Here is a 141,350-nt window from a genome sequence, read left to right as displayed (position 1 = left end):
TCATCACTGGGCTATCTTCGTTCCCATCATCAGTCTTTCCCAGTAAGCTACAGTTGTAGCAGAAATTTGCAACCACTCATACTTGTGTTTTGCAACCACTCACATTCTTTCATTCACTGAAGTGATTCTAGTACCGCTGGACTGATAAATATCGATCCATACCAACCTGTACTGTCAATATTTGAAACCTTGCCTACAACAGTATTGACTGTTTTCATATACAACAATTGCAGATATCTCAATAGGAATTTATTTAATCAAATGTTGACTTTAAATCCTTGATATAAATTTTATGGCCAACAAAGGAAAATTTAAAACTTGCACTCAATTCTTTCCATCCCCATTTAGCTTGAGTGAACTCCTTTTCATTCCTTTCCTTTCCCATTTCATGGAAGAGGTTTTCCCTAAGTCAATATTTAAATTTTTGTTGTGTTTGAGCATACAAATAGTAGATCAGGAAATTGAGCAATTATTCTAAAATAAGCACATGATAAGTTAGTGTCTTACCATTTCATTATATATTCGCAATCGCTCTTTCACGACCTCTTCAGTATCATCTACTCGAGTTACGAGTTTTGATGCGCAATCTGCTGGGGGTAGAAGTGGAGCCATAATAAAATCTGGCCTCCCGTTCTCACCCTTGATGTTGACGGATGCAACATTATAATTCCCTCCACAGTGGCTGCAAATTCTTCTTCCAAGGCACTTTGCAAGCAGTGCATCTTCTCTGAGTTTAAGATTGATGACCAGGTCAATTTCTGTGACTCCCTCTAGTATTTCCTGATATATTAGTACATGCGCAAAATAAGAGCACACTCGATTTCTCACAGCAGTAATGTTCAAGATTAAAAGCTATCATCACTATTTTCAGGTAAATATTTTAAGATCTGTTGTCTGAACATCAGATTGGCTGACACTGAGCATAAGAAAGACTTCTATACAAAAGGAATGGGACTTCCTTTTTCTTTTTGTTTGTTAGAAATTTGGAGCTAAGAACAGTGATAAAATGATTTTGAAATGTTAACACTAAATGGCAAATCTTGATGATAAGTTCCAGAGATACTTAAGACTGTTTCTGGACTTGTATAAGGATTAAATGGGGGAACAGCTGAAGCAAGAGTGTTTAGATTACCATAGTACTAGTGATTTATCTTTAATAAAGTGAGCTAATCAGTAAAGAATATAGACGAGGAGTTGAGAAAAATATTTCAGTAATAATGGGCCCTCTGATGTGACACGAACATTTCTCCAGCTAGAAAGTGACAATGGATAATCTTAACAGACTTGTAAATAGAACTTCCAACTTATACCAAGCTTATAACTGCATTCTGATATTGATTTGTGTGGTGAGATTGCATGTTTTGAGCACTAGACAACCTTAGAGACCAAATGCAGAACATCAACATCTTTGTGTTGCTAGTGAGTTGGTTACTCGGCTTTATACTGTGCATATTGTTTTACCATTTTAGCATTCATGGGTAGAATTCCTTCAAAGAAATTAGAAGACATTTGCACTCTTATCAGTACTAAGACCTTGGAATATATCACATGCTTCATGTAACTTGAGTCTCAAGATACAAGACTTTAGAAGTTCTTGTGCAACTAGTTTACATCTTTTGAGATTGCTTGTTAATCCCTTAAATATTGAAGGAAAAATTGTGCAAGTATATACCCTTGTAAATTAGCGATACTTACCACTCTAAGTTTAAATTTAGCGTATTGTCCTTACAAATCTTAAAAACTTATAAGTATATCACTTTAGTTAATATATGTTAGTTGATTGTTGGAATAATGTCATTGAAACTCAAATTAACATGAATAACACATCATCCATTAGATGACTGTTAATATAATGATCTTGAAACTCCAATTGACATATACCCATCAAATTGAGTAGCTTCTCAGTGGACTCCAACCCTCTTCCTGATGTAATATTATCGGCTCTAAGTCTTCAACTCCCTAAATCCTCAAAATATATATTACTCTTCCAAGATGGAAGTGTGTAATGAAAGGAAAAAGAAAAAGAAAGAGGAAGCCTAAGGCAATTAATTGTAGTGAAAGAGAAATGAAAATAATAAGTAAAATAATCAATGAGAATAAAAAGAATGTTTTAGGCATGTATTGATGTATCACTCGATATGGTACAAAACCGACAGTATGTATTGATTCTCTAGTTGACCGATAAATTGACCCAGCCCATTTTGGGTGGTACACTATTAGGGGGCGTACCAGGCATCAGTGTTTTTAATAAGTGCCCAATCGCTTGCCTAGGCACTCAAGTAAGGCAAGGCCCGAGCACAACCTCTAGGTGACGCTATTTAGTGAAGCGTCGCCTGAGCGCTCGCCTAAGCACAAGCACTAAGCGCCTCGAGCAAGCGCCCAAGTGAAGGTGTATTTTGTTCATGCCTGGTTTGATTGAATAGGCAAGTTGCTTCAATCGAACCAACTAAAGAGCTATGACACTACCCCCTCGGTGCGCCCAACCCAGCTTTGAAACCCTATGTCCGCCATAGCTGCCTTTGTGCATAGCTCCCTTTGCCGCTTTTGCCGTCGTGCATAGCTCCCTTTGCCGCCAACCCCTTCGTCCGAAGCTTCCTCCACCATCAACACCTTCACCCGAAGGTTTCCTCCGCCACCAATGCCTTCGTTTGAAGCTTCCTCCGTCGTCGTTGCCTTCTTCCATAGCTTCCTTCGCCATCAACGTCTTCATCTGAAGCTTCCTTTGCCATTGTAGCCTTCGTTCGAAGCTTCCTCCACCGCTAACGCTTTCATCTGTAGCTTCCTCTATCGCCTTCCCCCACCTTCCTCCAAAACTGTCGGTTACTCCTCTCAATTGTTTCATAGCAACTTTACTGTTTTGACATTTTTTTTATTAGAAGATGAATGATGTGATTTGGTACGTTATATGATTACAATTTAATATAACATTTTTATTTTTATGATCATATTTATCAATCGTAATATATTTTTATATTTTAATATCCTTAATCATCTTGCTTTGCTCGGGTAGGTGCCTAGGCGAGCGGCTAGTGCCTCAAGCATTTGGGACTTTATGCCTTTTAGCGTCTAGCACTTTCAAAAATACTCTTGAGCATTACACCTCTTGCATCACCTGATACAATTTTTACTAACCAATGCGGGTTAATAATAGTCAAATTTTGACCTTATCGAGCTCTTCTTGGGTCAAATCAAGTCCCAACAATCAAATTTATGATTGGGCCCTATTTTGGCTCTTTAGATCCTCCTCCCTCCTCCCTCCTCTCACTCACACTCATTCAATTTTGTACCCTTATAACCTAGAATTTCTAGTTTATGGCTTAAACACATTTTATTCTTATCAAAATATAATTTATATACCAAGAAATTACGAGAAAAAAGCCCTCAAATAGGGCATTTTGAATTTTAGCCCATTTTTTTATCCTTCTCATGGAACGTCAATACACTAGTAGCAACCGATATGTAATGTACGACCAACAACCAATATAGCCGATCAGCATGAGACAACATTCCTTAGTTTTCGATATAGAGAATTTGTATTTAAACTAAAGTTAGCTACTAGTAAGAATGGAAAGTAGTTACAAAGTTTATTAGATGGGTGCTAAGAGGAGTGACATATGCGAAGGATCTTCTATTTCCAAAATTTGAAAAGATAATCATGTAAAAACCCTATTAAAAGGGTGGTCCAAAGCAGAGCATTAAGAAAAACATAAACAACCTTGCTCTTGCAAGCATGAAGCTGATAGAGAATATCTAAATTTGTCTTGAGAGAGTTGAGAAACTGAACATGCCCCAACGCCAACCGTCAAAGGACAAAACCGTTTCTGGCCATATGTTGGCACCTCAAATATAAGTCAGCATGGTATGTGCTAATGTCTTTCACGCTTGAGAAGCTTCAACCGATACAACACATGTCAACCAACATAACAGTCTTTGTCATGGAAGTAGACATTGTTGAATGGAAAAGGACTATCAAAGATTTTTTAAAAAAAGGGTACCAGGCAAAAGAATACAATATAAAGTTAATGATGGAATAGTACAAATTTAAGCTATATAGTTAATTGCACTTTATAACCAAGATGATCATAAACCAATATTAAAAAAATTTATGATTTCATGGATTAATTTACAAGTACCATATTTAGGGCAAAAACTTAAGGAACCTTAAAGATAAAAAAAAAAAATTTATGTTCAAAGATTTCATTTCCATAATTGATTTTATGACAAATTATTTAAAAGCTACACTTGTTTGTCCACAACTTTGAACTAGCTGTCTTTCCTTTTTAGCCGAAGTTTTATGCTGATTCCATTCTGTATATTGATGTAGTAGAACCAATCTAATGATCATGATTCATTATCTTAGGAAGAAAAGTTTGGCAATTATATTGTGGAAAACCATGTGGGTGGTCAACAAAGACTAAGGCACATTTGTGCCAATATGGGGACGCCAATCACTTTTAAAGAGGATAGAAAAAGAATAGAGGGAAAAGGAAAAGAGAAATCAAATATAAAAGAATTGCTTCTACCTTGTTTTTAGCAGCCAAAGGCACTGTTCTCTAACATCTTCCGCTTGTTGTTTGCTTCTTTATATGGCAAGAGTGCCTAGCTATTGGAGCTGCAGCTGAACAAGGCATGGGGCTAATGTCTCCGTACACAGAGAACAGAACCAAAGAAACTGTACTATTCCTTTAAATGGCTGGTTCCCTCAAACAGATTATGTTAGTTCAATTGACTGGTTGGGTTGACTGGGGCCAACTGTTACACAGAAAATACAGCAAAGAACAACCAAACCGATCCTTCTTCAAATGAATGAGGTAACTAATTGCTTGGAATAAACAGTAAGAAAGAAATAACAGTTACTCTAGAGGAGATACCACGAACATAAAGTTACGAACCCTATTGCCACCTTTTACGGTAACCTGAAATCTACCTTTGCCATTTCTATCTAGTAGGAATTGCTAAAAAACAAGATCGGCCTTAAAAATGAATCATATATCCAAAAACTGACTGCATTGCTCCAGCAATTTTCATTACGAGCTTCACAAACTTTAAATGTTTATCATCCACATCAATTTACAAAATCAAATTTAAAGCTTAAATGTCTACAACAATAAAAAACTAGTCACATTGCTTTAGATTGCACAATCTCGGTTTAAACAAATTTTCTGCACAAAATAAAACAAAATGAGATGATGATCAGCCAGCACAGTAACCAAAAATAAGATGGAAGCTACTAAGAAGCCTAAATTCTCAATCAACTTTATCTTTAATTAACCAAGTAGAAATGGATATTACATTTTGTATGCTTCGTACAAAATTCATTAGCTTACCGCTTGTCTTATTGTTCGTGGGAAACCATCAAGAATGGATCCAGATTCAGCCTTAGTTGCTCCATGTTCAAGGCGTTTAATTAACAAGCTCATGATAATCTCATCTGATACCAATTGACCATGATTTACAATTCCAGCAAGCTGCAAAATAAAATTACAAATTATAAGTGTAAATAAAACTGACATCTGATAGAGCAAAAAAATCCTTTCACTCACTGTCACATGAAACAGAGCTTTCAAACGCTAAAGCATATTATAAGCAAACCATGAGGACTTCAATGATATTGAAAGATATTCTATTTCTTCATCGAGAAGTATGACTTATGGCAATCTGAGATAGAAAGGGGCAACAATACAACTCTGAAGGAACAGATTTCCACCCAACTATAAGATATGTAGCCTATTAATTTTATATCAGCAAGTAAACACTATCGAAACTAGATTTTTTCAGCTGCAGAAAATGTAGAATGAATTAACAGAGGAGAGGAATATAAAGTTGACAGTTCTAGAAACAAAGTTGCAACTCTCAGCTTCTATCAATTGACAACAAAATAATTTGCCTATGGCCTATCTAGAACACTATAGCAATAGATACTTCATAGTGGTCAAAACAAAAGATGATTTTTTTTTCCACTGAAATGATTTCATTTTTATTTAACCCAATAATGAATGATTAATGATGAAATCCATGTCAAGTTTCCCGCAAGATGCTCTCTCATCCTCAACATATGCTATTACCTCTATAAACAATAATCAATTGACTTAGGCTATTTTGTGAAAAAATCAATATAGTAACATGTTCTAGAAAGTATCCACCAAACAGTTACCAATGCTCCCAAGAGTCAAAGTCAAGAATCTTCAAAGTTTGAAACCTATGATGCCCGTACCTACCACATACGAAGAACAAGAATGGAACAGCCAAAACATGTCTAGAGCATGCAAAGACATATTAGTGTTCAACATAAATTTCACTTTCTAGTTAGTTTATTGTCACCCTCATAGGCGTATATTTGAAAATTCAAATAGTATATCTACCATTCTATTACATGTTACAACTTTCTTTAGAAAAAGTAAGGGTGATCCAGTTACAAGCCTGCGAACGTGAAAATCTAGGTAGGGGGCAATGTGTAGTCTTATCTTTGCAAGCATGTAGCTTCTTTTGCAACTCAAACATCTGACACTCTTATGTAACGAACGAGCAGCCTTATTTTAGCACAAGGTTCACCATGTTAACAGAATTATTTATGTCAAATTTATCCAGTTCTAAACAGAATACCTAACTAAAATTTCTCTATGTAGTAAATGTTCTTTTGATATTTCTAGAGCCTCATGCTAAAAGGAAAAAGACAACCAGTGTCATGACAAGAATAAGTAATTGATTTTTCAACTTCCACACCAGATTCATTTTTACAGCAGTAACATAATTGTGCCACAGAAGCTAATATTGAATGGTAAATTTCATGACCAAAGACAGATATTCATTAGAAAAAGCAGTAAAGTGCATCAACAGTTAGCAATTGACATCAATAATATTGGATCATAAATGGATGCTGATTAGCCAGTTTTACCTAGAAAGCTGGGACATTGCCTATGAGGAACTTATAAAGTTGTTGGATTTTAATTTTTCTTTTTGCAAATAACAGTTATTACTTTCTTCCGAGAATTAGGTTTTCGACAAAGACTACTGCAGCCTCGATGAACTAGCATGAACTGATGGAATTATGCACTTTTAAAACATGGTTTTACTTGGATGGTTTATTAATCAACCAGGGCTAGTAGTATGCCAATGATCTTTCAGTTATTGCTTCTGTATTGTATCATGAATTCATCAGAATTCTACAAATTAAAATAAATCGGTAACTGTAAACTTGCTACACTAGTGATATGAATAAAATACAATGAGAGACAAACCATTCATATCACTTGGGGCGCCAAAGATAGTACCACCCATCAATGATAACCACATTACTTTTGTGTTCCTCTTTTAGTTGTGTATCAATGGAAGATGTTCTTATTTCACTTAATTAGGCACAATACTTGCCCAATTAAGCAACAAATGTCTTTGTTCTTTTACCCTAGGACTTGTGAGAAACTGTTAACTTTTCTTTTTTGTTTTTTTTTTTCATTATATTACAGTGGCAACTTGAATGATCAAGTTGGTATGTGATGAAGTATTTCTCTTCATTTCCACCAGTGGATGATTATAATGACCATCAGAATGTCCTTAGCAGCAAAACTTGAATTAATATCCATGGTTCGTCTTGTCAGTCCATACCGATGTACGGACTAGCTGTTAGTACGGTAAGTACTAAGTTATACCGAGCCATTCCGAGCATATCGAAATATGATATATGTGAGCATACTGATGTACCGTCCATACCGAGCGGTATGCTGTGATACAACAAACCTTATTAATATCATAAAATGAAGAAGGGATGGAACCAAGTTCAAGTTGGTAATATTGTTTCATTCTCTCCTTTCCTTCTTAGTCCTTCGTTGTGGAGAAGCATATGAAAAGATGATTCATTTTAAAAAGGCCAAAAGTTGGTTATTTTTGGAGAAAATTGAATTTGTGATTTTGTTGTTCATCCAGTGTGGACCACTGTAACAAATTACTAAATACAAGTTATAAAGAATGGTTCTGCTGCTACAAGCCAAAGGATGTCTCAATCAGTAATCAAACATAATCATCACCTCTTATGCAAATTTGGAGCAATTGTTATACTCACTAATTGGCATCCCATCAACTATTTCATGGCCAGAAATAACCAAGCAACTAGACCTAAACCAACTTCCCCATCCCCTAATAATCCAAAACGTGAGCAACCCTCATTAGAATATAAAACCACTACATTTCCAGTTCATAGACGGCGTGCACAGAACAACAAAAAAAGAAACAATATAAATGAGCAATCTTTAGCTAAGACAAGCGCACCCCAACGAAATTACCTGCTGAGCAAGGGGCCCTGAGGAGGCGAGCTCCTCGCGGACGAGATCACCGGTGGAAATGTGAGGCACCCCGAGGAGCTGAGAGAGGCGGCTAGCGTAGGTTCCCTTCCCGACGCCTGGACACCCCAAGAACACCCAGTGCACGCCCCGGCCACCGGGATCCCTCGTCATCGGCGGCCCCAGGCGGGCCAGGCTGGTCGAAAACCTAGCGCCCATCTCCAACGACAGCCACATCCTCGCGGGAGACCAGACCGCGGCGCAGCCTCTCCACAGGCGACTGACGGCATCCATTTCGCCGTAGCCAGGTGATGGAAACGGTAGACACGATAGACCAACTTCGAGTCTCCTTCGACGAAAGGCGGTGGGTATATACTTTGGTCGGCGTAATATGCTAAAAGACCCCCAAAATAATCTAAATTGCATGTTCTCTCCAAAATTACTGATGTTTCGAATTTAGCCCTCTAAATGTAGTTATACAAAACATATCCCTAGGCAATAAAAAAAACTTGCATATATACCCCTACATATATATATATATATAGACTATAATTAATATTTATATGCTTTAAAAGCTATATAATAATAATAATAATAATAATAATTTTATTAGTTATTAAAGTTATATAATTAATATTTATATGCTTTAAAAGTAGTTATCAAAATTTTTATTAATTAATATTTTTTTGAAAAATATGATCATCCTTTCAAACATATAACATGTAAATGGAGTAATAATGGAATATCTTATTGAACACTTAGACATTGAGAGATCTTTCTCGGTTGTGTACTTACACTTGACATCTTGTTTATTCAAAGCAATAGTATACAGAATGGATCAAATGATATGGTAGGCATGCATCAGTTGATGGCGCTGCAAGTCCTTCTGACCTCCCCTGCTGAGCCAGTGAGGGGGGCGATGTCGCCCATCTTCACCATTGCGGCCGCGAAGTCGGCGAAGAAAGCCGCCTGGTTCTTGCTGTAGTACTTCACCATGTCGCCGGTGGGCCCGTGGCTGAGGAGCACCTGGTCGGAGTGCAGCAGGCCCTTCTTCTGAAGGAGGTTCTTGTAGTAGTTGTTGTCGAACGAGTTGGGCGTGACCAGGTCCAGCGGCGCCAGGGTGCTGTTGCCGAGAACCTGTGACGAGGGGCATCGTCGGCGTCGCAGGGCGGCGAAGCCATGGTCGATGTTGGGCTCGTTGTAGATCCTGTTCCGGAAGGTGGCGCACTGAGCTTGGCCGATGGTGTGGGAACCTGACAGAGCAACCATGTCTTTGATGCTAAGTCCTTGGCGAGCAAACGAGGAGATGAGCTCATCGAGGTTGTCGAACGCTACGGGCAGGTCTCTCTGGACCAAATCTTTGTTGGCCGCAGTGGTGGAGTCCCTTCTTCCAAGCTTCACCTTCCATGTCGGGCCACCAACCTGCTCAAGGATCGCTCACAGTTCAACGCGTCCGGAATTCGAATGGAGGCATCAAGTAGAGTACATGATAATGGCGCGCGCTTACGTATTCCGATGAGTCCCGCGCTGCGACGGCGAGGATGTCGGCGCAAGAAACCACTCCCGGGCACACCTTCTCGACCGCCCACTTGATGCTGTCGATGACTTCGAACCCTCTCGCTGATCTAAAGTTCTGGGGCGCGTTCTGTTCGCTCACGATGCCCTCGGCATCTTTGAGCAGGAGCGACGCGTCGCATCCCTGGCGAAGTTGGCCGAGCATATGAAACCGATGAGCGCGCACACGAGGGAATGGCGAGGGGAAGAAGAAGCTCGAAGCTTACCTGAACGAAGCAGTCATGGAAATGGAGGCGGATAAGCGACGCCGCCATGCGACGCTCGCGTTCGACGGCGCGCCTCACGGCAGCCCTGATGGTCGAGAGAGCTTGCGGGCAGGACTTGGCGTAGTACTTGGGTGTCAGATGCGCCTCACAAGACATTGCAGTCATGAACAGTAAGAGCGAAGCCAGCAACAATGCCTGTGTGAAGCTGGAAACTCTTGCAGAACTCATTTCCACTATGGATTGCTGAAGAAACGGATCAATTAAGTTGAAGGAGAAAGAGATGAGGGTCCGAAGGAGAAGAGGAAGAATAAGAAGTGAGGTAGCTTTGTGATGATGATTTGTAGAGGATGACAGGGCCAATTTATAGGGCCAAAAGCCACGCAGTGGGAGATCTCCACACTCAATCTCCACGTGCAGCAGATTCAAAGCTCTTCCTTCAAAGTTCATGCAGCTTCCCTCCATGACAATGTCTACTAGCAATCTTCTCAACAACTCTGGTGGAATGGTTCATAGTTTGACATGCTCTTTATTGGGTTATACTCAATCTAATAGCAATCTCTGTCTTTTTGTCCTTAAAGATGACAAAGATGAGGTGTAAAGTGGCTGCTTGTGGCTGACTGTTACTTTCTTCACATGTTATAATAGCAAACTTGACATGGTCATCCAATGATTTGTTCAATAAAATAGCAGTGTTTGAAGCAATCAAATCTTAGAAATGTAAACTAGTTCTAGTTATTGTTACTTTCTATCATTAATCTTTTAGGTTTTCCTAGGCAAATCCATTTGGACCAAACTTTGCCATCAAGTTGTGGCCTGCCTTTGCAGTTGATATGATGGGTCAAAGCTGGTGGCTTTGCTTAAGAATCAATCATTGTCGACTTGGTCCTTTTTGTTGCCATCAATGTCTGAAGCAAAAGAACATTTGGATCAGAAACATTTACTATGTTTCGTCTGCTACGAAATAGCACGTGAGATTCTATTGACAGGATAAATTCCAATGAACAGCTCAAGTGGATTCCTTTGAACAACATGTGTCATTGGCCCATAATATAGTTAATTACTTTCCCGACATGAGTCTAAATCACAACATGAATATATTTAGCATGAACTATACAGTGGTTTATTTGGACACAAGAAAGGATTCGTAAGAGATGGGTTATCTTGGCAAACTGTGGAGGCCCAAACCAACAAAGATCGAGTTGAATGGAAGATAGAAAACATGACCAAACATTCAACTTAGACCGTCGGTTTAGACTGATAGGTTTGGTGAATTAAATCTCCTCCTTGTAGCACATTTAACTCGCCGAAGACCTGCTCCAAATGCTCTCAAGATGGAACTGTGCACTTGATTCCAGCTGCAGCCTGCGGATCATTCACAGGTGGTGCCACAGATGGTATGTGATTCACTCCCCTTAATTCTGATGTTCTAATGTTCATCACATTGCAGTATATGATACTGGGAATAATTTATAGTGATATTTGCAGTGACAAAGACAATACGATTTGCACAACTATGCACCTAATTCTTAGGCCGAGAGCGTAAGGAGAATGAACACATTATTAGGCACATCAAGTTTTACTCGGGCATCCATAATTAACATATGAGACATGATGTCATGGATAATTTCACATTAACGCTGATGCATTTAAGCAATTCGAACCCAAGGGGACAGCAAAATGACAGACAAATAACTTTAGATCAATATAGCTGCAGGCTGCTTAAGGCATATAAGATCTTTCTTGTAAGTTGCAGCTCAGAAACAGATGGGTGTTGCAGATTTGAGACTCATAGGTAGACCTTACATAAAATGTTCTCAAAGATCAGCAGCCTCTCCCAGATGCTATTTGTAAGAAATTGAGCAGCCTTAATGTTTGCAGTTATTTCTGATCCCATGTAGCAGACTAAACTGATAGAGCATCGACTTCCCAAGCTATTATATATATTACTTCACGAGATTGAGAAAAGGATGAAGGTGGTAGGATCGATCCCTGAATCAGTGGATTGGGTGGTATTGGGTAATCCTGCGCTTAGGTGGCAGTTTCCTTAAAATGAAAAGAACCAGAGACGAAGGGAGAATTTCAACAAGCTGCAAAATTTCACAAAATTAAAATAGATTAGTGATACATGTTTAGCATGTCTGATTATGTCAGATAAGACAATAGAAAACGAGAGTAAAAATTAATAGATTGATGTGGAATCATATGCAGTTTTACAAGTCTACACATTTACCTTAGAAGTCTATACGACAAGTTACACTTGGATAAAACATGAATGACAAGTTCATATCTTGGCTTAGCAAAACCATCAACTGAACTTTTTGAGGAATAAAACAACTTCCATTTATAATCTGAGACCACATTCAAGAGCAGTAGAATGACCCCCTAAAAGTGGTGGTTACTATTCTTAACAATGACCGCAAAATTGTGTAGGTTAACCCCCCCAAAGGTAAGAGGCATAAAAGACTTCAGTAATAACTAATTTGAGACTGACTTATTGACTACTGTCAGCATGAAAGTTAAAACTCTCTCTCCTGACAAGTGAAACATAAAATAGTAACTTGTCCATGCAAATTCATGAAGAAATCCTTTGATGTGTCCTAGAATAAGAAAATGCGGAATCATTATCGCAGGGCAGTTCTTTTGACTGACTTGCATGAAGGCAGGATGTGATATGCCTATAGAGGCCTCGGTAATTTGCATAGATACTCCAGAAAGTCAGATTATGTGAAGAAAACTGCATTGGTAGGATATAAGAACCATGTTATCATATGTTTTGTTCCCTTCTTTACTCCACATTTTAATTGTCTAAAAAGATATTACATGACAATAAAGTATGGTCTGTATAAAGTTCACCATTGTTTATCGCTTGAACAGGTTCTAATATGCATATAGGACATTTCTAAATATGCCCAATTTCTAAATTATAAAGTGTTGCTGAATTATTTAATTATAAATGAAAAGTCCTATTTAAACCAAATGATGACTGCACATGTGGTGACCTAGAACCATAATATGCACCTAAATACCACGAATGTGCTTGTAATACATTAAGTCATTAGAAATTATCTTTTTTTATTATTTGGACATGGAACCAGTTAGGAAAAGGACTTTATGATTTTCACACGCGAGAGCTTGCTATAATACAACTTAAAAAATATGCCAACCTTATATATAGTTTATTGAAAATGTAAAATATGTGCAATGGTTAGATTGAACCAAGTGATTAAGAAGGAAAGCAAAATTCCCAAATAAAAAGAGAGAAAAATTGGATAACAAATAGTTAAATCAATAGCAGAAACACTGCTCAATCCTCTCTTATGAGTATCAAACTAGTTGTCAGGTATTAGATTGTTCGTTAGTTATTCACGGACATAATATTATTCGGCAAGCCGACTCCAGGACTTGTCAGAGCATTATGACTGAACCAAGAGTGGAACATCATTATGAAAACCCCTTCACCCAAGCATTTTCCATATCCACGCTTATATATTTGTTTGTCTTTCCCTAGATGATATGAAATATAACCATACAGAATAAGTGCCTGCTTCAAGGTAATTATCTAGCCTGTACACACCACATGAAAAATTGATGACATTAGAGTTAAAATTATTACTTGCTTTTTGCAAGAATCTAAAAGAGGGAGGAAAAAAAAGCTAAATAACTTTGTTGTACACAACGAGTGACACCTAGATTTGAGCTTTTATAAGTCCAATAAAACAAAAAATCCTTCTTGGTATATGCAACAACAAAATGAAGATATCTCTTAAGTTGATACTAACAGCCAATGTTGATAATTATCAGTCACCTGATCTCAAGCTCATGCCATAATATTTTGAGAATTGTCAGATGAAATCAGATAATATGTAACACTAAAATAAGAATTATTGCATCTTCGCTTCAGGCACTCAACCATTATCCCATAGCCAGATGATGGACAAGCTACAACACTAGATATTTCCCGACTACCATCTTAATCCCATTATGGGACTTGCCAACACAGAAAAAAATAACAGTTAAAGCAGTATACCTCTTCAGAAATAGATAGACACTTAAAAGCACGGAGTTATGCCACACCAGATGTGAGAAAACATGCTATACTTCAATACTAAATTGTTGCCTATAAAGGAACTGCCTCAACTATGTTAGAATGTAGCTAAGACTTGAATCATACCAGATAAAATAAGAAGTTCAGAATTGGATGGTTTAGAACATCAAGATCTGCAGCCTTATCAAAGGCATTGAAGCACATCTGTGAAGCATTGAATAAAATAAGAACTTACTAGATCAACATATCAATTTTAGTTCACATAAAAATGAGATATAATATTCACACTTACCATAATACACCTCAACAGGAAACATAAGAAACAGATGGTGGTTACATAGCCAACCTGAAAAAGACCCCATTCACTCAATCAACTGCAGCCAAACTCATTTAGAGCCAAAGTCTCACACAGAGCATTAAGAAAGTCAAAATATACCTCCTGTAACTTTTTCCGCCGTCCTTTTGATTCGACAGGGAAGCGTTTCAGCATTAGGAAGAGCCTACCAAATATAAAATATCACTCAACAAGTTCCATCTTATAAATAACTATACATCACAGAAGAAAACCTGATAATACACATTAGTTTGTTAAACCTGTCTGTAGTGATTATTTTAACTTAATATTTCAAATTTTATGAAAACAGTTTTTCTACCCAGGTAAGTTGCATAGATTAACTCTCTCCAAACCCTGCATTGGCGAAACCTTATACTCTAGATTATCCCTTTTTTATTTTAACAGTTATTTTACAGCATTTAAGAGTAAGAAAACTCTTACTGGTAACCTAGTTAATCATAAATTCCAATGAGCCTATCATATGGATTTTCAGCCTTATATATCGAACATTTTCTGTTAGTTCAAATTAATTATTTCAGCCTTTACTCGCATGACATGCATTGAGTTTCTAAAATGAATAATTTAAGGCATAAACAAGCAATTAAACAAAAGAGAGCAGAAAAAATAAAATTGAAAGAAAAATATAGCAATTGTTGTAAGAAAAAGAGTATTTTGTCTAATCTAATAAGAAATGCCAAAGTCTTGCTGGCTCACATGCTTCTTAAACAACATTGAACTCAGATAACCGAATTCGGCAATCATTTTAAAAGCATTTGCCATGAGTTTCCATCGATATTTGTTCAACAATATGTAATAGGCAGAAAATCATAAAATAAAATAAAAACTAAGAAGTGCACTTGTTTCATTTTAGTAAAGAAGTATCAAGAGAAATTTCAGAAAAAGCACAAGTAGAAAACATCCATATTTAGAATGATAACCTAACCAAATTCCAAAACAACAAGCATAAAGCCTTAATAACAGAATGTGCACTTATTAAACTTATTGAGGGAGGTTTTCAAGGATGTAATCAAACAAATGCAGAAAACATAAAATTCATATGATGATTCATGATAATAGATCTTATGTATATTGAACATTTCAACTGGGTAACGCTTCTTTAATACAGGACTGCCTATTTGAGCATTGATATGCATTAGTACTTTGAATACATCAAAGCAGAAATTCTACTAAAGATACATGACTCACAGCGGATAATAGGAGTGAGTCAAATAAACAGAAAAATGTTGGTACAAAAGAACAAGTTAAATAGCACACCTCCCTCCATATAAAAGAAACCCGAGGGCAGCAAACAATGAAACACCTACAAAATAGTAAAACAACCCATTTCATAAAATTCAGAATCAACTACATAAAATCCAAGTGTTTAGGACAAAAACCTGCAAAGAAGATCTTGGACAGGATAATCATAGCTTGGATAGGCTCCCACCATAAGAGAAACCAAAGAACAAACTGCAGAAATTTATAAAAAATATAATAAAAAAAACTCATTTTAGTCTCTTAGGCCCCAAAATGCTAACACTAAGCAAAAAAATTAACTTTGGGACTGAGAAAAGGGACCGAAGCTCAGTACATTTTCCATCACATTTGTCAAAGATGGATCTTGGAAAGAAAACTACATATGCATTAAAAATGCTAAAAGATAGGATTCACCAAAACTTGCCATGAACATGTAGCAAACCTTTACAGGTAATATACCGACTTCATATGATGATAAACAAATCAAGATTTGCAATACCATCAGGGACAAAATTTATTAGTCCCACATGTTACCAGTACATAGACCAATGTAAACCGGGCAATACGATCGGTGCAGGGTCAGTACCACAGGGTACAGGATGATATATGCTCTGTACCAGACAGTTTCTTCTTTTTTATTTTTTTCAGCATCTTTAGGATTTTTCTAAAACTTGGTATGTGCAGACAGACACTCTATACACCAATACAGCACTGGTCCCAGCCCTGACTTGTACATCAGTACTGGTACACGAAATTGGTGAACCTTGAAACAAATATTATGGTGCTTCATGGGACTATATTAGTGCATAACAAATGATGAGATTAATTGAAAGAACAAACTAACATGGAACTCATGCCAACCTTCTGAACAGAATAAAAAAGTGACATTCAATCTAATCATCATTTCTACTGATCTCTTGATCAACTCTCCTTTTAGTCATGGTAACTAAAGCCCATGGTTTCAACTTTCAAGTACACATTAACATAACATGGTAGTGATTTTTAGCAAAGACGGTGTGAGGAATATTATCCAATCCGCTACAATTATCCACAGAAGCCTGGAAAACCAACTTGAATAAGTACAATCATTTTCTGTAATATACCTAGGATTTTGTCACTCTGTCCCTCACTCACTTACATAAGTACATTTGTGTTTGTGTGCTTCAAATTTTTTTTCCAATAATCCTAGAATTTGGAAGTACTCAGTTCTCCCTCTCCCCTGCATTTGTATAGTTGTGCTCATTTGAAGTTCTGTATGAGTATGTGAGGGTTGATACGAGTGGACAAAGGAAATGTCTGATTGTCTGCTGAGCAAGAATGTAGAATGAGAGCATTTAATAAAACCCCCAACAGACTGTAGAACTATTTATGATCAAAGGACAAAACTTTATTGCTTCTCAGACAATGCCTTGGAAAAGACCAGATTCTTCAATATGCTTCAGAAATGAGACATGCATGCTAGACATGACCATTGCCTACAACTAGGGTCATTGGCCTAGATACTTGCAACTTCTGGGTAGTGATGCATGACAGAAGATGTGCATGCATATTCTAACGCCGTCAATTGTAGATTCAAGTTCTACAGGGGTTGACATCCTAGTATTACTAGGTTTTGCAGGTATACATGCAACGCCTCCTTTCAATTCTAATGAAAGACATCTAGCCTATATGACAATGACTTCTGTTCCAACACTAAAAGCTTAAGTCCCATGGCGCATTTAGCATGTTGTAACAGGATAGGACTAGGTGGATCAAATAACTGAGTGAACATCATGCCAGTACAGAAAAGAATACCATAAACTCTCATAGAGATACAAAGGAACAAATCTTTTCCAATAAGCTAGGACCAAAAATTATAGTGTTCTCTTGGACCTAATGTATAATATAACTGTAAATGAATATAAAAAAAGAACAGACAACAGGGGAAGATTATTAGATGAAAATGATTATTTTATATAATATCTCCACAACTTACTTTGTAATAGGATGTCCTAATTCACAATAGTCCATGATATCCAGTCCAATTATCCAGACATGCAAAAGAGTCAAGTAGGACCAAATTATAGTTTGGTAAAGAACACATTTCAATAACATGTTATGCCTCCATTGGTCATAGTTTTTCCATTGTCTTGTCAGTGTCAAGAAGAATTGTCCCTAAAGCAAACCTTAAGACTTTCCTTTCTTGTAATCTGTTCTCAGTTCTAAATTAGGAAAATTTCAGAAGTTTGCTAAAATAGATAACGCTGAATCCTATATCAACTAAGCTTTTAAGGTCTGTGCAGAACTCTCACTTGAGTAACTTTTCTTCATCTTTGAATATTGGATCAGCTTTAGAGGATTAACATTAGGCCACCTGACAGTTGAAGAATTTTGTTAAATTATCAATAGATTTATGCTCCACAACCAACAAAATACTCATCGATAATTCTCCGGTGATACTCCCATTTGCACTCACATATATGCCGCAATCAAATGTCTGAATAACTCCATCCATGCTACAGCCTTCAATTATAGCTTCACTACCATCACTTTTAAAAACCAACATTTTGCATTACATTCATAACTTCCACATGACTAGTTGTAACCTATCCTGATTATTTTTCTAATTCCTCAACTTATCATAGAATCTCTCAAACTATGATGGACTTCTATCTAAGTCTTATCCTTAACCCTACCCTTATCATATATTCTCTGTTCTTGGCATCAATTATTCAACTTAGATTCTCTTCGTAACCTAAAAATTTGTTTGAGATTTCCCTAGTTTACTCAGCTAGTGGCACTACTTTATTTAATAGAACTCTCTTTGTCTTTATTTTATAAACTGTTTTCTCACCATCTCATATTATAATAAAAAAAAGGCAGTTTTCAGTAGCTTCTACATGGCCATTATGAATTGAATCTAGTAGAAAACAAATGAGAAGTGTTCTAATTCCCATCAAACAGTAAAGAAGTGATGTTTGAGACCAAGGATCCTAATTAATAAAGGCATCAAATTCAGAACATCAACTCTTCATAAAGAAAAGCATATTTCTGAGAAATTATAAATAAGAAGTTACAGTAAGTCATGATGCTTTAAAAGTAAATTAAATTTTCTAGAGCCTTTTCTTTTAAGCAGGTAATACCATCCATGCCATCAGATGCCTTGGCTATAAATCTATCTCAACCTTTGATTACTAAGGAATGTTTGTTTCAGTAAGTATTTATACAATCAATAGATATCGATCTGCAATTACATAAATGAGGCCCGACCCTGATTTATGCTGTCTACCACATACACAATTAACTATGTCATTACCTGAATGGCATAAACCACTGCATTAATTGTATAGAAGCATGGTCTAAGGCCATCAATAGATATTGATCGTGCCTGCATGAGAATCCATTTCAGTTAAAGTTAGCTGACTAAACATTAATATAAAAAGAAAAATATTTCGTTGAATAAAGGAAAGAAAAAATTGATGACATACCTGGTAATATATTTCAGCCCAAAATAGTACCAAGAGTGCATAAGTAGTGAAGAATGCGAGACCAGGAAAATCCAAAAGAACATGTTGAATGATCTGTACGGCAAGATAATAACAGTTCAGTACGATCACAAGAGGTTCTATGGCATTCAAAATTATGTGTAACAAACCTCGGGCTTTATTTTTTGGATATGCCGTCGAAATACAAAGATAAGCGATCTAACTGCAAAGGCAAGAACCATAGCGAAATCAGATGCAATAAAATACCTCCTCGTCAAGTGTATTAGAGTGAAGCACATCAGTAAAGCTAGATTCTTACCACCATTGACCAGGAAATTCAGGAAGTGAAAGACCTTCTGCGTTGTCCAACCAAACTCTGGTACTCTGCACTCGATTCTAAACAGTTGTATCTGCAGACTAGATTATTTCAGTAACCAAGCAGAATAAGAATAATTAGAAAGCAAGAAGCATTTTGTCACCAATGTGCCATAAAAAAATTAAAGAGTGTATTTTTTTATAATTTGTTAAAATTTTCTAGTAAACCCTACACGAAAGAATCATAGCATGTCGTTTCATCATCATTGCAACCATCACGTATGGCATACAGTTCAAAGCAGTAAAAGCACCTAAACTTGCTTTATCTTTTCATATATTTCTATAATTTGCTCAAATTTGCGGTTCCACCAAAGCCTAACCCCACAAATCGTTAGCGAAAGGTACCAATTCCTTGACCGATAGACACCCTATCATACACAAACTGCTTCCTTAACACACGAAAATGATCGATCATCGGAGAGGAAAAGGCCAAATCGAGTCATAAGTTTGCATAATCAAAGGAGGATTACGAGAGCGACGGCGGAAACTAGTCCGAAGAGGGCGGCGAGGGCGTGGAAGATGCGGTCCTGCCACAGGGTCGAGTTGTTCACCTCCTCCCACCAATCCCAGCCGTCACGCAGCACGTGCGCCGGTACCGACGACGACGCCATGGGAGCTCCTCCGCTGGAGTCCAAATTTCCCGGCGGTCGGTCGCTCGCCGGGGATTCGCGATCCGAGGCCGGGGAGGGAGGGAGGGAGGAACGAGAAAGGGGACGAGGGGGAAAATATAGTTACCGAAAATATAGAAGATAAATAAATAAATAAATAAACAAATAAATCGGACGAGAAAAGTCACGGCCGAGGGATCCGATCACCTCCCGCCGCAGCCCCGGGTGCGATCACCTAGCGACACGTGGCGTTAGCGGAGGAGCAGCTCGAGGGATGCCATTCGCCTGAGATCAAAACGAAGCCATTATCTTTATTAATAAAAGCTAATAAAGAATTTAAATTAAGTAATAAAAATTATAATCAAGGAAAAAATATGATTCATAAATATATTTACATTTTTAATTTAAAATTAATATCTTTTCTTTTTGGGTTAATTTTCTAAAAAATCTCTATTTTTTTTTTTCAGATATCGTTCATTTTTATTTTTTTTAATTTCAAAAAATAACAAAAGTACGGCATCAACAACTTCTTTTTCAAACTCATTATATTGAATAAATCTAATATATCGATCAAACCTAAGATTGAATCGGTCCAAAATAAAGAATAATAAATAAATTAAATAATATATATTAGTAAAAGTGAAAATATAAAAGTTACAAATATATATATACTATAAAAATATGACAAAAGAATGGTATAATTACAACCTTTTAATTTTAGCTTAAATTAACCCAAAAAAAAAAATCCAAACTTTTGAGAGTTTAATTAATCTAAATTGCTTTTTGATGGTGTTGTAATGGATATTTTTAGAGTTTCATAATATTTTTGGTATTTTTGGATGACCTTACTTACACTATTTTAAAATTTATATTACATTTTTCTTGCCCTATTTAAAAACATTGCAACCCTATTAAAAAATAGTATAACTTATATCACATCTTTTTCATAATTTTTAAATGTTTAGAAAAACCTTATAAATGACTTACAAAATTTTTTAAGAGCATGGGATGTGAGTTACACTATTTTTGAACAAAACCTCAAATAACTTAGGTTTATTATAATAAAAAATATTATAGTTTTAACATTGAATGAAGCCCTGATTGATTAATTTTTCTTTTTTTAGTAATTAGAATATCTAATCCCGATTAATTCAACTCTTAAATATTATTTTTTTTATTTTTTATTAATTTAAGCTGAAAATATAAAGTTGCAATTGTGTCATTCTTTTGCCATAATGTTATTTATTTTTATAATATTTTTAAATATATACTTTTAATATTAATTTTATTTATATGTTAATATTATTTAATTTACTTGTTATTATTTATTTTGAACTTGCTTAATTTTTTGTTTGATTCAATAGTGTTCATTTAATATACCTTTGTTATTTTTTAAACATGGGAAAAAAATAAAAATAGAGTGAAAACAATATTTAAAATAAAAAATTAATCTTTTTTTTAAGTCTAATATGTTAAATTTGAAAGACGATAAAAGATTTATGTAACCAAAGATAGACATTAAGTCTAGTATTTGGATTTTATGTCAAACAAAGAAAGATATTGAAGGGTAAATAAGTATAGGACAAGTGGGGAGAGGAGTGATGTTAAACTTGTGATTGTTGGGTAGTTATCACTAATTAGTATTGAAGGTAAATGTACTAATTAGCGAGTTAATAACAATCACAAAAATGTAAATAAATAACAACTTCCTATAAGCACCACACATTATTACTATCCCAATAGCATTAACTACCTATTTCCTTGGTTTGGAGATATTGATATTTGATCAAATTAAATTATTATTTTGAAATAATTTAACTTCAATTAATAATAAAAATAGATTAATATATATTGAGTTTAATATAAAACATCATACTGCATATTCAAGATGGCAGCCATAGAAGAAAGCTATTATAGTATGGGCAACTAATAGCAACCACTGAAAAGAGATTATTTACAATCCTCTTTCTTTTTTTTTTGTTATTTACAACCTCATATTAAGATGTTTAAATATTTCTAATTTATTCCAAACATATCTATCTTCAGTCTATAACTTAATTATAATAAAATCTTTTCCCACTTTACCTATAACCTTTTTTTTTTCTTTTCTTCTTTTTCTCCTGCTTTTCCTTCTCTTAACTACTTTCATATCTTGCATTAACCCAAAAGATATGAAAAAAAAAAAAAAAATCTAGATGAGTTATGAATAGTAAAATATAATTTATTATTTAAAAAAATTATGAATTATAAGAATGAGGCTCAAATTTTGATTTTTATAAGAGGTTTATTTTTTAAAAAATCACAATTAATGCCCTTGAATTTTGGTTGTTTTAAGCTCGATCAATTTGCAGGGCGATTGAGTTAAGTTAAAATGTCTTAGTTTGAGTTAGGATAATTCAGGTCAGATCCCTTCGAATCAAGTCGATCCAGATTCTTTACATTCAAGTTATACTCAGGTTATAATCAAAATACCCTTGAGTTATATTAGAGATCTATTAAGAATATATTAATTTTTATATAAACTTATTCTAAATTCATCATAAAATAAAAAATAAAATAATTTGGTTAGAATTATTATTCTAGTATAATTCTTAAATTTTGATAATAATTATCTTAAACATATCTACGATAAAAATATTAGTTTTAAAATGAGTTAGGTAATCAACTTTAACTTATTTCAATATTGAGTGTAATTAAAACAATATATGAAATATAAAATAGGAATTAAGGTTTTGTGATTAGTTTTATAATGAATTTAAGATTAATTTTATAGAAATTAATATATTTATTAACATGTCTCTGAACGAGTGTAACTCAAGTATAACCCGAGTTTAGCTCACATGTAATAGCTTCTTTTGGATAATTTAGAATAATTTTGTATAGAAATTAATATTTTTTTGTGAACAATAACTTGAGTTTTTATATGTAGATTAATTTTGATTTTATGATAAATTTGCTTATATAAATATATATTTTTTAAACATGTGTAATTAAGTATAGAACATAACGATTTTTTTAGTAAAATATGAGGAGGAGGAGAAATAGAAGGAAAAGGAGAAGAGAGTGAGGGAGAATGAGAGGAGGCGATGAGTGAGAGAATACGATGGCGACGAAAGTTGAGTGAGAAGAGAAGGAAGCCAAAAGGGAGGGAGACGAGATAAGTGGAAAGCGAAGTATGAAAAGGGAGAAAACGATGAAGTGGAGGCGAAGGCGACAAGTGAAAGTGATGGATAATTTGAAAAAAATCAAATAATAATATATGGTTCAATTAAATCAAATTAAATAATTAAATCGAATCAAACCTAATGAAACTGTAATAATCATTTTTAAAATAATTTTATTGGAAATATTTGGGTCAAAACATTAAAAACAAAAAAACTCCTCTTGTAAAAATCATATATGCGGTGGGATCCACTAAAAACTATCAAAAGAATAGCTCAGCTGAGAATTAAGGAACGAAGAGCATTTACATCCTTCATGTTCAGGTCGTTGGACTCACCTAGCAACGTACCTGCCTTGTTATTGGAAGCCGTATGGACCTAATTGTAGGCCCACGTGGCCCACTTACTACGCTAAAAATCTAAAAATATTTTTGGGCAACGATAACTTTTAATATTTATCTGTACAGATCGTACACAAAAATAAAGATAAAAATAAATTATTTACATTATAATGATTTTGACGATATTGGGTTGCACTATTAACTGGCTTGGTAAGAATTGGGTAGTCCAATGTGTGTGTGTTTCAATCCACCGACTGCAGATGCTTTTAAAAAGGGCCCAAAACGGAGGGAGGCGTGTCCGCCTCGAGGCCTCGATGAACTCCTCCGCCCTAGCGGCCGAACTCCTCCGTCGTAATGCCGGCAACCCGGCCCTGGCGTGGCGCCTCCTCAGGCACCTCCTCTCCTCCCCCGCCGCGCCCGTCCCTCCCCTCCGTCTCATTATCTCTCTCTCCCGCCTCCTCGTCGTCGCCCGCATGCTCCCCGAGCTTCACCATCTTCGGCGCCTCATCCTCCTCCCTCGCCACCCTCCGGCCGCTGTTCGCACTGCCCTCTCCGCCCTTGTCTCCGTCTCAGCCTCCGCTGGCCTCCTCGATGACGCCCTCGCCCACTTCCGCTCACTCCGTTCTCAATTCCCCTCCCACCCTCCTTCCACCCGACTTTACAACTGCCTCCTCAACTGCTCCCTCCGAGCCCATCGCGCCGACCTCGTCGAGGTGCTCTACAGAGACATGCTTCTCGCTGGAGTTCCCCCCGAGACGTACACGTTCAATATTTTGATATTTTCCTTATGCGACTCTGACCGTATCGAGGAAGCCCGGCTGTTGTTCGATAATATGCCATTAAAGAATTGCCAGCCAGATGAGTTCAGCTTCGGGTTCTTGATCTGCAGGTACTGTAAAGCAGGGCTCAGTCACAGGGCGGTGGAGCTTCTGGATGAGATGGAGAGACTCGGGCGCTCACCAAACATAGTGATCTATAATACATTAATTTCTAGCTTTTGCAAGGAGGGGTCCATTGGTGAAGCTGAGAAGTTGGTTGAGCGGATGAGAAAAGATGGTATTTTTCCTAATGTTGTCACTTTTAATTCTAGGATTTCTGCTCTTTGTAAGGCAGGTAAGGTATTGGAGGCTTACCAGATTTTCAGAGACATGCAGGAGGATAATGTGTTGGGTTTGCCAAGGCCGAATCAGATTACATTTAATCTGATGTTGGATGGATTTTGTAAGGGAGGCATGCTGGAGGAAGCCAGGGCCTTGGTGGAGTTGATGAAAGTTGGTGGATCCCTTACAAGTTTACAGAGTTACAATATATGGCTGTCAGGGTTGGTGAAGTGTGGAAGGCTGCTGGAGGCCCAACAATTGTTGGAACAAATGGTTCAACAGGGTATAGAACCTAATTCATACTCTTATAACATTCTTATTGATGGTCTTTGTAAGGAAGGGATGATTTATAGTGCTAGATCAGTGATGAATTTGATGAAAAATAATGGAACGTCACCGGACCCAGTAACTTATAGCAGTCTACTCCACTGGTACTGCACGAGAAGGAATATATCAGGGGCCATCAAGATTCTTCATGAGATGACTAGTAGTGGATGTTTTCCCAACAGTTTTTCTTGCAACATCTTATTGCAAAGCTTGTGGAAAGAGGGGAGGATTTTGGAGGCAGAGAAACTATTACAAGAGATGAATAAAAAAGGATATGGTTTAGGCATCGTAACATGCAATATTGTCATAAATGGTTTGTGTGAAAATGGAAAATTGGACAAGGCAATTGAAATTGTTAATAGCATGTGGCAGCATGGAAGTGCAGCCCTTGGTGAACTTGGAAATGCATTCCTCGGTTTGGTGGACGACAGAAATGAAAAGAAAAAATGTTGTCCTGGTCTAATCACCTATTCAATTTTGATTAATCACTTGTGCAAGGCTGGAAGGTTAGATGAAGCTAGGAAATTATTACTTGAAATGATGGGGAGGAATGTTGCTCCGGATTCGATAATTTATGACATTTTTGTACATGGATTTTGTAAGCAGGGAAAGGTGTCATCAGCTTTTAAAGTTCTAAGAGACATGGAAAAAAAAGCATGCAGACCAAGCACAAGAACATACAACTTACTGATATGGGGTTTGGGTAAAAAACACCAAATAGAGGAAATACTTGACTTGATTAATGAAATGCAAGAAAAAGGAATCCCAAAAAATGTTAGAACTTATAATAACCTAATCCATGCTCTCTGTGATAGAGAAATGGTAGATAAAGCTGCTTCACTTCTAGAAGAGATGCTTCATAATTCCATTCTTCCTAACATAACTTCTTTCAGCATGTTGATCCGGGCTTTCTGCAAGATTTCTGATTTTGATGCAGCTCAAGCCATGTTTCATGGAGCTTTGACTGCATGTGGACAAAAGGAAGTGCTCTATAGCTTAATGTGCAACGAGTGTTTCCTGTATGGAAAGATATCAGAGGCTAAGGAACTTCTTCAAATCGCTCTAGAAAAGGAGTTTTCCCTGGAGCATTTTCCGTACAAAAGTCTTATTGAAGAACTTTGCAAGGAAGACAGGATAGATGATGGGCACAGTTTAATCAATACAATGATTGCTAAAGGTTATGTGTTTGATCCTGCAACATTTATGCCAGTGATTGATGCACTAGGGAAGAAGGGAAACAAACAAGAGGCTGATAAACTTTCAGAGAAAATGATGGATATGGCAGCTCATCATGAAGGATCCATGGTTTCTTTTTCTGATCGTCTACATGGTGACTCAGAGAATAAACATCAAAAGCAAAAGCAAGAGCAAGAGGTTTCTCTTGGAAGCGATTGGCACAATCTTCTACACAGGTATAAATATTCTATTTCGTCTTTTTGTTTGCAATTTCTAGGAACTTCAAATATTATTGGGCACATGTGAATATGAAAAGGTTTGACAATCTACATGTTTTGGTTTCTTCTCCTTTAAATGATAGTTCAATTATGAAACAAGGAAAGTGTATTTAGTAGGCCAATCTAGAAATCACTACATAGGTCTCCTGACAGTTATTCTTCAATTTAACTGATTACTGAATCTATCATAACAGTTTTGTAATCATGCCTGTATATGCAGAGATGATGGAAGTGGAATAGCTATGAAACTTCTAAAGAGGGTGCAAAAAGGTTGGGGTCAAGGAAGCATACCAGCCCCACGGCCACAGAATTTTGATCTTGTTGATGAGTGGGAGATCACCAATTGATTCAAATGTGGAATAAAATGGTTGGTTTTAGCCTGCGCAAATGTATCAAATTTTGCTCCAGATCCTGTATTTGATACTCTCGTGGGTAGTTGGTGCTCTTTATGCCTTGTTTATTAATTCAGGACATGGCATTAAACCTCAGCTCCAAACTGTTACCTCAGAGAAGCATGGTTTCCCAAAATGGATCAGTTGCAGACCTTGTTCTAACATGCCCTGAAAATCCTTTCAGGTTTGTTTACTGTGCTTAATTTTTTGTCTTTTTAGCTTGAAAATGGGATAATATGGGTTTGGCATGGTTGCTGACAGACTGTTTAGAATGTTTGTGGGGTAAAAGGGGGGCATATTTAGAATTTAATTAGAAATGAATGGTGGTAACCCATATTAAAAAGAAGAAACAGACATCCATAAATAACAAGTTCTACAGAGCTATAAAGTCAGTAAAGGCTTCCATTATCACAGATATGGTACATAGCCCATGTGTCTTTCTCATGATGAGATGCTTGCTGTCTTATGTCTGCAATTTGGTAAATATAGTGTGGATCAAAATAAAAATAACTTTGTAGCTTAGTCATATCTGGTTAGCATATTGAATCTTTGACTATTTTGTAGATCCTATAAATTTGTCCTGAAGTTCTAGCCTGCTGAAAGTTTTGTAACATGATGCAGGAGTTTAGTTTCATGTGTCATCAAAGGGGCAATCCTTAAAAGGGCTTACATTATCATTTTTAAGCTGCATTTTGTCTTCGACATCACTTCAAACTGGCACAGGTGGCTAATAGTAATACAACTTTGATGCTTATTCTTCTCTTTTTGTAATTGTTGCGGTTTATATACATCTTTTGACTAATTATTTATTGCCACATAGGTGTTTTTTCTGCCTTAGGCATCCTAAAACAATTTGTTTGGAAGGGACAAGAAAACTACTTCAGCAGCAGCATATCAAACTAAGCTGTTGGGCTCAGTAATTATCATTCAGCACTCTGGTATGTTAAAAATAGTTCTTAATGATCATGATGTTTCAAAATCTTCTTATTGTGATTTAATAAACTAGGAAAGTGGAAATAAGTTGCAAGTTACCATGTTACATATAGATTATGAGTAGAAGATGCCTAAATTGCTATGTGTAGGTTGCCAAGGATTGTCGGCACCCGTTCCGATGATCTGGTTAGACCTGGTCAGATGGGTACATATCAGTCAGTATTGGTGTCTCGTTGTCAGTATGTATCGTTGTTTCGAAGAGGAAGAAAAAGAGGGAGAAGAGAAAGGGGCGATGGAGGAACTAAGGAGGAGGAAGGTGTAAGATGAAGGAAGAAAGGGAGGCAATGGAGGAAGAAAGAAGAAGGGGAAGCAGTGGAGAAGGAAGATCAAGCGATGGAGGAGGAGAAGGATGAAGGAAGAAGCGGAGGAGACAAGGCAGGCATATGTATTAGAGAGATAAACAGAGGTAAATGGGCAGGCGATGTCCATTAACAACGGCGACAACAACGACAATGACGTCGTGAGAAATAAGAGGAACAATAGTACTGAATCACTTGAAACTAGAGCGATTTGTGTACCGATCCATGCCCGGACTAGTATGTACTTCCTGTATCTTCTTTATCTTCTAGGACAAGAAATTTGATACTTGCTGTTTTATCCTACTAAAAAATGTCATCTTCTCGATACATGTCTCTAATACCTTTATTTTGATAAGTTCTCTTGTGGCATGTCTATATTCTCATTCAATCCCTGTGAATGAATGGCAATGTGTGGCTTTACTTTGTTTCCTTGCACAGTCGGAAGGTAATTGATTCAAATTTATTTTCAGAAGTTTCATCTGAGTATTTGGAGTATCGAAAAGAAATAAATTTAGTGCAATTAAATTTGTAGTATTAACTTCAACAAAGTTGAACATTGGTTATGATCTAAAACACAATCCTTTCATGTTTTGCTCAGGCTTCGGACTACTTAAGCAAAATACATACACAATTGGAGTCAATAAGAGGATCCTTTAAGAAAAAAAAAAAAGGAATTCAGTCAACATTATTTTGACTTGTCATTTCCACTCAGTGGATTACAATGGTGAGAAAAGATCCATGTAACATACTGCACTCAGCTGGGGTTCATAGCATGCTGTTTGTTCATATTACATTTGTATAATTTCTGATAACCATTTGAAAACCTTTTCTATTCTAGTTAGCAAATGCAAGAACAGTCACCAGATACTCCTGCCTCTTGTTTGATCACAGTATCCCAATTTTGGTGGAGAGGGAGAAGGGAGGACAACCATAGGCAGAGGCAACTTGCTGAATATTGCTCATCTTCCATTGACAATTCTTGCTTGATGAATCCTGGAACTGGTGTGGATGAGCATAACATTGTATCATAAAGAAGACCGACTTCCCATCAGTTCTTCAACAAGAGTCATACATCTCATCATCACAAGATTACATGGTACGATTTTGTCAATTTTGGCAATAAAGTTTCATCTCCTCTGGAAGAAATAATTCAACGCTTGAAACGGCATCACGAGAGGATAATAAACTGCGGACATGGATGGTGTTAAAATGAGTTTTGTTAGATGTTCCACTTTGTTCATTTTAATCAGGGTGTATAAAGATCTGCTTGTTTCATTTGTAATACTAGCATTTGTTCATCTTGATAATAAATGCTCTTTATATTGATTTTAATTGCACCGTATTTACTTGACTCTATACTTCCGGATTACCTTGCTTGGCAGCGTTGCAACATGATGTGTATGCACACTTATCAAATAATTACTTTTATTTGATCCAATTATTTTTTATATTAATCGAGGCTGTTCAGTTTCAAAAGTTGATATAGCCCTTTATGTATGTCTACATAAATAAATATATGAATATACTTTATTTCATTCTCTTAGTCATAATAGATAATGTAATATTATTATACATAATATTACTAATATAATAAATTTAATCAACATGAGTTTATTATTATACATATTTTTTATTAAATTGATGGTTATCATAATAACACTATAGAAAGTAATATTTTCAAATATATTTTGATTCGAAACTAGTTTTCAAATATACAAGATAATTGACGCAACCAATAGTAACACAGTATCGATTGCATTATTTCTCGATTGAAGCAGATTTTGAACATTACATAGAACTATAAGTTGTGCAGCCAACCCAATCGCTTCCTTAAAACACTAATATATATATATATATATATATATATATATATTCGTGGATAATTCGAAAAAAGGCCTCCAAAGGTGACGTTTCTAGGGTTCGAGTCGTCCCTCTCGTTCGCTCCCTCGCCTCGCCTCCGAAACACCACCTCGATCTCCTGCTTTCTTCGTCATCATGGCCGCCGCCAGCACCGCAGTGCCTCGGAGCCGGCAGCCGCCAGGCCGCCCCATGGACGACGAGAACCTCGTCTTCGAGACCAGCCCCGGGGTGGAGGCCATCACCAGCTTCGACCAGATGGGCATCCGCGACGACCTCCTCCGCGGGATCTACGCTTACGGGTTCGAGAAGCCCTCCGCGATCCAGCAGCGGGCTGTGATTCCCATCATCAATGGCCGCGACGTCATCGCCCAGGCGCAGTCCGGTACCGGGAAGTCCTCTATGATCGCCCTGTCCGTCTGCCAGATGGTCGATACCTCCATGCGAGAGTATGATTTGTATCTTTTTTTCTTTTACCTCGATTTCCTTCCTTATTGTTGTCAATTTTTCTTTCTCATTCTAATTTGTGTTAGGTTTTTAGGCTAAGTTTATATTTGGTTTATGTAATGGGAACTGTACACTTGATTTCGACTTTTTCAAGCTTGGTTGATGGCTGGGATTATTGGTTGCAGAAACTTATATGACCTATTGTCCATCGGGATTGTTAGTTGCATCTTTTTCCTTTTTAATGGCATAAGAGGTTGCTTTGGAAAATTATCAAACATACTTTAGAGAAGGCTGGACAATCATGTCAAATTGTGAGTATTATTCTTTTGGGTTAAGCTAGATGTAAAAGCAGTTTGACAATTGGTTGAGTGTAGACATGACTGGAGCTCCCCAGTTACATATTTTTGCATTCGACCAGCACATGATTGATTTTTCATGCTGAGGGACGTTTGGATTTCTACCAAGAGACCAAGCGACTTTCTCTTTTCCCAAATGAAAATTGTTGCATGAACGCCACTTCTTGTGTAACTTAATTGTTTGGAGATGCATTAATAGAACAAGATTCAATCTGGATCGATGGAATGTGTATTCTTTAAAGCTGAAATTATATGTTATTTTTCTGTTGCATTTTTATTCCATGTGCAATAGTAAATAGGGGTTGAAAGGGGTATAGGAGCTAGGTTGGATGAAGGAATAGCAATAGTAAAGATTGTGTGCTGGATAAATATAATTTAGTCTCTTCAAATAAATTATGGCTTAGAACTTTGTCTTTCAGCAGATCGCCTCACTATATACAAATTGTATTGTGCCATAGTTTGTAGTATCAGCTCATTCTAATACAATAAACCCTAATCAATTCGGTATTGTAGATGAATTATTTGATCTAGGCCAATTTTTGAATCTTATAACAAAAGACAATGTTATGAACATCTAATTGGATCCTCATATTTAATAGCAAAATTGCTAGTTGTCTTAGTACAAGTACATCTTTTGCGGGAAAAAATTATAGGAGTGGCAGATCGAAACAGTTACATTTAACAACCTATATATCTAAATGATTAGAAAATACGTCCTCCTCAAGTATTTAAATGCAGCATTTAGACTATAGAAAATGGAGTTCCAAATGCAGGTTCTTTTGTCTGTCAAACAATGACCATCTTCCATATCGTTTGCCTTATGGCAAAAGGTAAGGCAGGATAAGCTTATAGGACAATCATGATTGTCTAGTAATTGACAAGAAGGAAAAGAACATGAACTATTCTGTTAGATGGTCGCTAACGGTTGCAATCAAAATTAAGCATCACAAGAAAGATAAGGAATATATTACCTTTTCTGGATCTTAAGATTTTTTTTATTTTGCTTGTGCTAGGAGAACAAAGATCATTCATTAAAAAAATCCAAACCACAGTCTTGTTTAATTGACTTGTCATCTCAGGATCAATCTTAACTATCCTGAATCCATAAGATTTGGCTACAATCTGGCTTAGTTCTTGGTTGTACTCTTGTTGGCAAATAGTTAAAATCAAGGTGAAGATTTATGCTTATGCAGAAAAAAGATCCTGAATGACAAATTGGTGCTTGAACTTTGAAGGATTATTAAGGAAACTGATGCAATTCGGCTCAACATGTTTTCTAAGAAAAAGACTAGACTTTTTTATTAAAGTTTTATACTTTTTAAGTCAATATTAGGTCTGGTGTTTAACCAGATCACTCTTTCAGAGTCTCTTCCTTTTCTCTTATCTTTATTAAGTTTTGGTAATGGTAATGACATCTACTTGCTATTATAGAGAGTCATTTTTATTGTCCTTGAATTCTTTTAGAATCTACGTAAAAGTTTGAATAATAGGAATTTTATTTTTGCAAGTCAAATGTCCTATCATAGAGAAAGGAGTCAGATGTATGTTTATCCAAGACTTCTAAATCTCTGTTCTGCATTTTCTTTCCTAGCATTAGGAGGATGTAAGGTGGAGAGGTCAAAAAAATCTCGTCAGCTTAGTTTTTAATGAGCACATCTTAAAAGATTTTTACAAGTTCCAAATTGTGATGTAGCTCCGAGAATCTTTAAATGATTCTTGGATCTACATCATAGTTTGGAAGTTCAAAACCAGGATTGGAATTGTATAGGGGCAATACAATTGACATGAAAAATTGGAATCGGCCATTATTTAAATCTATGAAATCATTTATATAATATGTTAGGAAAATATAAAATTTGTGGATCTAACTTTTCAAAACAATGTATATATGGATACAAATCAGTAAAGATAAAAGAATATATGAGATAACAATGAAATTAATGGAGAACAATTTATTAAATTAACTAATTACATACAAATGGATATAATAATCCAACAACAAAGATTAAACATCAGGAAGGTTTTGTGACTTGTCTCCGACATTCTAGTGAAAGCATTTCATGAACTTGATATATGTGGAATTATTTGTACTTTGTAGTTAACAATTAATCAATTCGGAAGTTTATTGAATAATTTAGTTTGGTTTTCTTTATTCATTTAGCAGCTTGTGGTATGTAGAGGTGGTAATAGTAAAGGGTATTTATGTTAAGTTCTAAGTTTTATTTTTCTATCTAAATTTCATATAATTGTGGTAGGCATGAAAATCCTGTTGCTTTTTCATGCATAACCAAAAACCCAAAAACCTTAATAGTGTAGTAAATCATACCATATAGTGTAAATTATGGACAGTATTAATCCTACAATTATGCTAAGGAATGACGGTAGAGGATGGTTTATGGAACTGTGACTTGAACTAAATATGAAGTTGTGTAGATATATTTATATTATTTTCCTTGTTGGAATTCACAACCAAATGTCTCTCTACATCCGACCACTTTTCAAGACCCCTATGTAGCAGAACACAGGCCAACTTGCACGGTAAGAACTTTTGCCATGATTCTAACTGAACGATGTTATGCATGAACAGGCTTTATAATATCTTGCAGAATAAATAAATGTCGTAATGCGATTCACTTTTGCCTATCCACTTATCTATGTTGTGAAAAAAACACATCATTTCTCTGCATTGATTATTAATTCTATCAACATGAAACAGAGGCTAAACTTCATTAGTAACAGATACTTTTTATTTAAGAAAGATGATATGTGGTAGGGATAAACATCAATTAATGAGCCAATGCAAAAAACATTTTAATGATCAAAATCATTAGCCTACTTGGATATCACATTTTCTGCAGATTGAATATTTGCAATTAATAGTTGCAACTTTGGAAAAGTGAACCTGGAAAATCTTTTCTTATATGATGTATGGGGATATTTATGACATTTATATGTTTTATAATATCTCAACTATTTGAGATCGATATATGTATCTTTTCCCGCCGTTGAGGTTTAATGCAATATTTCTGATTAAAATATTCATATCAGATAGTTCCTAAAATAAATACATGTCATACCTAAGGCTTTTACACACAAATTCTGCATTCACATGATTCACCATTATTAAAACTAATCTGTTTAAGTTCATGCATATCTTTTTCAGAGTGCAGGCACTTATTCTGTCACCTACTAGAGAACTTGCTGCCCAGACTGAGAAGGTGATATTGGCTATTGGTGAATACATAAATGTGCAAGCCCATGCATGCATTGGTGGGAAGAGTATAGGGGAAGATATTAGAAAGCTGGAGTATGGTGTTCATGTCGTTTCTGGGACGCCTGGCAGAGTCTGCGACATGATCAAAAGGAGGACCTTACGAACAAGAGCTATCAAAATTTTAATCCTTGTTCGTTTTCCCCTTGTTGTCATCAGTTTAATTATCTAAGCAATATCTATTTGATCTTTTGAGCTAATATTGTGTTATTGGTATAGGATGAAGCTGATGAAATGCTGAGTAGAGGCTTTAAGGATCAGATATATGATGTATACAGATATCTTCCTCCTGAACTTCAGGTTTGGTTCAAGAATCAGAATCTCCTTTGCCCTTGTTCACTATTATCAGCTTTTATTACATGGGTATAATTATTACTTCAATTGGTGCAAGCAAATAATTCCATGCCTCTATAAGATAGGAATCTCGAACTTGCTAGGTGAGCTTTCATCACAAATATTTGATTCTTGGGGTTATCTCGAGTTCTAATAACAATTTCCATGATTATCCTCATGGAGTTTTATATGGAGAGTGAAATTAAGGTGGTACAAGGAAGACCTGGGTGGAAGAGGAGGGTTAGTATATGAAATACACAATAAAAGAGGTAACCAGCATCTTAAAAACCTGTCAGACCAGGAACCAACACTCGAACCGGGAGATTTCGTCTAGTCTGGTTTAAAATTGTTTTTTTTTAATTTTAATATAATCTTCTGCCTTCTGTTGGCAACTGTTTTCATTGTCGACTGCAAGTCTTCCAATTCCTCAGCCTCCTCTTTCTTGTTCTCCTCGTTTTTTTCCTTCTCCTTCTCTCCTTCACCTTGTGCTTCTCTCATTCTTCCCTCTCCTCATTCTTATTCCATCTTCTTCTCTCCCTTCTTTTCTTTGACATGTGCTACTAATGGATAATATTTTATTGAAGAACAAGATTTTATAAAAGGAAAGCTTTCTTCCACTTAATTAGCATAAGGTATACATAATATATGTTATTGGAATGATTTGAATACTATCTGAGTTACGTTTGGGATTGTTGGTGGTGTCATCTTCTTCTGTTCTTCCTTTCTCTCTCTATTATCTTCCAAATCAAACACTTGTCATGAAAGTGACATCTGGGCAGGATTAGGGGTTGGAAGTTTTGAATCATGTATTATGTTCATGAGATGATAAGCACAAGGTAAGTTGTTTTTCGGCCTATTAGTCGGGTTATTATCTTGTCTTTGAATTTTCTTACTCTATTCTTTCCCAGTCATCCGCTCTTTACCAATCAATTTTTATCATTCTAGCTGATCCTATCGAACTCCAATCTACAACCCCCATATGTATTTTTTGATCCCATGGTAGACCAACACATTTTCTGGCACATGTGCGACATATTGGAAAGTTTGATAATGACGCAGGATATGAAAGAAATTCTTGGGTTCCTACAAGTGCTTCCTCAAAGCTCGAAATCAAGAACACATATAAGAAATTTTGCAAGATGAGTTTTCCATGGCAGAGAAACAACTACATTGAGCTAGAGATGTAAGATGAATCCCATATGATCTACATGAATACTCTAAAGGCGTTGGAGAAGACAGCCAATATGCATCAAAGCATCATTGCAGGGTTTTTAGGAAATCAAGTATTATTGATGATGGATCAAGCGGCCTCTGCGACTGATCTTCTGATCTTAGCAACTGTGCCTATCAAATGGTGAACTGGTGATCGGCCTATGTGGTCATGATGCATATGTCAGGGCCAAGTTGACACTCATATGATAGCATAAGATCTTGGTTAAATTGCATTCATATATAGATTTTGCTACTTATCCAACTAGATTATTGCATTCTTTAGGTAATTATTTAGATATTTCTGTAATAATCTCAATAAGAGTTTATGGTAAAATGAAGGTGAGGGTCAAGAACTGCGAGGGATTGAGGTCACTATAACCATCACATATTGGTCCACTGGATTATGACAGTTTATTTAGAAAGCTGTTTTAGGCATTCTTGGTTTAGGTAATTTGGGAATCTTAGAACTCTGGTGGTCAAGGAGACTTTTGATGTCTTGGATTTTTTTCCCCATCTTGTTCTTCCAACTTTTAAGCCCTAGTAACAAAGTCTTACTTTTGTTTGTGCAACAGAATAAATGATATTACATGTCATTGGTACATATGATTTATTTCTGTAGGTTGCTCTGATATCTGCAACACTTCCTCATGAAATTCTGGAGATCACCAACAAGTTTATGACAGATCCCATAAGAATTCTTGTCAAGCGTGATGAATTGACACTGGAGGTAAAGTATTTTCTGAATTTTATTATCAAATCTTATCTTATTCTTTTATGATTGCTAACCTTTTCATGCTATCACTCCAGGGTATCAAGCAATTTTTTGTTGCAGTGGAGAGAGAGGAGTGGAAATTTGATACGTTATGTGATCTCTATGACACCCTTACTATCACTCAAGCTGTTATTTTCTGCAACACAAAAAGAAAGGTGATATACAAACCATTAGATTTAGGCAGTCAGTATGGTCCTGATTTTGAAGCAAGCTGTTACAAATGTTTTAACCTTTTGTTTTTGCGCAAAAAAATGTTTGAATTTTTAAACTAACATACTAGTGCGTTCTCATTTTTCTCCATATACTTAAGGCATCTCTAAAAAGTGTATCTGCTGAGTGGAAGAAACTTATAATAACAGCCTTGTCAACTGAAAACACAAATCCAGTTTTTTTACTACCTTCAAATATTCTTTTATGAAAATTAGTTTACTTATAACTGTTTATTGTTCCTCTATTTCTAGCCTTTATTTTTTTGGGTTTTCTGAATCTGATAGCCATTAAAGGGGAGTGCTTCATTTAATGTAAGAAAAATCAACATTATAAACAAGTGAACAGTCCAAAGCTTTTTAAACAATCTGCAAATTAGTATGAAATGCTTTAAGTTGCTAAATAAATAGGTAGAATGTGACACATCTGGCTTTCAGGGTATGTTGCGTCTAAGTTCAAAACTAGATAATAAATCAGAAATATATAGTTATAGATAAAAGAACTTTACAAATTATTGGGGAAGCACTGCATCCTTATCAATGAATTTGTTCAAAGTGATGTTTTCTTCATTGATTCTGCAGTCATACAAAACTCATTATCAATCAATAATAGTGATATATCAATTTTAATAAAATCATGGTAGGTACTTAGGATAACTGCAATTGCTGTATATTAGAAGACAGATTGATATCTTCTTGGGCAGCCCATGACTTGGATTAGAAACCCATACATACATTAACACTGATTTCGGTTGTGTATATTCCCTGGGTTGAATATAGAGGGATATGAATCTAGGCTTTAGGAACCGAAGCTGTATTGGAAGGGTTTTATTAAAAATCTTTTTAACATGCCTAGTGTTAAGAATAGTTGTTGCAAAACATTGTATTCTTTGTACAGAATGCTGATTTTAGCTTTCCAAAGCCTTCAAGTTCGTCATAGTTGAAGTATTGCCTGTATGCATATCGTGAGCACATAATATGGTATCCACTGCTTTCAGCTATCAATGAAGGCATCTTTAATCAATCAATGCAACATACATTATTGGATGATAAAAAAAAGGAAAGGGAAACAATGAAGTTACCTGAAAAACATTGTTTGATCATGTTTCTTGGGTACCACCGTTGACAGTCATGTAAACTGTGCTTCTTTTCCCAACTACTAGCAACACAGACATCATCAATCATGTTTCTCGTGGAAACAAAATATTGATATATCATCATAAAACTTTCCTAATGTCTACTTAAGAATGAACAAACATTTTTCTTTGGAGATAAACTAGATTTAAATTTATTTTCTTGAAGTTAACCAAGGCTCCATTGTTTGTCTTCTTACAATAATTTATGGTGTACCTTTGTATTACTTGCAAATTAGATTGATTGTGGTGCTAATTGTTTCTGGCAGGTTGATTGGTTGACTGAGAAAATGCGCAGTAACAACTTCACAGTATCTTCTATGCATGGCGACATGCCCCAAAAAGAGCGAGATGCAATAATGGCAGAATTCAGGTCGGGGGCTACTCGTGTGTTGATTACTACTGATGTATGGGCAAGGGGGATTGATGTCCAGCAGGCAAGATCTTGTGCTGAAAACCTTTTTAGGAGTTTTTCATAGTATTGTAGTTAACTGTGTGATTGATTACATGTGAGTCCACCATAATACCCCTTTTCTGGAATTCAAAAAGTACAGTTTGATTTTTAATTTTTTTTTTATAGCAATCTCATAATCTCTTCCAAATAATATTTTTTATATTCTTTGCAATGGGCAGGTATCGTTGGTAATAAACTATGACCTTCCAAACAACCGAGAACTCTACATACATCGGATAGGTCGTTCAGGACGTTTTGGGCGCAAGGTAAGAAGTTTTTTTATCTTGTGAGATTACTTTTTATGAAAAGTTTGATCTCTGTGTCTTTGTCTTTACTTCTCTCTCCCTCCCGCCTCCTTTTGGTTGGTTATATAGAAAATAGAAACCTTCTCAAAGAACCATGAACCAACTGAATCACCAAACTAGGGCACCACCTCAACCAATGCCAATGATCTTCCCCGAGATACCTAGTTACCAAATACATTTTCCCGGCTAAATTTCTGAGAAGCTAGGTTTCGGACCATGATGACTTCATCAGAAAAGGCACTGCCTTCATTTTTCATGCTTCCAACCAGTATAATTCAGCTAGTTTCCTTGGTTGAGTGAAAAATGATTTGTTTTTACCCCCCAATAAATGGTTATGTATGGGGTTTTGTAGGGTGTGGCGATAAACTTTGTGCGCAAGGATGACATCCGTATACTAAGAGATATCGAGCAGTACTACAGTACTCAGATTGATGAAATGCCAATGAATGTTGCCGATCTCATATGAATACTCGATCCAAGGACAAGACGTTTACCTCTGTGGGAAACACTGCAACAATTTGCTTCTTGACTATTATCGTTAAACCAGTTGTGTGATGGTTCTGTATTGCTGTTGTCTGCTGGAGTTGATGATTGCTTACTTTCTGTAAACTAAGCCTGTAAATTTTCTGGGATTCTGCGGAGCTTGATGGTTATATAACTTCCTGCTAGGAGTAACTGGAGGATTGTAATCTTGGGTGTCTGTGAACCTAAATGTCTGAACTAATTTTTCCTGGTATCTTTGACTTGTTTATTCTTTTTCAACATAGAGATAAGGTGGTCACGTTGACCATTGACACCATGGTCAACGGCCCCACACGGAGAACCTTTGTATTTTCAAAGGTAAGACTTCGTGCGTCCACTTTCCTCGCATCCACGTCGGTGCAGTGGATTATTGCTCTCGAATGGATCACAGGTGATAATTACTCTCGAATGCAAAGAATATAGCAAAATGCTATAAAAATAATCTTATAACAAAAATAAACAACGAAAAAGATGGTTTTTGAGGTGGGATAATGATAGTTCCTATATCAGAACCTTCCTATCAAGAGTTAAAGATCATTATCACCTCAAGCTAAATGATGGTTACCACATCAGAACCTTTCTATCAAGGGTTACCACCTCAAGACAAGCAAACTGTGCACTAGCGGCCACCAACTACCCTTCACTTCAAGCCAAATTGACTAATTATCAATTTTGCATTTATTATTTGAAATTTAAGTTTTATATATATATATATATATATATATATATATATATTATAATAGGACATAAAATATTGCGCATAATATATTATTGCTTCGTTAGCTGTTGTCAGTTAAATATTGGTTTAAATAAACTAATTTGGATTTATAAAATGATTTGAGGATCACCAAAATTTATAATGATAAATATATTCACCAACTTCTCTATCTCTCATCCTTCATTACAGGCAGCTGCTACTGCTGATCTGCTGCTGCTGCTTGCTGGTCTCCTTCCTCCTCCTCGTTTGGTTTGTTGTGATCAGATCGGATTCAGATCGAATGGCGAGGGCGGGAGGGATGACGAACGCGGTGAACGTGGGGATCGCCGTCCAGGCCGACTGGGAGAACCGCGAGTTCATCGCCAACATCTCCCTAAACATTCGCCGCCTCTTTGACTTCCTCCTCCAATTCGGTCTCTCTCTCTCTCTCTCTCGTTTCGTTTTGATGCAAATTAGGTGGTTGTGCTTGGGATCTGATCAAGATTAACCCCTCGATCGTGAGATACCAAGTGAAGTCTATCCTCTGATATGGGAATCGTGACCCCGAGACGATGCGGATCCAGGTGTTGGAAGTTGGGGGGATTCGGAAATGGTACTGTCGGCGGATTTATTCTTCAATTTATTGGGTTCAGGGCGTGGTCAATTCATCGTCTTTTTGTTGGATTTGTTTTGAGATGCTGATATTATCGCTAATGCCGCATACTTTAGGATCTAGGTCTTGTAATCCTTCTGTCTTTGGCCAATTGTCAAGCAAGCAAAGAAAGAAAAAGAGGGAAAATGGTTGAAGTTAGGATGCTCGCAAAAGCTTGGGAATTGTCACCTTGTAGATGATCAAAATAAGATGAAAGGACAATATGGTTACCTCTAAATAGTAGAATAAATGGGAAGAAATTTAGTGAAGTTGAGGAAGCTTGGATTAACTCTCTTTCTTTTGATCTTTGTAATGCTCACTAGAACTAGAATAGAAATGCAGAAGGCTCTTGTAGGATGTAAACTCCTGAGGACAAGTCTGAATCCATTAGCCGGACCCCTGAAGTCCAACTTTGGCTGTGCACTGCCGATGATTTGATGTAGCTGTTTTCTAGATTATGTACAGGAATGAATAGTAGGAGAATCAACTTTTATTTTTTTTCTCTGTTTGCAGAAAATTTAACTTTCATAAAGCAACAATAAAGTTCAGAAGAGCAGCTGCTTAAATATCTAATTAGAAGTTGTATATATATATATATATATATAATTGGATAAAATTTAAACACCTATTCCATGGAAGCATGGAGCAAAGATCTAGCATGACACGCTCAAGCTTAAATGGTGATGTTGAGCGGCAGCAAGTCATGATATGGCAGAGTGTTTTTTTAGTGCTATAACATACTATCTAAAACTATAATAAAAATAAATTTGGTTAATTTTTGGCAACATTAGATTTCCATTTGTTCAATAATTTTGGTCAAGAATAGGTTATCTTAATAAACTATTCTAGTTTTCTAAAACAATGTAATTACAGTCACATAAATTTGTTTCTGCTTTTGTAGGTCTATAAGTTATGTTGTACATTATATGTTATTATGTTCTCAAGGCCAAGGCTAATGATGTATATCTATTAAATTACCTTAGATGTCCTTTTAGCTTAGTTTGTATTTCTTGCCCTAGACATTTTCCACATTTTTATATGTCGTGGGAGATTTTGGATAAGTAATAAGTTGCTAGGTGGCAGCATAGTGGCAATTTGAGATGACTACACAAAAATGGATAGGATTGCATTCCTACCAAGGATTTAAATTCATTTGGAATTAAGTGTATTGAGTTCTTAACAAATTATTGTCTGATTGGCATCAATGTAGATGAGGTAGATGGTTTGCCAATTCTGGATTCTTTGTAACAGAGGAATCCATCACCATAGAGATATTAGAAACTAAGACATGCTTGGAAGGAGGCAGATTAATTCTTTCTTGCATTTCAAGAATTTCATACTTTTCACCTTATGCTAAATCAATGTCTTTTGTCTCTGTTGAGACATTCGGATTGGTTAGTGTATTATTGCACAAGTGATGAGTTTCAAATTCGAGCTCATGTGTGAGCATCATATATGCCATTGAATGTAAATGAAAATATTTTTTAAAATTTTAAATTTAAAAAAAATCAATATGCCCTTTGAGTGGACATAAATCTCACTTACAAGCATTTTTTTGGACATAAAAGTACTCAATTGCTAGACATCTGCATCCTTTGATTGAGGAAAGCTATTACCTCATCTGAAGCTGTGATATGAGTACTCAATATTGCAGGAGGTTTCCCATGGATATAACTTGTTAAATTTACTCCCCTTTTCGATGATTATATCTTTGTTCTTCATCCATATGCATCAGTTGTAAGCATGACATCTTTTGCTGCTTCCAATACTTGGACTGGCTGGTGTCTTTGGTGCATGGCATTCTACAAATACTTTTTTGATATCATGAGAAACATCCGTAGATAGAAAACCGAAAACACACATGGCTATGATGAATGTGTTGGGCCTAATTAGAGAGTCTAGGCTATTGAAATCTAATGAGAATAACTCATTTTTTCATTAATGCACCCATGCATGTGTTTTGATTCTTCATGATTTCATTCTTATGCTTTTCCAGAGGCTACAACAAAGGGCAAGCTGGCTGCATTGAATGAGAAGCTTGATGTCTTAGAGCATAGGTTGCAGGTGCTTGAGGTCCAAGTCAGCAGTGTAACAACAAATCCCTCTGTGTTTAACTAAGTTGTACTTCTGATATGTTCTCTGATACTGTAACTAGATTGTTAGACCTCTGGAAATTACAACCTATCTTGTCAATTTCACACATCGTTTTTCAATATGGCCATGGGGATTATATATGCCTCTTATTCAATCTTGATAATGCAATTTGTTGAGAGTGTGACAGTATGTCAACCATTGAAATTTATTGAGATGATAAACTGGTGACTTCAGAGCCTTTTGACTCATCTTAAAAATGATGAACAGATTGGTTGATAGATACATTTCACAGTAAAAATAACTTAAAATCTCTACAGCTTTTCTGTGTTAGCTGGATCTTAAATCTGTCTTATTTGGATGGATCTAGGTTGATAACAATTGAAGGTATTATAGTCACAGATGCACGAGCTAGTTATTGCCGTTTAGCCTTCTGTTTCTTCACAAAATATGTTAACAAGCCTTTGACATTTACATGAATCTGATATTAATTTCTATGAATGATTGTGAATCAGGTAAACAGTCTTCCTACCCATAAGAAATCTTGGAAACTCCTGTGAGTATTGTGTTGCATCTGCATTCTTATGTGATTCTATGTTTTACAGAATCTGATCAAATTCGAGTACATAGCAACCTCTGTCCCATATTGTCAAGTCTAATTTGGATCCAACTTGAAATGCTTATAATTTGATCTGATGATATAATATATTAAAAAATGATTAGGGATGATGGTGGATTAATTTTTTTTAGTACTTGATTTTGTTCGACCCATTTAACGAAGATTTGGATATCCTTACGGTCTAATTGCTCCATTTTTATTAATCTGATTCAGGTTTCATAACTGTTAGATATACCATCTCAATGTTAAAATTGTTGAAGTGTTCAAAACTGAACCAGCTTATAAAATGTATAATAATTAGTAAGACTTATGTAAAATTGCTACAGAAAAGTTTGATCAAACAGGTATAAGACCTTATTACCTGAGCTGATATGACAAACTTCTTGCTAAAGAGTATTAATCTTTTAGGTAAATACTGCTATACTTGTAGCAGGAGAAGCTTCACCAGATCACAGGAAGGAACAGAGAGCTTCATTACCTTCACCAATGTATCAATGTCAGCTTCATTCTCAGCGACATCGTTCACTGTCAGATGCATTGTTTGCTTCATCCATGGAGTTTGAGACGCCGACAAGAAGAGATACAACACCTGCACTCGACTTCTGTGGTCTGTACACTGTAAGATAGGGAAAGTGAGCTCCCTCCGCAGATATACTTACCATTGTCTTCCCTCTTCCTGCATGCTTCAGTGCCCTATTAGTGGACTGTCTGTACTCAAAAGCTTGTCGATGGTCGGTCCGTGAACTGTCGCAGGAACAAGCTTTGCCAAGCAGAAACTAAGGGAGCGTTTGACTGCACCTATCCATATCTCGGTGAAGCTTCTGTTGGGTACTATTGGCATCATCACAAATGTAGAATAGTATTTGCAGACCAAGACCGCTTTGTTCGACTGTTTCTAAGACAGTTGGGTCGAACCAAGCAAAACGAAAGGAAGACGACATTCCAAGCAGGTAGAGTTGTACCAGAGGCCATTTAATTGCAAGAGGCCACGGTTTCAAAGCAAGAAAGGCAGAAAGAAAGATCCATTAACTAGCAAAGGTGGAGTTGTACAAAATACTGTACTCTTCTTGTACAAAAGAAAGGTGGCGGTTTTCTGAAGCTGTCTTCTGGATCGAGAAAGAGAGAGCGAGAGAGAGAGAGAGAGAGAGAGAGAGAAAGAAAGGTGGGTGGATTCTGAAGCTTAACAGCGACAAGTGGATGAACAAATGTCCCATAATTTAGTGATGAGATAAATACTAGTGGATCAACACTTGCTCTCTGACAAGAACTTCTCACAAAAAAATCAATGATTCATAGTCAGACTTGTGTTTTGGCAGAATCAGTACAGAGATTCTATATTGCTCACTGCTACAAAAAGGTACTGTGAGTAGCACTATCTGTTCGTAGTCTTCATAAAGCTCGACCTACAACGGAAGAAAAAGAGTGTGTTGTTCTTCCAAAATGTACAAGTAGAATATGGACAGTACAGATGTTGCTTTTGTGTGAATAGATTAGGACTAACTGTTAGTAAAACACTTTGCTAATGCACTATCATGTTGCAAACTTGTAGGAAATTAAAATGATTTCAACATCTATTTCACAATCTGAGAAATCTACTCACTGCTGGATTCTTTCCACAACTTACTTGTAGTTGAAGGATCCAACTCAATTCATTTACAGGCACTACACATATGGATCCTAAATGAACTTTTGGTCAAGAACTTCACACAAGAAACCAACAAACTAATACCCAATATTTTAGCTTTTTCCAATGCTGCATTATCATAATTTCTTGTTGATGTCTGACTAATGTGGTTATTTCTTTCAGATTAGTATCGAGCACTGTCCCAATGGTTGAATCAGATCAACCATTCATCACATCCATGCAGCAACTACATGAAGCAGCTGTAAAACCAAATGAAGAACATACAATATGATCTGTAACAGGTGATGTGGCTTACTGATCATATCTTGTGACATCTGATCATAGCTGAAACATGTGATATACCTCTCTCTCTCTCTCATGATGAATAGAGATGATCGAACCCCAAGGATAGTGGAGATGAGTTAACTGCACTCAAGAACACTTAAGCCAAGTCACTAAAGAAGAAATGGCACATTCTACCGAAGAACTCATCCACCCCCCATGCAGAAATATACATATCTTAATCGTGTATCCCATGAAGCTGCATGCACTTCTACTTCTTCTCAGACTCAACTCGACAACAACCCTAACAAGCTCACATTGTGTTCAACGACTGCTGTATAACATGTGACAGACTGAACAACAAGCCTAGAGAGAAGGCAGTGCGCAGGCCTCCGGCCAGAAAATGATCGGCTTTACTTACTGAAACCAGAGTCAAAAATCCAAGAGAAACCAACAATGAGTTGGTCAGAGACTGGTTGCTTGCAGCAGCACAGGTTAAACTTCACGTACACAATCCCTGTTCTCCCGCACAGTGATCCGCATGCAATGCGCGGCAAAGATCCAACACAAGGGCCACCACATATGCCATTCCTATCGATCATTCCTCTCGTTGCAGTGGTAACTGTGTGTTCACGTGAGGAAGAGCTCGAACTTGCGCTGCAGAGAACGACGACCCATTGATCATGTTCTCCGGTGATTGACCTCATTAGACGAGTTACAATATCCCATAGAATTAGCTCCTCATACACATATATTATGCATGAAGAGTACACATATTATGTGGTTTGGAAACAGATATATGGTTTTTCATGGGGAAAGAACCATTAACTTGTATGTATCTTCTCTTCTTCTGCAACTTTCTATATCACTTTATCTACTTCTTGAAGACGTGATAAATTAGAGATGGAAAACAATAACTGTTTTAATTTTTGTGTGGAAATTAGTGCATGGAAATGCGACTATTTTAGATGGAAGGAATCACGCAAGGAGGACAACAATTTAGAGGGGAATTGCTTTGCTTTTGCAGACAGTGCATGTTTGGATTGTCTGCATATAGTATTTCGAAGGACTGTTGTAAGATGCTCTTTCTGCCAATTCGAGATCTCCAAATCACATCTGAATTACTCTTCATAGATGAACTGTGCATCCGATGTTTCAATGGTTTCTTATGTCCAATTCACCTTTACAGCAGCAAGAATAATAGTTCCAAACTGAAGCAGCATAATTCAAACTATAATATTAGGTTATCTTATATAATGAATGGTTATGATCACATAAAATGGACTCTTCTGAAATCACTATTATTGCAAACATTATCAAACTATAGACTTTTGATATGGTAAAATGGAGAAGCAAATTCAGATGACATAATGTGATTACTCTCTCTCTCTCTCTCTCTCTCTCTCTCTCTCTCTCTGTGAGACTGTTGGATTAGGATTCAGTATTAGGTTTTCTGAGCTTCTTAATTTGTGGGAGGCTGGTCTTCTTGTCTTGCCAATTATTTGAAACGTAGCTGGCGAGATCCTTGCACTGTCACACACATGTTCATGGGTCCTACGACTCCGACGTCCATGGCCAACTTCCAAGGCCTCTGCAAAAGAGGAAGGACGTAACCAGTTGCATGCAAACCATAAACATCCATTTCTTGACCTGACTCAAGCATGCAGTCTCCCTGTTCCTTTTTCCCGGTCTCAGACTTCAAAACTTACGCTACACACACCTTCAAGACTCACATCTCACATGAACACACACACACACACACACACACACACACACACACACACACACACCAGGAAGAGGAGAGACAGAGGGTTGGCCACTGCTAAGCTACAGTAAGGTGATCACTGTTGCGTTATTCTCATGGCATGCATCGCAGTTTGGGGGAACATTTCAGGTCCTTCAATCTATTGGTGCAGCTGCAGCTGCATCTGCTGGCTTGCTATGTTGAGTACAACTGCTACTGAAGGAAGCGTCAAGATTCTGGAATTCTCTGCTGCTTATGGAGTGCTTTTCATGCATGGTAGGCAGGAAACCAATTAATAGCTCTCTAAGCTGGCTCATTGGTTTGATTAGCAAGTAAAAATCTAAGACTCCTTTCTTGTTTTTTATTAGAATCAATCTAAAACCCAATTAAAGTCCAACCTTATTTTTAGTAACTACTAATTTGTTTCCTCAGTGCTTGTCTGATATAAGATGTTACTTGAGTCACAATACATGATTTTTCTTTTTTTTCTTAAGTACATTTAGGAATAGGAGAGGAGAGTATACAAATCTATAAGTGAATATACTGTACATCCTAGAATTGTTAATGTCGAAATCGATAATCGTTATGGAGTTAATCGATCAATTTTTCGAGATCCGTAGATGATTGATTCTTTTAAGAAAATTTCTTAATGGTCCTAATTTTACTTGCATGATGGGTAAAATTATTTTGATGCTCAAATTAGTCTGAGCATCCAAGAAAAGGTCCTTATTTATAGTGAGCATAGAAAAGAGTATTCTTTAAATCAAGAACATTCTGATTTGGTTCTAAATGTCCCAAAATATTGACCATATAAGAAATATTAGAAGTTAAGCTATCAATAATTTCTTTCTTATATATTTTTTTTTCTATGAAACATTAATAACATGAACATTAGTTATACAAGATTTGAGGATCATTATAATTAAACAGATCCAAGACAACCTTCTTTCTTTTATTTTTTTTCTACGAAGCGTAGGTTATACAACAATTACAAAAATGATTTATGACTGACATCCAGTAATTTATTTCATTAAAATAAATTATCTTAATGTGGATTGTATATATAATTCACACCTTATATAATGAATTAATGTTTTTTTTTTGTCTAGCCTATGACTAGGTTTATGACTATGCATTAATGTATATGCATCTATGAAGTTTGTATAAAACATAGAATAGAAGACATCAATTGTTTTCTGACAATCACAGCTAAAGATAATTTTATATTTCATTATATATTCAATACATGAATTATTTTACTAACATTCTTACTTGTCATGAGTTATAATAATATATATAGATACATAAGTGTTCATAATGCTTAACAATTTTGTGTGCTCAGGTAAAAAAAAAAAAAAGTTAATTTGGCCAACATTTAACTCTTCTTCATGTAATTATTTAAGTGTTGATTGACAAGATCAAAAACCTCATTATAATTCAAACATAATACTAATTGGCTTTTAAAGCTGAATAAAATATGATACAATAATCAATCAAACCAAAATGTTAAATACTTGAAGTAATTTAAGGAACACAAACAATAAAATAAAACAGTCATTTTTATTTGTTTCTAATGAAAACAACAAAGTGCATGTTTTCTTTTCTGCAATTCATACAACATATTGTTTTATCATATCAATGCCAACAAGTTGTCCTCTTTCAATTGAAAACAATATGATTATATGTACAGTGGGGGACTCCTATCACCTATTCTTGTAGGATAGGCTCCACAGTAATGTAGCCATTCCATCATTAGTGATCAAATGACTATAATAATTGATGAATATTAGGCTTATAAAGCAATATGTTTATCATTTGTAACCAAAAGATAACATTTGTTTATTGTTAGGAACTGATTAGTGTTTATCAAATGACTATAGTGAAGAACTAATTAGTGAACACAACTCATAGCCACAAGTATTTGCTTATGGAATTCTTTCTAAGGCCTTTGGAGTTTTAAGATTTCTTGACTCCATATTATTCCCACTACATAAAAATCAGGTTTGACAAACTCTTAGCCATATAATTTGGACAAATAATATAATTTTATAGGAGATTTTGCCAGGCATTGGCATTAAAATCAAAAGCTTCCTTTGGACTCCAAACTTGTCTCAATGTCTCCTTCAAAAACTTGGGCTGTTGTTTCACATTGTTCACATCAAGAAGTCCTATGAAGTTCCTCAAATTAAAGGGTGGAATCTTCATCTTTTTATAGCCATCACAAGAAACATGTAGTAGTGGAGCTACTTCCATGTTCTATCTACTTCATTACAAGTAGCATAAATTTGGATTAGTGCAATAACAAATACTTACATGTTGATTATTATACACTACAAAGTCTGAAACTTCTCAGTATGAGTTATCCTACAAACCTGCAGCCTAAATCCTACTCCCTATTGGGGTTTTCTTAACAGTAAGCACTTGGATGTTCTTGGTGGTCACATTAGGAGAAAAGGTCTTGGTTGCATCACCAAATAATATACATATAGATAAGCAGTACCAAGGTCATACTGGTCACCTCTGGATTTCATCTTTTAATCTGCAGACACTTGTCTTTGAGTGATACCTAGGGTTCTTCCTTGCCTGTTCTGCCCTAATTAACCCAGGTTAATCATCTTGGCTGGAAAAGATGAGACTGTTGTCACCCTGAATTGCTTGGCCAGCCACGCATGAGGCTTGGAGAAACATGCATGGATGATGTTGGACCTCCCACTTTTTTAGTAGCTCTCACTCCATGCCAAGAGAGACGAGGGAATCCTTTGTCCTCCTCTCTCACACCCAAAAACCTCAGAAGCCAACCATTTCTCCATTTGTCCTCCTCCTCCATTCAAAAACCAAAGGCACAGCCCCTACTTGGTTCTTCCTCACTTGTGTGCATGAGGAGGTGTCCTGATGGTGCTGCCCTCCTTATGATGGTCCATTTCCTCCACCTGGTAATCATCCCCTGGATTCAATTCCATCATGCAGCCTCAAAGCCTTTCCCTCCAACACAAAGGCTGCCCTAAAACCCTAATGGTGACAAGCCTGTTCGATTACACTAGAGCAAAGACAGCTTCTTGGTTTCCTGAGTCTGTCACCAGCTGCAGACAAAACCCATGCAATTCCCCACTTACAAGAAGAAAACACTTGGAAAGACTCCCGTTTATGTGAGTGGGTTTGATGAGAACCTTATCATTTCTACTTCTCTTACATGCATACATGAAGAGACAAACACAGACAACCATCAAGAAACTGTAGAGTGAGAAGGAGTCACCCTATCCTTAAACCTCCTCTTTGCGAGCTTTCTATCTCCTCCTCCTCCTCCCCTAGTGTCTTTCATCCCATCTTTCTTGGCGTCCAGGAGCCATGCATGAGCTCTGTGATCTCAAGGTCCTTGTCGATGGGCAGCACACTTTCCTCCTTCACGAGGTGTTCGATCTTTAACCCCCTCCTCCCATGTGATGAATCGTTTCAAGAAATCTGAATCTTGTTGTGTCTTGGCTCTAATGCAGAAGACCATCTGCTCGTTCTCGGGGAGGATGAAGAAGATGGTGAAGCAGGAGCGCAAGAGAAGCCAAGGCAAAGGCTGGGCGGCGCTCAAGATGATGGAGTTCCCCGGCGGCCCGGATGGGTTCGAGTTGGTGTCAAGATTCTGCTACAACGGCGGGAGCATCGCGATGAGCCCAGCCAACGTTTGTGTCCTCCACTGCTCTGCTATTCTTCTTGAGATGACCGAGGAGGTCGCCGCCTGCAATCTGTTGAGGCAGACGGAGACGTTCTTGGAAGGCCTGTTCTACTGGACGTGGAGCGAGATCTTGACGGCCTTGAAGAGCTGCGAGACCTTGTTCCCCACCGCTGATTCCTCCGGCCTGGTCTACAAGCTCATCTCCTCTCTCCTCGAGAAGATCTCGGCCAATTCAGGGACGCCGCTTACGTCCGCGACACTCTGCCCTTCCTCATCCTCTTCCTCCTCGTCGCCCGAGACCTCCGGCCTAATGCACTCTTCATCCACCAAGACTTCCGAGGCCAGCAAGCCTTGTTTCGGTAGGGAGTGGTGGTTCGACGATCTCACCAATCTGTCCCCCACCATCATAGAGAAGATGATGAAGGCCCTCGGAGCCTATGGCACCGACAACAGGAACCTCATCTTGACCAGGTTTCTCTTGTATTACCTAAAAGCTGCAGGCCAAAAGGCAAGCTTTTGTGGTGGTGGTGGTGGTGGAAATCATGGGCAGGGCAAGGAAGAGTACGGTGGTCTCGCGGACACTGCAGTCTATGGAGTGGCACTGATGGGAAGAACAGCCTTTTCTTGCAGAGGACTCTTCTGGGTTCTGAGAGTGGTCTCTGGCTTGGGACTCAGCAGGGAGTGCAGGCAAAAACTGGAGATGTTGATGGGCCTCATGCTCGACCAAGCCACCTTGGATGATCTCTTGGTCTCCGGTCACAATAATGGTGCCTATGATGTGAATCTGGTGGTGAGATTGGTCAGGATCTTTGTGGGTGCTGAGGAGAGCAATGCTTCATCCCTGCAGAGGATGAAGAAGGTTGGAAGGCTAATTGACAAGTACTTGGGCGAGATCTCCCCTGACCAGAGCTTGAAGGTCTCTAAGTTTCTTGGACTGGCTGAGAGCCTCCCAGACTCTGCTAGAGACTGCTTCGATGGGGTCTACAGAGCCTTAGACATCTATCTTGAGGTAAACCATCGAACACCTTTACGGTTAATTCTTTTCTTGGATTACAGTTTGATTGCATGTAGAGATAGGCAGTCGTTTGGGTGAACATAAAGAGTACAAGAACTTCTGCAAATTCTCTAAATCTTTGTTACAGAGTACTACTAGAAGCAAGAAAGGAACTGCTTAATCATTGATGTTTCTGTGAGCTCTGCAATGTGTTCTCAAGAAATGTAGTTCTTCATTCATTTGGATAAATTGGTAGGAGGTTGGAAAAAAAATTCCCTTTTGATCTTTACATTTTTGTTTCATTTCTAGCTCAAATAAGTTCTGGCAGATTGATCTTTTCTGTACCACATCTTCAGAGGCACAATTCAATCCTGTTCTATCTGGTGCTTGATGACAACCCAATCCTATATTTCTGTTTGCAAGTGATCAGCTATATATGAAGTCAGCAGATTTCTGACATGAATTCATTTCTTATCATTACTAGCTGACCTGAATGCTTTCATGATCATGATCACATATCTGCCTTCGGTCATTGCTGATTTGGTTTGATCTTGCCTCAGTCACATCCAACACTCTCTATCGAGGAGCGAACGAGGCTGTGTCGATGCCTGAACTACGAGAAGCTCACGCTCGAGGCCTGCAAAGACCTTGCAAAGAACAGGAGGATCCCACCAGGGATTGCAGTGCAAGCACTGGCCTCGCAGCAATCCAAGCTCCAGATTAGGACTAATGTGGATGATAGGCATGGCACAGATCAGAAGCTAAGAAGAGTTAAATGTGCCGTGCCAGTGGAGCACAAGAGGGCTTCTCCAAAGCCACTGGACGAGAAGGAAGAGCTAAAGTTCAACCTGCAAAGAATGCAGAACAGGGTGATGGAGCTGGAGAAAGTTTGCCGGGAGATGAAAGGTCAGATGTCCAAGATGGTCAACAACAAGTCCTACCACAATGCTAGGGGACTGTCAAGGCTCTGTTAGCTGTGTGCTTCTCCACTGTCCTCCTCAACCTCTACACCTCGCAACACCGGGTTTTTCTTTCTGTATAGTTCAGTAGATCTGAGTGGTGTACATTGCTAGGTGAAGTTTACTTCTGATTCAGTTTCAAAATTTTGCCACCTACTGATTTGTTCTCATTCCTACCTTGTGTAGTAAGCTCTAGATATATCAGATCATCGAAACTGAAGGCTGTTTTCAGATATTGTAAAGCTTTTAAGTATCCTAATTGTCATTCTGAGTTTGATTGAGTTCTTCAGCTTTCCTTTGCTTTCCTCATTCATCAGCAAAGGTGTCCACATGTTTAGGGATGAGTCTGACTACAATTGGCACATGATACACTTGATATTTGTTTTGGTTATTCCAAATCCAGAGGCATTCATATCTCCACCACATCTTTGATATTAAACACTTTTTACTCAGAATCATAACAAGTATCAACATTTGGAAAGCCACTTGTGGATAGATTTTTGCAAGTGAACGGTCAAAATACAATTAGAAATCAATGCAAGTTACCGAAAAGTGAAGTAGATTATGTTCCATATTCAGATGCATTTGTAGGTTGTTGAAGAATCCAAGAAATAATCACAATTAGGATGCCTTCATATATAGACAAGGTGGTGGAAAATGTGTCTGTTTCCAATGGACCACATCTTCCATTTAGCTTGACATATAAAATTTATACTCTCCAAGTGGTTTCCTAAAATTTTATTGAGAAAAATTTCCTTCATAAACTCTAAGTATTCAACATGTCTTGTGCTCTGAACTCTCTTACCTTCAATTTATACTCTTGAGGATCATTGAATAAATAGATAAGTCAATGTTTAATCCACATAAGCCAAACTAACAGAAAATATCATATCATAGAAGACAAGCAAGTGATGTATCCATAGGGCCTCTGCACCTTACTTTTCTTTTGGGTCTCTTCCTTTGGACAATTGATGACTAATAATACATGAGCTGGTCATGAGGGTTGTACATCTGGTGAATTTACACTATGAAGTATGTGAGATGATTGAAACTGAAGGGGGATTGTTGAATCTTATAAATCCTTCAGCTGTCCTAATTATTGATTGTTTTGGGATATGTTCTTCACCTTTGATTTCATGGTTAAAGCATTGCTTGTTTCAATGCATTGGGATTTCAAGCATCTCTACAAAGCTGACATAATTGTTGCATTGGGTGCTATGATTCAAAATCTCATTTAAACTAAACTAAGAATCTTACAGTATGATAATGTTTGTAGCAGGGGTACAGTTCTTGAGATCAAATGACTCAGAGTTCGAAATTAATGATTGCATTTGGAAAGCCATACAATTTTCCTCTAAATTGTAAAAATAATGATTGCATTTGGAAAGCCACATCTGAATAGCTATTTACAAACAAATATTTTGAGATCAATGATCAAAATGTCCTATTACAAGTCACAAGCTACTGTACAAATGAATGAGATAATATTATTAGATTCCCTTTTTTAGATGGATGTGTAGGTTGTTAAAACATCACAATCACAATGTGCAACAAAGGGGCATCTCAATGCATGACAAGCTGTGTGTGATAAAAACCAAAAGCAGTGGGCTAAGTGCAGAAACTGTCAGTCTCTGTTGTGAATTATTTAAGGCTCTAAGGATGCATTATAATCAACAAGTGGTTAACATAGATTCTATGAGAGAGAGAGATATACCATATGTTCTTCCCTTTTTGAATAGGAAATCTACAACTTGTTCAAAAGCAAGAGAGATGTCAATAGATCAGTTGTGATGTCATGGGGCTTTGGAAAACTTTGATTTAGAAAATGATTCCACAAGAAGAAGTTTGTATCAATTTCATCAATTGTAGTCTATAAGGTAGAGGAAAAGATAATTAAGGGACATGAGGAACATAAAGAAAATATGTGAAGAAACTCAATAATGGTAGGAAAAGTAAGCTATTATTTAGGAGCAGACTGAAGAGGAAGTTTGAAGTAGAAAAAGAAGGATAAAGAATTCAAAAGGTCATAAAAACAATGAATATGTGATAGGCTTTAGAAAAACTTTGATAAAGGAAATAGTTGACAGAATGGTTGTGCAAACAAGCACATGAAATCCACCAAAAGAAGTTTAAATCCATCTCATCAAATATGTAGATCATATGGTAGAAAAACAGAAAACAAGGGACATGGGAAGCATAAAGAAAGAAAAATGATGATGTTAGGAGAAGTAATTTATTCTTTAGAGAGGAATTAAAAGTTTAATATGTGACAAAAGATAAAAATAAAAATAAGTTTCATCATCATTACTCATATCTTAGTAACTCTACTTGTTCATTTTGTCCCATGTTACAAAGTAATATGATCATATCCTAACATGTAAGACTAATTATGAGGAAATATTAGATAGAATTGACTTCAACAGTTCAACATTACTGGCTACATTGTCGGTGAGCGTTTGGAGCAAACAATAATTCTGATTCCATGCATGTTTGAATGCAAATTTGTGTGTTTCTTGGATGATGACAATTATTGGCTCGGAAGAAGAGGAAGAAGAAGAAGAAGAAGAAGTCGGCAACCTTTTTCTTCCAAATCTTTTTCTCGTGTGGATCCATCCAACTCATGTTGGGGTGTATTTCTGTACATCTTGTCTCCGTGTAACTATCATCATGTGGTCGCACTTCATCTTAGAATCTACAAAATAGTTATACAAATCAAAATTCAAAATAAGAATGTGAGAGGGAAAAAATATCGTTGACGACTTAGTCAGGCCGATATGATCTCGACTCATATATATATATATATATATATATATATATTTGAGATGTCTCCAACGTAGAAATAATATATTCCCAATGTGAAAATATCATGCTCTCATGATGTCACATGCACCAAAATAGAGATAAGAAGGGGTTTCTTGACCTGATCCCTTCGATATTCTAATTAGTAATATGAAATCACCAAATGTAAGTTTAAGTAGTTCAAAATGAGTCCCTTGCATTGGGTTTAAAATATCCTTTTATATATAAAGGATGAGAAGATACTCTATAATTACCTTACTGGTCAATAATGGATGAGAAGGAAGCTTATGATTGTTTTCCTGCTTTGAATTTTCAACTATGTATGTAGATGGGTGGAGGGTGACTTGAATCTCACATTTTATTCCCCCTTCCCATGAAGACGTGTTTTGGAGCTCTTGTAAGAGGGGTTTGAAGTGCATTGTTTAGTTCGTCTGACATGGGAACATTCAAGATCTTGTCTTGTGGGTCATGTTTTTTTTATTAAGGTGGTTTGGTCACATTGGACTTATGTTTCTATTGTAGCAGATTTTTTTTCGGATGGGTCAAATTTTCCTAACTCACGCATCTCAATGTATTTGGCCGTGTATCTTCATCATAGCATATTTATCTTAATGCAGCCAAGTTTTCTGACTCACACGTCTCGGGCATATTTGGTTTTGCATCTTCGTCATAACAGATTTATCTTATCATAGGTTAGGTTTTCCCGACTTATGCATCTCGGGCATATTTGACCTTACACTTTCGTCATAGCGGATTTCTCTTGACATAAGTCGAGTTTTTACAACTTACGTATCTCAAGCACCTCTGACCTTATACTTCCATCGTAACGAATTTAAAGTCATTTTTCCACTGTAACAGATCTTAAGTCTTCTTGTCATGACGGGTTTCAAATTTTCTTTTTGCTATTATAGATTTCATATCTTTCCTCTACTATTGTGGATCTCGGGTCATCCTGCATGGCAGACTTCAAATCTTCTCTTTGCCATGGTGAATTTCATGTCCCTTCTCTATCATAGTGGGCTTCAAATCTTCTTTCCACTATAGTGGATTTCATGTCACTTCTTCATCGTAGTGGATCTTGGGTCATCCCGCCATGATGAGCTTCAAATCTTGTTTCCACCATGATAGATTTCATATCCCTTCTCTATCATAGTGGATCTTGGGTCTTCTCATCGTATCGGGCTTCAAATTTTTTTTCCACCATGATATATTTCATATATCTTCTTTGTTGTAGCCGATCTTAGGTCTTCCGGTCATTGTGGCAAATTTCGGGTCCTCTCGCCATGGCAGGCTTCAAGTCCTCTCTCCCCTATGGATGATGTTGATTCCCATTGACAAATTTCAAGTCCTCTTCCCCCCCCCCTCCCGCCCCGCGGCAAAAGTACTACGGGTTTAAGGTAGGGCCTCCTCACTCGAGTGTTTATTAAGAGGATTAGTAGACAAATGTTTCTGCGACATTGGGTGCTCCTTCTAGCGCCAAAATGTTAGGAAAAAATATCGTTCACGTCTTGGTCAACCCGACGTGGTCCAGACCCGTATGCATAGGAATGTCCGAGATGTCTCCGAGGTAAAAATATCATGCTTCTAAGGTGAAAATACTATGCTCATAAGGTGGCACATGCACAAAAACAAAGGTCGAGAGGAATTTCCTAACTCGATCCCTTTGATATTTAAATTAGTAATCTGAAGTCCCGAATATGGGTTTGAATAGTTCAAAAGGAGTCTTCGGTTCTTTGGAGAATGAGAAGAGAGTTTGTGATTATCTTCATGATCATAATAAATGAGAAAATCATGTAATTGTCTTTCTTATCATAATAAAAAAGAAGGAAGCTTATAATCATTTTCCTTGTCATAATATATTAGGAAGATGATTGTATTTTTTGCTTTGAATAAGGGTGACTTAGTGGCAACCATATGTTTGATATGACATTTCCTATCAGAATGAAATGCCTTCATCTTTTTATTTATTATCAAAGTTTTTTTCAAAAATATTTATATAAGAAGGAATTCATTACTTTCTCATTCTCACATGTTATTCGTCGAAACATTATCTTTGTGTTATGAAAAATATTTTTATAATATGATCCAAGCATTTTATATTTATCATAGTATATAATAATCATCATCATCATCATTATTATTATTATTATCATTATTATTATTATTATTATTATTATTATTATTAAATCAATATTCGATCGAGTTGATTTCCGTTGCAATTTTAATTGACCTGATATGAGTGACAACAATAACGTAGGTTTAATTCCACATCGAAATTAAGAGTTAAAATTAAGAATGATTTATAAAGATATGATAATTGAAGTATTTTATACCAGTAGATGCCCTTTTTTAAGCTTAAATACCTTTTTTTTTTGCCGCAGACTAATCAACTGTTATGGACTGCTTTAATTCTGGAAAATTTTAGAGTGCTGTAGATGGATGTGGAGAGTAAGAACAGGGTTGGGGTAATTGCAATACAAGGAATTCTTTTTGAATTGTGCATAGAGCACCCATCTTGCATTGTATATTTGACATAGATACAAGTCATATACACGGATGACATAAAACAAAAAGGAGAATATTTACTGAAAAGTTTGTGTTCAAAATTCATGGAAAACCTCACTCTACAATCACCCAAATTAGAGTCGGGTTTCTTGATTTAAGCAAGATGTAGAATCTTGTACAACTTGTGGTGGAAATATAATGCATCTCACAGCGAGAAAATGAGCATATTGTATCCATCTTTACAAAAGCTAGAAGAATCTCCTCAAATGATCTGCTACATCAACTATCAACCGAGGTACCGAAGCAAGACGCCATCGTTTCCCAGAACGAAACCTTTCTCATCAGTGACAAATCTGCATAAAAAAGGGCTCATCAGGAACCATTTTAATTTCCAAGTCTAGGATGTGCATGGGTGCGAAGATTTTCTACATCTACTTGATCATCAGATTTGTTTCGATCATCTACCGATGGAATATTATGACGGGAAGCCATAAGTTGGCATATCATGCCGGTGACAGAGAGAATAGATGCAATAATAAGAACCGATACAGTGTAGAAATATTACTTTACTGAGTATAAGTTTGCCGCAATGTTATCTGCAGCCTTATCACGGGTCCATGTCTTTCCTCCATTTGTGGTTCGCAGAAGGATGCCACTTCCTCCAGCAGCCCAAGCTTCATCCTGGTGTTGCAGTTGACAAAAAGTGTTGTTATATCCACTTGTTGTAAATGGTATTTGGCACGACAGATTTGACTTGCTTGTCAAAAAATTATAGACTTATTTTTAGTGTCATAAAACTTTAGCATTTGACAATATTTTGGACTGCATTCAACCTTTTACCTTACCAGTCCGTCTAGTCATGCCTACAATTTTGACAGAGATGACCCAAATAACTTGGATTAAGTGAATATTAAGATCTTCAGGTCACTTCAAGAAAAATAGTTCGAGTTCACAGACCCAAAGAACTGAAGAAAAAAACATCTGTTTTGTTGAATCCCTTCCCGATCTGAAATGTGGACAAGGCTTCTTGGTGAGAAAGCACATGAAACAAAATCCAGTTGTCAGTCCATATAACTGAAGATTTTTTCCGTGTTCATGAATGCATATATTGACCCTTCCTATTGACAGGAACCTTATGCACTGGGTCACCCTTTTTTTATTCATGAAAGCACCACAAATCTTATCCACAGAATTACTCACAATTTTCCTCCACATTAAACAAAACAACTGGATGGTTTAGCAAAAGAAGAAACATGAAAATATTAACAAACATTTTGAACAATCAAGAACTGTACCTTGTTATGCATAACTCTAATTGCACATGTAATAGGCAGCTAGTTTGCCTAGTTTTGTTTAGACACAATAATGAAAGACAACATTCCCAGAGATTAATGTTTTCATGATATTTACCTTTGAGCGATAGCCAACATCAAGAATACCAAAACCCCTACTCTGGACAGGAACTTCCTCAAAGTCCTCCGTTATCTGCAACATGTAATGAATACTTCTGATTACAAACTCACAAGTCATGTGAATAAGTTTTTCTAGCAAGTCCGATACATGTTTATCAAGACAAGTAGTTAAATATAACATGATATAATAAAATTCTGCTCCTGATATAATTAAAAGGCAACAAGAGACTCAGGAATCAAAGAATAACAATGGATTTTGAACATTTTACTGGAAAAATGACCTGACTTGTACTAGGAGAAATGTTTAATGTTAAACGTGAAATAACATATCAACCTGCCACAAAGATAATGTCAAAGATATCAGGATATGTAGTTATCAACCACTTAACTCAAGTAAACAAGGTTTTTCCTCGAAGAAACATAGTTTAAATAGGACCAGAAAGCGTTTGGATGGAAAAGAGTTAATTAAGAAAGAAAGAGGCCAAAGAACACTTGCAGAAATTAATTTGTAGTATCTCGGCCCTGATACAGAAATTATGAATGCAGATCAGATTGGTTTTATGTTGAATACTAATGTACCTTTAGTATTTCACAGAAAGTGAAGGTACTTTGTTTTAACAATCCAAATTTTCAATTCACAGTTTAAATCGGATATTCTGAGATTCATAGAGGACACTCCCTGTTTGTACCCTTTTATCTCATATCATGACCATTTTGGTGATGATTATGATGGTTGTTGCAATTAGTTCTTCATTTAGATGATTATTGGATATAGTTCATCCATTTAGTATAATATATTTAATCTGAATTCTTTCATCATAATTTCAACAGTATCATTGTTAAAATCCATTTATTTTCATCACCTATGTTCTCACATCTGCAACAGAAAGTTGCATATCCCAATCCTCGAGCATAAAATGATAACAAATAAAATGACTCATAATAGGCTCATTTTCTCTTTTAATTCTATTTCAACTATACATAATTTTTATTACCCCTGTGCCTTTACTGAGATAAAGTCCACCGCCACGCACAAGAAGCCAAAGGCCACCATCAGATCTCCATCCCATATTTTGAATACGACGTGCAACTGCTCTATTATGGGGTTGCCAGAATGCCTGGAGAGAAGGTCAAGTTTTTCCAAGTGAAAAAGGATAAATATGGTTGTGGATTCTTAAGCAACATTAATAAAATCTAGAGATATAAGAAATAATGGAGAAAAGAAAATTTTAGTGTTTAAATGTTGTTGATATATGGCATCATCATACACTAAGAATTACAAAGCAAGTATAAAAAGTTGTTGATATCTTATGCTTAGTTGCAATATGTTGATAATCATAAACAAGTTATCGAAACAATTGTTATAAGTAATTTCAAATCTGCACAAATGTTGAAGAACTATTTTTATGTCTAACATAGCATTTACCAAGATATAAAATAATTGAAGCCTCATTATGCTTATTTAAATTTGAGAAGTATATAAATTGTTGATAAATGCTCCATCAATAATTTCTCTCATGGGTGAACATGAGTTTGGAGAACACATGCACTCCAAGGACCACAGGTGTAAAAGCAAGGAATTAATTATATATGTTTATGCAGCCACGTAGCCCTCAAATGCTAGTCAAAAGGAAGACACATGGCAAAAATATTGTTGTTCAAGTCTGTACATAACATACGCAAGTTTGTCATTCTCCAAGATAGACAAATATGTCATCCCAACTAGTATATAACAGTTCAAACCTCTTTGTTGCACCCAATTATGCAAAATTCTCCTTGCAGGATTTTCAGCAATAAGAGGAGTTTGAAAGGAAACAAAAAACAGAGCATGTCCCTTTGGCTCTGTTTCTGTCAGATTATGTCCTGTCATTTGAGCTGATAGATTTCACATCAAATGTAGAAAACACCCACAATATCCAGTAATAACCAAGGATTTGAATACCGTACCATACCACTCGGTACAAGTGGTACGTACTGGTCCACTAGCAGAACGGCACACAGACCGCCCGCGACCGGGTAGTATCAGGTATTTGGCCCCGTATTGGGCGATATGGGGCTGTACCGAGTGGTAACAATCGAAATTTCGACTGTTACTGACCTATACTGGTCAGTACCGATCGATTTCGACCGTTACCAATTTATATCAGTTTTCAAATGGTCAATTTGATCGTTGGAGGCATTCTAAAAGGTTTTTAAACCCTTTTCTCTCGCCTCCCCCCCCCTTTCAATCCATTTCACTCTCACACTTTCTTAAACTTTCTCAAACTTATTTTTACTCACAATCTTTCTCTTATTCTCACATTTTCACTCTCCTAAACTTAACAAAGCAACGATTTGTGGATTGGATTAAATTTAGGAGGCTAATTTGAGAGGATTAAGAGAAGGAACTTTTTAATCAAGATGTACAATATGGAGCAACAGATCAGTACCGAAAGTAGAAGTTCTGACATTCACCAATACATGCCTCAGGAGTCACCTCAGACACTGATTCACAACGATAAACCTACGACTATCACCATATTGATTCACCAATAGCATATAGTAGATCAATAACAAGGATTAAAATATCGTACCGTGCCGAAGTTTCGACATTCGCTCGATACGATATGGTACTGTATACCGAGCGGTATACCATTTAGTATATCGTTCGGTATATAAATATATATATATAATAAAATAAATAATATACATGTATACATATACATATACATATACATATACATATACATATACATGTATATATTTATATTTATATATATACATGTATATATATATATATACATGGATATATATATATATACATGGATATATATATATATACATGTATATATATATATATACATGTATATATATATATATACATGTATATATCGTCCGGTAACGGACTGTCACGACCTTAGCTGGAATTGCCTAAGGTGTGAGGCACCCTTGCGGCCAAAGACTCGAACTTAGCTTGCGTTGCCTAAGTCGCGAGTCACCCGTGTGGCAAAGACACGAACTTAGCTTGCGTTGCCTAAGTCGCGCTTCGCCCTTGCGATCTTGCTCCGCAAGGATCAGCCACTTTGTAACCTCTCGCAGGTCCCGAAGGACCTGTAAAAGAGAAAGAAAGTTAGATCGAAAGAACGAGCAACGGACAAGTCCCGAAGTCTCGCGAAAAGGGAAGCTTTACAAGCAAATCGTCGAACACCTTGTGTGCACAAGAGAAAAGAGGGAGAGGGAGAAAAACAAGGCTTTCAAGGATGAACGAACAGCTGCAAGCCCACAAACAGCCGCTCACCTGGTCCCGGGCGCAAAACCAAGTTCCCGTAAAGGTCACGTGCGAACTTGCGAAAGAGTGTTCAACGCCCGATATATAACCGAAGCCCCATCCAGCCATGTGCCACCCGGGGGGTTCCTGGGTGCTGAGATGGCTGACATTTTGGGGAGCGGAGGCAGCACTCCGCTCACCTCCCGCGGCACGCGAAAACGGAGCCGTTTTGGGCTGTTTTGGGGCTGTTTTGCTCGGTTCGGTGAGCGATCGCTTTGCAACGCTGCAGCTTGTTCGAACTTACATATTTACAAGCAAAATGACCCAAAACCATGAGAAAACATGCTGTCAAGCAGCTGTACATGCGGGGGTGAGCGACGAACGGTTCGTTGAACGGAGTTGTTGCGGGTGCGCGACGACCGTTCGTGACATTCTCCCCCACTTAAACTGTCGACGCCCTCGTCGACGCTTGTTGGTAGTTGTTGATGACTTCTTCTTCATGTCGCAGGGCGTCTTCAGGCTCCCAACTGGCTTCAATTCGGGGAAGCTTTCGCCACTTCACCAAGTACTCTGTCTGTTCCGCTCCGCTGGGTAGCTTTATCTTACGATCCGCCAGAATGGTTTCCACTCGCTTCTCGTAGGACGCTGTGATGGGAGGAAGCCGAGTTGGAACACTTCGAGAAGCATCTTGCGGATCCGAATGGTAGGCCTTCAGGTTGCTGGCGTGAAGAACGTTGTGAATTTTGAACCACGCCGGCAGCTGCAACTTGTAAGAAACATTGCCTACTCTGCTGATAATTGGGAAGGGCCCTTCATACTTACGCACCAATCCTTTGTGAACTCTGTTCCTGAAGAATTGGAGTGATGCTGGTTGGAGCTTTACCAACACCAAATCGCCAACTTTGAACTCTTGTGGTCGCCTTCCCAAGTCTGCCCACTTCTTCATCCGTTTTGCCGCCTTCTCCAAGTAAGCTCGCGCAATATCGGCATTTCGATGCCACTCCTTTGCGAAATGATAGGCTGATGGACTACTCCCAGTATACCCAATTGCCATAGTGTGCGGAGTCGACGGTTGTTGTCCTGTGATAATTTCGAAGGGGCTCTTGTTGGATGCAGAGCTCTGCTGCAAGTTGTAGGAGAATTGGGCGATGTCCAACAGCTTCACCCAATCTCGTTGATTGGCACTCACGTAGTGCCGGAGATACTGCTCCAAGAGCGAATTTATTCTTTCAGTCTGGCCATCCGTCTGGGGGTGGAGGCTTGTAGAGAAGTATAACTTTGACCCTAACAATTTGAATAGCTCGGTCCAGAATCGTCCCAGGAACCGAGCATCACGATCACTAATGATATTGTGTGGGACTCCCCAATACTTCACTACACCCTTCATCATCAGTCTGGCCGCCTCTTCAGCTGAACAATGTAGGGGAGCAGCAATGAAAGTTGCATACTTTGAAAACCGATCGACCACCACGAGTATCGATCCAAGTCCCCCTACAGGTGGCAAGCTTGATATGAAGTCTAAGGAAATGCTCTCCCATGGCCTTTCTGGTACGGGCAACGGCTCCAAAAGTCCCACCGGCTTCCGCTGCTCCGCCTTGTCTTGTTGGCAAGTAAGGCATGTTCGAACATACTCCTCCACATCAATCCCCATCTTTGGCCAGTAGAAGGCCCTCTCCACGAGAGCCAACGTTCTGTGAATGCCGGGGTGTCCAGCCCAAAGGGAATCGTGACACTCTTTTAAGAGTTCACGCCTTAAATTATCCACTCGGGGAACATAAACCCTATTCCCTTTTGTGTAAACAAGTCCCTCCTGGACCCAAAATCGTCGTGCCTTGCCTTCTTTGATGAGCTGCATCAGGATAACTGCCTGGGGATCACTATGCAGTCCATCTCTGATTCGGGAAAGGAAGTTGGAGTGTAACTGACTTGCTTGGCCTCTGCCCTCCAGTTGTGCAGCATTCACGCATTCCACTTTCCGACTCAGCGCATCGGCCACGACATTCGCCTTCCCGGGCTTGTATTCCATTGCCATATCAAATTCAGCCAGGAAGTCCTGCCACCGTGCTTGCTTTGGGGAGAGCTTCTTCTGAGTTTGGAAATAACTCAGGGCGATGTTGTCTGTCCTCAGCACAAATCGCGACCCGAGAAGGTAGTGTCGCCAAACTCGTAGACAGTGAATCACTGCTGTCATCTCCTTCTCATGCACTGGATACCGCCTCTCGGTCTCGTTGAGTTTGCGGCTCTCGTAGGCCACCGGATGACCTTCCTGCATGAGTACTCCTCCAATAGCGAAGTCCGAAGCATCTGTGTGGACTTCAAAGGGCTCTCCATAGTTTGGCAATTTGAGCACTGGTTCTTCTAGGACAGCAGCTTTCAGGTCTTGGAATGCTATCTCACATTTGTCCGACCACTTCCAAGGCTGCTCCTTCTTCAGCAACTCCGTCAGTGGGGTTGCCCGCTTCGAATACCCGGCAATGAAGCGTCGATAGTAATTGACGAAACCAAGGAAGGATCTCAACTCTGGCACCTTCTTTGGAGTTCGCCATTCCGCAACTGCTTGCACCTTCAACTTGTCCATCCGAATGGAGCCATCACCGATTCGAAGCCCCAAGAATAGGATCTCAGTTTGAGCAAAGTAGCATTTCTCCCTTTTTACGAACAACGTGTTCTCCCTGAGAACCTTGAAAATCGTCCGAAGGTGCTTGACATGCTCCTCGAGCGTTTGGATGTAGACGACGATATCGTCCAAGTAGACGACCACGAACTTATCCAAATACTCCTTGAATAGCTGGTTCATGAGAGTATAGAATGTGGCCGGAGCGTTGGTTAAGCCAAAAGGCATCACCAAGAACTCAAACGCTCCATATCTGGTCACACAAGTAGTCTTTGCTTCGTCACCTTCAGCAATGCGCACCTGCCAATATCCCGACCGAAGGTCGAGTTTTGAGAAATACTTCGCCTTGCCCAATTGATCGAACAAGTCCGCAATGAGCGGGATGGGATACTTGTTCTTCACTGTTACTTTGTTGAGGGCTCGGTAGTCGACGCATAATCGGAGGCTCCCATCTTGTTTCTTCTGGAAGAGAACTGGAGCTCCGAAAGGTGCTTTTGAGCTGCGGATGAGACCACCGCTTAGCAGTTCACCTAACTGCTTTCTGAGTTCTGCCAACTCTGGCGGGGGCATGCGGTAGGGTGGTCTCGCTGGAGGCTTCACTCCTGGCTCCAGCTCGATACTGTGATCCACGCCTCTGCGTGGTGGAAGAGTCTTCGGCAACTCGGGTGGCATAACGTCTTTGAACTCCTTCAGGACGTTCGCCACCACAGCAGGTTCTTGAATGGCCTCTTCGTTGAGTGGCTCTAGTTTCATAGCAGCCACGAATGTCAGTTCGCCCTTTCGCACCCCTTTCTTCAATTGTAATGCCGAAATATGTTGGGGCTCCTTGGTTCCTCTCCGAGAGACGGGAACCACGCAGGGGTCATCGCCTCCCATCATACATAGGGAGTTCAAGAACGGCATCGGCACCAACTTCGCCGCGTGCATAAACTCCATTCCAAGAATCACTTGGAAGTCGTCCAGTGGCACGGCCATCATGTTGGTGTTTCCGCTCCAAGTCCCGATTTTGATAGGAACACCCTTCGCCAACCCGGAGATTCGCCTGGCCTCCGAGTTCACCGCTTTCATTCGGCTTGGGCTCTTCTCCAAGGTCAACCCAAGTCGCTGTGCTTCGCGATCGGCTATGAAGTTGTGGGTAGCGCCCGTATCCACCATTGCACGGGTCATTTGGCCATTTAGCTTAATGTCCACATACATCAGCTCGCTACTTCCTGCTTTTTGTGCCTTCGTCTTCATGTTCTCCCCCACTTGACCCCGCATAGCGTTCAGCAAACGCATTGCTCCCATTCGGGGTCCTTGCGACTCCTCATCGTCGCTGCTGGATTCAGAACTGCTTGAGCTAAGGGCGACAGCTTTGCCCTTGTCCGATCGGGGAGGGTGGATGGAAGCCGTCAATGCATTGAGTGCTTGTTTTTGTGGGCACTCCCTTACCATGTGCGGTCCTCCGCACAAGAAGCATCCTCCAGGTTTTGAGGCCTTGCCTTTCGGGTTCGGCCCTTTGTGGGAGCTCTTCTTCTTGTGTTCGCCCCCGAGCTCCTTCCCTCGAGAATGTTTTGGAGGGCGATTGCCTGAAGATTGTTTCCTTCTCGCTGGGTCTTCAGAGGAAACAAAGTCGGTAAGCCTTTCTGCAGCTGCAATTGCCCCGACTACATCGGTAACATTCCTTCGATTCAACTCCTGTTGAGCCCATGGTTTCAAACCATCAAGGAAGCTGAACAACTTGTCCTTCTCGGACATGTCCTGTATGTCCAGCATTAGTGCAGAAAACTGCTTCACATACTCTCGGATGGTGGTACTTTGGCGGAGTTGTCTCAACTTCCTTCTTGCGACGAACTCTGTGTTCTCCGGTAGGAACTGAGTTCTCAACTCCCGTTTCAAGTCTTCCCATGTGTCGACTCGACACCGACCTTGTTGGATTTCCTCCCAACGAGTTCGCCACCAAAGTTTCGCATCTCCATTCAGATACATTGTTGCTATAGAAACTTTGGTATCTTCAGAATCGGGCCTCGTAGCTCGGAAGTATTGCTCCATGTCGAACAGAAAGTTCTCGAGCTCCTTGGCATCTCTGGCCCCTCCATATCCATGGGGCTCAGGTGCCCTCAAATTTTGTGACGGTGCAGCGCGGGTGTTGCCTCCTCCCGCATTTAGCGTTCTTGTAAGCATGGCCACCTTTGCGGTGAGTTCCGCCACAACATCTTGTAAGTGCTGCACGGAGTCCTTGGTGTCATCAGACAGTCGGTCTACTAGGGCCTCGACCTTGTCGATCCTGGACTCCGCTTCCTCTTGCGAGCTCTCTACCCCAACAAGTCTTTGTTGGCCATGGTAGAGTTCCTCCATGCTCGCTTCCAGAACATCCAGGCGGGTTTCCGCCGTCGTGAGTCTCTCCTTATGACTCTTTTTCCCAGTTAGCGCACCAGATTGCGCTTCCTCCGCTCGCGGAGAGTTGCCAACTTCTCGCTCATCCTGTTCGCTGCCGCGATCCTCGTGAGCGGCTCCAACAGCATGAGAGCGAGTGTGCACATGCAGCCCACCTGCGGCTGCTTGGGGCAAGGTTCTGGCTTGCCCCGTCTTGCTCGATTCACCACGATGCTTTGCCATGGCGAAGTTGCGAAGTTCGTTCGCTGTTCGATCGAAGAGCTTGCCCGCTCTGATACCACAATGTCACGACCTTAGCTGGAATTGCCTAAGGCGTGAGGCACCCTTGCGGCCAAAGACTCGAACTTAGCTTGCGTTGCCTAAGTCGCGAGTCACCCGTGTGGCAAAGACGCGAACTTAGCTTGCGTTGCCTAAGTCGCGCTTCGCCCTTGCGATCTTGCTCCGCAAGGATCAGCCACTTTGTAACTTCTCGCAGGTCCCGAAGGACCTGTAAAAGAGAAAGAAAGTTAGATCGAAAGAACGAGCAACGGACAAGTCCCGAAGTCTCGCGAAAAGGGAAGCTTTACAAGCAAATCGTCGAACACCTTGTGTGCACAAGAGAAAAGAGGGAGAGGGAGAAAAACAAGGCTTTCAAGGATGAACGAACAGCTGCAAGCCCACAAACAGCCGCTCACCTGGTCCCGGGCGCAAAACCAAGTTCCCGTAAAGGTCACGTGCGAACTTGCGAAAGAGTGTTCAACGCCCGGTATATAACCGAAGCCCCATCCAGCCATGTGCCACCCGGGGGGTTCCTGGGTGCTGAGATGGCTGACATTTTGGTGAGCGGAGGCAGCACTCCGCTCACCTCCCGCGGCACGCGAAAACGGAGCCGTTTTGGGCTGTTTTGGGGCTGTTTTGCTCGGTTCGGTGAGCGATCGCTTTGCAACGCTGCAGCTTGTTCGAACTTACATATTTACAAGCAAAATGACCCAAAACCATGAGAAAACATGCTGTCAAGCAGCTGTACATGCGGGGGTGAGCGACGAACGGTTCGTTGAACGGAGTTGTTGCGGGTGCGCGACGACCGTTCGTGACAGGACGGTCCGTGTACCGATCTGCTGATAGACCAGTATGTACCGCCCGTATTCGAAATTGAAGATCTTGATCAATACACTATATCGTGGGATCAATTTCAGGATTAGGTCCGACAAACATATCTTACTGATATACATATACATAGGATCGAGGACCCCGATCCACCACCCGTGGAGGCTCGTCATTCGTTTTGGTGGTAGAATCAGGTGTATCTACACATGTGATTACTTAATTCATTTGAATATTAAAATTTAAATTATATACAAAATAATCTAACAATTCAAATAATTTTTCTATAAATAATTTGCTATTAATGGAAGGATGATCCGAAACGGACCGAAATTGCAAACCTTACACAAGGCTACTCCTTAAAGCCCGAAAAAAATATGAAGTATTATTCTTACCTAATTGACATTAGTTTTGCTAAAACTATACTAAATGTACATTTATTTCTAACTTAAAAATCCTATCCTAACTTTTTTTTTTCTATATTTCAGGTATTTTCGGAGGGTTTTATGCTTATTTTAGGCATATCGCTCGGTACGCCATACCATACCGTACGAAACAAAGCTCGATACACCGGTACGATACGAGATTAAAATCCTTGGTAATAACATATGCTCAGCTGATAGAAAAAATGTCAATGTCATGCTGAGAGTTAAAGAACAGCAACTTCCTTAGAAGTCATGATAAAACATCTTTGATTCAGAACTAGTCAATGAGCATAGTAAGGTACTTCTATCTGATTATGTTGGTGTGTAGAATTTTAAGTGGGAATATCATAAGAATCAAAGTTCAAAAGCAAACCTGTCCAGGTTCCCACGTTAAGTAGAAGTTTCCTCGACTCGAGACAGCAACATATTTGCCGTCTAGAGAGCGATTCACTGTGTTAAATGTTCCTGTATAATAGCTCGCACCACTTATGCCACTAGAAACTGTTCTGCACAATAAATAACCATGACAAGAAAAACAAACAGAAAAAAATTAGTCACTGTGTGCCATTGGCAGTAGAAACTTGATGGTGATGCTGAACAAAAGATAGCAACATTGGAGATTGCATCTTATGTAAATTACAACAGTTGTATCACTTAAGATCATGAATTCAAAATTTTGCCTGACAATATTTGAACAATACAATAGAAGAAGAGAGTTTCTTATTTCTCTCCTTTGTTTGTATACAGGATGAAGTACATATAGTCAAACAAGAGAAAAGAAAGAAAGGAAAGAGCTATCTAAATAAATCTAGGTGCTAATCTATGAAATATACAACTAGCAAATGTATACAAATAAGGTAATACAACTACAAATGAATCAGCAATCATATCCTAGTCTATCACTTCAAATAAGGTAGCATGTCAAGAATCAAATCATAGCAGATCTTGACATATCAAATCAAATCACAGCAGATTTGACATATCTCAACAATATTCACATGGAACATTTAAGAAATGGTATTTCGATAAAAGGGTAAATATTTCATGAGGTAGGTTTCAGCCAATGTAGGGTTTGGGAGTGTTAACATACAGTGTTACATCTACAAGTAAAGAGACTTTTTGTGACTCGAATACTGATTATGTAGGTTGCAAAGCAATTTTACCATGGATCCAAGACTTACTCTCTAAAGAAAATTATCTAAAGAAAATTTATTTTGATCAACACAGAAAATCACAGTATATCAATATCTAGCCTACCAAAATAGAATCCAGTATTAGATATTGAAAAAAAAAAAACCATAGTTATTAACAACTTTCAATAAACAGGAAGCAACAGTACCAAGTTCTTGCATCTCACTAAATGGTTTAGCACAACCATCATACAAGAATTCTAAACCTGCAAGTTGCACCAAAGAAATCTTTTCTATTTTTCAAATTTTAAGGTCTCAAATCATAACTAGCCAACAATGATTACACTAAATATTTCCCAAGGTGTTTGGATTAAATTGAGGATGGATTAGCTAAAAAACCATAATTATACCTGTTAAGAGTAGCTGATACAGTCTCTTGAACAGCAGCCTTCCAGTTGTATCCTCGATTTGATGTAACATAGATTGCACCTTGATCAGTGACCATCTCTGCACTTTTTTCCCCTGTTGCTTTAATGTAAACCTGCACCAGCAGTAAAGTATCTTTTTAAATGTGACATAAAACTAGAATACGAAAAAGCTGAAATGATTGCCAGTTGAATATAGTTGGTCGGGTTTGATGTTTGATGATCGCAACTCTTTGAACATCACAATCATTTAAATTGATGTAATACAAAGTTTCCTGCTTTCTCTATGTTGTAGATGGATTGTGTGCATTTGCAGCAACTTTTTTATTTAGGAAGACTAACAGTTAGTTTTTCAAGAATATATTGCAGTGCTAGCATTTGGATCCAACTAAATGTAAAGGGTTTCGTCCTCCAAAAAAATCGTTTGATAATTTTATATCAAATTTCTAATTTCAAATAATATTTTTGGGGAATTCTTGACACCTGCTTTTTTTTTTTTATCAGTTGATCGCTGTGCTTAAGCAAGTCAGAACTGTCTAGACTCCAAAAATCATTTGCTGGTGTCCAAAGAGGTTCATGAAACTAAGCCCAGGTAAATAGAGAAGTACTAGGATAATTGAGTAGACTATGGACCAGGTCAGTCAAATTTTGAATGAGAAAAAAAAAGAGAATTAGGCCAGTCCACTCAATTTACAATTTAATTGCCTACATGTGGGAACACTTGGAATTTTCCAGCAAGATCATTCCTTTATTGGTTTTGACCAGAAAGTTGAGATTAATTAATAATTTGCAATCAAGAAGATTGATTTAGAATAGCCAGTGTTTTAAAGAATTTGTTATTAATTGAATCTTGAGATACAAAATGGATCTAACAAAATGCATTTCAAATAAAGAAAGCAGCAAGAAATACAGAAGTAATGAAAACTTATAATAGCTTCTTAGCTATAAACACGAAGTAGATGGAATTGTGCTTATACAACCCAGAGAGTAGCATGATTCGAGTAGAATTTTATTACCATATCCCCAGGAAGCTCAGCACTAAGAGGTATTCTTTCCCAGCTTTCACCTGCATCTGAAGTGTACAACAAAATAGCAGGTTTTCCAACAATCCACCCTTCCTTTCCTTTGAAGCTAATGGAGTTGAATCTGTAATTAAAATCTTCATCTTCTGCAGAAGATATAGATCGTGGGACCCAAGTATTTCCCCCATCTTTTGTCTCCAGTATTGTTTGCCTTGTTCCCAGAAGAAAACCTGGAGAATATTGACTATCTTTTTATCACATATGTAAAACATATACCCTTCACATTTCACAGAACCTAGAATCATTCTATATACAGCTGAACAAGAAACTAAAAGGCAAAGAAAATAATGGTGAGAAAGGCCATACGTCGCTTAACAAACAAACTAACAAATACACAAAGAGCTTTTCTTTAGAGAAAGCTAATGCTAGAAATTGCATGCCATACAGAAACAAACAATGAGTTCTTAAATATTGGAAAAAATACTTTCTTTTGTTATTAATGTGAAACATAATACTACAAGCTGTGGTAGCCATAGTAACACACTGCTCAAAGATTCAAGCGTCCATCAAACATAGATTCAAGCACAGAACTAGAGTTGAAATTGCCAAAGAACCAATTACAGACAACAAAGGAAAAGGTGATATCTCAAGAAAAAGTCAATATCTCCTGCAATTAGGAAGGCTATCCAAGATGGAAGCGTGCTACAAGAGTACCTAACACCAAGAAACTCATGGATTGAAGAACAAAATTAGAGTTGAAATTGTCAAAGAACCTTAACAGACAACAGAGAAAAAGGTGGTATCTCAGGAAAAAGTCGATGTCTCTTGCTATTAGCGACGGCTTTCCAAGATGGAAATGTGCTACCAATAGTACCTAACGCCAAGACACTCGATGAAGACAGTAATAAAAGCAACTCCAGTTAACGTAATTTGAAATCTATTTGAGCCAATTAAGGTTAATGGTGTAGATAAGTATCATCCCAACTAAGAACAGAACTAAATCAGTCCAACAGATGCGTGGCAAATTGGAGAACAAAGAGATCATAGTTTAAGGGAAAACATCAGCTAATATAAAAGAAAGAACACAAGCAATCATCTTTTTTGTTCTGCTATGAACGCTTTTTGGGGGAAACTACTTGCCAATCATGAAAGCACACTTAATATGCATTCCAGATGTTGCGTTCCAAGTTCTCAAGCAGTTCAAGGCAGCTTAAATCGCGAAACGAAGACGAAGAGGGAGAGAAGGACCGTGGTTCATGTCGTCGGAGACGAAGGCAATGTCGAGGAGGACGACGCCAGGGTCGATTGGGAGGTAGACACGTTCCCACTCAGAGAGGGCGGGCTCCTCGGACCTGGCGGGGGCGGGGGCTCCGGCGAGGGCGGCGAGCGCGAGGGGTGCGGCGGCGGTCTCGAAGATGAACTCGCGGCGAGTCGTGGGGGCGGGGCCGGAGGGGAGTGAGGCGATGGGGAGGAGACGCCGGCTGCTGTGGCGACCGGGGGTCTTTCTCGTGTAGGCGGCGAAAGGGGAGGCAGAGGAGGATGGGAGGAGAGATTGGTTGAGATGCGCGAGTTGGAGGGTCGCCATTGTTGGGTGGAGGAGGAAAGCGAGGGAGTTGCTATCTCCTTCTCTCGCTCTCTCTCTTTCAGGTATTCGTCTTAAGCTTGTAAGAGATGGAAGCAGCGGGAGCGCATCCCCGCCTTCAGTTTCTGCTCGTGTGGTGGTGGGAGGAGCTACGCTGGTGTCGTCGAGGCTTCTCAATGCTTTGTGTGGATAAGACTCGCACGCTGTGGAAGACGTAACACAGCATGGCATCCAAATAAATAAATAAATTTGATTTAAAAAAGCAAAATGGTTTATATATATATATATATATATATATATATATATATATATATATATATATATCAAAATTAATTTGATTTCAACTTAAAATATCTCAAAATTAATCTCGGAATTTTTTAGTCACACAATCTCAGAATGGGGAAAACAAATGCAAAAGTAGAATGAAAAAAAAAATAAAGAAAAAAAAGTGAAATGCATCAGAAAATAAAAAACATTAGAGAGCTCAGACAGGCACTATTCATCTAAATTTAGATCAGTAAGTCGTGCAGGTATCCCAAGCACGAATGCTTCTCCTCATCGCTCGACAGGTGAGTTCTGCCTCCTCTTTCTTGAGGTATAGTGTCGTTTCGTACCGTAGCAGTATGGGACTAAATTTAATTTAAAAAAATCAAAATGGTTTATATATATATATATATATATCAAAATTAATTTGATTTCAACTTAAAATAGCTCAAAATTAATCTCGGAATTTTTTTAGTCACACAATCTCAGAATGGGGAAAACAAATGCAAAAGTAGAATGAAAAAAAAAATAAAGAAAAAAAAGTGAAATGCATCAGAAAAACAAAAACCTTGGAGCTCAGACAGGCACCATTCATCTAAATTTAGATCAGTAAGTCGTGCAGGTATCCCAAGCACGAATGCTTCTCCTCATCGCTCGACAGGTGAGTTCTGCCTCCTCTTTCTTGAGGTATAGTGTCGTTTCGTACCGTAGCAGTATGGGACTAAATTTGATATAAAAAAATCAAAATGGTTTATATATATATATATATATATATATATATATATATATATATATATATATATATATATATATATATATATATATATATATATATATATATCAAAATTAATTTGATTTCAACTTAAAATATCTCAAAATTAATCTCGGAATTTTTTAGTCACACAATCTCAGAATGGGGAAAACAAATGCAAAAGTAGAATGAAAAAAAAAATAAAGAAAAAAAAGTGAAATGCATCAGAAAATAAAAAACATTAGAGAGCTCAGACAGGCACTATTCATCTAAATTTAGATCAGTAAGTCGTGCAGGTATCCCAAGCACGAATGCTTCTCCTCATCGCTCGACAGGTGAGTTCTGCCTCCTCTTTCTTGAGGTATAGTGTCGTTTCGTACCGTAGCAGTATGGGACTAAATTTAATTTAAAAAAATCAAAATGGTTTATATATATATATATATATCAAAATTAATTTGATTTCAACTTAAAATAGCTCAAAATTAATCTCGGAATTTTTTTAGTCACACAATCTCAGAATGGGGAAAACAAATGCAAAAGTAGAATGAAAAAAAAAATAAAGAAAAAAAAGTGAAATGCATCAGAAAAACAAAAACCTTGGAGCTCAGACAGGCACCATTCATCTAAATTTAGATCAGTAAGTCGTGCAGGTATCCCAAGCACGAATGCTTCTCCTCATCGCTCGACAGGTGAGTTCTGCCTCCTCTTTCTTGAGGTATAGTGTCGTTTCGTACCGTAGCAGTATGGGACTAAATTTGATATAAAAAAATCAAAATGGTTTATATATATATATATATATATATATATATATATATATATATATATATATATATATATATATATCAAAATTAATTTGATTTCAACTTAAAATATCTCAAAATTAATCTCGGAATTTTTTAGTCACACAATCTCAGAATGGGGAAAACAAATGCAAAAGTAGAATGAAAAAAAAAATAAAGAAAAAAAAGTGAAATGCATCAGAAAATAAAAAACATTAGAGAGCTCAGACAGGCACTATTCATCTAAATTTAGATCAGTAAGTCGTGCAGGTATCCCAAGCACGAATGCTTCTCCTCATCGCTCGACAGGTGAGTTCTGCCTCCTCTTTCTTGAGGTATAGTGTCGTTTCGTACCGTAGCAGTATGGGACTAAATTTAATTTAAAAAAATCAAAATGGTTTATATATATATATATATATCAAAATTAATTTGATTTCAACTTAAAATAGCTCAAAATTAATCTCGGAATTTTTTTAGTCACACAATCTCAGAATGGGGAAAACAAATGAAAAAGTAGAATGAAAAAAAAAATAAAGAAAAAAAAGTGAAATGCATCAGAAAATAAAAAACCTTGGAGAGCTCAGACAGGCACTATTCATCTAAATTTAGATCAGTAAGCCGTGCAGGTACCCCAAGCACGAATGCCTCTCCTCATCGCTCGACGGGTTAGTTCTGCCTCCTCTTTCTTGAGGTATAGTGTCGTTTCGTACCGTAGCAGTATGGGACTAAATAGGGACATGAAAACACACCCTACACAACTCCAACATGGATCACTTCAATTCGTTCGGAAGAAAAGTTCGAAGCGATAGCAGAGCCGAGCGAGATTTGCATGCACGACTGTGTTGCATCAATCAATATGTTTTCAGCGTCAAGAATAGGCAATGCAGGTTTGGGTGCAAAATTAGCTGCTCTTGCATGATTTTGCTGCCTCCGATTGGTGTCTTCGACAGTGACCGACCAAAATCCAATGGATTTCCCATTCTCTTTTCCTTTGCTTTTGGGCAAATGAATGACAATTATATTTATCCCTCTAGTGATTAATTAAACTTTAATCACTACCACCCTTCGAAAAGGTACTATGATTATAAAAAAAAAAAATTGAGTTTGATAGATCTATCTTTATTAACAGATTAATTAACCTAACAATATCTAACACACATGTTGCCTTGTCAAAGATCCTAAGCCATGAGCAAGTAAACAAGGTGTGGTTAATAAATACATTAGCATGAGCGTTCGTGCTCAGATATGGAGATTAGAAACTATAAATAAATGTTTCTGGCTACTGTCTAAAGAACCTAACAATATCTAACACACATGTTGCCTTGTCAAAGATCCTAAGCCATGAGCAAGTAAACAAGGTGTGGTTAATAAATACATTAGTGTTTCTGATGCCCACAAAACTTCCATGGAGATTCTTCATTCTTCACATCGATATAGACAGCTGCAGAATTCCTATGGTTTTGGCTACTACTTCTAGATGGCGACATAAGACATTGCACAAGCTCAACACCTGCTGGCTGACACATGTGAGAAAAACAATGACATGGTAAAATTAGTGATACAAATATCAATTGAAATCAGCTTCTAAATGAATACAGTTTCGTATAATAATTTTTTATATATGGAGCTTTTGAGCCCCCTGAATCTGTACAGAGGACCACAGACTTTATAAACCAGTATTTTTAGATCAGAGTCTGTGTAGTTGGAAAAGGATCCACTCAAATTGAGGAGGAAAGTAAAAGATTGTCATTTTGAGAGAGAAACACATTAATGCATAATGTTCAAGTCATAGAACAAAAACTACAAGAGAGACACAAAAACAGAAGAAGATCAAAATCGAAAGCAATCTTAGGGAGAACAGTCAAATCACCATCAAAAAGAGGGCACAAGATGCATGGTCCAAAAGAAATGCAATAGGAGGAAACAACTATTCTCTATGCTATTGCTGTGGAGGATGCTTGCTTAATCACAAATCTTAATTCAAACGAAGTAATATCAATTCGGACATCATCAAAGACCATCAGAATTCAGAAAAGGTCTTGTTGCTTACAGAAATCTATTGGGTAGCTGGTTGAATTCTGCATAAAATAAATTCATAAGTCAATGATGCTCTTAATTAGTAAGAATAGACGGTGCTGAACACAAGCTAGTCTTGTAAAGTTATTGATCTATAACATAAACTGGAGACCAATAAAAAAACATGGAAATCACAGATTTGGTAGTCTCAGTACATTCCAGATATAAATTCCTTTTTTCCACTGCTCAGATATATTCCAGATATAATTAGTAAGAATAGATGTGTAGACACAGTCAGCTTTCTTTCTTGTCAACTTGGTTTTAATAGTTCACATCATGGTTTTAAATCTCGTCACCCGTCCCATACAGGTACCTGCCTGTGATTTGTTAAGCAAAACATAGGTAATTAAAATAAATTAGTTGTGTTTCCTTTTTTCTCCTGCCTTGTTTTCCCACTGCTCCCTTTTTTTTTTCTTGTCACTCCTCATCTTATAAAAATATAGATGAGACATGAACATGCAACAAAGATATACAAAAAATCCCAACAACTATCAAAATTATACTGTTACCACACCTTACGACTAAAAAATATGGAGTTTGGTTACATACCATGAGCATTTAAGAAATATTTAACCCCCAGAGCGCATACAAAACAACTTCACAGTCTCAACTCCAAATAAAAGAAGTAAGCAATGCACAGGTATAAAGATGAATAAAACTGAACAATCATCAGTTTGATAGTTTCAACAAACAATAAGCTTCAACTTTTTCTTCCAAATGTCATAACAAAAAGTTAGTTAGATACACAAACACTTGAGAAAAAATAATGCTTAATGTTCATTCATTTTGACCATTACAAATGGAATGCAAGGCACAAGTTATGTTTATCAAAATGCCAGTGCTGGAGCTATCAAAAGCCCAGTGAGAAGTTACCGAACTGTACAAATTTCTCATATAACTTATACCTCAGCATTTGAAGTGGCTTATCTGGCACAAAATCTCTATGAACTTTTTCAGCGTCCCCAAAAGGAATCCAAGATATAATTACGTATTCATATAAACCACCATTTATCTAGTGAATCACCTGCGACAGTTATAGATTAGTTCAAATTGGTAGAACTTAGAAGAAAAAAAATTTCTGGAAACAAAAAAGTTCTAACTAAATGTGAGCCTACCAAGAGTCTGTAGATGTAATGCAAGATAATATCCAACAATAAACAGTCAACAGAAAAAAAAAATCATGGCGAAGCTAGAATCATAGTTAATTAATACATAATGATGCTTACTAAATTTCCAAAAACACCAGTATCACCTCAAAGCTAGGAATTCCAGTAATTATTTGAATCCCTTGACTATCATAAAAAACCACAAAGTAGGGACCTATCTTGCTCACAGTAATGTCTTATTTCAAAATTGTTAACTACCTAGCTAATTCTGAAGCAATTCAGGCTGACATGGTGGGTCAAAGGAGTCATTTAGTTTTTCCTCCATATTTGTGCATGTTGGGAAGAAGCATAAAGAAAGTATCACACCTAAAGAACTATAGGACAGAGTGGTTGATAAGAATCAAAGGTTAAAAAACAACAAAATTACAAAGAAGGAAGAGAGAAAAAAAGGCAACCGCGATCCTGTTACACGCTGACAACAACCAGGCTTCTATATACCCCAAAATGATAACTAAGACTAATTAAATCTAATTTGATGTAACACATGCCTCATAAACCTCCCATATTCTGAATCATAATCATACCTATTTGATTTGTTCAACTGACTCCTAATGCTACAATTATCTGAACCACAACTATTAACTTACACATAAATATATTTCCCCAGACTATTCAAAATCAAAGGAGATCGGATTGATTATCTTATCCAAACAAAAATAGCCATTGATAGCCATTAGTAAGTAATCACATAATGAACTCTCTAAAATTTAAAAAAAAATCTAAAAGTCCATAAAACTAGAAAAGAATATTTCACACGTTTAGACACATTGACTTAACCCTACCACCTATTGCTGGCTCGATTTGGACTTGATCCCAAATAATCTCGGAAAAAACGGTCTTGATTAATTGCATCAACTTTTTTATACGGCCATTTCACGCTAACGGCTCAATATTACAAGATAAAATTGAATAAGAAACATTTTTATTTGTAAGCTGAGCTCTTATGGTCACTCTCAAACTTTAAGCTCTCACGAACCTAATGATTTCTCCCTTGGATACTGTTGTAAAGCAGAATCATATTAGTTATGGAATAGACTCAAGGGGGTGAAAATTTTCCTCCCTGATTTGTAATGTGATCTTCACTTAAGAATGCCATGTCACAAATTTTCTTGCCATCACACATAATCATATTTACTAAGTTCATCAATCTTCAGACATCCAATAAGCAAATAACATACACTAAAATTCTTTAAAATGAATTTAAACAATTAGTCATCGGGCTAGTTTGTCATTCATCAACATGAGAACTTCACTCAGACTAATTAAAGTTAGTTTATCCATACCCAATTACTTTAACCCAAGGTCTCTAAGTACCGGTTAGATTATTAATGCATGGTCCAGTATTTACTAGTCTCACCAAAAAGTATACTTCAAACCGGTACATATACGATTTATTTTTAGTTTTTATTATCTTATCCAGTATATACAATTGGGTGGCACAGAACAGTATACAGCCTGGTGTAGCAGTTCGTAACCAATTCAATAGGTTATCAGAAACTGGTATGAACCGAAGTTTGAAACCTCTGTTCAATCATAAGTGATCGCGCTACAAGCTTGAAGACTTAGATCTATGATACCAGGGCTTTCTCAAAAAGCAGAATTTCCAAGTTTGTTACTTGTCTTTTAATTTTAACATTCCATATTCAGAGAATGATATCAAATATAATGGAATCAACCTCATTTCAACCATTTTTCACAAATTATGGAATTGGACATTACATATGATCAGAAAGATGTACGATGATTTTACAAAAAAATGTTACCAGTTGCCTATACAACATGGACTTACATTAACGAAGTCAGTATGTTCGATGCAGTTGCTAAGACAATTAGAATGTACATATTCCTGTCAAAAGACTAAACCAATTATCACAACTCTGATTCTTTGATAGCATCTCACATTGACTGCAGCTCGGGTCTCAAATTCTCAGACGTCTTAGGATAAAACTGAAATAAATTCAAGAAAAAACAAGCAAAAGCTATAATATGAGGATATTAGGTGAAAGATAAAGAAAAAAAATCTGAAAATTACTCTGACAAAGTTAAGGATAGAAGCAAGATCAAATATTACCATATCTAAACATGTGCATACAGCTGACTTTAGCCTGGTCTCCAACAATTAAGACCAGGAACATCTGATCTGCCTGGCAGCACTTGGCGAAAACCATGGCCTGCAGGAATGAAAAGACCCCATTTAGTCTAGGTATGATGAATATCAAATTATCAATCTTGGGACTGTTGGAGCATCTTTCCTCCAAGTCAGCACAACCTGAGACTGAACTTCCAGAAGGCCTTGGATTATGCACAGGAAGCTGAAATCCCATAGGGTTCGACAAAGGTCTTTCCCTGGTAGACCTCATAAATCCTGCCCAACAAAAATTGATTGTTAAGAATCTCACCATCCTAGGTTCAGTTTCCTTTACAGGGTTCACAATACAGATAACCACATTCATTTATCTGCAACATATAACCACATACCATCCTGAACAATAGGGGCGCCTGAGCATGATGGTCTTGCTCCAGACACCCAAGCAGCATGCTGATTATCAGGGCTAAAATCACTAGAATGCACTTTCCTTTGTTCATCAGACAAAACTTGTCTTTGACCATTTGGAACAGATGTCAATGTGTACGGATTGTGAGACTGAAGCACTGGTTGTTGACTCATGGGAGTAACATGTGGAAAATGGCCAGTGGGCATTTGTGCGGTTGGAAGAGGATAAGTGGAGGGAGTTTGTGAAGGGGGATGAGAATTGTAAGGCCTCTGGTGGAAGGATGAATTGCCTTGTTGAAACTGGTGAATGTGATGAGAATTCTGAGGGGCTAAATACAACTCGTTATGTCCATATTCAAATTGCCTAGATGAAGTAAAGTTACTTAGACATTGTGTATTGCTCATTCTATTTGCCACAGAGCTTGGATGCTGCTGTAGAACCACTTCACTATTTAAAACAGTTTCCTGGCCCTGAATTGCAGCATTACCAGCCATATCAACTAGTTTGTTGCCCTGCACACAGATGCCAAGAGTTAAACATAAAACACATTTAAGCCACTAGACAAGCTACTATAAGAAACCCATACATTTTGTGTCCTGAGCTCTTCCTGCACAGGGGCATAAAATAAAGACGGTGGAGAAGGTGACACTGTTGGTAGAATTGGAACAGAAGGAAGAGATGTTTGTCCAGATATTGGCAAGGGTGGTGGGGGTGGGGGTGGAGGTGGTGATGGTGATGATGGTGGAGGTGGGGGAGGCGGCGATGGGGGTGAGGGAGACAAAGGTGGAGGAGGTGGCGGTAGTGGTGGAGAATCCAAAGGAGGTGGAGGAGCAGTAGGTAAAGGGGGCAGTTCATCTGGATTAATCGATGTTGCTTCCAAAGTTATGCTAGATTCCTGATACTTTAATTCAACTTTTTGATAATCATTTCTCATTATGCCCTTCTCATCTTTGGACAAAGGATCATCTTCCATTTCAAGTTCACCATCTACATCTTTTAGTACATGATGATGTCTGTCACTCGGCGTCAAAGAACAAGTGTCTAATTCTTCTAAAGTACTGCCAACTCCAACTGGCATTTCATTGCCAGAATCTCTGCAAAGGGTGGTAGGGTGATCTTCCTCATCTTCAAATACATTAGTAGACAACAATCCGGGCAACTGAAATGTTGTATTACTGAAAGAAAATAGAAACAAATGAAACACAAAGAGTAAGAGAATATCATGTCAAAGTAAAGAAAAAAAAGATATTATATAAGTGGTTGCAATGCTATGCAGTTCCCAGTCCATTAAATGCAACACCCAATCTTGATTTTGATCTACCCAAACATGACTGAGAAGTTCAAACTATAATATAGATCATTAAGAATTGCGTAGATACATAGTCCCTTAGTTTGGACTTCAAAAAAGATGACAAGCATTTTTTTATTGTTTAGTAGAAGACTAATTAAGGGAAAAGGTAGTTTGGAGTTTGGACCTTAAAGAAGACGACAAGTCTGTTCATGTAGCGAGAGTAAGAAATCAGCACTAGGACAAGCAGTTTGGACTTTGAAGGAACAGCTAAACCTAAATTCAAAAAAAATCAGAAATATGTGATCCTTAACATCATCACTCTACTGAGTCGACATGTCTATACATATAGTGAGATTAAGAAATGAGCTAAATTGTGCATAGTTTACAGCCCAAAACCCTTCTTTGCCAAATAGAAGACCTCGGAATTCAATTTTATTTTTTCACCAAAACCCTTTTGTCAGGTAATTCTTTCCTCTTCTTCTCTTTCCTTCCTGATGACTCCACACCAATATAAAAAATTAAACCAAAATAAGAAATTCAGTTTGGTTCAGTTCTGTCTTTTCTTCTACTTCACACAATTATAAGTTAATAAAAAAATGAAAAATCCAAACAGTTAGTTTCAAACTTCAAAGTTCAAACATCTGGCAATAACCAAGCCAAACAGAACAGATATACCCTTTTCCTAGTAAAAGAACCTTCCAAACCAATCTAAGATCACTAAAATCTAAGACGCAAGTTCCTTTTTTTTCATGGCACTGGCAAGATACCAATGAAGTGCAAGCTATGCCTTCATGAAGTTTGCTGACACATATTTGATTGCACGAAGTTTTATCTTTCAATGTGTTTGGTCTCCAAATTTATACCAGCAAAACAAAATTGATTGGTTTTACCAAAATAATTTAAGTAGAATTTTGAAGTGATTAACAAAGATAATTCAGCATCATGGAACCATATATGAGATACAAGGGTCAAAGTGATGCAAAAAATGATTTTGGTACTGAGATGTGATAGGATAGTGTATTTGCAGGACATAGGTACACCTCTTAGTTGTATCGGAAATTAGTTGCTCAAAGACGAACTCTTCTAATTCACAGTTTAAGAAACTTGAGATTTCTAGATGTATCATTATATTCAAAAGTCAGTTACCCAAAATATGTAATTTTATTTATTTATGATCATAACAGAATGCAATTATTAACATAAAAATTAATAAATGTTAAGAAAACAATAAAAATGAAAGACCGCTAAAAAATTGGCAGGCAGAGCCTACAAAACCAAATATTAAACAACAAATTTGAGATGTCACACTATACCTTCCATACTCATCAACATGCATGCCGTCCATTTCTCTGATTGGATCATCCACAGACCTCTCAGCTCGAGATGGACGTCTAGGAAAAAATCCAGCATTCACATCAACATTAGGAACTTCTATGTCATCAATGTATCGACGAAGAAGAGATTCCGGCATAATTTTCCTTTCAAGCCATAGCCTCAGAACCTGAGAATAAAAGTTTACTTCTTCTAACAATGCTACAATACAATCAAATCATGAGAAAGTAGCAAAATTACCTTGAGACACTGACGACGATTCTCACGAGCACCAGACCCAGGTGGCGCAGCAGCAGCCAATAAGCGTGGTAATGCTTCCTGTATAGTAGGAATGTATGACGACCCAGCAATCCCTGCAGGTTATCAAGATATCAGGAATAAAAAGAAGTTTGTGAAGATAACATTTATAGTTGCAGCAATTCTAGACCATGAAATAGACCAGAAAGATAAGAGTATATGACACAGAAAAACACCCCCATAACTAAATTCATTGACACAATTTATTGTTCAGCACCAAAGAACTGAATCCACATTCTATTTTATTGCACCTAAAAACTCAAACAAGGGAATAGTGGAACAGTGCTTACTGTATTAATTGAATTCTACCATAAACTCAAAAAAAAAAAGGAGAGTAGAGTTCTACCAAATATGGACTTACTACCTTTCTGGGTATGTGAACACTGAGTAATAGAGTCAACGAGGAAAAAGAGGTCAACTCTACGATGAAAGCTGGGTTCAGTCTCCAACTTCTGAATAAGTAGCTCCACAATCTGCAGACAGTCATATCTATAACCCATTATAATCTGTCACTGGCTGCAATAAACTATTCTATCAAACAAACAAATGATAAAAAATACATGGTAAATACAGATCAGGGCATATAAAAACTGCTAAAACATGAAAAATGCACAAGCCATATACCATACGGCATGATTATGCAAGTATTCTCACCTCACCAACAATGCCATATTTGGCACACTCAATTGCTAGCCGAGTTGCACGTCCAATACTGTCCTTTGTCCTTGAAAGTGTTTCTATCATGCCCTCAAAAGCATCACGTGCAACAGCTGCTTCAGTACCACCACTTAGTGAAACCCCCAGTGGCCTTTGATCAGGACTAGTCCTGTGCTCACATTCTTTGATTTCCACTTTGTTTGTTGAAGGAAGTTCCCAAGGAGCTGCAGATGGAGAATCAAATGGCATTGAAGCATAAGTTTCTTTAATATCCCTTTGAGCAGAATTTGTTGATGAAAAGGGAATTGGTGTAGCAGGACTTGGGCTCCTTCCAAAGAGTGCATTTGGAGACGATATTATAGGAATAGCATTTACAGGAGGCAGGCATCGTGATTGTGCGTCTCTCCTTTTTGCTTGAGCAGCTGCGATAAGGTGCTTCATTGACTTAGTGGTATCAGTAAACACAGATTCGCTATAGCTCGCTACTTTCTCTTCTTTAGAAGCTTCTGATCTGTAAAATAATGAAACAACCAGCAAATAATCAAAGCAAAACTCACACAAAAACAAAACATCTTTTCTCTCCAAAACCACAAAATTAACATGGCACATCTATCTAAAAAATGAATTTATACCTTTTATGTCCTAAAACATCCTTTTGAGAATTCTGCCCCCCAGGGTGTTTGTTATTGAGCTTATTTCCAGTAAGCACAGTAGTGTGCATATTGCATTTCGAGGTCGCCTTTACGCTAACTGATTTACTTGATGCCTTCTTTTTTTCTGGTGTAGCTTGACTTCGGGATGAGCTCAACCTCTCAGTTTGGTGGTTTGAAAGTTTGGATGGATGATTTTGAAATTTCTTTCCTGAATAAGAACCCAAGGGTTTTATATCAGGCTTTATAAATGTTTGATCTATTGACTTCATTGCATCATCGACAGCAACAGGAGTCTTGGGTGAAACAATGGGTGGTCTAGAATCACCAAATGATGATTTCTGATATTCTTGCTTCTTAGGACTTTGAGAAGCTTGCAGGCTTTCTGATTTTTCTACCCTCCTCTCCTTGTACTTTTCAGCCATCTTGACAAGCAATGTCACATCATCTGAAGGCTTCTCATCCCTGATAAGATCAGGCTTTTCAGCCACAGCATAACCAGATGGAGAATCTTTGTTACCCTCCATCACAGAATGAAACTTCTTTTCAGAAACAGAGATGCCTGAATGTGCTAAAACCAAGTTGCTAGCAGAATCTTTATGAAATGGGGTCTTCTGCCCTTCCTCCACTTTAACATCATTAAGCCTACGTGATCTACGTCTATAGCGGATGTGTGTACTCAAGGACCTATCAATCGTTCCATCTTTCACAAACCAAGAACCAGTTTGAATTGTACTTGCAGTGGCTTTAGTGGCAGTAGTAGCCACTGCATCCATGCCCTCAGAACCTTGGGTCATCGAAAGGACAACCTCGTTACAAGTTATAGGCATCCCACCATGATGCATTTTCATTTCTGATGTTAACTGATTTTCAGTTTTCATGGAGATTCCAGATTTTTCTGTCTTTACAACTTTTCCACCTTTACTTCTAGAATCAATATTAGATAAGTCATTATGTCTTGAGTTCTTCCACTTGTCACTATTCTCCTCTACCATTTTTGATCTTTTAACTGGACATGAATCTTTGCTTCCATCCAAAGTACGCTTTTTATTTCTAACCTGGAAAATCTTCACTGTTGATTCACCAGAAGACATTGACCTTTTATAGCCATGTTCTTCAGAAACATCTGTGGCTTCCTTGCGCGGATCACTATGCTTTTTTTCCTTTTCAAAGGAATGTTCTTCAGATATTTTCAGACTCTTTGATATTTTTGAATTTCTCAAGTCAGTGTCTCTTGAAGTCACCCTTCTGCTATCCTCTCCAGTCACCTTTGTTGTTTGATGATCACTTTCTAGAACCTTCAGCACATTACCTGCATTTTTCTCCTGAGATTCATTTTCATCTTTAGAATCACTGGAATCCTCAAGTCCATCATGAGAATAGATTTTTGGAAGTGGCTCTATAGTATCAGTTTTGGGTAACGTCTCTGGTTCATTTCTCTTACTAACATCAGAATTAGCACACATTAATTTTTCCTCCGTACCAGAACAAGTATGAGAAGCTGACTCGGAAACTGCAAGTTTTTCTTTCTTTGGAACTTGAACACCTTCGCTTGAAGTTTTGTTCCTTTTCAAGAGGGATCCAGGTCCACCTAAAGTCAGATCAGAAGATACATCTTCCTCCTGGCTCCTTGAACCCAGCTCCATCCCATGTAGCTCATTATTCGAGCAGTCATTCGCACCTCTTCCATTATAATGTGATGGCTCATGATGTTCCCTTAGATGCTTGCTATCTTCGAAACCACTAACCGAGGGAGATGCAAGGGCAGAACTATTCCTGACAATATCCTGCCCTGATTCTCCTGAGTGTTTCTTGTTCAATTCTTCAAAAGCCTCACAAATCTCCTCCACAGCACTAGTGAAATATTTCACTGTTTTACCCTGGCAACGAGCTATTAACTTACCCTTTGACTCATCAGTAAACACCTGAATATCAGCTGGTAAAACAAAGGCACTGCAAAAAGAAAGTCAAAGAAGGTGATGGCCATAGGTCCACAGAGTAAGCAATCATTTAATTCATGGAAGTACAGAACATAACCACATAAGATAAGTCTAGCATAGAAAGTATTGTATCCACGATTAGAAGATAAATCTCCATCACGTTTATTTTCCAAGCTTAAGTAAGATATTCAAAAATAAAATGGAGTGCTTGATTTGAAACAAAATACATGTTTCTCAAATGATTTATAATAAATCTCCATCATATGATTAGAAGGTAAATCTCCATCATGTTTATTTTTCAAGCTTAAGAAAGATATTCAAAAACAAAATGGAGTGCTTGATTTGAAACAAAATACATGTTTCTCAAATGATTTATAATAAATGCACAAGGCATTTGGCACATTGCACATAACCAAAACAGGAAAAGGAACAGCTACAGACTTGCTATTCACTAGCCACACCCCTTTCCCACTGCATAGAGGTAAGTCTGTTTTCCTTTTTTTTATTTGTTTTTCTTGCGGGCATCACATTAAGGGACATCCAGAATTTATATTTGGCAGATAATTTTGGAATTTACCAAGAGTTGATTTTGGTTTAACTTATGAGAACTTAAAGTGAACTGATGACAGAGGACATCTAGCTTTTCAGGAAAATACTAAGCCTCAAGTTCGATTGGAACTATTACTTCACTCCAAAGTGAGAAGTAAATGGAACAAAAAACATATTCTTGACCAGTCATGATCAATCCTGAAGTGTATACTTGTCGATGAGTCAAGGGAGCATCACAAATACAAACAAACTTCTGTTCTGTCAGGTATACATCTTGAGAGAGATCAGATAGTCTTTTGATAAAGATTAGTTCAAAATAAATTGTGAAGATGCCTCTTTTATGTCGAACATGAAACAAAAACACAAATATTGTTTTATAGATCAATTATATTAATGTAAATAGATGCAGCTGTAGGTTGTATCTACATAACTCCATTTTGCTTGAACTCGTATACACAGAGTCACTACATACTGGTCCAAACATGAACCGATATGTGGACCACCACCTTTTCAGGCAGTCTGGTCCTGTCTAATTAAAAGGCTGATTAGGGCTCGTGATCACAAGCCCTCTACTCCGTGGGCACTCAATGTCATCCATCGTCATAAACCTCCCCCCTTCTTGTCATCATCCGGCGCTGCCTATCTCTGCTCTTCTCGTTGCTGTCCACTGCCACCCACCTCCACTCTTCTGGCTATCATCCACTGACCTCACTGCCCTCTCTTCTTCCTCTTCTCTTCCTTCTCTTCTTTCTCCACCGTCTCCTCTTCTTTCTTCCTCTTCCTCCTTCCTTCTCTTCCCTGATTACTTGCTCCTCTTCCATTCTCTTCCTCTTCCTCCTCTTCCTCCACAGCCTCTTCATCCGAGTCTACTCAAGTTTCGCAATCATGTCAAGGACATGCTTCCATGTCCTCTCGTTCTTCCTCTTCCTCCTCCTTTCCTTCACCTCCTCTTCCTTCACCACCTCCTCTTCTTCCTTCCTACTTCCTTCTCCTTTCTCTTTCTTCTTCCTCCTCTTCCTCCACTGTCATCGGTTCCTTCTTCTTCTTCCTCTTTGAATCTTCAGTACATACTAGTATACCATGTGTCGATACACTGTTTTATCGATCAGGAAGTACCCATTCCAGTCCAGCTTGGTATAGGATCCCAGTACGAGATTGCAAAAGCAGTCCTTGGTTGTATCTATCTCTAGAATTAATAGTTAAACCAAGAATTGTAACATATAGACTAAGTTCAAAGGTGGCTTGAGTTTTTTTCTTCCATTTACAACAATTTAGTTGAATCTTGAACATAAAATCTTTACATAACTGTATTCTGGCTTTCTTATGTAGATATATTCATCAATTTAGTTTCAAGAAACTAATTTCTTGGTCAATGAGGCCTATGCAAATCTAGCATAGATCTACTTGTATTTAAGTTGATTCCACTCAAATATAGCCTAGATGCATTCAAATCTGAACAAGATTCATGCACACATGACCTATTTGGATCCAACCAAGACATTCAAATCTGAACAAGATTCAAGCCAATCCAGCCTAGATCCATTTGGATTCAGCCAAATGACTGAATATGACCAAGATTCACATAGATCTAGGTTAGAACCACATAAATCTAGTTTAACCTAGATCCACATACTTACTTACAAGTACTTCATGAACTTATTATTTCAAGTACATATTTGTAATACATGTATCGGATGCCCACTATAGCACTTTTAAGAGGTATTTATGCATACCCTATTGACATATGCTTTACAATCAGCCTTGGAGACAAAAAAAAATAGAAATTTTTAATTAAATTAGATATCATGGTGGGTCCAACGGTCCAACCAGTATAGATCAGTACATGATCATACTGACAAGGATCGATTTGTGTACCATACTGGTTCAGCTGACAACTGATATCAGTATCCACCAAGATTTGAACTTTAAAACTTAAAACGGAAGTGGTGCAAATTTTTTAAGAATAAAAAAGCACAACATCCTTCAACTTCAAGCTGAATATATTTAATAAAAAATTTAAAAAACAACATAAGCAAGCACTACCTAACTAACAAATTTTAAAACAACACCAAATTTGGCTATCCAAATTTCAAAGCTACCTGAGGATATGAAGTAATGAAAAAAGTACCAAAATTCAAGGAACACCCACTAAGTGCCCCTTTACATGATCTCTAACTATGACTTTAAAATTTCACAAAAAATACACTAATTAAATTACTCATCTTGACTACCTCAAGGCAATAACACGAAGTTTCATGGTTTAACATGAAGATCCTGTTTTATAGTTCAAAATGGTTTAGTGATCCTCCTTGAGTTTCTGATAATTTCTGCATCTTTTCCTATATAAGAATAGTGTTACAAGTCAGCCAGCATGCTGCTCTAAGTGGGTCAGCTAAGCTTTAAGCATCCTTCAGCAAATGTGCTCACTTATCAATGAAGAATCAAAAAGAAAAAAAAAAGATAGCTTACAAATTCAGTTTTTTGCATTAACCATAAAAGCGACTTTGTGGTCACTCTGTCACCATAAAGTAGACAATGGTCTCAAATCATGAGTTTAGTCATCAAAGATCATCAGGCAGAATATAGCAAATTAATATCAAGAACAGGTGACAGCAAAACGACAATAACTAATGAGACTTACATCTCAGAAGTCCCAAAGAACTGAACAAAGTATTTCCTAGGATCTGGTGATCGATCAAATTCTTCTGGCCTGCTTATCTGACGAGAAGGTAGCCAACGTTTTAATCGAGGTTAAACATATTAAGAAAAGGCACGAAATGCAGAGGATTTCAGCACAACAAAAGGGGTGGATGGAGGAAAAGAAAAGCACAGTTACAATTGCTAAATCATCTTGAAGAGCCAAATGAAAGATTAACAAATATTGAGATAAACGATGAATCGCTAAAGGGAAAGCATGGAAGATGTCTCCACCACACAAATCAACGCAAGGGAAAGGATAAATCGCACTTAACAAGAAATAAAACACAACGTTCGTAGAAAAACCCCAATAAGAACAGCACCACTGAACCAAGAAACACACAACAGAATAACCAATATCCAAAACCCTGGGTTCCCGGTTCCGAACAATCCAAGTAAATGCAACACAGATATCGGCAGACGCCGAATCACAGAAGCATCAAAAGCCCAATTTACATACAATACCAGAGGAAATAACAACACAGAAATCGAACTGACCTTCGCGGGCCAAGCAGGATACCCCTTCACCTTGGCGAGAACGAGATCCCCCGGCTTGAGCTGTTCCAAGTTCTTAACCCGATTCCCACCTCTCCTCCGCCCGGGAGGCATGGTGTCGAGCCCACAAACCCTAACGCGCTTCCCTCTTCCAGGAACACCACCGCCTGCGGACAAAAGCGACTGCGGGAAGGCAAAGGAAACCCTAGGGCTCCGGTCGAAGGGCGGTTCTCCCGCTGTATCCCGCGGCGGCACGGAGGGCTACGGCGGAAGGATCGGGCGGCGGCGGAGGACGGGCGGGGGAGTCGGGCGGCGGAGCGCGAGCATTTCGAACGGCGCAGACGAGTGGGCGAAGGGGATTAGGAGTGGCGAGTCACGATGAGATCAAAGCATCTAACAAAGGAAGGTACATGTGAAACGCGTTCCATATAGAACCACCGCTCACACGGATTGGATCGAGTTGGCTGAACCCAACCAGCTTATCAGGACCCAATCTGAGAACAACATCTATTTAAGAGTTGTGAATAGAGACGGAACCCTTTAATCGAGATTGGAACGGATTCAATTTAATTTAATTTAAATACTTAAATTATTAGCTGAATGTGGACGGAATAAAATTTGTTATTGATTTTTTTTAATTGATTCAAATAAAGAAAATTTATTGTTTAATTTATTTTTAAGGAACTCAGACTTTACTAATTCTTGAAAATCTAAACAAAACTCGTGAATTAATATATATATATATATATTTGGTATTGAGATTTCCACTTCGGATAATGATGATGATGGTCTGAGAAAAAATAAATAATCCTATAACACGATTAAGGATGATAATGGTTTGGAATCTATTTAAGACATGGTGCTGCGTATTAATAGATTTAAGATAAGGTGGGATGAGAAAACAATTATCTAAACTAAATTTGGATGTGTTGGTAAGTGCTTTATGCATTACATATATAGTTTTAAATAAAATTAGAATATGAATAAATCTTCTAGAAAAATCTAAAGCACTTCTTATTTGCTTTATTATTGTAAAATATTTATTATTTTTTATAAAAAATTATCCATGGTCTTAGCTCGATTGCTAAATTGTTGGCTACCTCTGTTATCGTTGTCCTTGTTACTTTCATCCCGTTGCGAGATTCGTTGTCTCTTAATACCTTCTAACATTAACTCTCTGTCTGTACTCTCGAGAAGAAAATAGAAAAGTATAAGACAAGGACACGTAGAGACGATAAAAACGTATAGACAATATGAAGTAAAAATAATCGGATAGAAGCAAAAGTTAAGGATAAATTGATCTTTTATGAAATAAGAGATGCGCTATGAAAATATAGCAAAATGAGTGCTATGTGAAAAATAAAAAAAATAAAAAGTTGATATTTTTTAGAAAAAAATATCTTTAAAATATTTGTGTCACTAAACTATTTTTAAATTCAGATGACATAAGTTTTCAGGAATAATCCCTACCCTTTTGGGTTCAGTAGAAAACCCAATAAGAACAATCAGGCCCGGTTCGGTCCATCGAGGAGGGAGTTGGTCGAGTTCTGCTGCTTTAGGCATTTCATCGAACACTTAGACGGCACGCGTAGGTCACCGTGGAACGGAAACGATGGTGTGGAACTTCCCACCGACGCCGAAGCAGCTGGCGGCCACGGCGGGCGTGTTTGGGATGGGCGTCGTGCTGATCGCCGTCGGATCAAACCTCTCCTACGCCAACATTGCTCCCCAGCAAGCCCGCGCCGAGGCGCGCCGCCAGTTCTTTAAAGAGTACCTCCGCAAAAAGTTCGACCACTAGCCGACCTCCTCCTGCAGCACCCGCATCCCCCTTTGGGTATCCTTATTTCCGAATTAGTATTTTGAGTCAATTACAACAACAATAATAAAGCTGTAAGTTTCATCTATTTGGAGTTGTAACAAATCATATATTTAGTTAAGTTCAGAGTATTTTGAGTCAATTGGATTGCTTTATTTAGGAGTCTTGAAACCAGAGGTTTGGATGTTATGCACGTTGCTATCCCTATTTGATGCCAATTCATGACTGAATGTACAAAATTCGGCGCACGATCATAAGTTTCAGACCGATAATTCCATAAAGTGATGGCTTTTAGGGGTAATTTGTTTAGGGGTAAGGAGACGATGACATTGGTTCTTCCTCTTGGAATGACTTGAGCTTCTCTCAGTTCTCCAATTTAACTGCATGCTAGCATTTGGTGGGCTTATTATCTCTTCGCAGTTAATATAAGTTCCAAGAAGGTGTCGATTTGAAGAGTCCTGAGCTTGATTAGCTGACTGCTTAAGATGAAATAGTGCTTCAGAACCTTTTCCAATATACATAACTTTTTCGTGGTCATGATCACACTGCCATATTTTGAGGGTTCAGAGCAAGCAACAAGTCGTCCGCAAAATATTTAACAAATCCTTCCCATGTAGCTACACTATAATATATTATGCAAACCAATCATGTGTTCAATCTCATTTATTTTTTGTCTTTTTAGTCCTCCTTCAATCAAGGATGTGAATCCTGTGTTCTATTGCTGATAGCTCAAGTGCCTTGTTTAAATGTTGGTAATATGGAGTTGGTTCATAATTGCTTATCATTGATTGTTGATGATTCTGAACCTGCAACTTGTTTGAACCTAATCATCTCTCTGTTATCAAGATGATAGAGCATGGATCTTATCTCTGCCATGTCAAAGCAAAAAATGAGAAGTAGAAGAAAAATTTATGAGGGCGTGCATATTTGATGGCTGTTGGTTTAATTTTATAACTTTGCTTGAATTATATAACTATGTGATTATAGACATCAATTGCTCGTACTCCTAGGATAATTAGAAAGTCCTTAAATAGATTAAACAATCTATTCTTACATCCTAAACTCTTTATAGTCCAAATATTGAGGATTGGACTCATTTACTCACCTCCATGACCTATTTCAGTATCCTTGTGTTGGATCTGTATTCACGAGTAAGACATGTATTAAAATTAGAAGATGATCCCTTTTTGTCTCCTAAGGCGTCTTATGAAGCTGTAAGAGCAACGTTAAGTTTATCTTTCTCATACGTGCTTACCTTTTGTCGCAAATGTGCAACTGAGTCCATTTCAATGAAACACTGCCTATTAGACTGAAATATAGACTAATCTTTAAGTACAGGTACTAGGTACAAACTTCTATTATGAATGTAAGGATTGTGTTTCCTTCATTACCTGCAATGTCAGATATTTCAATGCTTGCTTGTTTCTTTATTTGGGTTCCAGTATCTAAAAACTATGAAATTTCAAATATCGCAAGCATATATTTTAAGAGTTCTGTACATTTTCTATCAATTCTGTATCATGAGCCAACCAACTGCTTTGCAGAAATTGATTTACCAGTGTTCTTGATTCAATTAATGCACACCAGTATTTGGATAATCTTGTGTCAGATTATCCTTTGATAAAAAATTGGTGTAATCTGACTGGATTGTGAATTACTTCAGGTATGCAATGCAAAAAATTAAAGATTGTCAAGGTTTCTCATGTTGCAGATCCCCTGTTGATTGAAGAGTACAACGTTCATGGTCTGTCAGCTATAATACTCTCCAACGATGGTAGGAAAATCCAGCAAATCAAGTGGAAAGTTCTATGACAAATATTAAGCTAAAGAGAATATTTTGAAGTTCACTAGATTCTACTACTGTGATCTAATCTTCTTAAAGTTTGATGAATTCCTTCAAATGTTGATTAAACATTTTTTTATTCTAAATCCTCAACAAGAGAAAGTGGATGGATCTTGAGGAATGATTTCTTCCAGTGAACAGGATGTTCCCTTCTACCGAAGCTATTTATGTCTTTTCCTACATTGTAGTTAACTATATTTTTTCAAGACAATATGTGAAATATCTGTATATAACATGAGCTTCTGTATGATCATTGTTCATCTGGATTTTGTTAGCATGAGTTAGCAAGTGTTGTATCAGGCTGAACATATCTGGATTCTCAACAATGGAATTATATGTAGATGAAACAGGTAATGCTGTCAACTTTGTTATGGTGAACTAGAAGGAAATTATCAATCTCTTTGTTGCGCATGATCACACATGATCTGATGTTTATTCAAGAACAATCAAAGGTTATCTGATCTGAGAAACTGGAATGGGGATCCAAAAATGTTGTTTCTGGTGAATTGTGAACCAACTGTTTATTATTTGTGCAATGGATACCAGGTTATGGAGTTGGAGGAGACAGACAGACCATTCATCAGTTGCAGCCAATTCCAACTTAGAGATCAGTTTGGACTGAGAATGATGAGAACTAGAAAGAAGTGAAAGACATGGAGATGCTATTTATATATATATATATGTATATATATATATATGTATGTATATATATATATGTATGTATATATATATATGTATGTATATATATATATGTATGTATATATATATGTATATATGTATATATATATATGTATGTATATATATATATATGTATGTATATATATATATGTATGTATATATATATATATATATATATATATATGTATGTATGTATATATATATATATGTATGTATATATATATGTATGTATATGTATGTATATACATGTATATACATACATATACATGTATATACATGTATATACATGTATATACATATATATGTATGTATGTATATACACATATATCTATACACATATATATCTACGTACAAGTAAAAGATTTAAAGAGATTATTTGTATAATATTTTTAAAGAGATTATTTTGAGCAGTGATCCCAAGTTACAAATCAGATCCATTCTCTATGAGAATACAACAGAAGCCTCTTATAATAAATTGCTTATGCTTCCAAATGAGCAGCAATTACATCAAGATTATTCCAACTATCAAGAATCATGTCTGAGACAATCTTCTTAGAAGGAGCTCATGAAATCATAAAAGGAAGCATCTAATTATTTCCCTAGAAGAACCCTAGTAATAATTACAGGAAAAACCAGTACCAATTCCATCCATATTTTGGGACTAAAACAGTAGATTTGTTGAAGAAAATGGTTTGAGAACACCAGATAACAATCTTCACAAGTGTCTTACCGGTAGATATTCTATCTTCTCCATACTGAATCAGTCACCCTAAAGCAACAAACATACACACATCATTTTCATATATTACTTTTCCTCTGTGGTTGATTACTTTGAACAGATGCAGCATATAACCATAGCAGTTTCAGCTCTAATTATGTTACATAAACAACATATCTATGTACTTCTACCTATATCCAATAAACATCACTTGTGCTTTGTACATGAACAGATACTCAGATGGTGTCGTCGGCTTACTGGGGCACTGGGAACTGTAGCTCTGGACGATTAACTGTAGCACTGCCGCCAGCCAAACCAGTGACTGGCCCTTGAGGGGCTGATGCATCTCCATCTCTGACGCTGGTGATATCGTGGATGCTCGTCCTTCTCCGTTCCTTGTTCATTGAATTCAAACGGATAAAGTATTTCTGTGCATGACTTGCAACTTGTGTGGGCGTCCTTGATATTACAAAGTTGCGAGATATGCTCCTCCAGTCTCCTTTCCCATATTTATCAAGTCCAAGAAGAAATAATCTATCAAAAACCAGTCAATAGATATAGAATTTAGGATGCTGCATTTTCAAGAACTCTTAGATAAAGAATGAAAACCTCGATTTAAAGGAATGATGAATGCTTGATTTTGGATGCACAAACTTCAGGTGTTGTCCAGTACTTTACATTATAATTGATGTGCATCAATTTTATGCATTTTCACAGTTTGTCCAAATCTTATACCAACCATTGAAGAAATTCAAAGCGACGGCACCATCTGGAAAGATCATCAACCATTGCTTTGTGTTGCTCATGATTTACCACAGTTTGTGTAACATCTATTTGTGTCATGTTTTCATACCAATAACAGGTCTAAGTGCAAAAGCAGGAGACAAAATTATGGAAAAAAAAGAAGAAGCAATGATTCAAAAGCTGCTGAGGTCCTATGGCTTTCAGAACTTGCAATTATGATAGTCATAATAGCTGAGATTATGTGATCACATATTATGATAAACAAAGATGGGGTTCTGAAGTATTTACTATTTACTAAAACTATGGCAATGATTTACAGAAGAATTCATTCATTGGCCAAAAAACCCATTATAATTAGTCTAGCAATTTGCTGTTGAAATGGTTGACATCATGCTAGCAGAAATTGAAAAGAAAAACAAAAAAGAACATCTCTGTTGCAATATGAAGCAAGATTCAAAGGTAAAAGTTGTTATTGAGGAAGGTGTGTTTAAGTTGAAAGGGACTTCCATCATCTAAAACACTTGGTCTGACTCTGACTGAGATAATACAGGAAGCTATCAGATGGAAATGTCTATATGTTGCAAAGAAGCATCATCATTTCTTACTTGAATCATGTAAAGCACCAGCAATGTCTTTGCATATGTGGATGATACTGTGTTCAAACAACATAGTTTCTTGGAAGTCTAAAGTTGCATCTTTGCAACATCTTTGCATTTATATCTGTCTCTCAATATTCTCTTAGAGACCAGAACTGCTAAATCAAGAAAAAGGTATTAGGTTGAATAATTTCTTTAATCAAGGAAAAGGAAATTTATTTGCCATAACTTCCAAGTTTTTCCAATCAAGAGCAAGAAGCTTAGTTTTATGTGTCTGCTCTTATTTCTGTTTCCATATACCAACTACTCTAAACTGTGACAAAGCTCAACCTTCTCTGACCATTGAGTCAGTACCTTCAAAGTGTGCAATACTCAACCTTCTCTAACCATTCAGTATGAAATTTCCCATGCTTAACCAAACAACAAAAAGAGCAATCATTCCAACTCCATCTACAAATGCTTAATCAACCTTACATGCTTTATCTAACTATTAAGAATTAAAGTTGTGTGTTTGCCTCAAATTTGGTGTGTGTGAACTTGACATCAACCATATACGAAGCTAACCTGTCTCTTTGATATGATTTTTCACTTGTCCTTAACAAGGACATGAAGAAGTTCAAAAATAGGATGAAAATATCAGTTAATGAACAAAATATTTTCAGAAACTAGACCTGTCATAAGACCTTGAAGAGATTTGTTTGAGAAGGAACATCCAGCATCCCACAACCAATGAAGTTTCTAAGTCATTCTAGATTTGAACTTGGACTAGAATTTGTATCAATTATGTAGTTAAATTAGCATTTTGGCATATATTATCTGTGTCAACTGTATATTGCCGCAAAGCACCTTAAATTTTATATTGCTTCATTAAATTCACAGATGTAACATATGAATTATTATGACCTTTTCTAATTTTCTGATTTTGTAATGGTTTATTTTTCATGCTTCACAAATATCAGTTAAAAGTACCTGAAATAAAAATGTCTTAGATTAACCAGGAAAAATATGGGTCTATGACACTTAGTCGAGAAGCAGAAATAAGTTGGATATAATCCTGTGGAAAAGAGATAGGAGAGTTATATGTTGAACTTATATACTTAAAAGTTAGAAAGGATGGGAAGATGAACTGGGGAACACTGATAATGTAGCAAATTACCTGAAGTCCTCGACGCATCAAACTGTGGTGTATGGCAAGGAAGAGGAGAAGAGATTAGATTGCACATGCAGCCATTGGCTCTGGTTAGGGATGCCAACAACTATGAAATTAGAGAACAAGTCAATTGCAGGTTGCAGCTGGTCTATTTGTTCTAAATAAGAGTGCAGAATGGGTAGGAAGATGATGGTGACAGTATCTGACATTTTTGCAAATGGAGGTCAATTTAGAAGTAATGAACACTTGATATTCTGGAAAAGTCAAAATAAAATATGCATTCTATTGTAGAAAATTCATGTTCTAATTTTACCCTAATCAATTGTTAACAATGCTCTGAACTCTGAAATTGCAAAGAAAAAAATATGATCGAAAAAACATTTACTCTAGTGTTTAGTCACCTCAATTTGAGATCATCATCATCAACAACAACAATCTTATATTAGCTCAGCCTGTGATGATGCATTTACAGCAAAATGCTCTTCTGAATCAAAATTTTCCAGAATTATTCTCCTAAACATCTTGAAGACCTCACTGAATAGGCTACGGAAACTATGCCAGTTTAAGTAATACTTCTAAGATGCCGTGATAAACCCAGTTAATGTCCATATAGATCAAACAAGACTTGGGAGTATGGCCAACTCTATTCCTATTGGAGTAACCACACAGCTCTTCACTCAGATGACTACATGGGGACGTAAGTCTAGAACTCAACATATTTTGATTTTTTTTTTGTTTTACCTTGACACAGAATACCAGAAAAAAGGTATTTTTCATTTAGGCATGTTTAACCTGTCACAAGAAACACAAAGTACGCTAGAAGACATTTAAGGTCCAAAAGCAAAGAGTTGAACAAAGAATTAAGAGTACTCATAAAAGTTAAGTTTTAACATAATTTTCTTTTATAAAGGTAATCTTTGTATTATAAGCATGTTCATGTATGAATGAAGTAGCTAACATTACTTTAAAATGGCTTTTTAGTGAACCCCAGAGAAATAAGACAGTAATCAGTATTCAACAATATCACATCAGCGTAAATTCAAGATAAGCAGAATCATAACAAGCTCACCTGTGCTCATCCTCAGTCCATGCTATTCCCTTTCGTCGTTCTTGATCTGACCTTGATGTTCTTCCACCATGACTGGGATCACCATGTGAGTTCCCTCCCTTTTTAGCCCCACCACCTTCGACAGGAAGATAGGATGGTACTGGAACTCGGCCAGATTCGATGTCATCGATGTCCTCCACCAAAAGTTCATAGTGGTGCCTGATATCCTCGATGGACTTCCCGGGCACACCAGCTGCAATTTTCTCCCACCGGTCACCGCAATCCTCTGGGTGAGTTGCCAAAGCGTTCTCAAAGGCCTTCTCTTGCTCTCTGGTCCACACAGAACAGCAGCTTTCTTCTTCCTTTACCATCTTGCCAATTCTGTCCACTGAGCATGCAACTCACAAAAGGAAGGTGCTTTCCTGTGTCCTAAATTTCCTCTGCCTCAAACAGATGACCAGAAACGCTTTCTCTTCAGCTGTAACAAACTGAGTCTGGACTACCACTCCAAATATGTCTGCTTGATGATTGATAACTGAGAAATCATGCAAAGATGGACTCTGAAGTCACACTTCGAGGTGCTTGAATAGCATCTATGCCTGCTTGGTAATTTAAAGGTGAGAAATACTGCAAAAAGGGGTTCTGAAGTGCTGTATGACCAAGTGAGGAAAGAAGAGGATGAACAAGAAGAAGAGAATGAAGACCAAGGCAACAAGAAGATGGAGCTTTCTGAAACCACAGGGAAGGCCTAAATCAATCCCACAAGAACCAACCTGATGAAACAAGATCAAAAATTTAAGGAAGATAAGCACTCATACCTGGTAACAGAGGCAGCAAGAGGGGAGTTAGGGTTTGGTCTGGGAAACCGAGAGAGACAAGAACAACCAGAGACAAAGCCTGATGGATTTGCTTTGGACAAAAGAAACAGTTTTTATAGGTCCTGTTCAAAGCTTCAGCTCCTGAGATTACCAAGGCTGATAACCTCTCAAAATATCCCAATTGGTTTTACCTTTGACCTTGTTGTAAAAACCAAAACCTCCACCAATCCAATATCATCAAGAGAAATACAGCAAGGTTTTACCTTTGGCCTTGCAGTAAAACCCAAAACTTCAACCAATCCATATCAACAAGACAAAGACAGCAGGAATCATGTGAAGCACAAGCATAAAGACCACTACAGCCAAGATTCCAATTGTAGATCCACTTGTGCTACTTCTGTCTGTTGCCACCAAACTGATGGATTGAGCACAATAACTTGAAACTGTTTGCAACAAGCAGAGCAAAGAAGATTATTTAATTAGATCACAGTCAAAATACAACAAAGACAAACATCCTACCATATCAAAGAGTAAAGAAGATTTCATTTTCCTACCATATCACATCAACCCTTAATTTAATTAGATTGTCTAATCCTTTTTAAAGTGGATGGAGTGTATCAGCATCAGTATGACACATCTTACATGTGTTGGTGGTTGACTTCAGACTTACTCCAAACATCCAACTAGCTTTTATATCTTCAGCCATGTAAACTAACATCTGACCTCAGTGAAAAAAAGAGAGGAAGTATACCAGAAGACAGAACTTTTCCAAGTAAAAGATCTGTTTAATCTTCTATGTCCAAAGAGGAGATATGATGGATGAATCCAACATCCTGCAGTCACCTGCTGTGGAGTTAAAACTTGAATAAGACCCTATCTAATCCCATTTGAAGGAAGATCGATTGAGCTTAAGCTGCCAAAGAGAATGATCAATGCAATCTTGACTTTGGATTATGATAGCTTTTACAGAAACCTAAAACATCCTGTGCTTCTTGCAACACATCAGACAAGAAATGGCCAACCATGTATAACAAGTATGCCCATTTAAAATCAAGAAATACAATTCTTTTCCATTGCAATCTGACCTCTTCTTGAAACACAAATTTTGGACCAGAACTTTCAAGAACCTTCTACTCAGATCTGATTTGTCTGGTGCATGAAAACTTCCTTTTTCATCTACAATGGAAACCATCAGAAATTATACTTTGCTAAAAAATAGAGAAATTATTAAAAATACCTAACCAAAATTTCCCTGTGCCACAGTATCCCAATCTGTGGGCTAAAAGTCTCATGTCAGAATCCACCCACGCCCATTGAATCTTTGACCAAGCGGCAAGCGCAGTAGGACCTCAAAATTACATCTGCAACACCTACAAAATTTCTTATTCCCTTATTTACCCTCTTCATTTGATTTTTGTTTCATACATACCCCTGAAAAGTTAAGCAGCTTAAAACCATATGCCAATTTTTGAAGCTTAAATTAACTAGTATTATTTTCATAAAATAAAAATATTGAGGATTCAACTAATTCAATGAAGTAATAAAGGACACTTGAGTGTTAAAAAAAAGTGATATATGTTAAATATGTATAAAAAATATATGTTAGATCTGTGGCTGTAATGTTCTGAGGGGTAAAAGTGTCATTTAAAGAATATCCGAGGATAGAAATGTAAAACCGTCAGGTAATGCATGCTACCGCTTTGGTCGGCGCACCTGTCCGGTTATAGCCCGACAACGAACGAACTCGTCGTCCGGCGCGACGCGATTCTTGAGACAAAACCAGCAGCCTGCTTTGGTCACATTCTAAACCCACGCGCTGCGCCCCACGCGTCGGCCGACACCGTGGGCGACCATGGTTCCTTCAGGGCTCATTTCCTCCTATTTGTGGGATCCATCCTTTCTCATGAATCACAAGACAGGTACGGTACCGTGTAATTTCATGAGTAGGTAAATGAATTATCCCTCCCAAACTGGTGTGCTCTGCCACTCGCGACGGAGTGCATCTGACCGTACGTCTTGCACATCGGACGGCCCAGACGTTTCCTCGCTTTTAAAATACCATGGGTGCGAAGATGCGCGTTTCTCAGCCCCGCGGAGATGTAATCGAATCCCTTCTCGTGCCTCTCGTGACGGTGTCCATCGGACCGCACATCACACGTATCGGACGGCTGAGGCCCCTGGGCCCGTCACCGGATCACATTCGAAAGCCAAAAAGCAACCGCCGTCGGATTTAGACATTCGCGTTTCTCGTACGATTCCCGCGGAGAGGGCGAACTTAAATGGCGCCCCAGTCTCTCGTGTTCCGCACGAAGCCACGGTGAAGTGGAAGAGAACGCCGGAGGAGGAGGGAGCGCATAACTAGGTTTCCATTTCTGCCTTCGTTTTCTGCTAATGGATTGATGATATGGTGAAGAAGTTGATCTCTTGTTTTTGCTTCTGATCTTTGATCCGTTTACGATCTGCTCTCTGATCAGTTTGATCTCCAACTCGGCACTTTTTACCTTAAAGTTGGCACCTTTGATCGGCTTTCGGCTGCCTTGGAGTCGGACATCATCGGTTTCATTTGTGTGGGATTTCGTCTGGGGATTTTGCGGGAGGATGGCGAACATCGACATCGAGGGGATCCTGAAGGAGCTGCCAAGCGACGGGCGCGTGCCGAAGACGAAGATCGTGTGCACGCTCGGGCCGGCGTCGAGGTCGGTGCCGATGCTGGAGAAGCTGCTCAGGGCGGGCATGAACGTCGCCAGGTTCAACTTCTCGCACGGGACACACGAGTACCACCAGGAGACCCTTGACAACCTCAGGGTCGCCATGCACAACACCCAGATCTTGTGCGCCGTCATGCTCGATACCAAGGTCGTCTTCCGTTCTCTTATGATCCTTCATCTGTTGCTAATTTATCGCATAGAAATGGTCTATAGAGTATCAATTGGTCTAACTGATGCAGAATGCAGGTTTGCCATGTTGCCGCATGCGACCATGATGGCACTGTGTTGGCATGATAGCATCTTGTGGTTGTTTTGTTTATCTTGCATATGTATTGCCACCTTCTAGTGATAAGTCATCTCCTGCTACTTATGTGCTGATCAAGTTTGTTTAACTCATCCCCTGTCACTTTGAATTAGCCTTGTATAATCTTCAGGCAAGCGTTTTGTAAGCCTTGAATATTCTCACTATTCTGATTTTAGTTGCTTATTTTTTCTTTTACTTCCCTGGAATCATATTGGGTATCTCAGCTAACGCAGACTTTTTGCTGTTGAATTGCAAATTGGTGATGACGAATGTAGATTTTCACTTGCTCTGTTTGTATTAGCATTTTACATACTTGATACTTAATTTGTATGTTTTAAGTTCACAGATACCTTTACTTATCCTCTCACTTTGACATTATATATATATTCATGCAAATTGATCAGAGATCTGGAATCCTTTGAGCTTTCTTGCCAAGATGAGCGAGCTAACTTTGACTGTTATGTCATTTAGTTGGTGGATTTAGCCTACTGGTTCATGATTCCAATAGCTATTACTAATTTTCATGAAAATGCTCCATGATCTTATTATGGTTCTCCACTGGAGACTTGAGACAAATTGCCAGATCTTGGAGTCTTTTCGTTATCCATCCATGAACAGGAGGAAAATATGATTCCATAAGTGAGAACCAAAGATCCATTCGATAATTGTCACCTATGAATTTCAAACCATCACACCAAATAGGTTCATTTGAATCCTTTTACTTCATATTAGAAATCTGCTTAGTCATGTATGCGCAGTATAGTAATATACTTGTGGTCTAATGCTGTTGCTGGATATCCTGCCGTCTGAAGTGAATCCTTTATAAAGACTTTAGAGCTCATTAATTACCCAACTAGATTGACCAAGTAAAATACAACTAGTCCTGTCAGAGCTAGGCACAGAACTACAACTTCATTAGAAGAAATGAAGTTATTCCTCCATCTATGAGTAGACTATAAATTTTGTCATTGCATGAGAGGTATGGCATACAATTTAGTATGGCTAATCTATTTAGCCCCTTCTCTTTGATGTGTTACCTTTTGAACACATATCATTTTCTGCTCTCTTTTCTAAATGGTCCATGGATATTGAACGTGGTTGATCATATTTAATGAAGTCCTGTCAGAGCTAGGCACAGAACTACAACTTCATTAGAAGAAATGAAGTTATTCCTCCATCTATGAGTAGACTATAAATTTTGTCATTGCATGAGAGGTATGGCATACAATTTAGTATGGCTAATCTATTTAGCCCCTTCTCTTTGATGTGTTACCTTTTGAACACATATCATTTTCTGCTCTCTTTTCTAAATGGTCCATGGATATTGAACGTGGTTGATCATATTTAATGAACCAATCGGGAAGTATTCTGGCTCTACATGTAAATGCTGGTTATAGTTTTTTTGTTTCCCTTGATGGTCAACCTGCTATGCATGTAAATGTTAGTTAAACATTTTGTCTCCCTTGAGGCTTAACCTGCTAAAAAGTTCCATTGTTCTGGAACTTAGAGGATCATGCTCATGGTTGGGGGTAATCGCACAATGCTACGTTGAATATTTTGAAATTGCTTGAGACTGCCATATGTTTATCTAGTTGACATCTTTTGGTTTCTGATTCCATTATCAGGATATTGTTATCATCATCATTTGCAATCTCTGATTGATTGTTGTTATTCTGTGTTGATATTTACCAGTCCTTGATGGCCCAACCAATTACGCAGTCACGATTCAGACAGATCAACCTGGCTGACCCAAAAGGGCCTTTTTCTGGTTTCAAAGCATTCCTATGAACTAGTATGTGGATCAAAATGCTTATTTAATGGTATATATGATGCAGCCCGAGGTTGATTGAATCATTGATGGGCAGAATCCAAATTGAGATGTTTGCAAATTAGGATTTATCTAGATTGTAGTTTTCTTTTTCAGATTTGATCAGATCAATTTCCGTAAAGAATTTGAATATATTCAAGCTCTCTCTTAACTAGATAATGGTTGATCTTTCAGCTTTATTTCTTATCTCGTAGGTAGTGGGGTTCCTATGTAGTTGGAGAAGTGTTTCGTTTAATTTGTGCTGATTCCAATTCTTTAATCTTCTTTTGCAAGATTTTTTCTTTTTGATTTTTCAGTCTGTTGATTAATATGCCATGCATATTGCTAACCTGTTTGTGTTGCCACAGGGGCCTGAGATTCGCACTGGCTTCCTGAAGGACGGCAAACCTATCCAACTTACAGAGGGTCAAGAAATCACAATTAGCACGGATTACAGCATCAAGGGCGATGAGAACATGATTTCTATGAGTTATAAGAAGCTTCCTTTAGACTTGAAACCTGGGAACAGCATCTTGTGTGCGGATGGTACAATAACCATGACTGTGCTGTCATGTGACCCAGGTGCTGGAACCGTGAGATGCCGCTGTGAGAATACTGCAAAGTTAGGTGAGAGGAAGAATGTCAATTTGCCTGGTGTTGTGGTGGATCTCCCCACACTGACAGAGAAAGATAAGGAAGACATCCTAGGATGGGGTGTTCCTAACAACATTGATATGATTGCACTGTCGTTTGTCCGTAAAGGTTCAGATCTTGTTACCGTTCGGAAGGTTCTAGGACCAAATGCAAAAAGCATAAAATTAATGTCAAAGGTCTGTATTCCAAACCTAGACTGTCATGCAGCTTCTTATCGCACTGGTATACCTAATTTTTCGGCCAATTATTTCGGAAAGCATCAATTGTCTCTTATAGATGTAGACATGTCTTGCTTATTCAAATATCTGGAAGCATTAGGTGTTGTACACACTTGCTTTCGGTGCTAGTATTAATCGGCTTTCAGATTAACCGGCAGTATCGCATCTGTTTTTCATGCATGGACATAATTTCTTGGTGTACAAGGTTCCTTAAGTTATTCCTTCTTAGACAGATAATATTGTGAGCTCAGCTTTGATAATTCTTTGTTTTACAATCTTCTATCATGAATAGATCGTAGTGAAATATTAGTGATTCATATATTTGATTTTGCTATTGGTTTGTGTAGGTTGAGAACCAGGAGGGTGTGATTAATTTCGATGATATACTAAGGGAGACAGATGCCTTCATGGTTGCTCGAGGTGATCTTGGGATGGAGATACCCGTCGAGAAAATTTTCCTTGCTCAGAAGATGATGATTTACAAATGCAATCTTGCTGGAAAACCTGTTGTCACAGCCACTCAAATGCTCGAATCCATGATCAAGTCCCCTCGCCCAACTCGTGCTGAGGCCACCGATGTTGCCAATGCTGTTCTAGATGGCACGGACTGTGTCATGCTCAGTGGTGAGAGTGCAGCCGGTGCATACCCAGAGCTTGCAGTAAAAATCATGGCGCGGATATGCATCGAGGCTGAGTCCTCCCTTGACTATGAAGCCATCTTTAAGGAGATGGTTAGATCTACTCCTCTTCCTATGAGCCCATTGGAGAGCCTTGCTTCATCTGCAGTTCGCACAGCTAACAAAGCGAGAGCCACATTGATCGTCGTCCTGACTCGCGGTGGCACCACAGCCAAGTTGGTTGCCAAGTATCGGCCTAGAGTTCCAATCCTATCAGTGGTGGTTCCAGTGCTGACGACCGATTCATTCGACTGGAGCGTCAGTGATGAGGGCCCTGCAAGGCACAGCCTTATCTATAGGGGTCTTGTTCCCCTGCTGGCTGAGGGTTCTGCCAAGGCTACTGACTCGGAGTCGACAGAGATGATCTTGGAGGCAGCACTCAGGTCAGCAGTGGAGAAACGACTTTGCAAGCCAGGAGATGCAGTTGTTGCACTGCACCGCATTGGCGTTGCATCTGTCATAAAGATCTGCATCGTGAAATGATTCGCAAATGTTAGAAAACTACTGCAACTTATCCTGCTGATGATTTTGCTATCAATTTGCTGCCTTTATGTGTTGTAGCAACAGCTTACAGGCAAGTTCTTACTTGTCATAATGAGTTGGGAATTAGAGGGATCCATTTTACTTGAAGAGTTACATCTTGTTTTATGTATTTTCATGGATTCCATGCTTTTTAAGCAATTAAAGAGGCAATTAATGAAGATTGAAGTTTGTGATTGCATGTTACTCACAAATTATTTTGATGAGTGTCTGTGCAAAAATATATTGTCATCAATATCAATCTATTTGCTTCTGATCACAGTGATAAAAAGGTTGGCTGCCTCTGCAGAACCTTTACAGATTAATTGACACAGAACTGAGTTTGTCATCAGAATCACCGTGCAAGGATCAATAACATGCACTGAAAGAGGCAGACAAGCAGATCAGTCCACGATGGAACACAATCATCATCACAGAAAACATAATTCGATGATCATTTTTCACATAAACACTAGTCATCAAGCATTGGTGACAGCTAAAGGTAGAGATCAATACCTGGATTTGCAAGTGTAGCATGAGCCACAAATGTTTCAAGATTTTAACATGCCAGCCCTGAGTTCTTACTTCATTCAGGGTTAAAACTTCAAGCATTGTGATTTCAATGGTTACTTCGACTACAAGTCAGGAAACAGCAGAAGCATCAGCTAAACAGAATTTGCATTTTACCTAGCACAGGACTTGCAACCAACAAATCTTGCAGACCCGAAAGATGCAACAAGAAGAGCAATTTCTGATTCAAATTTGTTGATAAGCTTTCACTCTTTCTTTTTTTCTTCGGTTGTTCAAATCGTGATACAAGAAACAAAGAAAAAGTCGCCTCTTAGCCTTCTCAACCTAACAATTGAAGGCCTCGGCAACTTAATCCAATTCCAAGCAAATAAAAACTTTACTAGGAGCGAATTTGTCAGAATGAAAAAATACAAACACCTCATATGCAGCCAACCTTTGTAGAGGACAGCAAAGCCCACTCTTATGATGACAAGTTGTGTTCCAGTTGATTCTCTTGTATTGTGGAACTTCTTTCTGTACTGCTTTCGTAGGTATATTCTCTTCACATGCTACAGAATGGTCTCAACTTCGCTAATTGCATAGATGTTAGATCACAGTTAGAATGCTTAAGGTCAGCTTCGGCACCCAAATCTGTAAGGCCCATTGTCTGCGCCCAATGATTAGCTTGTAATGGGGAGGCAAGTGATCTAAAGAATGGCAAATCCACTATACAAGTGTAAATATATGTTAGTCACAACATGTTCTGGAGGGCAAGATTCAGCTCCTTCGCAGACTTTGCAATGGACCCTCCTCGTCTGTCAAAGTCCAAGTAAAATGCATTTAGATTTTTCATATATGGGAGATTAAATTTTACCGAAAAAATAATGACAAGAAAGAATCCATCATGATTTCATCTCTAATCGATCTAAGCTACAGTTTTTGGTCATTGGGTGTACAGTTTTGAGTATTTTCCAATTCAAAACCAGTATTTTTTACATTTCAAAGTTAGCCGTCTCTTGTTACTTTGGCAGTAATCATAGAAAAGTAAGATTACATATCACCTTATCAGTAAAGAAATCCTATGTTTGACCTTCTCCAGCTCAATGAAGCACAAGTTGCACCGTTCCAGCCTATAGTGAATAGAGAAAATGGTTACGGAAGCACATTACTAATGGTTCGTCGTAGAAGCAGAGCTCTAGAAGTTGGTAAACTCAACGAAACAAAAAGACCACATGAAAGCAAACCTCTGCTCTGCTTGAAGATCAACACCAACAGACGGACCTGCTGACAAGGTTGAACTGATCACAGGACCAAAGATCCTCACAAGCTTCAGCAACATTTCCAACGAAATACCAAGATGCCTGCAACGGAGAGAGACAGCAAGTGATGTTATCACAATTAGTTTGCGCTGGAAACAAATGTACTAAACCAACAAAATTGCTAATCCTCAACCTCAATGCATACAGTAGATGGATCTAGACACAAGTGCAAGTACCATCCTCAAGCTCAATGCTTGGTCTCGAGGCATGAAATACCTAAAACTATCTGCTTTACCAAAGGTTGACAATGGACTAGGATGCCCTAAAAGCAAGCCAAATTTAAGGCAGAATAATATAAATAAAAAAATATAGTAGAGAAGTCTAGGTAATTAAACAATGAATGGCTCCCAGATAAAACAAAGCTGAGACTATTGACTATTGGATATTCAAGCAAGATAGCCACACAAGGAACTGATGGAAGCATACCTATCCATCTTACTTTCAAGAAGGCTAGTGAGGAGAGGCAATAGAGCTGTGCATATATCCAGAGTGATGATATCACTTTTATCCATTAGAGAACTTAATACATCAGCAGAGACCTGCATTATATTATCAAAACAGTTAGAGGTAGAACTTTGATATCTGAAAACACAGCAGAGTAGAGGTCATACAGCATGATCAGACATCTTCTCGATTGCACTAATAACACCCTTGATGTCATTTCTTTCCCAAAGTCGGTAAACTATCTGCAAGTTGTACATAAAGCTTGGACATCATGCACATGGTTAACTCATTTTCAATCACTTCTTAAAATTCAGAATAGCTTATTAAAAGCAATGAAATTTTTTTGTGCCAACATGATGCTGCCAACTTGGAACAACTTTCAGCAAATGCCAAGAAAGTTTCTATATTTTTTTTGCCTTCATTGTTTCAAACTGAACAAACAGGGAAACAATAAGGGTTCCTAACATAAGAGAAAAAAGAGCTGAGGTGTTCCATCAATAATATAGGAAATCAATTTAACTTCTGTTGTTAGGAAGCACAAATGTTCCATTGCATTTAATATCTAGAATTGTATATTACTTTTCGGAAGTCAGGCATGACTGAATAAGCATAAATGTAAGAGGCTTCATGACAGGTTACTATGGCCAACAAATATCCTAGTTTAAGAACCAACAAAATAAAATGCAAAAAAATATTTATAAATTTGTAAATCAAGTAAAATACAAATAGCCAAATTTATGACAATTTGGTGCTGAGAAGCAGATTTCCAGTGACGATGAAAAGTATCACATATTGTAATGTCCATGGAACCAAAATATTCCAGTGATACAAAGTCCCCAATAGAGGGCAGTCACAATTTTGGACATCTTGCAAACAAATAAAAAAGAAAATGTGCCTTTGAGTTTAATCGGATCAAAGCAATTGGCCCTCACTTAAAGATACAATTTTGTGTAAAATCATATGGCTGGTTCTATCCGTTTTTTATTCAAGAAAATATGAGCAACTGAAACATAAAACTGTTTGATGCATGAATGCTTTTAGAGGGGACAGATCTTTAGATGCCAAAGTAGGTTGCTCCTTTGTTATCTATATAATTAGGGTGAGTCGAGGGAAATGGTCTCTCTACCTACATGACCCTCAAAAGAACAGACCTTGTGCACCAGGCTTTCCTTTTTTATATGAATGAATACTTTTAGAGTATTGGGAATTCAGAACTCAAGAAACATGCCATGTACATTTTGGGGCTGATGAGAACAAGCACAGCTTTATTGAATCATATAAGTGAGAAACATGAGCAACAAAACCGTTTCAGGTCAGTAACTGATTACCCAAGGCACAGACTGATCAAAGATTCCAATCATTGATCAATATTGATCAATGATTCCAATTGTTTCTTATAGCAGAAATGGGAGTTTCAGTATGAGGACAGATGTCGCAGATCTAGAGAGGTTTTTGTACAATTTCCTTGTGCCCCACATAGTTGGGACACATTCTAGATTGTTGTTGTTGTTTGCTTGTGCCCCAGAGTGTTATCACACAGCCTGCTCTACAGAATCACAAGACACAAATCATTTTAACTAAGATATAAAATTTTAGGCTTGTTAGTTTCATGATAACCCATGGGAAGCCAATAAAGGTGACAAATTATGTTGCAAGTAGCATGTGGTGGCAGGTGGAAACCTAGCATATTTATAGGTTTCAAATCCGTGAGCCCAAATCAAGCTCACTAGCATAAATTCACAAAAATACTGTTAAAATTTTTTGTTTTAATAGGATAGAATTTTCCATAAAGGTTTCATGTAGTAGAATATCAAATTTATACAATCAAACGTATAAAACATAAAACAAAATCAAGACCCAAAATGATATACATCTCAGATAGACTCATCAGTAAACATAATATTGCAATCCAACGACAATCTTTGCCTTATCATCATCCCTCATTTTGTTTTGTTAGATATTAGCAAAATTATCATCTCAAATTGTTAGCCTAGGACCATTGAGAATATAACCTGGTTTGCTTTAAGATATTGTTTTATCAGTCAACTCAACCATGTTCTAGTTATTCATAACAAGGGGATGCTAGCTGGACCCAAACGGGCGAGTTGCAACAGTAACCATGTTGCCAATGGCCATGTCGATGGCCTGCTGGGTTATGTAGTCGTAACAAGGTGGCAGACAAATTAGCTTGTCTTGGTCAAAGCCTAGATTGTGCAGATTTTTTTGGGTTTACTCTACTCATGCTGGAAGAGATTCGCCAGCCAGGCCATGCAAAACTCATGTGAGGAACTGATGTAATTCAGCCTTGGAATTTTGTCTTCCTAAATAAAATGGTCATGCCAACAGTGGCTGCTCTAGTATATGCTGATAACGAGGGCCTTGATCTGATAAGGTGTCTGCTGCAAACCTAATGCCAAGAACCTTCGGAGAAGTTACAGTAGTGGTACGGTACCTGCAGAACTTAACCAATACAGTGGCCACCATGACGATTGATGTGATTAAGAACCTCAACAACAAGATCGATGTCCAAACAATGAGAGCAAGGTTGGTGTACAATCATAGATTACAAGATCGGAATTGGGATAAGGATTAGCTAAGGGTCGTATGAGCAGAATTGGCGAGATCAATCTGATTAGATTTATAAGATCAAGATCAGGCAAGAAAATAACTTCAAAATGAATTAAAATAGTATAATATCAGAAAATAAAAATTTGGGCAACACAAACATTATGTACTTAAATATTCTTTTATCCTCATTTCACAACACAACTTAAAAATACATGTAATGAAATTATGGAGACTAAAAATTACATAAATTATAACAACAAAAACAAATAAAATTCATTAAAAATATTTATTTAAAAATAAAGATAATCATATTGATGGAGATAATTATTCCACTTATTGAGTATAGAAGATACAAAATCTATCATCCTATAATACTGAAGATAACAACAATGAAGTGTCGAGCGATGTGTGTGTGTATATATATATACATATGGCATCTCTCCTTTTCGTGATACAATCGAATAAACGATATTATGATCTATACTCTATCCTTCCCTTTCCTCTCCCTCTCCTTATTGGTCTCTCACATGGTGATTGGACAGTGAACATTGCAATAATTGTAGTAGACAACAACATGTACTTTTCTTCATAACTGATTTGGATCTGAATCTGCCAAATCGAATTGGGACCGACCAAAGGCAATTCAATCTATCCCAACAAATTGGGTGTCAACAGAAAGTGGATGGAAATTAGCCAAAAAGCAGCCAAGAACCAATAGGGATTTCTTAGAGAATTGGTTGGATCATCAATTTTGCGAAAAATCTGGTGATGTCAATCTATTTTACCTTTCCTGATTCAGAATCTTGTTAGGAAGCCAAATAGACCAATAAAAGGAAAAAGAGGAGACATAGGGCATGATTTTTTGGCCAAAATTGTTATACACATACAACAAGTAAAAGAATGGCATCCAAGGTGCATAATATCAAGTGACTGAGCCAGCAAAATCATAGATTTCCATTAACCTGAGGGATAATAGGTAAAAAAATTATAATTCAGTTGACTAGACTACATAATGCATATTATCTTCACTGTTATGCCATTGGCATTCTCACCCACTAAAAACACATAAGAAATCAACAACATAATAATTTTACCTGTAGTTTGGTCAATCGAGACTGTGCCACATTTAAGAACTGGTCATGTTTTTCCAATACAAAAGAAATAGCATCTTCATCAGAAGCAGCAGGTACGATCTCCTTTTCAGCAATTTGATTGTGACCCCTCTGTTCAATTCAATGAAGATAAATACTATATTAGATTTTTTTCTGAAAGAAAAGAGATGATTAGAACAGTGGATTGAGAACAACTCAAAATTTTATTTTTCCAAATTCTGAAATAATAGATAAGACAAAAAGCTGGAAAAGTTACTAGGTCGAATGTACGACAAAATATAAGGAAATGACCATTGCATAAAGGCTTAGCCTGTTGGTTCTCAACCCCCAGTGACTAAGAAGTTTTATGAAGATAAAACAAATGCAACTAAGCTGAAAGATATGAATCATCACCAATACTTTAGAATTCATGCATAAAAATGCTTTTAAGTTTTAAAGCTTGCAGAATCAATCTGATACAAAGTTTAAGAAGTCAAATTCAGATGCACGACCAAAGCTCTAGACTTAAAGAAAGTGACATGTAAAAATTTTACCAAAGAATACAAGGAGTTAGCACCGGCCATTGTCTCAGAGGAACTACTTAATCTTGGTCCATCATAGGTTGGAGAACGTTCCCTCCTTTCCCAGTTTGCAACAAGTGACTTAGTTCTTCCTACAAGTGTAGAAAATTATACAAAGTATGAAACACAATTATATAAGCACCATTTAGAATAAGCAGGTCATATATACCTCCTTTTGGAACATCAAAAGAGCAGGCTTCCTTTGGCTTATGGACTCTAATGCTATCTAGATATAACCAAAAAACTGTATAAGTACCAATCACATATCCAATATACTGTGCATAAGTTCAATAAACAAATTGGTTATTGCATTACATTGAAATGTCAGCATATAACAAGAAGAGGGTTCCTCACTGAACATAAAGATTGAAATGTCCCTTCAAAACTGGAAAGGGAAAAAATCCCTCTTCAAAATCCCTTCAAACCAATATTTTCGAAGCAAAATATCCTAACATCTTTAGTATAAAATGTCCAAATTCCATGTTAGTTTATCACTGTTTGTTTTTGGATAATCAAAAACCTATATCAACTGTTAGAAATATATTAGGGACATGAACTGGTAAATCTCCTCTGTATTATAGCAAAGGCTATTTAAGCCGATACAGGGTACATGCAACATCATAATGTTGACCATGCAATGCCATTTATGAAATACCAAAATGATTGTGGATCTTTCTTCCTGAGAGGACTTTGACCCTCAGTTGGTTCTTTGATAGTACAACTTTGATAGTGAGCAGTTAAATATACATTTATATTTGTATATGAAGTTAGCACTAGGTACCAAGTTATGAAATAATGAAAACAAAATGATGATTTCATCTTTTATTATACATCTGTGTTGCCTCTTCTACATCTCTTTAGCAATATGTGATGACGAACCTTTTTATTTTCGGATGAAACAATTTATGGATGTTCCTTACTTGTCACTATCTATTGTGATCTATAACAAAACATTAAACACTCTAAATAAATGTGCAGGTTTATAGCATTTATCTTATTTTTTTCTATAATATCATATCAATCACAGTATACATGTGCCACAAGGCTATGTGCTTGGCATAACACATAAGCATGCATCAATGATCAAGTACCCTGTCGATACCTTGCCAACCAACAACATGTAAACCTTGTAATGAAAACTAAAAATGAACATATGCTGTTACTAAAAATGATAAAAGTTTAAAGTGTCACTTGTCATAATTAACACATACAAAGTTATGAGTAGGATTAATTCCAAGCAAAAAAGGTACATAACTTCTGTGTGTTGCTTGAGAATACATGAGAATTAACAACATCCATCACTAAACAACAAAACTTGATGTAACAAGCAAAAATGAAAATGCTACAGAAAATCTGATAATACAAAATATCTAGCTGTAACACATAAAAGATAGATCAAGGATTAAGGGTTCTCACAACATACAACAATAGGATTCAGACTTACAGTTCTCCTGATCATAATTTGCACTTGATTCTCTGAATAGGTTTGCTCCTAACCTCCTTGTTCTAACACGTTTAATATCATTCAAGTTATTTTCTCCAGCAATCACTGGTTGAGTTACAGCATTGCAAGAAGAAATAGCAGTTTGTTCCAAAAGTTCATTATGTTCAGTACCCACAGACTGAACGGACATATCTGATTTGTCTGAATCGTCCCTGATGTTCGACACCTTCTGAAAATTAGCAAATTTTGATTGGATATCATATGGTACTGTTCTTCCAACCCCAGTGCTCTTGGTAGAATCAGAGGACAGCTCAAATCTGGGGCTAGTTCTTGGGACAACAACAGGAATTATTTCAGATTTGTTGATGGTAGGAAGATTGGTCGTAGCCTGAGCTTTTGATGAACTTCTTTTTACAGAAGTAACAACAGGTGCTGTTGTTATTGTAGTTGCTTTTTGGCCAGCACTTGTTGCAATTCTTTGAGGAGTACCAGGAACGACTGCAGCTGCTTCAGTTACAAAGCATAAAAATTGTGAATTCTTCCATATATATTCTAGTGCTTTGAACATATACAGTATGGCAGCTTTACAATTAAACAAAAGATATATAAAAAAAGACCGGAAACCTACATGCTACTTGTTTTGTCTCCTTAGAATTTGGTTCTGAACTTTGCGATATCGATAGCCTCCCCATACTAGACTTTATGTTGTTATCAGCTTGCAGAGACAGATTACCACTTGATGTAGACTTTAATTCTGAGTGACCATTTGTTATAACAGCACTAGCAATTGCATATGGCTCAATACGCTGTAATTTATAACAATGTGTTACTGTTGTCAATTTACATATACAACCAGGTACCATGCTCAATATTTCTCCAAAAATGATAAACAATAGAACACAAGAAAATTAAGAATGAAGAGTTAGAACTCACAGAGAGGTCTACAACCCATACTCCAACACAGCTTTGATTGTATGAACATCCAAGAAGTTTTCCCTCATGAATATTCATATCTGATAGTCTAGACCATCCCACATCCACTGCATCATGGCATCTTATTGGTTCCCAAGAAAAAATCTGGATATAACTAAGGTTAGTATCTGTAAAAGCTCACCAATTACATGTGCAAAAAGATTTATCATAAAAAAAAAAAACAATTGAGTTTACCTTCAGACTTTCATGCAATCCACAAAGCAAAGTTCTCCCATCAGGATTAAATGTCATAGAACGCACACCAGAAGTCTGGAGACAATCTTATTAAGTGAGCAGCACAATTAACTACACTTAGAAAAAAATAAAACTGCATAGGAAATGGCACAACCATACTGAAGTCTATGAAATCAATTATTCAAAACAAAAAAAAAGATAACCAAGTAAGTGGTTTTCAAATGCTTCATAATTTATTAGTGTGTTGAACGACAAAAGGCTAGTGCAAAGAGGACAGCACTAGCACAGAAAGCAGGAACAACTAATAGGATGTCTACTATAATTCATAACTAGCAAGGGACTCCTGTAAATGCAGGGTCGGGGAGGTTTGGACAGGTCAAAATATGCAGCCTTACTTCTGCAAGCAGAATTGAACGAACTTTGATCACATGGGCCAAAGCAATCTTACCGCAATGTCAAGGCTCACCCTTAAGGCAAATATATAAGAAAATGTAAAAAAGAATGGTAACGATTCCAAGAAGAAAAGCAAGTATGACAAGGAAACTTGCAGTTACATGCCTTGATGGAAGTTCTTAGGTGGACAAGCAGAAAACTATACACCCTAGGCCCAAATTTTTGAGTGTGTGCAAGGTCCGATTCAGCAAGCACCAGCCTTTTCAGAGTCAGACTCACCCATTAGTCAGCAAGGCATGTCAAACCCATGTCCTAGCTAGTCTAATGTATGAGAAATCAAGCTAGGCCTCATCTTATTTTTCAAATGAACAAACTAAAACCAAGCCCTGAATGGACTGAGCTTAAGTTGTACTGGATTGACTCTTTCTACTGTATCAGCAGAGAGACCTGACACCACATGATTCCCTGTACATCACGGCATGCCTAAGAGGTATAACCAATTCAAAAAGTCAGCGACACAAATATTCAAATTATATACATTGAATAAGATATCAAATTGGGTCCAATTAGAAAAAAAAGTCAACAGAGCTTCAACCAAATATTATACAGGACTTCGACCAAACAGTTTCGGGGAAAAACCAAAAGAAAATATCAGTAAATTTTTAATACCTCAGGTCCAGCAGACCCTATTAACTCAAAAGTTTCAAGATCCCAGAACTTAACAGTTCTATCAGCTGAGCCTGTAAAATATTTGTTTAAAATTCAGTTTGTGACAATTGAAAACATAGACAATAACTAACTACATTTACAACACAGATCTTGCTCAAGTTATATATCATGCAATTCTTCATCCACAAGCAAAAGATATGCCCGCAGATTAAAGAAGACTATACAAATGCAAGAATATGCAACACAAAATTAGCAAATGTACAAAAGAATCTTCGTAAACTACATAAAATGTATGTATCTAAAAATTTAATCTTAAAACCATTATTAGCAGCACTTAGCTGACAAAACAAGAAAATGCCTATGCAATGCAGTATATCCAACTAATATATAAGATGATTCTACAAAGTTGCAATAGATGGAAGATTCATGACCTAATTACCTAGTAGCCCATAAAAAACTGTAGAGTCAGTCTAACCATGTAGTATTAACATCCATACTTTTCATTAAAACTGTATTAATTGACATCAATTGTCCTTAAGTTTTGGTCAATGTCCTTAATATTTTCATTGAAAGAAAGGTGACATCTAGTGATCTCAATTGGTGGGAGATGCCTCATCAAAATACAACAATTGCTTTCTCTATGTTGAATTCAGAGCCATTTACAGTATTTGCAATAGCAAATAGAATAAACAACGCTACCTAATATGAAGAGGAAAAATAAGGTATTCATAATTGAGATTTGGAACATCAGAACAAAGCACAAAGCAGAGGTACCATAGGAGTGAGCACCAAAGGCCTCTTATCTGATGCAACACAAACAGTTTTCTTCCAATACAATGAATAACTAAACGCTCCAAAAACAGAGTTCACAACAAGAATGAGCCATCCTACCAACCAAACAACAGTAACTAATGGATTTGAGAAAGGCCACAGATTCAAATAAGCCAAACCACTAAAAGCTCACACCACATGTTTGAAGATCCATTTCAACCAAAACAATCTAATACATACATATATGTTAATTCAAGCTCCCTGATCATCGGATATAGGCAGAAGATGACATTAGCATGAGATATCAGATGTTTGAAAGTCCACACTCATCTATATACAATTTTGCAGGCAATAGATGTTTGAAAGTCCACAGTCTCTTCGTAATATAATCCACAGTTTGACACTCAGGCTAACCTGTTGCCAGCAGAAACTCATTAGGATGAAAATCAATGCACTGAATCTGGCCCTCATGGAGCTTGAAATCATGTAAAAGCTTTCCAGCAGTAAGATCCCAAAGCTGTTGATAAGAGATAAAGGGGGGTTAAGGTACTTATGATTTTTAATTTATTCCGCCTATGTATATGTAAACAAGTCAAATCAATTATGATAATAAAGAAAGAATTATCATAATAAAGCAACAGGTTAAGGTACTTCTCCAGCATGATAAGTTCAAATGCTCACCAAACGTGACCACTTCATAAAAAATTTCAATCAAATAAGTGGAAAGAAAGTATTACTTATGAATTTCATTAGCGCAATCAAAGATGTGAACCATAAGGTTGAGGCAAAACCTTCACAATATTGTCTTCCCCGCCAGAAACAACCCACCGCCCATCAGGGGTGAATTTAATGGCATTAACCCCTCGTGTGTGACCTTTGTATGTATGGATGCATCCTTTTCTTCTGATATCCCATATTTTTAGATTTGTATCCAGTGACCCAGAAGCAAAGAACTCTCCAAATGGATGAAAGTCAACAGCTATACAGTTAGACCTGTGGCCAGTTAGCGTGCGAACGACTGCACAAATCAAATACAAGAAGAAACAATCGTATAAAACATCTTGTTTATCTTTCTGAAATCATCTATCTAAATACTGCTAAAATAAAATAAGGTGTCCTACTCTTTGCCTCTTCCAAATCCCACAACTTTATTGAGCCACTAGCTGCACCAGCAGCCACCAACACCTCTGAAGAATCAAAACTTACTGACTCAACCGCACTCATATGACCAGATAAGCTCTGCAAATGATCAAAAAGGTACACAACAATTGGACCATCAGAAGTAGAACACTTTAACATACAGATAGGTAAGACAAGTTTGGGCCGGTGGGACAAGCTAGAGAGGCACCTACCATTATGGCATTGGGTTTTCCAATAGCCCAAATATTGACCTTGTTATCATCTCCTCCAGTAACAAGAACCCTCGAAGTCTTCCTTCCAATCTTTAGGCAGTTGACATTGGAAGAATGTGCCACAAATTCCTCTAGATTTACTCTTGTCAAGACTTGCAAATATCACTTCTATAAATCACAGAGATCCAAAACTTCAAACAGAATAAGATCTTACGAACATGAGTGTAGCAAGTTAACCGGATCGAATGACCAAGAATGGACTGAACAGGCTTGCCAAAATAATGTTCGAAAAATCAAAGAAAATAGAAAAAAAAAACGATTTTGATTCCAAAGATGGACTTTCCCTAATTACCACAAAAAATACCCTAAGGGAAAAAAATTTTGAATTCAACAGAAGGTGGGCAACAAAAGGATACGTAACTTGTAGGCGCGCTTGGTGGTCGCCATGAAGCTGGCGTCGGAGAACCAAACCGCAACCCCTTCTTCTTCTCCCTGCGCGGACGACCAAACAATCCACGAACTGCGAGACGGAATCAACCACGCACATCATAGATCGGGCCGCTCCAGCCCGCGGCGGACCTCAAAATGCCGACTCCCCAACATTTCCTTCTTCGACGAATCTCCCGCGACCAATCGGCACGCTAGCGAGAGACCACTCCACCGCAGGCCACAACCGACCGCCGCCGCCGCCGCCCGTGGCACCTCCCACGACCGCTACCGCGCTATAAACCTGCGACGAAAGGCCAAAGGTGCAATCTTGGGGAAGAGGGAGGGAGCGAAGAGGAAATGAAGATTTCTTGACGAAGGGATTGTGTGTGAAATATAAGACTAATAAACCTTCTCTCCCCCCAATTCCTCTCACCTCTCTCTCAAAAGAAAAAACATTTTTCAAAAAAGAAAACGTTTTCCTTCTTCTACTACCACTGCTACTAAAAAATAATTTCCCTTCTCTCATAACTGTGTACAGTTGTGCTGCACTCCCCAAAGAAAAAAACATTTTTTTCCTTCTTACTACCACTAAAAAATACTTCCCCTTTCCTCTATAATAACTTATACAGTTGTGCTGCATTCTTAAACCTTTTGGTTTATGTTTCCCAAGTAATTAAGGGAATGATAGATAATGTGTTGTGGGCTTTTTATCTTGCCTTAGTGTCACTATACATAAATTTTATTGGGATGGATAATTATTTTTAAATTTTGATGTTAATATTATAAAAAAAATTAAATATAAAACCTATTTATGATTTAATTAATTTTAAATATTTCATGTATATATCTAAATATTTGTTGGGATGATGTGACATAATACTCTTAGTGTTTCTAATTTTTATGTGATAATGATAAAGAATGTGAGAGGAAAAATGAGAAATTCTTTGGGATCTATCACTAGGGTGTACAATAAGATAGATTTGTGTTTGGACTTTGACTTGAGTTAATTTAGGGATATTTATGAGTGAAGAAATTGATTTTCTAGTAGGTAAAGAGTGTAATTTAAATAATAAACTCATGATTTGTTTTTAATTATTGCTCTATGAATATTTTTCTTTTGACAGTGAGGACTTCTACCCAGATTTGGTGATGTGATCATGGATTCTGACAAGGTGGGTTGACTTTAATCATAGAACAGGACACAGTAGTCATCCCTGGTCAATGCATGGCTTGATAATTTGCAGTGATTACATTTATGTTATCATGGTTAAGTTGAACAAATAAGAAACAATGGCAAAATTTTTGTTGAGTATTATCAACTTACATATATGATTCACCTTTAGGAACTTTCACTGTGCTGAGACAAACATGAACATGAGCTCACAAGATCTGCATGATGTGGTGGACTTGCAAAGGGCTAAACATGTTTGCATGTGGAGATCATTAGGAAAGGAAGAAGAAAAGATTAGGTTACAAAAGGGCCCCTCTTGTTGTTGTAGAGTCCCCATCACCAAACCATAGTACCCTTCTGGTTAGATCTTCCTTCATCCTTTTATCTCCAACCCTCTTTATTTTATTGGAGAGAGCACCTCCACAACACATGCATCTGTCTGTGACCATGTTCAGCTAATGATGCAGTAACAAAGCAAGGAACAAAGCTGTGGAGTGGAGTATTAGTATGAGAATATTCATACTTGTTCTTGGAGGAATTGAAGAGCATTAAACCTCCTCAAGTTTCCTTGAGATGAAAGAGACAACCAAATGTTATTGATTGAGGGGTGATCACAGAGAGAGAGAGAGAGAGAGAGAGAGAGAGAGGAAGTGTCAAGTGGGGTGTCACCTAAATAAATGTTCATACTTGTGGTTAGAGAGAGGTGTTGGAGAGCAGTGAACCTTCTCAGGTTTCCTTGGGATGAAAGGGAGGAGATGGTATTGATTGAGGATGATCACAAAGAGAAGTCTCAAGTTTTGGGTTATGATCTAATGGCACATGCTGCTGGCCTGTAGTATTATTAGTCCTCCAACCAAGAGTAGAAAAGAAGCTGAAATGACTGCTGGACCATCTCATGCACCATCAATCATCAGCAATACTTCTTAATGACATCTATTGTGTATCATCACATGCTTCTTCCATCTCTCAAGCATCAGCTGTTGTGGATCTCAACACTAAGCAGAATGTCTTGTACTCGAAACCACAGCACTTTCATCTGTCTTCCTCTTCTATTTGAAGCTGATGAAACACTTGGAAATGTGAGCTCTCAAGAGGAGTATGATTCATCTCTGACAGGCCTAACAGCACTCAGTTTCCATCACAACTTGTCAGACTGCCACTTTCAGGTTCTACTCAACCATTCTTCTTGTGGTTGGTGGTGACCTTCAGATAGTTTATGATAGACCTCTGTTTGACTTAAGAGTTTAAGGTCAACTAATTAAAGTTAGCTTAAACCACTGACATCTATTGTCTACTAATCCACCTGTGGTTAGGCTATCCTATACTGACACATGCATCAAGCTGTGAAAAGACATGCTTAGTTAGCAAGTTTTCCTTCTGCTAATTAACTCCTGTGGTTTTCTCTGAGACCACAACAAACCCTAAGTTGTGAACTACAGGATGGAAGATTCTATGTTTTCCTCGATATCATCGTATTCATAATACTTTCTTCACGTATGATCAAACTTTCCTACACTGACACATAAATCAAGCTGTGAAAGGCATGCTTGTTGTTGGTGAACTCACGCGCTGTCGTCGAGGAGTCGGCATTGCTTGGTCCATGGGTCGATGTTTGGAGTTCTCGATCCTCGAGAGTGCATCTCTCGGTCGGTTGGAGGAGATGCCAAGACCGAACTGGATTAGAGATCGGGGTGATCGCGTCTTCGATGCGGGATTGAGTTAGCTCGAGCGTGACTGCGTTCCTGCACACAGACCCTGGGTTGGGGATTCCCGACTTTGACCCCTTGTAGATTAAGTCAATGATATTTTTTCCTTATCTTTTTCTTCTTTGGTCAGATGTCGATCATGAGTTTTTATATTATCGTGAAACCTGGTAGTTTTCTCTCAGACCAGAACAAACCCTAGATGGTGAACTATGAGACAGAAGATTCTATCATAAAATGAAGCTGTGAAAGCCAGTTTCTACTTCTGCTCACGGTGCAGTGACGAGTGATGAACTCCTGTAGCTTTCTCTGACACCAGAACAAACCTTGGATCGGGAACTAGAGGATGAAAGATGCTTGTGTTCTCCTCGCCACCACTGACATCGAAGCTGTGTCGGTGAGTTAGCTGTTCGAACAGTGTGCAATGATCACCGGGAGAAAGGTTCGAGAGACAACACATATGATGATGGGGTATGAAACTGGTCATGATTGGGGTTTGCTGTGCGACATGGCAACCACCACCTTCGGAGAGCCGTGCATGTCTCCATGATCACAAGAACAGAGAGAATGGCCAAAACATATAGTTGGACAAGACAATGAAAACCAAATGAAAAGACGTGATGTGCTGTTGGTTTGTTGGTCGGATGCAAGATTGCATCATAGATTTGGAGTTTCTCTCGAGGATGATATAATTATTGTAATGTCACATGGGATGGATGAGATGACAAGATTAATGAAATTTGTGAGGAATTGAATAGATCATGCTAAGATTTATTGATTGATTGATTGATTATGACAACTAATCAATTGTACTGTACTCAACATTTACTTAGAAATACTTTGTGAGCTGAATATTAGAGTTTTCATGAAATGATCTCCTTGTTTATATAAGAAGGATCCTATCAGGAGATGAAGATTTTTCAAACAATTAGTTACTTATCGACGTAATAATTTCACTGAAATGCTTAGAACAAATCAAGAAATTATGATTAATAAAAAGGAAAAACGAGTTTTAACACCACAATATATTACGAGCTGAGCGATCTGATCTAAAAGTGTTAGACGAACCTATTTTTATGAATTTAAATTTAAATATTTTTCTTATCAATAAATTAGACCCATCAGTTTAACGGATCAATATCAAATCAGATTGTGACAATTATGAAGTTGGATGATGCAAATTAGCCCAAAAAAAAAAAAGAGCATCGCATGGTGTTTGATATGCTTCAAAGTGAGGTAGGCCTACGTGAGCCAATGGAGGTTTAGGAATTGAAGTTGGCGTGAAGCCAAGGCTTTGGCGTGGCTTGGAAGACGTGACCTTCTTCATGTGCCATGTTGTTTTCTTGATAGTAACAGATCCATGCATCGATCGATAAGACAATTGAGTTGATGTTGAGAGAGAGAGAAGATAGAGAAAGAGAGGAGGCATCAAACAAAATGTTTGGTACGAGACAAAGAATTAAAGAGTTAAAAAGGACAACATGAAAAGCAAATGCTAACTTTGGAAAGTCATATCAACAAGAATAGAAGGGCGTTCAATCTCCGCTCCATCATGATATCAAGTGAGTTAACGTAAATAAATATATATATATATATAGTAAAATAAACGGCAAAAGTCAATTGCATCAACGAGTACAATTATTCTCAAAAGGAAAAGGTGAATGTTCCTATGTGCATTAGAGAGTCGCATTGTAGTCGCAACCACTTTGGCAATTATTGATTACATATAATATATATATATATGGGTAATTATTTTGAAAAAAAAAATCTTAATTTTAAGAATTTTTTTAGAACATATCTCATCTTTTATAAAAAATGATTTTGCCTATGCACCTTTGTTCCCGACAACATGTGCCTTCGTGTATAAGTCCTTGATCGTTTTTTTTTATGATCCTTTGACCATCGATAACTTTCATTCTCTCCTCGTGTTATTTTCATCGTCTCCATTATGAGAGGAGAGTTTAGGGCGATAATATAGGAAAATTAAGATGACGTTACGAGACAAAAATAAAAGTGGACAAAAATAGGGGGTCTATATGTGAAGGTGATAGGGTGCAAAGGCGTATACGTGGAGGAACATGCAGTCAAGCGGTAATCCTCCTTCGCCCTCTTCAAATACATGACAACAAGAGAACAAGACGATTAGAGGGTGAGGAGAAGACACATAGGTGGAGCCATGATAATAGATTTTGCAAATATGTAGCTGTCCTTCACATTTATTCAATAAATTTTGATTGACAACTATCGATCACAGCTATCTTAGATATTATATATCATTAAAAGAAATGAAGCCCCCAAAGAAGTCAATCAATTTGATGGGGTGTTACTGTTAATTAGCTTTTCATCACCAACAACTAATAAACAACATATATTAACTATGATATGTATACATATTCTCCCTTTTTTCGGATTTTTAGCTTAGAAAGAACTGGGATTAGGAATCGCAATCATTTGTAATCCAGCATTGTTCAATTTAAATATGAGCAAAACGCAACTAAACCTAACCTGATAAAAACCATCATAATTGTGCAATATAAATTAACATATAATAAAGAAAAAATAGCTTACATTTGTATAGCTAAAAAATTGATATTTATTTTGGCTTTATACAGTCTCACCAAATCCAACAATATCTAACCCAATCTATTGTCATTTAGCCAATTCGAGAGTAGGCCAAGTTAGTAGTGTGATCGGTTAGACCACAAATTGCTTTCACGATAATAATCATTAAACACCCACTACTGTACTGAGAACGATATATAAATCAAGTAGATACAGCCATTCGCTGAAAGAGAACCACTTCAACTATGTTTTCGAAGAAAATTACAATAACACATCACAATCGTAAATGCTCAAGCAAAATGAGTTCATTTTACAGATGGATTGCAAATTTCATAACTACGTTAACAAAACTACCAGACTGGATGTTAATTGTAAGTAGAAAGAGAGCTGCTTATTCTATGCTTAGTGTATGAACACTGCTGCTGGCTGCTCGTACAACCGAAGAATGTTTTAGTCGGAGTTGGCTGTGTGGAGCTGACAAATTGTCATTGAATCATTGGTAATGTAGACGATTTGAATGGTAATCAGCACCTGGAAATACGGCATACAATAATGACATGTCAGCATACATACGACCGGTAAACATAAAAGTTGGATATTACATTCGTCCACAAAGTTACAATCACAAGCAAGAAATATCAGAGAATAATTTCTTTTCATCTAGCTTTTCTGAGATACAAGACCTCATCTCCAGTCAGGATGTATCTCACTCGTAGATATAACAGTTAGATATTGCATTCAATTACAAATTTCTCTTCATCTAGCTTTTCTGAAAACTGGAATCTCATCTTTAGACAAATTTCAGCTTCCGTCATTGACTAAATCTCAATGAACATGTTTCTCTGGCTCTTATCTAGGCATGCATCACATAAATCATGTGAAAACACAAGTCCTCACACATGAATACGGCAGAGGAAAACAAGCTTTTTATAATATTACTGTTGGCTTATTAGATCCTTTACACTGAGGTTTTTCCACTGATCTACTGGCAAGGTAGGTGCCTTGAAAATTTCTTCATGCTAAAAGAGGTTCAAATCGGGACATGAACTTCTAGAAGTCTAAGCTTTTTGTACAGGGACATTGAATCGATACAAGTTGCAAGAACTGGGGAAAAATTAAGATTGAAACATAGACTCTACAGGAAGACAAAAGTCACTCAACATGGACAGAAACAGCAGCTGCCAGCTCATTCAAGAATAAGAGGATAAAATTAACTTGGAATCTATTTTTGGAAGGTATGGGAAACCAAATAGACTAATATTACAATATTGATTCGGACTTTGAGATTACTCAACTCTTATAATATTTACATTTGTACAGTTTGATTTTTACAGCTAAATCATATATAACAGTTAAAAATTTGCTATTTACAGTTACTTCGATAGAATCAGTATATACTCCAAACAATATGTGGCTACTTGACAAAAAAGAAACAACCAAGACATATATCTTCAATATTTTTTTGTAAATCAAGAGACAGGTTCTTGCATTCTACATTTCGTGTATACAGTATATAGACTATATAAAGAACTCACTCCCACACCAAACCAGGACTTCCATGGATGGATAATATCCGAAAAACTCTGATAATATTTGTGTACATTTTAGCATTCATGTACCTTGAGTGGTAATACCTTGATTAAATTAGCAACATGTTTCATAACATCATATTGCTTAATAGATGAAAATGTTGGTGTTTACATTAAAATTGTTTTTACGAAGTATCTTTCTGATACTGTTACCATATTAGTGATCACTGGTTGAATGGCTCTTTAAAGACTTATTGGCTTGATGTCGTGATGCCTGTATGTATGGAAGCCATCCTTTGTGGTTAAACTCTAATGTTATGACAACAATGTAAGGAAGGTCCTGAAAGGAGTAACTCAACTTCAACATTTACACATTTAACACTCTTATTTAACTTTTCTGATATTTCAGAACACAAGATAGATGAAAGTCCTAATGGAAAAATTCATCTTAGAACTTAAATTTTCAGTTCTATGTCATTTCACAATTTTCAGTTACATGAATGACAACACTATTGGATTAATCACACAAAACCATTCCATGCAAGTTCACAATATCACATTTTTTGTAAAGCAAAAAACCAACCTTAAGTCTCAAATGACACATAGAACTTATTGTTCTCACAATTTTAGTAGATGCTATATTTATTAATGTCACATAGCACTGATATGTATGATAAAAGGTTTCCCATGACAGAAGGATATTAAATATCTCAAAGTGTCAAAAAAGAAAGACATGAACGTGTGGCAACAATCTTTACATCCATTATCAATTGTGTATGGGGCTCTTAATTCAATCTGAGCTAACTGGTAAAAGAAGGTCTACAACTCTTGCAGACTAATATAGGTTGACAATTCTGGATTTTATATTTGCAGACATAATATTCTCATAGTTGTTGAAATAACCAAGACAAATAAGAACCAAAGTTCAGAAGGAGAACTACCAGATTTCCAACAATAAAGAGTCCAGGATGAAGGAAACATATTGAAACATTGGTCACCGCTCAGTTTCAAAAGGCATATCTGGAAAAATCAATTTAGCTCCATTTAACAACTAGTATTTGGAGAAATATCAATGAAACGTATAACTACAGAGACTTTGTTAACTGGTTGAAGCAAGAAGATACCTTTAAATTAAACTTTGTACTCATGGACATGCATCCACTTTGTACAAGACCACTTATTTCCCTTTATCACAGGGCATCCACCTGCAAGAATCAATCAAGAATTGAATAGCATGTTAAGGTTGAAAATACTTCTTTAAAACTAAAAGAAGACACCATGAACAGCAAAGTAGATTATTTATAACTGACTCCCTAACCAGGAATAAGAAGCAACAAACCATGTAAACTTAAAGGGTCTAAAGAAGCATCAGGTTTCATGCTCCAGAAAAGCAATGCATCTCCCATCTTTGGCTTAATAGAAAGACCTTTCTCTCCGCATTTAGATAACTCATTGTACCATGGTAATGATCTGCTGCTCATTTTGGCATCGGGAAAAATTGTCTCCCCACCTTCTTCAACATCTGATCTATAGAAGACAGATATCACAAAAAAAAATCAAGAAAATGTAAAATGATATGACACTTTGCTTCCAGGTATCTATCTTGAAGCAATGTCAAAAATAACAAAGATGTAGATACCGGAGATACATACAAATACATCAGAAGAGTAGCTATCCTCTGACCCCCATTCCTAGCGTTATATTCATCAACGAAATAGTCAAAGTGGGGTTCATACTTTTGTCCAACTTCATAATGCAGAACTTGAAGCCCCTCTCCATGCTCTATAAAATATTAAATTAAAAAAGGCTCACAAACAATAAAGACAAAAAGAAGTGCAAAACATGCTAAAAGGTGGAAGTATCAAATAAAGATTATTGTTATTCAAAATCATGCACAAAACTAATTGATTAGCATCTAAAATTGTAATTAATGATTAAAGGCTCAAAGTCTACAAGGCAATTGAGCATTATATCCTTCACACCAAGCAAAGGGCAATGACAAAGTTTGTATAAAAAAGCTTCACCGAAGGAGCTGCTAAATGCAGTTATCTTATAGTGCATATGTAGATCCATTACTGTAACTTAACTAGTAATCATCAGACTAAGTTCTGCCTGCCTCATATTTATACCAAACGCCCATTACAGAGGCGAACATCAGAACTCTGAAGTAATTATTCAGGATCTTCATTGGTTTAAATGTGTACATAGCAACAGAAACTTATTTTGGTGTAATATGTACCATCTTTTCCAAAATTGAACCCACCACGTTGTCACGGACAAACTTCTAAACAAGGTGTTTGATGTAATGCTTATGTATGTCCGTGTCTTTTGGCATGTTCATGCCTTGTACAGAATGTAAAGGGGCGGCCGAAGGCTTAATAGTCCCATTTTAGTTGGGTTGGTAGCCTCTTTAGGCTTGTAAATAAAGGTTGTGTCATGTGGACACGCTCGAGAGCTTTTCGATCTGTAATGGACCATTTTACCCTTTGTTGTGCCACTGTTCAGAGCTTGTAAAGTCTGTTTGTAATTTGCATTGTCTATGAAGTGGTTTTTCGGAGATGTTTGCTTGTGGATCCCGTTTGAGGCGTTTTCTCTAGCCCGTTCTCTCTTTTGTTGGTCCTAAGGGACGATGGGAGGCTTCGGGGAGGCTGACCTTTGCGGACGGACACGCAAGGGTGCCGCACGCCTTAGGCAAAATCAGCTAAGGTTGTGACATTTGGTATCAGAGCGGGACAAGCACTCATAGAAACACTTGACATGCAAACGTGGGGGACCTAGCGGGGCTGCGTTGAGGGCAGTCAGCAACGCGCGACCGTTTGAGGGAAAACGGGCATGGAGATGTAGGGAAAAGAGTCGCTCAGAGGAGCGGGCATCTAACATTGGCATTCAGAGGAATGGCCAACCCTTCGCGCAAGAGGCACCACGAGAACAGGCAAGCTTGGAAGAATGTGGAGCGCACAAAGGTTGGGATGGCTGAGTTTGAGCTTCGGCTCAACGTTGACAACTTTACTTGATGGTGCTCAAGGCAAGCGAGGCGCTTGGCAAAAGGACGAGACCATGCAAAGTGGAATGAGTTGCTCAGCGACCGAAAGAGTTGTGCAAAGCTCACAGAGGTGAGGGGAATTGCTAACTCGAAGAATTCGGTACTCATGCATGGGCTTGTATGCGGACGATGGATTGTTCGTGGCCATCCCAAGGCGGTCGAGACTCGGCGCCATGGAGCATTGAAACTTTCTCTTCGGTATGCGAAGAATACGTCCGGAGGAGGCTGAAGTGTGCAACGAGTTCAGCATGTTGCTAAGCCTTGAGGGGTGCAGCGGTGGCTGTATTGACGTGGAGGCGCAATCTAGCAAGTGCGTTTGCAAGAGGCAGAACAATGCACAGTTTGTTCAGCAGATCGGAGTAGTCCAAGGGGATGGTGGTCTCCGAAACGAAGAGAGATGTTGCTCCAACGGGACAGTCATCCAAGAGGGATAAGTCTCGGCTCTCCAGAGGGAGAATCATGTGAGACGGACTTCACATGTTGAGGAGGAGTACCTCACAAACAACAACTCCACGAAGCTCAATGGACCGAGCAAGCAGCGAGGAGTTGTCACATGATCTCGCTCGAGAGAATGCATGGGTGGATGCATTGCGAGATCAAGTGGGGGAGCGACCTGAAGCAACTTAAATGAAGGCACACTTAGAGTCGATATGGAGATCGGACTCAAGGGAGGGCTGACCCGTGGAATGGTGGGCGCGAGGGCCACCATCGACTCAATGCAAAAACGAAGAGCGGAGCAACTTGGGTGTAACTTGGCGAAGTACCCAAGCCGCATGAAGGGAGCCAGCAGAGAAGTTGGAACATGGAGCAGAAGCACAGTGCTTTCCTTAGACAGAGGTCAAAGACATGAACTCTTGCAGAGGCAAGAGTAGGATCATGTTGTTCCATGGGTCCTTCGTTCTGACGGAGCAGACTCATCTTGCATGGTGCCAAAGACGAAGGGAGCTTCTGGGCACATGCACCTTATCTCGGAGGAGCATTTGATGGAGGAACTAAGGCGACTCAATTTGCGGAGGCGAAGTTGGGTTCAGAAGGCCTTAGCACGGGGCAAGAGGACGCAGAGGCAGGTACTCTTGAAGAATATGCCACAGTGTTGCCATTCGAGTTGCTATGAAGGAAGCGGTGTGCAGCGGCGATTGTGCTGGTAGGGGCAGAGGCCCAGGATCCAGACAATGGTGCACAAATTACAATGAAGTCGGTGGACTTCGGGAGCTACTAGGCGACGGATTGTCCTAGAGCGGTGCTTCATCTAGGTGTGACCCAAGAGTGGGTGGATGAAGGTCGATTGCCAAAGGAGCGAACAAAATCGAAGGTGGAGGAGACCCTGCGATGTATTGGCAGAGGCCACACATGGAGGGTTCAAAATTCGAGTTTATTCCACAAGGATCAGAATGCAATGGAGATGTCACCAGGAGGCGACATGGTGCAGCGGATCGTGGTGGAACAGTTCGTGGCAATGCGACACACACGACATAGTCCCGTGAGGGATGAGATCATATGGAGGTATGATCGGGAGCTACTGGAAGCTCCACTTCGGTGAACAACACGACGGCAAGAAGGGCTATGGATTCAAGGAGTGAAGGCCATGGTACCGTAGAGGCGGGTCTTCCGGGCGTGCATCGAATTTTGCATCGGATGAAAACCTTGGTCATCAGCATATGGGGGCTGTGTTCCACCAAGGGAAGAGTTCGAATGCAAGTACCAGTGAGTCCCATGGGAGGGACTTGATCATGCAGAGGTATGATCGAAACAGCTGGAGAGTTGGACTGCTCCAGAGCTCATATTCGCTTAAGGGAGCCCGACAAGTCAGAGGACAAGGTCGAGTAAGCGGACGTTGCTACCAAGGAAGCTAAGGAGAACAGAATCGGTGCAAACTCTACAACGTGATGGAGGGATGAGATCATATGGAGGTATGATCGGGAGCTACTGGAAGCTCCACTTCGGTGAACAACACGACGGCAAGAAGGGCTATGGATTCAAGGAGTGAAGGCCATGGTACCGCAGAGGCGGGTCTTCCGGGCGTGCATCGAATTTTGCATCGGATGAAAACCTTGGTCATCAGCATATGGGGGCTGTGTTCCACCAAGGGAAGAGTTCGAATGCAAGTACCAGTGAGTCCCATGGGAGGGACTTGATCATGCAGAGGTATGATCGAAACAGCTGGAGAGTTGGACTGCTCCAGAGCTCATATTCGCTTAAGGGAGCCCGACAAGTCAGAGGACAAGGTCGAGTAAGCGGACGTTGCTACCAAGGAAGCTAAGGAGAACAGAATCGGTGCAAACTCTACAACGTGATGGCAGGGGCCATGCATGGGAGTTGCAGTCTGTCTTTCCATCGACCAAACGGACTGCTTGGAGAACACAGAGGTGTTGAAGCAGGGGGTCGAAAGGGGCGAGGAAGCGACGACGAGTCCAGAGGGACTTAGCTACCCAAAATCAAGCATCAGTTAGAATGGAGGTGGACTCAGAGGAGTGCCACAGAGTCATATCTACTGATTGTGAAGAAAAGGGATTCAGAGGCGAGGCGACGGATAGTAGCGCCATGGGCATGGCAGCGCCATGGTACCGCAGAGGCGGGACTTCCGTGAAAGTCATTGATCCCTTGCTCTCATGGAGGGAGAGCGCTTGGTCGTGAAAGGGGCCGAGGAGGTGGAGCATGCAGAGGCAATCTCCAAGTACCGAGACAAGGCTGAAGGGCAGAGGCCGAGGAACTTCGTAAGACCGGTGTCAACAAGTTTCTCATCAAGACAGTCGTAAGTGAAGGACTTCGGGTCATGCAAGAGTGCACGACCAAGGAACGAAGCAAGCAGTACGCGGTGCTGTACCTTTGCTACTCAGTGGAGTAGGCGACAGGGTTGATGGAGAAGACGGTACAATCCCAGAGGCGACCTCATCTATCAGAGAATTACTCCAAGTTGGGGTGAAAACTTCCTGCATTCCAGAAGTTCAATGGCATTGAGAAGGTGAATCACAGTAGCTAACTCAACGCAAGGAGTGCAAACACTTCAAGTGCTTCAGAAGTGTGAGCAAAGAGCAGGCGAAGGCCAGTAACCAGCTCGATGCGTGAAGTACAACCTCGAGGAGGCGGGCGAAGTCAAGTAACCTTTGCCTTCTCAATCCTTAAGAGAATGGGCGAAACCGAGTACCCCAATTCTCTTATCTATCCAGCAGAGGAGCTCTGCACAAGTTCAAAGACCCTTCGAAGATAATGGAAGACAATAGTTGTCAAATCCTCACCAACGGTGATCAGTGCTACTGAGAGTAGATTGTCCGCTTCATTTCGCAACGAAATGCCAATCGAAAGCGGAAGTGATGCGAACCTACTTGGATGCGACAACTAACTGAAAGAAGAGTCAATGAGCAGATTTTGTGGAGCAAGGACCCGAAACTTCAGAAGTTTGCGAGGCGATGCTCGTTAAAGCTCCAACAAGCATCCACCCAGTTCAAGTAGCATGTGGAAATTTTGAGAAACTGGCGCAGTAAGAATGGTCTTTTCCTTCATTTGGTGGATCCGCAGGAATCAACGAGGATCAACACAACTCAGCCAACCCCACAGCAGAGTCAGAGTCATTGGGAGCCAGGAGGCGCATTGCAGCTAGAGCAGTAGATTGAAGACTCAGCAAAGGTGAAGAGTTGCAGTGTTCACAAAGGCTTCGACGAGGACGTCGAAGGGATAAGTGGGGGAGAATGTCACGGACAAACTTCTAAACAAGGTGTTTGATGTAATGCTTATGTATGTCCGTGTCTTTTGGCATGTTCATGCCTTGTACAGAATGTAAAGGGGCGGCCGAAGGCTTAATAGTCCCATTTTAGTTGGGTTGGTGGCCTCTTTAGGCTTGTAAATAAAGGTTGTGTCATGTGGACACGCTCGAGAGTTTTTCGGTCTGTAATGGACCATTTTACCCTTTGTTGTGCCACTGTTCAGAGCTTGTAAAGTCTGTTTGTAATTTGCATTGTCTATGAAGTGGTTTTTCGGAGATGTTTGCTTGTGGATCCCGTTTGAGGCGTTTTCTCTAGCCCGTTCTCTCTTTTGTTGGTCCTAAGGGACGATGGGAGGCTTCGGGGAGGCTGACCTTTGCGGACGGACACGCAAGGGTGCCGCACGCCTTAGGCAAAATCAGCTAAGGTTGTGACAACGTGGCGTAACTCATTTCTGGTCGCACATTGTTCGTTGGCCTTCTATTTTTTATTTTGGTCGAGAACTCCTATATTCTCTTTGCTACCAAAATTTCCTCAATATACTTTTCAGTTTTCACATATTTAATTGTTATACTAGAAGAAGCTTAAGTTCGCTAATTCCTTTCTTATTCATTAGCGGTTCCCCAAATCTTGGAGAATTTCTTTCATTTGTCCTGATCAACAAAACTAAACATCTGGTACATCTATTATAAAGAAAGGACATGTATAAAATCAGAAAATACGTGAGCATTCATGTTCTAACACATTTAGGACATCCAGTAGGATACCTATTGGAATAAAGGTATATTCTGCTATCCTTTTCTCGATGGCCCTGATTATCTTATCTTGTCCCCTATGGAGAAACATGCCTGTGCTTGTACGAACCCTAAATAATTGAGATGCATAACACTGAGAAATTTTGGTCCAGATAAAAAATTCTCCAACATGAACATATAGGTGAAATATGCCAACCTGCTGTCTTTACTCTGACCAGTAGTGCTATCAGCAACTGTTGACTTCTGCATATGGGGTCTCGCCAGCTCAATAAGATATTCACACTCTTCCTTAGACTGAATTTTCACAAGAGGGTTATGCAAGTATATTATGGACAGCCATCAATGTCATAAAAGAGTATCAAAACTGTATATGATAACACATAAAGATGGTATGAAGCTCTTAAAGGTATAGTGTGATCCACTTTGGTACAAGTTAAAACATTAAATGTAAGGCAATAAGCATCCAGATATATCACCAGATTGGTCCACAATCCATGATGTTGATTAAAATCACAGAGGGGCCGAAAAAATGAGGATATTAATGGTGATGTCCTCCAAGGACCTAAGTGAAGCAAAGTATTCAGCAAATTTATTAAATAAACTGATGTGACAAAAATTTTAAAGCGGACAATAAATTAGAATGATTTAAATCACATATCATGCATTAATGTTGACGATTTAAATCAAACGTCATTCAAAAATCATGATGGAAGAACAGAATTAAAATTAATGATGCTTCTATTAACCTATACAGAAAAGATGTTATTGTTAGGTACAAATTTAAGGACTCAACCCACATTAAGATGTTATAAATGTACACACACACAATTCTTTTTTTCTTATCTTTTTGGAAGAAGCATGAACAAAAGGTGTATACATAGACTGAGAAAGATCCAAAATGGAACCATGAAATGTTTTCAAGAACGAAGGCCGAAATTAATGCCTCCGGAAGTCCCTTTCCTGTCAGAGAACGATAACCTGGCGCAGAAGATGCTAACGCCAAATTGAATTTAATTGCTTATATGACTGGCCAGATCAAATTACGGGCTGCGGTCCATTGTGCTAGCTTAATACCACCAACATTGAACCACAATTTAAGCAGGAAATTAAAATTCTTCACATTTTTTTGAGAGATCAATCGCAGAAAAGGAGGAAAATCACACGGTAAAGCAGTATAGAGAAACAAATACAAAAAAAAAAAAAAAATCAAACCTTTTTTTTTTCCGGAGAAACCAAAAAATAAAATCCCCGCTCACAAAACCATAAAGAGAGGAGAAAGCCACTGATCTAACTAAAATTTGCACACACATCAACAGATCAGAGAAACGAGGCAAAGTTCAGAACTTTCCGCAGGGGGGGAAATTGACTAACCAAAAAGTTGTGGTAGACGAATGCTCGTGGCTCCCACGAGATTACCTCCGTCCACTGGTGCCCCAGCTGCCCCAAACCCTCCCTGCGCCCATCCGGTCAGATCCGCCACCAATCCACAAAACGACAAGTACTGACCGGGCAGAAGATGGGACTTACACGTCGCGGAGGGACCTGGAGCGGAGGCGAGGGTCGGCCTGGGACTTCGGGGCGGAGTCGGAGCGGACGGGGAGGGAGAAGATGCCGAGGGCAAGGAGGAGAAGAAGGACAACGGAGAGCACGAGAAGCATCATCAGGGCGAGAGCGTAGGGCGAGGAGGACTTCCGGCTGAGGAAGACGCGGGGGTACGACCGCCCCCCCTCCCTCGACATCAGCGGTCGAAACGACGACGCCATTCACCTCAGATTCGCACCAGTCGCTTTCGCTGTTGCGTCTTCTTTCTTTATTGCATTGGAGAGGAAATCATGGGGGGATCGAAAGGGGGGATGGGAGGGGAGAAAAGTGCCGCGGCGATGGTGGTTTCAGCGGCGGTCGCCCGAGGTTTGGGTGAAAACAAAGTCTCCTGTTTGCGCGACGCTTTCGGGTGCGCGCAGGTCACCCCCCAAACGGCACGTGGCGACTGCTCTTTTATTTGCCGTGTTGACGTTGGATTTTGGAGATCGCAAGAGTGAGGGATTCGGCTCAGCTGTCAACATCCAACCACCAAGAAGGATTCTAGTGGCTGGTATTGATGCTTGCAATATGGGACCGGCTTTAAAGCAAATACAAAATCACAGTTTCCAAGATGAAGCCTGGGACGAGACACCGTTCTCGGCCGAGGCTTTTGGGTGCGTCGAGGTGAGGTTTCGATAGGGGCATCGCAAGAGTAAGTCGTTCAGATCTGTTGTCTCTTTCAAACCGTCGGACAGGATCTTTGTCCTCTTACTGAAGAAATTTACGTGGGACCCGAATGACACCCGATAGGAAAGCTAGGTTTCCTGGTTGGACGCTCAGACGAGACACGAGACTAATACGACAGCAGAGTGAATCACCCGTCGCAATAAGTCAGGGGTGACGTGTGGTCTCATTCTTATCTGATGCGGTTCCCACGTGGAAACGACGTCACCCATAGAAGTTTTCACGGCTGATTCGATCCATCCACGTATCGTGGTCCGGTAGACACGGTCGCTCGGGGTTGTATTCTAATCTTATTTTATGTTATTTTGTTTTGTTTTATTTTATTTTATTTTATTGTATCAAGTAGCTATAAGACAAATTAATACATGATCGTGAATCACTTATAGGTTATTCCCAAGAATTCCAATTACTTTCCAAAAACTCATGTTTAATTCTTACAACACATTTGTTTGATGTTGTCGTGTGTCGAGCATGTAACATCTAAATCATCATACCAAATGGTAATCGAGCCAAATAGCTATATTAATGACCAACAATATTCGGCTTCAATTAAAGGTTTGAATACCCTAAATAAAGTTTAAAATTGCTAAAAATATAATTATTTCTTAAATATGTAGCACAACAATTAGTTTTTGGTTAGTTAGCATTTGATAAGGAACATAGATGAATCGAAATTCTATTTAAAAATATTAAAATCAAATGTGTATGATTTTAATTATCTTAAAATTTATTTTCACCACACAGTAGAGGTTTTATCACATAAGAAGGCACGTAAAAGTTTTTTAAATCAATAACATTTTTATGTAAGTACTAATTCACACCTCTCCCATTTACATTTTGGAAAATCAGATCGATAGAAATAGATATAAAAGGATACTTAACTTATCCCAATCCAGGTACATAAATACTATTGTCAAAAGGTTTGATATGAAGACTACTCATGTCAACTTAATCCTAATGGATCCTACCATATTGGGTACTAAATATCTATACAACTACCCAAGTCTATTATATTAGTGGGTATCTACCAGATAATTTCTCATTGACTCTTATTGGATCTCATCCATATGATCAAATAATTCATGGGCTTATTAGATATCTAATAAGATAGGGGCTCTAACGTATTTCTCATCTTCAAATCTTTACTCATTTCAATATCTATCATATATGTGTGACCCTCTAGGCCTAATATTGAGCTGGTCATGAGTCATACATATTAGAACTCTTTTTGGCTCAATGAATTATCACTTGATTTATCGAATACGAATGTTCTAGGCCACTACGTCGTACTCCCCATATACTTTCCATATACTTTCCATAATTATTATTATATATAATAATTATATAATAATTATAATTTTTACTTTATATATATATATATATATATATATATTCTAGGCCACTTTATTATATAATATAAAGTAAAATTTTTTATTATTAATATTAACAAAAAAGATTATGCAGCGTATCACATGTGTCATCACTCGTATGATTAGCTTATAGGGCTCCTATAACCAGCAATTGAGGGGCAAATTGGTCTAATGGATTAGATCCTTTTGTACCGTCTAGGGGAGTATAGTGTAGTGGCCTAGTACATCTATAATCGATGAGTTGAGTAGATTCTTATAAAGACAATAATTTATCTTGCATTGGGTGTGAAAGGACAACAAAACAATTGGCCCCTTCTTGCTTATTGCTATTGCAAGGTGGTGCATTGTCACGAGTAGAGAACCTATAGCAAGGAAAAGGTGCGTCGTCATTGTCGACCACCATGTGGATTACCTCTAGAGAGGAGTTTGCGAGAACTCCTTCATCCGTTGGACCAGAATATGCATTTTAGGGGATATATGAGCTCCTATATGTGAGAAAATCTCACCCTCTTGGTGTGATTTTTATAATTTCGAGTTTTATGCTCATAGTCATCATTCGGCGATCCGATGCTCTTTATTCGAAAAACAATCTTGTTTTATTTTTTCACTGTGCATGTAATACTCCCTTGATGGTTTCCCAACATAAGACGGGGGCACAGGGCTGTTGAGGCCTTGGTCTGGCTTCACTTGTGAGTAAAGGAGGTCGAGCAACGGCTCTAGGAAGTGCTACGAAGGATGAGGCAAGGATGTAGGGTCGTTGAGGCGCTTAGGTCTAGCTTAACTATGAGCAAAGAAGGTCAATCAGAGGCTTAGAGGGCTTTCCGAGGACAATACAGGGGCGCAAGGTCATTGAGACCTGAGTCTGGTTGGTTATTGAGACCTGGGTCTGGTTTAGCTATGAGCAAAGGAGGTCGAGCGAAGGCTTGAGGGAGCGCTGTTGAGGACGAGGCGAGGGCACAGGGCCATTGAGGCATGGGTCCCTAGGTTGTCTCAAGCACTAGAGTTGGCTCACCTATAGGCAAATGAAGCCGAGCAGAGGCCTGGAGGGCACTGCCAAGGACAAGGCGATAGTGTAGGGCTGCTGAGGCCGAGCAAAGGCTCGTGGAGGCTCGAAGGGTGCTGTTGAGGATGAGGCTATGGCGCAGGGCTACCGAGGAGATGCAAAGGAGGTTAGGCGAAGGCTCATGGAGGTTCAAAGGGCACTACCGAGGATGAGGCGGGGGCATAAGGCCGTTGAGGCTGAGTAAAGGAGGTCAGGTGGAGGATCATGGAGGCCCAAAGGGCGTTATCGAGGATGAGGTGGTAGTGCAGGGCCATTGAGGCAAAGCAAAGGAGGTCGGGCAGAGGCAAGCGGAGGCCTGGAGGGCATTACCGAGGATGAGGCAATGGCGCAGGGCCACTGAGGCCGAGCAAAAGAGGCTGGTTGGAGACTCGTGGAGGCCTGAAGGGCACTACCAAGGACAAGGCTGTTAGGATCAAGAGCACTAAGAGGTGGGGGGGTGAATTAGTGCAGCGAAAAACTTTCGACGATTAAAACTGCGTTCGTATGATGAAATCATTTCCGACGTAAAACCATTTTCAGAAACTTAACTTGAAAGCGAGTTCGTAAATGAGTGCAACAAAAGTAATGAGAAAGTAAAGCACATATCGAGGATTGCAGTAAGGTAAGCAGCAAGAATAAATGCAAACCAGAGAAGATGAGAGTTTATAGTGGTTCGGTCAATCGTAACCTACATTCACTCCTCTGATTCCTCTTCCGTCGAGGCCACCAGCATCCACTAACGATCTTCCTTTACTAGGCGAAGATCAACCTCCTTCTTACACCCCTCTTCTCCTTTTACCGAGTTTAGGAGACAACCCTTACAAGCACGCACTCTCCTCTCTTAAACAGAATTTTAACACTTAAGCTAGAGGAGGAAAATTCTAGAGATTGCAACAGCGTTTTCTCTCTTTTAATCTCTCCGTGCTTGTGTTTTTTACCCAAGGATGGGAGGGGTATTTATAGGCTCCAAACTGGTTTGAATTTGGAGCTTAAAAATGTCATATCCCAGATTTTCGGGGTCCTGGCGGTACAACCGCCTGACTGGGGTGGTACAATCGCCTATCAGCTCAGAGATTAAGCCTTTGGGCGGTGCCACCGCCTGACAGGGGCGGTTGCACCACCCAGTCTCGCTCGAAGACTGAGCCCAGGCGGTGCCATCGCCTGACTGGGGCTGTTGCACTGCCCAGCTTTCCTAGGAGACTATCTCCTGGGCGGTGCCATCGCCTAGCAGGAATTCTTGTCCGAATGGGTTGATCCATTCGGTCCAATTTAGGTCTGTCAAGGGCCCAATTGCCCCCAGATTAAGTTAATGGGATCACATCCCATTCCTAACTTAATCTACATGCTAACTACGATATTTCTTAAGACATTTACTGCAACTTGCTCCGGTGCGTCAATCGCTTCTTCCGGCGAGCTTCCGGTGAACATCCGACGAACCTTCGGCGATGCTCCGGCGGACTTCCGGCAAACTCCTGGACTTGTGACGATCCACTTGGCGAGTTCCGACGAGCTTCTTTGGCAAGCTCCTGGACTTCTTGGATTTGTTTCCGTAGAACCTCCGACGACCGTCCGGACTTCCGTCGAACTCTCGAACTCCCAACGTGATCATAGTCTTGACTCCGGCGTAACTAGTGCTGCATGTCTTTCTTCCATCGTAGTTAATCCTACACATGTAAAATAAAACTTCGATCGAGACAATTAATCCTAAGCAATTAACCAAGTTGTCCGGCATGTCATTGGTCCCTCGACGCTTCGTCCGATTCTTCGACGCATCGTCCTCTCCTACAGCCTATTGCCCAATCGGCCAGTTGACTCCGCAACTCCGATATCCTTGGCACAATACCCGCTCTTCTTGGTCCGATGCTCGAGTCCATGGCCCGAAGCCTTCTATCGATACGTCGACCGATCCACCGGCCCGACGTCCAATCTTCTGACATGTTCCTCTAGCACAACATGATTCTTCCTGCTTTAATTGTCTCATCCTGATCGAAGCATCCTGCATCACTCAAAACGCAGATTAAAACATAAACACATATTAAGTGATATCATCATCAAAATACGAGATTCAACAATCTCCCCCTTTTTGATGATGACAACCACTTGATGACGGAGTTAAACTTAACTCCCGAAGTTTAAACAAACTCCCCCTATCAATATGTCATATTGATAGAACCCCACTTGATGACGGAGTTAAACTTAACTCCCGGAGTTTAAACAAACTCCCCCTATCAATATGTCATATTGATAGAACCTTGAATTCAAAATGAATTCAAGTCATTACAATATTCATCATGAATACTTGCAACACGTCATCATGAACTTATGCATAACATCATACTTCTCCCCCTTTATCATCAACAAAATGGAAAAGTCCAACTATCCTTGTGTTTGGAATATTAGTTTAACTCATTGCATGAAAAATATAATATCAAGTTTTATCATCAAGCTAGAAAATTTAGCAAGTGTTACATCATGCTTAGAACATTCAAGCTATCAAGTTTTAGATATGCAAGTTGTACAACATACAAGATAGCAAATTCAAAGATATGCAAGTTAGCATATTTGCTTTTCTTTGCGATAGGTAAGATAACACTTTTGCTTCTAGAAATATGCAAGTTAGCAATATTTGCTTCTCTTTTGAGATGAGCAATTTCTTGCTTCCTTTGCAAAGTTTGAGCTAGCAATTTTGCTTCCATTGCAAAGTGCAAGTTAGCATGTT

General features: G+C 38.2%; 13 protein-coding genes and 1 long non-coding RNA gene across 27 annotated transcripts in view; 6 read left to right on the top strand and 8 right to left on the bottom strand.

The window, feature by feature from the left end:
- LOC135621921 (probable adenylate kinase 6, chloroplastic) overlaps positions 1–8,603 on the bottom strand; it is a 9,406-nt gene extending 803 nt beyond the window's left edge. The window contains exons 1-3 of the mRNA XM_065123547.1: positions 8,277–8,603; positions 5,328–5,468; positions 508–780 (exon numbers count right to left, since the gene is read on the bottom strand). Of these exons, the coding sequence (XP_064979619.1) occupies positions 508–780; positions 5,328–5,468; positions 8,277–8,567 (705 nt within the window). The 5' untranslated portion in view covers positions 8,568–8,603. The remainder of the gene's footprint in view (positions 1–507; positions 781–5,327; positions 5,469–8,276) is intronic.
- Positions 8,604–9,056: 453 nt separating this feature from the next.
- LOC135621931 (lignin-forming anionic peroxidase-like) lies at positions 9,057–10,381 on the bottom strand. Its single transcript, XM_065123560.1, has 3 exons — positions 10,055–10,381; positions 9,781–9,972; positions 9,057–9,695 (listed from the first exon to the last, which is right to left on the bottom strand). Exons 1-3 carry the CDS (start codon positions 10,280–10,282, stop codon positions 9,135–9,137), a joined length of 981 nt encoding a protein of 326 aa, XP_064979632.1. The 5' UTR covers positions 10,283–10,381; the 3' UTR covers positions 9,057–9,134.
- Positions 10,382–11,663: 1,282 nt separating this feature from the next.
- LOC103998798 (tobamovirus multiplication protein 3) lies at positions 11,664–20,261 on the bottom strand. Its single transcript, XM_009420383.3, has 11 exons — positions 20,000–20,261; positions 19,474–19,564; positions 19,325–19,377; positions 19,158–19,250; positions 18,986–19,057; positions 15,831–15,903; positions 15,709–15,754; positions 14,536–14,599; positions 14,392–14,445; positions 14,226–14,303; positions 11,664–12,141 (listed from the first exon to the last, which is right to left on the bottom strand). The coding sequence occupies exons 1-11, from the start codon at positions 20,138–20,140 to the stop codon at positions 12,049–12,051; spliced, it is 858 nt and encodes a 285-aa protein (XP_009418658.2). The 5' UTR covers positions 20,141–20,261; the 3' UTR covers positions 11,664–12,048.
- Positions 20,262–23,932: 3,671 nt separating this feature from the next.
- Positions 23,933–29,555, top strand: LOC103998797 (pentatricopeptide repeat-containing protein At2g17140). 6 transcript variants are annotated; one of them, XM_065126672.1, is made up of 6 exons: positions 23,933–26,478; positions 26,741–27,096; positions 27,534–27,635; positions 27,733–27,850; positions 28,803–28,928; positions 29,096–29,555. In XM_065126672.1, exons 1-2 carry the CDS (start codon positions 23,954–23,956, stop codon positions 26,865–26,867), a joined length of 2,652 nt encoding a protein of 883 aa, XP_064982744.1. In that variant the 5' UTR covers positions 23,933–23,953; the 3' UTR covers positions 26,868–27,096; positions 27,534–27,635; positions 27,733–27,850; positions 28,803–28,928; positions 29,096–29,555. The 6 variants fall into 6 exon arrangements, with proteins under 6 accessions (XP_064982744.1, XP_064982743.1, XP_009418657.2 ...); XM_065126671.1 differs by having other exon boundaries at positions 29,043–29,555; XM_009420382.3 differs by having other exon boundaries at positions 27,995–28,928.
- A 532-nt stretch (positions 29,556–30,087) lies between these two features.
- On the top strand, positions 30,088–39,286 carry LOC103998796 (eukaryotic initiation factor 4A-III homolog B). The gene is made up of 8 exons (XM_009420381.3): positions 30,088–30,510; positions 34,028–34,268; positions 34,355–34,435; positions 36,300–36,407; positions 36,488–36,607; positions 38,061–38,228; positions 38,425–38,511; positions 38,903–39,286. The coding sequence occupies exons 1-8, from the start codon at positions 30,200–30,202 to the stop codon at positions 39,014–39,016; spliced, it is 1,230 nt and encodes a 409-aa protein (XP_009418656.1). The 5' UTR covers positions 30,088–30,199; the 3' UTR covers positions 39,017–39,286.
- Positions 39,287–39,961: 675 nt separating this feature from the next.
- On the top strand, positions 39,962–42,669 carry LOC103998795 (protein BRICK1). The gene is made up of 2 exons (XM_009420380.3): positions 39,962–40,203; positions 42,418–42,669. The coding sequence occupies exons 1-2, from the start codon at positions 40,071–40,073 to the stop codon at positions 42,537–42,539; spliced, it is 255 nt and encodes an 84-aa protein (XP_009418655.1). The 5' UTR covers positions 39,962–40,070; the 3' UTR covers positions 42,540–42,669.
- A 6,922-nt stretch (positions 42,670–49,591) lies between these two features.
- On the top strand, positions 49,592–52,813 carry LOC103998794 (BTB/POZ domain-containing protein At1g50280-like). The gene is made up of 3 exons (XM_009420379.3): positions 49,592–50,189; positions 50,273–51,454; positions 52,000–52,813. Exons 1-3 carry the CDS (start codon positions 50,127–50,129, stop codon positions 52,411–52,413), a joined length of 1,659 nt encoding a protein of 552 aa, XP_009418654.2. The 5' UTR covers positions 49,592–50,126; the 3' UTR covers positions 52,414–52,813.
- Positions 52,814–57,759: 4,946 nt separating this feature from the next.
- On the bottom strand, positions 57,760–73,219 carry LOC103998793 (photosystem II stability/assembly factor HCF136, chloroplastic). The gene is made up of 8 exons (XM_009420378.3): positions 72,685–73,219; positions 71,431–71,666; positions 70,400–70,530; positions 69,233–69,365; positions 60,110–60,232; positions 59,113–59,187; positions 58,268–58,383; positions 57,760–58,055 (listed from the first exon to the last, which is right to left on the bottom strand). Exons 1-8 carry the CDS (start codon positions 73,019–73,021, stop codon positions 57,989–57,991), a joined length of 1,218 nt encoding a protein of 405 aa, XP_009418653.1. The 5' UTR covers positions 73,022–73,219; the 3' UTR covers positions 57,760–57,988.
- A 2,661-nt stretch (positions 73,220–75,880) lies between these two features.
- Positions 75,881–90,841, bottom strand: LOC135623560 (ENHANCER OF AG-4 protein 2-like). 4 transcript variants are annotated; one of them, XR_010491436.1, is made up of 14 exons: positions 90,461–90,841; positions 89,907–89,983; positions 84,759–86,729; positions 84,124–84,637; positions 83,834–83,942; positions 83,413–83,525; positions 83,154–83,341; positions 81,136–81,724; positions 80,533–81,061; positions 80,324–80,419; positions 80,126–80,225; positions 79,844–80,001; positions 77,794–77,912; positions 75,881–76,329 (listed from the first exon to the last, which is right to left on the bottom strand). XR_010491436.1 is itself a non-coding variant. In XM_065126670.1 (12 exons), exons 1-11 carry the CDS (start codon positions 90,569–90,571, stop codon positions 80,155–80,157), a joined length of 4,368 nt encoding a protein of 1,455 aa, XP_064982742.1. In that variant the 5' UTR covers positions 90,572–90,841; the 3' UTR covers positions 77,532–77,912; positions 80,126–80,154. The 4 variants fall into 4 exon arrangements, 1 of the variants encoding a protein (XP_064982742.1); XR_010491437.1 differs by having other exon boundaries at positions 75,881–76,322; XR_010491438.1 differs by lacking the exon at positions 79,844–80,001.
- Positions 90,842–91,981: 1,140 nt separating this feature from the next.
- On the top strand, positions 91,982–94,376 carry LOC135623559 (uncharacterized). The gene is made up of 2 exons (XR_010491435.1): positions 91,982–92,291; positions 93,937–94,376. It is a non-coding gene; the product is annotated as an uncharacterized LOC135623559 (long non-coding RNA).
- Positions 94,377–95,447: 1,071 nt separating this feature from the next.
- Positions 95,448–100,015, bottom strand: LOC103998789 (transcription factor SRM1). Of its 4 annotated transcripts, none has more exons than XM_009420372.3 (3): positions 99,869–100,015; positions 99,072–99,649; positions 95,448–96,046 (listed from the first exon to the last, which is right to left on the bottom strand). In XM_009420372.3, exons 2-3 carry the CDS (start codon positions 99,419–99,421, stop codon positions 95,767–95,769), a joined length of 630 nt encoding a protein of 209 aa, XP_009418647.2. In that variant the 5' UTR covers positions 99,422–99,649; positions 99,869–100,015; the 3' UTR covers positions 95,448–95,766. The 4 variants fall into 4 exon arrangements, with proteins under 4 accessions (XP_009418647.2, XP_009418649.2, XP_018686716.2 ...); XM_009420374.3 differs by having other exon boundaries at positions 99,072–99,585; positions 99,869–99,992; XM_018831171.2 differs by having other exon boundaries at positions 99,072–99,779; positions 99,869–99,955.
- A 2,084-nt stretch (positions 100,016–102,099) lies between these two features.
- LOC103998788 (pyruvate kinase, cytosolic isozyme) lies at positions 102,100–106,937 on the top strand. Its single transcript, XM_009420371.3, has 4 exons — positions 102,100–102,230; positions 102,343–102,724; positions 105,056–105,517; positions 105,907–106,937. The coding sequence occupies exons 2-4, from the start codon at positions 102,467–102,469 to the stop codon at positions 106,717–106,719; spliced, it is 1,533 nt and encodes a 510-aa protein (XP_009418646.2). The 5' UTR covers positions 102,100–102,230; positions 102,343–102,466; the 3' UTR covers positions 106,720–106,937.
- Positions 106,938–107,516: 579 nt separating this feature from the next.
- On the bottom strand, positions 107,517–119,898 carry LOC103998787 (katanin p80 WD40 repeat-containing subunit B1 homolog KTN80.4). 3 transcript variants are annotated; one of them, XM_018818619.2, is made up of 18 exons: positions 119,481–119,898; positions 119,065–119,195; positions 118,834–118,951; positions 118,504–118,730; positions 118,127–118,229; positions 116,942–117,012; positions 115,880–115,954; positions 115,646–115,789; positions 115,341–115,518; positions 114,713–115,216; positions 113,438–113,494; positions 113,242–113,360; positions 112,691–112,819; positions 109,196–109,270; positions 109,011–109,123; positions 108,510–108,626; positions 108,327–108,395; positions 107,517–108,080 (listed from the first exon to the last, which is right to left on the bottom strand). In XM_018818619.2, the coding sequence occupies exons 1-18, from the start codon at positions 119,509–119,511 to the stop codon at positions 108,017–108,019; spliced, it is 2,325 nt and encodes a 774-aa protein (XP_018674164.2). In that variant the 5' UTR covers positions 119,512–119,898; the 3' UTR covers positions 107,517–108,016. The 3 variants fall into 3 exon arrangements, 2 of the variants coding, with proteins under 2 accessions (XP_018674164.2, XP_009418645.2); XM_009420370.3 differs by having other exon boundaries at positions 114,713–115,219; positions 119,481–119,896; XR_001975699.2 differs by lacking the exons at positions 107,517–108,080; positions 108,327–108,395 and adding an exon at positions 108,718–108,846 and having other exon boundaries at positions 114,713–115,219; positions 119,481–119,896.
- Positions 119,899–125,094: 5,196 nt separating this feature from the next.
- LOC103998786 (probable prolyl 4-hydroxylase 3) lies at positions 125,095–135,932 on the bottom strand. Its single transcript, XM_065126667.1, has 9 exons — positions 135,482–135,932; positions 135,326–135,407; positions 134,151–134,248; positions 133,967–134,064; positions 128,111–128,240; positions 127,798–127,985; positions 127,583–127,663; positions 127,400–127,478; positions 125,095–125,460 (listed from the first exon to the last, which is right to left on the bottom strand). The coding sequence occupies exons 1-7, from the start codon at positions 135,715–135,717 to the stop codon at positions 127,590–127,592; spliced, it is 906 nt and encodes a 301-aa protein (XP_064982739.1). The 5' UTR covers positions 135,718–135,932; the 3' UTR covers positions 125,095–125,460; positions 127,400–127,478; positions 127,583–127,589.
- Positions 135,933–141,350: the final 5,418 nt, after the last annotated feature.

Source organism: Musa acuminata, chromosome BXJ2-9 (assembly GCF_036884655.1).
Source record: "Musa acuminata AAA Group cultivar baxijiao chromosome BXJ2-9, Cavendish_Baxijiao_AAA, whole genome shotgun sequence".
Classification (NCBI taxonomy): domain Eukaryota; kingdom Viridiplantae; phylum Streptophyta; class Magnoliopsida; order Zingiberales; family Musaceae; genus Musa; species Musa acuminata.
The sequence above is the reverse complement of the archived record's forward strand: the minus strand, read 5'-3'. Positions and strand labels throughout refer to the sequence as shown.

Excerpts from the sequence above, each read along its gene's own strand:
- LOC135621931 (XM_065123560.1), bottom strand. The coding sequence starts at position 10,282 with ATGAGTTCTGCAAGAGTTTCCAGCTTCACACAGGCATTGTTGCTGGCT. Across the intron at positions 9,973-10,054 it reads TCCATGACTGCTTCGTTCAG|GGATGCGACGCGTCGCTCCT; the intron begins GTAAGCTTCGAG and ends CAACTTCGCCAG. Across the intron at positions 9,696-9,780 it reads CGCGGGACTCATCGGAATAC|GTTGGTGGCCCGACATGGAA; the intron begins GTAAGCGCGCGC and ends ATCCTTGAGCAG.
- LOC103998798 (XM_009420383.3), bottom strand. The coding sequence starts at position 20,140 with ATGGCGTCGTCGTCGGTACCGGCGCACGTGCTGCGTGACGGCTGGGAT. Across the intron at positions 19,565-19,999 it reads TAGTTTCCGCCGTCGCTCTC|ATACAACTGTTTAGAATCGA; the intron begins GTAATCCTCCTT and ends TCTAGTCTGCAG. Across the intron at positions 14,446-14,535 it reads GGCGGAAAAAGTTACAGGAG|GTTGGCTATGTAACCACCAT; the intron begins GTATATTTTGAC and ends GGTCTTTTTCAG.
- LOC103998797 (XM_018831320.2), top strand. The coding sequence starts at position 23,954 with ATGAACTCCTCCGCCCTAGCGGCCGAACTCCTCCGTCGTAATGCCGGC. Across the intron at positions 26,479-26,740 it reads TGGCACAATCTTCTACACAG|AGATGATGGAAGTGGAATAG; the intron begins GTATAAATATTC and ends CTGTATATGCAG.
- LOC103998796 (XM_009420381.3), top strand. The coding sequence starts at position 30,200 with ATGGCCGCCGCCAGCACCGCAGTGCCTCGGAGCCGGCAGCCGCCAGGC. Across the intron at positions 30,511-34,027 it reads GTCGATACCTCCATGCGAGA|AGTGCAGGCACTTATTCTGT; the intron begins GTATGATTTGTA and ends TATCTTTTTCAG. Across the intron at positions 38,229-38,424 it reads GGGGGATTGATGTCCAGCAG|GTATCGTTGGTAATAAACTA; the intron begins GCAAGATCTTGT and ends TGCAATGGGCAG.
- LOC103998795 (XM_009420380.3), top strand. The coding sequence starts at position 40,071 with ATGGCGAGGGCGGGAGGGATGACGAACGCGGTGAACGTGGGGATCGCC. Across the intron at positions 40,204-42,417 it reads TGACTTCCTCCTCCAATTCG|AGGCTACAACAAAGGGCAAG; the intron begins GTCTCTCTCTCT and ends ATGCTTTTCCAG.
- LOC103998794 (XM_009420379.3), top strand. The coding sequence starts at position 50,127 with ATGCATGAGCTCTGTGATCTCAAGGTCCTTGTCGATGGGCAGCACACT. Across the intron at positions 50,190-50,272 it reads ACACTTTCCTCCTTCACGAG|AAGACCATCTGCTCGTTCTC; the intron begins GTGTTCGATCTT and ends GCTCTAATGCAG. Across the intron at positions 51,455-51,999 it reads CCTTAGACATCTATCTTGAG|TCACATCCAACACTCTCTAT; the intron begins GTAAACCATCGA and ends ATCTTGCCTCAG.
- LOC103998793 (XM_009420378.3), bottom strand. The coding sequence starts at position 73,021 with ATGGCGACCCTCCAACTCGCGCATCTCAACCAATCTCTCCTCCCATCC. Across the intron at positions 59,188-60,109 it reads ATCTCAGTAAAGGCACAGGG|ATAACGGAGGACTTTGAGGA; the intron begins GTAATAAAAATT and ends TACATGTTGCAG. Across the intron at positions 58,056-58,267 it reads GCAAACTTATACTCAGTAAA|ATTTGTCACTGATGAGAAAG; the intron begins GTAATATTTCTA and ends TTTTTTATGCAG.
- LOC135623560 (XM_065126670.1), bottom strand. The coding sequence starts at position 90,571 with ATGCCTCCCGGGCGGAGGAGAGGTGGGAATCGGGTTAAGAACTTGGAA. Across the intron at positions 83,943-84,123 it reads AATATGGCATTGTTGGTGAG|ATTGTGGAGCTACTTATTCA; the intron begins GTGAGAATACTT and ends GACTGTCTGCAG. Across the intron at positions 81,725-83,153 it reads CATGTTGATGAGTATGGAAG|TAATACAACATTTCAGTTGC; the intron begins GTATAGTGTGAC and ends ATTTTCTTTCAG.
- LOC103998789 (XM_009420372.3), bottom strand. The coding sequence starts at position 99,421 with ATGGTAAAGGAAGAAGAAAGCTGCTGTTCTGTGTGGACCAGAGAGCAA. Across the intron at positions 96,047-99,071 it reads TGGACTGAGGATGAGCACAG|ATTATTTCTTCTTGGACTTG; the intron begins GTGAGCTTGTTA and ends GGTTTTTGATAG.
- LOC103998788 (XM_009420371.3), top strand. The coding sequence starts at position 102,467 with ATGGCGAACATCGACATCGAGGGGATCCTGAAGGAGCTGCCAAGCGAC. Across the intron at positions 102,725-105,055 it reads CCGTCATGCTCGATACCAAG|GGGCCTGAGATTCGCACTGG; the intron begins GTCGTCTTCCGT and ends GTGTTGCCACAG. Across the intron at positions 105,518-105,906 it reads GCATAAAATTAATGTCAAAG|GTTGAGAACCAGGAGGGTGT; the intron begins GTCTGTATTCCA and ends TGGTTTGTGTAG.
- LOC103998787 (XM_009420370.3), bottom strand. The coding sequence starts at position 119,511 with ATGGCGACCACCAAGCGCGCCTACAAGTTAC. Across the intron at positions 115,220-115,340 it reads GGAGACAAAACAAGTAGCAT|CAGCTGCAGTCGTTCCTGGT; the intron begins GTAGGTTTCCGG and ends TTGTAACTGAAG. Across the intron at positions 113,495-114,712 it reads AAATTATGATCAGGAGAACT|ATAGCATTAGAGTCCATAAG; the intron begins GTAAGTCTGAAT and ends GGTTATATCTAG.
- LOC103998786 (XM_065126667.1), bottom strand. The coding sequence starts at position 135,717 with ATGGCGTCGTCGTTTCGACCGCTGATGTCGAGGGAGGGGGGGCGGTCG. Across the intron at positions 135,408-135,481 it reads TCCAGGTCCCTCCGCGACGT|GGAGGGTTTGGGGCAGCTGG; the intron begins GTAAGTCCCATC and ends GGATGGGCGCAG. Across the intron at positions 128,241-133,966 it reads ATATACCTTTATTCCAATAG|AGCATGGAGAGGGGCTTCAA; the intron begins GTATCCTACTGG and ends AATATTTTATAG.